General features: G+C 44.1%; 1 protein-coding gene across 2 annotated transcripts; it reads left to right on the plus strand.

Moving 5' to 3' along the window:
- The first annotated feature begins 4779 nt into the window (after positions 1-4779).
- LOC122935129 (cytochrome P450 2C5-like) lies at positions 4780-107534 on the plus strand. 2 transcript variants are annotated; one of them, XM_044290893.1, is made up of 11 exons: positions 4780-4993; positions 39996-40195; positions 63969-64131; positions 73700-73849; positions 75100-75260; positions 79803-79979; positions 80607-80748; positions 95814-95998; positions 99204-99345; positions 100503-100760; positions 106818-107534. In XM_044290893.1, exons 2-10 carry the CDS (start codon positions 40013-40015, stop codon positions 100679-100681), a joined length of 1482 nt encoding a protein of 493 aa, XP_044146828.1. In that variant the 5' UTR covers positions 4780-4993; positions 39996-40012; the 3' UTR covers positions 100682-100760; positions 106818-107534. The 2 variants fall into 2 exon arrangements, with proteins under 2 accessions (XP_044146828.1, XP_044146830.1); XM_044290895.1 differs by having other exon boundaries at positions 100503-100753; positions 106811-107534.
- Positions 107535-144179: the final 36645 nt, after the last annotated feature.

Here is a 144179-nt window from a genome sequence, read left to right on the forward strand (position 1 = left end):
TTTGCCACTCACAGACATGTGATATTGGATCATTTCTTCAATAAATAAACGTCCAAGTCGAATATTTTTGACTCATCTGTCACATTGATTGTGTTGTCTGTATTTTTAGGACGTATGAAATTCGAATGTACTTTTAGGTCAAATTCATGGAGAAATAGAAAATATTCTGAAGAGTTCACAAACTTTCAAGCACCACTGTTTAAGATGTAGCAGGGTTAGCACTCACGCTCTTAACTCAAATTTCTTAATTCATCGCATTATCTTGAGACAAAAGCCATTGAAAAGCAATTGAAGGTGTTTGCTTAACGCATCTAGTTTAGGCTACTTTCACACTAGCGTTCGGGCGGATCCGTTCTGAACGGATCCGCTCATATTAATGCAGACGGAGGCTCCGTTCAGTACGGATCCGTCTGCATTAATAACTTTAAAAAAATTCGCAAGTGAGCAAGTAGCCTGCGCGGATCCGTTCAGACTTTCAATGTAAAGTCAATGGGGGACGGATCCGCTTGAAGATTGAGCCATATGGTGACATCTTCAAGCGGATCCGTTCCCATTGACTTACATTGTAAGTCTGAACGGATCCGCACGCCTCCGCACGGCCAGGCGGACACCCGAACGCTGCAAGCAGCGTTCAGCTGTCCGCCTGTCCGTGCGGAGGCGAGCGGAGCGGAGGCTGAACGCCGCCAGACTGATGCAGTCTGAGCGGATCCGCTCCATTCAGACTGCATCAGGGCTGGACGGCTGCGTTCGGGTCCGCTCGTGAGCCCCTTCAAACGGAGCTCACGAGCGGACCGACGAACGCTAGTGTGAAAGTAGCCTTAGATAACAGGTCTCATAAATCATGAGTGTTAACTCTACTATATCCATATATATATATAAAATGTAAAAAAGGCAGCACAGCCTAAAAATGCCAATGGGTGCACGGCCCACTGGTAAAAGTCAATCCCACAACAGTAGGTAGAAAAAAGGCAGCACTCCAAAAAAAAATGAAATTTTAAAAAACACTTTATTCACCTCAGTGGCAATGGCGATGTTTCGGCTCTATATCCGGGCCTTTCTTTTATATATATATATATATATATATATATGTATATATACAGTCAGGTCCATAAATATTGGGACATCAACACAATTGTAACATTTTGGGCTCTATACACCATCATAATGAATTTGAAATGAAACAAACAAGATGTGCTTTACCTGCAGACTGTCAGCTTTAATTTGAGGGTATTTACATCCAAATCAAGTGAACGGTGCAGGAATTACAACAGTTTGCATATGTGCCTCCTACTTGTTAAGGAACCAAAAGTAATAAGACAATTGGCTTCTCAGCTGTTCCATGGCCAGGTGTGTGTTATTCCCTCATTATCCCAATTACAATGAGCAGATCAAAGGTCCAGAGCTCATTTCCAGTGTGCTATTTGTATTTGGAATCTGTTGCTGTCAACTCTCAAGATGAGATCCAAAGAGCTGTCACTATCAGTGTAGCAAGCCATCATTAGGCTGAAAAAACAAAACAAACCCATCAGAGAGATAGCAAAAACATTAGGCGTGGCCAATACAACTGTTTGGAACATTCTTAAAAAGAAGGAACGCACCGGTGAGCTCAGCAACACCAAATGACCCGAACGACCATGGAAAACAACTGTGGGGGATGACCGAAGAATTATTTCCCTGGTGAAGAAACACCCTTCACAACAGTTGGCCAGATCAAGAACACTCTCCAGGAGGTAGGTGTATGTGTGTCAAAGTCAAAAATCAAGAGAAGACTTCACCAGAGTGAATACAGAGGGTTCACCACAAGATGTAAACCATTGGTGAGCCTCAAAAACAGGAGACCAGATTAGAGTTTCCAAACAACATCTAAAAAAGACTTCACAGTTCTGGAAGAACATCCTATGGACAGATGAGACCAAGGTCAACTTGTACCAGAGTGATGGGAAGAGAAGAGTATAACATAGTAACATAGTACATAAGGCCGAAAAAAGACATTTATCCATCCAGTTTGGCCTGTTATCCTCCAAGTTGATCCAGAGGAAGGAAAAAAAAAGACTGTGAGATAGAAGCCATTTTTCCCCATTTTAGGGGAACAAAAAATTCCTTCCCGACTCCAATCAGGCAGTCAGAATAACTCCCTGGATCAATGACCCCTCTCTAGTAGCTATAGCCTGTAATATTATTACACTCCAGAAATACATCCAGGCCCCTCTTGAATTCCTTTATTGTACTCACCATCACCACCTCCTCAGGCAGAGAGTTCCATAGTCTCACTGCTCTTACCGTAAAGAATCCTCTTCTATGTTTGTGTACAAACCTTCTTTCCTCCAGACGCAGAGGATGTCCCCTCGTCACAGTCACAGTCCTGGGGATAAATAGCTGATGGGATAGATCTCTGGGTAATCTTTCAGGGTACTGTAGTTGCCCCAGTCTAGTAATTACTTTAGTTGCCCTCCTCTGGACCCTCTCCAGCTCTGCTATGTCTGCTTTGTTCACTGGAGCCCAGAACTGTACACAGTACTCCATGTGTGGTCTGACTAATGATTTGTAAAGTGGTAGGACTATGTTCTTATCACGGGCATCTATGCCCCTTTTGATGCAACCCATTATCTCAATGGCCTTGGCAACGGCTGCCCGACACTGGTTTTTGCAGCTTAGTTTGCTGTTTACTAAAATTCCTAGATCCTTTTCCATGTCAGTGTTACAGAGTGTTTTACCATTTAGTATGTACGGGTGACTTGCATTATTCCTTCCCATGTGCATAACTTTACATTTGTCAGTGTTAAACCTCATCTGCCACTTATCTGCCCAAGCCTCCAATCTATCCTGATCCCTCTGTAGTAGTATACTGTCCTCTTCAGGGTTAATTACTTTACACAGTTTAGTGTCATCTTCAAAAATTTATATTTTACTATGCAAGCCTTCTACAAGATCGGTAAAAAATATATTGAAGAGAATAGGGCCCAATACTGACCCCTGAGGTACTCCACTAGTGACAGTGACCCAATCTGAGTATGTACCATTAATAACCACCCTCTGCTTTCTATCACTGAGCCAGTTACTTACCCACTTACAGATGTTTTCTCCCAGTCCGAGCATTCTCATTTTATATACTAACATTTTATGTGGTACAGTGTCAAATGCTTTAGAGAAGTCCAGATACACGACATCTATTGATTCGCCGCTGTCAAGTCTAGAACTTACCTCCTCATAGAAACTGATTAAATTAGTCTGACATGACCGCTCCCTCATGAAGCCATGCTGATATGGCGTTATTTGCTTATTTCCGTTGAGCTACTGTAAGATAGCATCCCTCAGAAAACCTTCAAACAGTTTACCCACAACAGATGTTAAACTTACCGGCCTATAGTTTCCAGGCTCTGTTTTTGGACCCTTTTTGAATATTGGCACCACATTTGCCATGCGCCAATCCTGTGGGACATTCCCTGTCAGTATAGAATCTGCAAATATCAGAAATATGGGTCTGGCTATTACATTACTTATTTCCCTTAGGATACGGGGGTAGCTGCAGCATTACAGTATGGCAGGAGATGTGTAGCTGTGTAGGAGAAGTAGTAGTGGCAGCTGGGGCAGTGGTACAGTAGCTGTAGCATTCAAGGTAGGAGATGTGTGTCTGTGTAGGGGAAGTAGTAGCTACAGCATTACAGTATGGATCCTGACGGACAGGGCAGGAGATGTGTGGCTATGTATGTGAAGTAATAGGGCCAGCAGGGGCATTAGTAGCTGCAGCATTACAGTATGGAACTTGACGGACAAAGCAGGAGATTTGCAGCTGTGTAGGGTTGGTAGCAGTGGCAGCAAATGGACAGAGTCCACTCCAGGACATGGTGACTGTGAGACAGAAAAGTCAGGTCATGTACACTAGCCTGTGTGTTTTTTTTTTTTTTTTTTTTTTTTAAGAAACGTTGCAATATGGTTTAAAAAATGTTAACTGGACAGAGACACAGAACTCTTCAGAAAAATATGTCAGCTGGTACACTAACAGTACCAAGATTAATAAAGTAGAAGATTTCAGCAATTCAGAATTTCTCTGATTTGCTGGGGAAACAAATTTAAATAACTTTAAAGGGACTGTGTCACCCAAAAGATTTCATGCCGGTTACAACGAGACAGACAAATATTTTTTTCCTAATGTGTTTATTTTCTGATTAAAGATTTATTTATTCTATTTCTTGAACATGATAATGGAGGCAGACATCTTGCATGAGCTGTTGTTAACGGCAGTTAGAGACATGCTTTACAGCAGCCACCATGGGCCATAATCACAATGGTGTTTTCCAGGCATGCTCCGTGACCTGTGCAGGGAGCTGATAAGCCTTGACAATCAATGGTGAATCCTGTGTTTTCTATATAGAGGTGATATCTGTCATTCTAATCCTGCCTGTAATGATAAGCAGATAGCTGCAGTAAAGTAATCTGTAGAGACCAATAAACTGCAGGATTTTATGGGGGTGTTTTAGTTTTGTTTTTTAAGAGATATCGCCATGGCATATGCAAAGTAACATCACCAAAAATTATTTAAACATATGTTTAACTAAAAACACAAATTACACAATAGGTCATTTTCTGATAACACATTCCATTTTAGGATTATTTAATTCATTTCTATTCAGCATTGGCACATGATGAGAAATGTTGGTCAATTGGAGTATATAACTCTACTTAACCTAAGCGTCAGTTCACTGTAAGTTGCCAGTTTATTTCAATACTGCATTTTGGTCTTGTTCCAGTTATGCAACAGGAACTCTGGGCGTGGTTTTAAATTAGACACAGGGCTGCTCCGGACAGCTTGTCACTGCTTCCTTACACTAAATCCTTAAGGCATAAAAATATCCGTTTCAAGAAGCTATTTTAAGCTGAAGGACTGGAGAACCTGAGGATCCTTTTACATGTGATTGTGGTAGACCAGGAGATGGAACCTGGCCTGGTCCCCAAGAAGGCCTCATTCTAATCGTACGGAGCAAAAACATTAATGGTGAGCTGAAATGTGTTTGTTTCTCTGTCTTTTAGTTTAGCAAGCCATATGATCTGCTGTATCAGGATATGCAGTGATACTTCAAGACTTAAAAGGGTTTTGCAGGGGTTTCATATTGATGAAATTTCCTCAGGATAGGTCATCAATATCTTATCTTCTGGGGTCTAACACCCGGCACCTCCACTGGTCAGCTGTTTGAAGAGGATGCGTCGCTCCACGCAAGAGCTGCTTCCTCTTCATTACACTGCCCCTGAATGTAGTGAATGTAATCACAAGTATTGTTTACAAATGGTCGGTAAGAACAGAAGAGCCTTCTATTACATGTGCCCATTAATAGTGTTAGACGAACATCGTCCGGGACGATTCGCAGAAGCGCGATCAAATGTTCGTGAACCGCAAGTTCGCTGCAGGCCCCATTCACTTTAATGGCAGGCGAACCTGAAAAACTCTCAGGTCATATTTGCAGCCAGAAGTGCACAAATCGTCCCCCAACATGGACAGTGACATACCAGAGGGGGATCAATGGCAAAAATTCCATCAAAATATATGTATTTTAATCAGGGGCTATTTTTATGCGTCTTATAGGGAAATGTGCCCTGTTGGAGCTTAGAAAATTGTTATTTTAGGCCACGGGCGTACAGGCCCCAAAAATTAGGCATTTACCTGACAGAAAACATCAAGTGATTATGTGGCTAGAGGTATATTAGACGGTCAATAGATATCAATTTTACTTCAGGCCAGTACAAATAGATGTCAAATACACATGATTAAAAGAACAAAAAATATAAAATTGGATTAACGAAATCCCCCCTCTTTAAAAAAATAAAATGATAATAGTTGAAATTCGATAACACTTGGTCGTCAACAGGTGTTGAATTCCTCCGAGGTCCCAAACATTAGGCATTCACCGGACAGAAAAGAACAAATAATTGTGTGGCTGGAGGTATATTACAAGGTCATTCAATATCAATTTTACTGCAGGCAAGTGTAGTACAAACATTAGGCATTCACCGGACAGAAAAGAACAATTGATAATGTGGATGGAGGTACATTAGGCGGTCACCTTATAACAATTTTACTGTTGGCCAGTTAGATTACAGGCCCCAAAAAATTATGTATTCAACATACATATATGATCAAGTGATTATGTGGCCGAAGGCATGTTAGACGGTCAATGGATATCAATTTTACAGCAGGCCAGAGGACTACAGGCCCCCAAAATTTTTCATTCACCATACAGAAAAGCCCAATTGATAATGTGGCTGCAGGTAAATTAGGCGGTCACCGTATAACAATTTTACTGTTGGCCAGTTAGATTGCAGGCCCCAAAAATTATGCATTCATCGTACATAAATGATCAAGTGATTATGTGGCTGGAGGTATATTAGACGGCCATTCAATATCAATTTTACGGCATGCCAGTGAAGTACAGGACCCAAACATTAGGCAGTCACCGGACAGAAAAGAACAAGTAATTATGTGGCAGTAGTTGGCGGGCTAGCAGTTCCGACAAGCCAGCGGTCAGCCGTTGGGCAAGAGGATTATCCGGTGTCATCATTTTTTAACGCTCGGATATTTGGGCCACGGAAGCCTGCCTTGTGCCAGATAACTGCGACGGCACGGTGGAAGGTGTAGAGGAGGACAAATGGAAGGAGAAGGAGAAGAGGCAGGATGTGGAGCACCAGGAGTGTGGCTTTGTGGGTTCTGACGGTGTTGCTCCCACTGGGCTGGGTGATGGGAGACCAGGTGCCTTCTTAAGGCGGTCATCCCTAGGTGAGTTTTGGGCTTACCGCGACTTATGTGTTGACAGCACAGGCTGCAGATGGCAACACTATTATCAGCAGCTGACAAGTAAAAAAAAGCCCACACTGCGGCTCCATGTGCTGGCATTCTGGGAGCGCAAGATGTGACCTTGCATGGTGGATGGCTCGCTACAGATACATTTGCAGTCTGCTTTTTGCCTCCTGTGCACTGCGAGTTCTGCCTGCTTCTCCTCCTTCTCCTTCGTATCTGCTGCTCCTCCTCTCCCTTTGAACTCCCCTCCTCTTCCTCTCTTGCGGGCACCCACGTGACGTCCATCGACATGTCATCATCGTCACCTTCACCACCACTGACATTAGAGATCTCAGAGTAGGCAGCAACAGCGGGGACCACCCTCCTTGGGTTGATCTGGGTACTGTCGTCAGACTGCTGGGTGGCGGCCGTTGCTACCTCCTCTTCCTCATCCGATGCCAAGAATGGCTGCGCATCGGTAAAGTCTGGAAATGGATGGGAAAATAATTCCTCTGACTCGAGTGGAGGGGCTATGGTGGTGGTGTATTTGGGGGTGCACACAGCAAAGAGTGAAGAGGGTGCAGATAGAGAGGATGAGGAGGGTGCAGAAGCGGAAGGCTGAGTGAGCCACTCAACCAACTCTGGTGCGTCCTTTGACGTAATCGCATGCACCTTCCCCAACTTCCCACTTAGACTCCGGCCTGGTGCACCTGTCCGACCCCTACCACCACTGCGGAATGGCCTGCCTCTTCCTCTGCCTGTCATTTTCAAAATGACCCTGTGACAAATTCCCTATTGAAGAGCAGTATTTGTGGAAGCAGGTATATAGAACCTCTTAATCAGTTTTTTTGGGGGGCAACTGGTATATCACACCAGTTGCAATTAGTTGTTCCAATAGCGTTTGTCCCTTTGTATAGCTGCGGTATCTCAGCAGAACCGCACACAAATTCTGCACAATACAAATGCACTATATAGAAAGTATATTATAGGTATATCGCACCCCTGCCTCAATCAGATTTTTTTGGGGGCAACTATTATATCACACCAGTTGCATTTAGTTGTTCCAAGGACGTTTGTCCCTCTGTATAGCTGCGGTATCTCAGCAAAACTGCACACAAATGCTGCACAATACAAATGCACTATATAGAAAGTATATTATAGGTATATCACACCCCTGCCTTAATCAGAATTTTTTTTTTAGGGGTAACTGATATATCACACCAGTTGCAATTAGTTGTTCCAATAGTGTTTTTCCCTCTGTATAGCTGTGGTATCTCAGCAGAACCGCACACAAATGCTGCACAATACAAATGCACTAAAAAGAAATTATATTCTGGGTATATCACACCCCAGTCTCGATCAGAATTTTTGGGGGGCAACTGGTATATCACACCAGTTGCAATTATTTGTTCCAATAGTGTTTGTCCCTCTGTATAGCTGCAGTATTACAGCAGAACCACACACAACTGCTACACAATACAAATGCACTATAATATACTTTCTATTTTAGAAAGTATATTATAAGTATATCACACCCCTCAGTATGTCACACCTATCGATAGCACACCTATACCAGTCCTTAAAAGAACTTTTGTGGCCCTATTAGCTAGCGTTTGGTGTCTCTATACTCTCTAACAGTATTTCCCTGCTCTACACAGCAACCTCTCCCTACACTGGCAAAAAACAGAATGTACAGTAAAATGGTGGCCAGATTGGGTTTATTTATAGTGTAGGGGGGGTGTCCATGTGCTGAAATGTCTCAATTGGCTGTACTATCCCACCTGATGGATATGTCATGGGTCAAAGTTCTGCACAATGCAAAGAATATGGCGCAGGAGGACATCGCCATATGTTCGCCTGTACGGCGAATAGCGAACGAGCAAAGTTCACCGCGAAACGACCGCAAGGCCATCTCTACCTATTAACTACTCACATAAAACGTTACTTTTATTATGTCTTACACATCTCTTGACTAATAAAGCATGTTAAAATTCTTAGCTGTGTCAATTGGTTTCTTTGGAATCAGTATTTTTTGTAACACTGTTACAGCCACAGTGTATTGTACAGTAGCAATTGCAGGGATATGACGAGCTGTTTTTACAAACTTGCTACTAACATCCTCTTACTCTGTCCTTGCTCTACTTGTATTCATTTCTTATTGTTCTATTCCTGATACCTAGTGTACACGCTGTCTAAAAACAAATCAAGCACTGTCCCTCGACATATTTCACCAGCTAATGTGGCATCTTCAGGGGATTAGGGATTTCTGCAGATTAGCAGGCCCTCGCATGTAATGTTTTAGAGGGCCAGCTCACCAGCAGGCCCTCACCTACAATCTTTTAGAGGGTCAGCTCACCTGCAGGCCCTCGCATATAATGTTTTAGAGGGCCAGCTCACCAGCAGGCCCTCACCTACAATCTTTTAGAGGCTCAGCTCACCTGCAGGCCCTCGCATATAATGTTTTAGAGGGTCAGCTCACCAGCAGGCCCTCACCTACAATATTTTAGAGGGTCAGCTCACCTGAAGGCCCTCACATGTAATGTTTTAGAGGGTCAGCTCGCCAGCAGGCCCTCACCTGCAATCTTTTATCTCGATCAACATTAGTCTTACCGACCATTTGTAAATAATGCTTAGGGTCATAAATGGCTGAAATTTTGTAATTACAAGTACTCACTTCATTCACTTGAATGGAGTCAATACTTGTAATTATACTAGACCACTTCTGCGAGGGAGTGCTGTGCAGTGCACTGAAGAGGAAGCAGATGATGGGCAGGGTTGCTGGTTGTCGGACTCCCACTGATCTGATATTGATGACCTACCACTTCTATGCGGCCGAGCTGTGCCTAGGCCACGGGACCAATTATTGTATCATCATTGACCTAGGAAAAGCTGAGAGAAGGCCTTGGCGCTCACAGGAGCCCCGCTGCCTTCTCAAAGAGTTGATTGGCTTGGGTCCCGGGTGTCGTACCCCAACCGATCAGATACTGATGACTTATCCAGAGGAAAGGTCATTAGTATAAACATCTCAGAAAACCCCTTTAAAGAAATTTGCAGGAAGGTTAAAGGTGGGCACATCTGTATACTCTGTGTTGCAATATTCATGGTTATCGATTTCTACAAATAATTAAAAAGGAATTACATTGTGAAATAAAAAATCAGGAGAAGAAAAAAAAAAAGTAAACTCTAACTTTAGAACCCCTTTGGGAGAGATGTATCACATTGGTGTAAAGTTGCCCATAGCAACCAATCAGAGTTCACCTTTAGCCCCTTAACCACTTCAGCCCCGCTAGCTGAAAACCCCTTAATGACCAGGCCACTTTTTACACTTCGGCACTACACTATTTTCACCGTTTATCGCTCGGTCATGCAACTTACCACCCAAATGAGTTTTACCTCCTTTTCTTCTCACTAATAGAGCTTTCATTTGATGGTATTTCATTGCTGCTGACATTTTTACTTTTTTTGTTATTAATCGAAATTTAACGATTTTTTTGCAAAAAAATTACATTTTTCACTTTCTGTTGTAAAATGTAGCAAAAAAAACGACATCCATATATAAATTTTTCGCAAAATTTATTGTTCTACATGTCTTTGATAAAAAAAAATGTTTAGGTAAAAAAAAAATGGTTTGGGTAAAAGTTATAGCGTTTACAAACTATGGTACAAAAATGTGAATTTCCGCTTTTTGAAGCAGCTCTGACTTTCTGAGCACCTGTCATGTTTCCTGAGGTTCTACAATGCCCAGACAGTACAAACACCCCACAAATGACCCCATTTCGGAAAGTAGACACCCTAAGGTATTCACTGATGGGCATAGTGAGTTCATAGAACTTTTTATTTTTTGTCACAAGTTAGCGAAAAATGATGATTTTTTTTTCTTTTTTTTTTCTTACAAAGTCTCATATTCCACTAACTTGTGACAAAAAATAAAAACTTCCATGAACTCACTATGCCCATCACGAAATACCTTGGGGTGTCTTCTTTCCAAAATGGGGTCACTTGTGGGGTAGTTATACTGCCCTGGCATTTTAGGGGCCCAAATGCGTGAGAAGTAGTTTGAAATCAAAATCTGTAAAAAATGACCGGTGAAATCCGAAAGGTGCACTTTGGAATATGCGCCCCTTTGCCCACCTTGGCAGCAAAAAAGTGTCACACATGTGGTATCGCCGTACGCAGGAGAAGTTGGGGAATGTGTTTTGGGGTGTCATTTTACATATACCCATGCTGGGTGAGAGAAATATCTTGGCAAAAGACAACTTTTCCCATTTTTTTATACAAAGTTGGCATTTGACCAAGATATTTATCTCACCCAGCATAGGTATATGTAAAATGACACCCCAAAACACATTGCCCAACTTCTCCTGAGTACGGCGATACCAGATGTGTGACACTTTTCTGCAGCCTAGGTGGTGAAAGCAAATGATGGCCAATGGGATAGAGAAGGCGCTCATAGGGTAAGTAAATTCAAACAAACAAATTTCTAATGAAAGAAATGGTTTGCTCACCTACTGCGGTTGCATCAATTGGATGCAACTGCAATGGAGATCAAGTATAGATAAGGGATGGTTGGTGCAGCCAAGATCCGTCCTAACACCTTGGGCAGGGGCCACCCTGCCACTAGGGTAATGGAAATGAAGAGAAGTACGCTACACCTTAAGTGGAGCGTGTGGACTGCTGGGGGCGCACGAGACAACCAAACAAGGACCGTGTTTTAATTTCGGCAGTATTCCATTTATTTATAAGACAACGCGTTTCGGGGTAAAGTCCCCTTTATCAAGTCTAAAAGAAAGGTTAAATAAAACAAAAGAAGAGAAACATATATTTGAAGACATAAATTTTGTGCTTCCCTATAATAATTCTGTATAAAAAGGGATATATAAATAAATAAATAAATAGATAGGAATTGATGAATATAGCTGTAAATATAGGTACCAAAACATATAAAAATGGTAAGTATCACTAAAATACACAAAGGAAGGGGATTACAAAATATATACACACATATATATATATATATATATATATATATACAGACGTGGACAAAATTGTTGGTACCCTTTGGTCAATGAAAGAAAAAGTCACAATGGTCACAGAAATAACTTTAATCTGACAAAAGTAATAATAAATTAAAATTCTATAAATGTTAACCAATGAAAGTCAGACATTGTTTTTCAACCATGCTTCAACAGAATTATGTAAAAAAATAAACTCATGAAACAGGCATGGACAAAAATGATGGTACCCCTAACTTAATATTTTGTTGCGCAACCTTTTGAGGCAATCACTGCAATCAAACGCTTCCTGTAACTGTCAATGAGACATCTGCACCTCTCAGCAGGTATTTTGGCCCACTCCTCATGAGCAAACTGCTCCAGTTGTGTCCGGTTTGAAGGGTGCCTTTTCCAGACTGCATGTTTCAGCTCCTTCCAAAGATGCTCAATAGGATTGAGGTCAGGGCTCATAGAAGGCCACTTTAGAATAGTCCAATTTTTTCCTCTTAGCCATTCTTGGGTGTTTTTAGCGGTGTGTTTTGGGTCATTGTCCTGTTGCAAGACCCATGACCTGCGACTGAGACCAAGCTTTCTGACACTGGCTAGTACATTTCTCTCTAGAATTCCTTGATAGTCTTGAGATTTCATTGTACCCTGCACAGATTCAAGACACCCTGTGCCAGACGCAGCAAAGCAGCCCCAGAACATAACAGAGCCTCCTCCATGTTTCACAGTAGGGACAGTGTTCTTTTCTTGATATGCTTCATTTTTTCGTCTGTGAACATACAGCTGATGTGCCTTGGCAAAAACTTCGATTTTTGTCTCATCTGTCCACAGGACATTCTCCCAGAAGCTTTGTGGCTTGTCAACATGTAGTTTGGCATATTCCAGTCTTGCTTTTTTATGATTCGTTTTCAACAATGGTGTCCTCCTTGGTCGTCTCCCATGTAGTCCACTTTGGCTCAAACAACGACGGATGGTGCGATCTGACACTGATGTTCCTTGAGCATGAAGTTCACCTTGAATCTCTTTAGAAGTCTTTCTAGGCTCTTTTGTTACCATTCGGATTATCCGTCTCTTAGATTTGTCATCAATTTTCCTCCTGCGGCCACGTCCAGGGAGGTTGGCTACAGTCCCATGGATCTTAAACTTATGAATAATATGTGCAACTGTACTCACAGGAACATCTAGTTGCTTGGAGATGGTCTTATAGCCTTTACCTTTAACATGCTTGTCTATAATTTTCTTTCTGATCTCTTGAGACAGCTCTTTCCTTTGCTTCCTCTGGTCCATGTCGAGTGTGGTACACACCATATCACCAAACAACACAGTGATTACCTGGAGCCATATATATAGGCCCAATGGCTGATTACAAGGTTGTAGACACCTGTGATGCTAATTAGTGGACACACCTTGAATTAACATGTCCCTTTGGTCACATTATGTTCTGTGTTTTCTAGGGGTACCATCATTTTTGTCCATGCCTGTTTCATGAGTTTATTTTTTTACATAATTCTGTTGAAGCATGGTTGAAAAACAATGTCTGACTTTCATTGGTTAACATTTATAGAATTTTAATTTATTATTACTTTTGTCAGATTAAAGTTATTTCTGTGACCATTGTGACTTTTTCTTTCATTGACCAAAGGGTACCAACAATTTTGTCCACGTCTGTATATATATACACACATATATATATATATAGATATATATATATATATATATACACACACATACATACATACATACATACACATAAAAATAAATCAGTAGTAATGATCATAAACTGTAAAAATGAGTACGGATTAAAAATAATGCTATTGTATCTATGTTACTATATTTAAAGTACTATTTCTATTGTAAGAATGGATTTTGTGTTATATTGGCCACAGAATGGCAGATGAAAAATGAATCCAGGGTCAGGCTTTAAAGTATAGTTACTGATATTTCATATGTTTATATATATACACAGGCACTATCAGATATAATTAGCAAATGTAAAATGTCTACTGGCAGTTAATTAGGGGGTATATATTATCTATTAGCCAACAGGAGTGTTACTACTATGGCTTTAAAAAGAGGAATATATAGCAAATCTTTAAGCCCTAGGGCATCTTACCTGAGCCGGGAAGGTTAGGAGAGTGTCACGGCTCATCTGGAGAGGCACGTGTAGAACGCTGACCTTTTCAGTGCCCGCGCTGCTGAAGGAAAGGGGAGTGGGTGGGAGGGACTGGCCGGGTCCAGAGGAGAGGCCTCAGTAGGGAGGTGTGGTTGGGGAACACGAGTGGGGCCTGAGGTGGGCGGTGAAAGGAGGGACTTGTCCAGGTGAAAGACAGGGAGCTCATGTGGAGGCATGATTAAGCGGAGCACTGGAGCCTGTCAGGGGAGGTAACGGGGCAGGGCTAAATCGGAGGGCGGGGGGCGGGGCTAACGCACGAGGGGCGGGGCTAACGCTGGTGAGAGGCGGGGCCAGAGAGACAGCGTGCCGGCCTGGATCTGTGGGTTCATGTGGGGGCGTGGTTAGGTGTAGCGCCGAGGGAGAGGACTGGGAGCTGTTGGAGGGGATGGAAAGAGCACTATATTACGTGGGGGAATTAGGGGACTGCAGCCAGCATGTAGGGGAAGGATAGTGGGCTGAATATATGTGACTATATATGGAAATGTATATGACCCATGGAAGTGATGTTTGGATGAGTGTAACTGATGATTGGATGTTCTTAGCCTAAAATAATAAGCAAAGGCAAATGAATTGCTTTTAGGGGTATTGGGGACGTCGCCTATATATATATATATATATATATATAAGGATGTTGGTGTTTGGGAGGAAAACAGGGAATCCGGATAATAGGACTAGAATATGGCTGTCTTGTAAATGAAAAAGCGAAAAAATGGCAATTAGATATAAGAAATATATAAAGGATACAGGTGGATGGGACAGAAATATTAGAGGGGGGGGATGAATACTATAGAGAACCATAAAAGAAGAAAGAGAGGGGTCTCACAAGTGGAGACAAGTATCCATACTATACTTGCAGGCCGTAGCCGAAAAAATGTGTGAGAAACAGAGGACAACCTTTTTTAGCACTTTTTCCTTGAATCTCTTTAAATACATGGCAGAGAATTGTTCAGAAACATTTGCTCTCTAGGGACTCATTGAGTCCATAGGGTTCGAGGGTTTGTAATTTAAAAATCCAAAACATCTCTCTCTTCTGTAGGGTCCTAAATCTATCCGACGTTGTTTCTGCAATGATTTCGATGGGTGTAATTGTCAATCCAGATGAGTCTTTATTATGAGCAGTGAGGAAATGGCGGGACACACTGTGTTTAAGGTAGCCCCGTGAGATGTTCCAGCGATGTTTGTTTAGTCTTTCTCTAAGTGACTGGATGGTGCGGCCCACGTATTGTAAGCCACACTCACATTCCATCACATAGACAACATAAGAAGATGAGCAATTCAGAAGGCTTTTTATTGGGTATTCTTCCCCCGTCACATTGCTCTTAAATGACTGTCTCCGATTTGAGATGTTGTTACAGCATTTACATAATTTATGGTTACATTTATAGGTACCTGTGTTTTTTAAAAGACCTGTTGCCCCAGATAAAGGTATGTTAGTATTCTTCTTTTTCTTCAGTTTACTTGGTGCAAGCGAGTTCTTCAGGGATTTTGCTTTCCTGAAGATGATGCGCAGTTTTCTAGGTATGGTATCTTTTAGATACGGGTCACATTTGAGTATGTGCCAATGTTTTGATAAAATTGTTCTTAAAATTTCATGGTTAGGGTTAAAAGTTGTGATAAAAGAGGTTTTGTAGTTCATGTTTTTTGGTATTTCAGCTAATTCATTCTTCTCTCTTACATTCAGGCATTCCTCTTGGCTCTGATTTTTTGCCCGCATAAACGCATTATCTATAATTCTTTTTGGGTATTTTTTCTTCGTGAATCTAGAGCGTAATATCTCGCTTTGAGTCAGGAAGTCATTGTCATCAGTACAGTTCCGTCTAATCCTTTTGAATTGGCTATACGGTATATTGTCTTTCCACTTTTTGTGGTGAGCGCTCCTATAGTCGAGGTAACTGTTCCCATCAACTGTTTTAAAATGTGTCTTAGACTTGATGTTCTTATTTTCTGAATAAAGAAATAGGTCTAAGTATTGGATGGATGAGGTGGTTATATTGGATGTGAACGAGAGGTTCCATGTGTTTTTGTTGAGGTAGCTAACGAATGTTTCGGCCTCTTCCTTGGGACCATTCCAAATTATTATCAGGTCATCTATATAGCGCTTGTAGAATATGATGTGTTTCTTCCAATAATGATTTGAATAGATAAAATCATCTTCAAAACAGCCCATATATAAGTTGGCAAAACTTGGCGCAAAACGCGTCCCCATTGCGGTCCCGTTTCGTTGCCTATAGATCTTGCCCTCAAAGGTAAGAACATTATGCGATAAAATAAAGTGGATTGCATCCAATATAAAAGCCTTATGTTTGTCAGAAAGGCGGTCGTCTGTTTCTAAAAGACGTTTTGTACTTTCAATGCCCGCTATATGTGGAATGTTAGAGTAAAGCGCTGCAACATCTAATGTCAGCCAACAAAAATGCGGTTCCCATTCGAGATCTGTTAGTAAACTGATAAGGTGTGTAGAATCTCTCAGGTAAGATCGGAGATTTCTAACATGATCTTGAAGAAATATATCAACATAATGAGAGAGATTACTGGTGAGAGAGTTAATACCTGAAATAATCGGTCGGCCTGGTGGGTTCACAGGATCTTTATGGATTTTCGGTAAGTGATAAAATAGTGCCGTGTTCGGGTGTTCAATCACTATGTACTCTCTTTCTTTCTTTGTGATGACATTGTCCTCTTCAGCCTGTTTCAACATAGTGTTCAATATCTTTTGATCCTCTATAAGTGAGTTGGATGTAAGTAATTCATAATAAAAGGCGTCGTCCAGTATTCTGTTGGCTTCCAATATATAATCCTCCTTATTTTGTAAAATTATTCCGCCTCCCTTGTCCGCACTCCTAATGACAAGAAGGTTATTATTATTTAGTTCTGTTAGAGCATCTTTTTCTTCTTTTGATAGATTATTCTTGACCTTGATGGTTTTATTCATTTCTCTTGCTTCTTTGGACACTAGAGAATAAAAAGTATTAATATGGTTTCCTCTATGATATGTAGGGTTGAATGTAGATTTTGGTTTCAAGTTAGTGTGGAGGGTACTTATTACTTCTTCTTTTTCTTCATCCTTGTTTGCCGTAGTCTCCTCCTCCTTATTTTTCACAGGCAATCTAGTCTTAATAGCAAAGTGCCTTTGGAGTGTGACATTCCTGATGAACGTGTTTAGATCCACAAAAAGGTCAAATTCGTTATATTTTTCTGCTGGACAGAACGACAAGCCTCTCTGGAGGACTGACGTCTGTGCCGCAGAGAGGTCAAACCTGGATAAATTAAATATCTTTACCGTAGTGAGGTTTTGTTCCTCTTTGGGCTGTGGGAGTCCTGCTTCATTTGTTCCTTTTTTGTTGATGTATTTTCTGATTCCAGGGTCTCGTATTCCTCCTCTTCGTCCTCTCCTGCATTTTTTCTTTTTAGGCCCTTTGGGGGAAGATTGGTTTTGGGCTTGAAGAAATCCAGGATCAACTTCGCCCCACCTGCTGGTCGTTTTAAGACATACGTCGCTTCCGGGGTCAACGCCCCGGGTAGCGCTAAAAAAGAGACTGAAAGGGGCACACATTCCAAAGAGCACCTTTAGGATTTCACCGACCATTTTTTACAGATTTTGATTTCAAACTACTTCGCACACATTAGGGCCCCTAAATTGCCAGGGCAGTATAACTACGCCACAAGAGACCCCATTTTGGAAAGAAGACACCCCAAGGTATTCCGTGAGGGGCATAGCGAGTTCCTAGAATTTTTAGTCACAAGTTAGTGGAATATGAGACTTTGTTAGAAAAAAAAATAAAAAAATAAAATCATTTTCCGCTAACTTGTAAAATAATAATTTTTTTATACAGCGCTGCGCTTAACAGTGCCCGGCGCATGCGCCGGATCTTGTGAAGTCCGGTACAGTAAGTGCCGCCCAGCTCATCAATATTCACTTCGCTGGGCGGCGCTTACTGTCCCCGCATTCACAAGATCCGGCGCATGCGCAGGGCACAGTTCAGCGCATTGCTTCAGAGCGGGGACCGCAGAAGCCGCCCAGCAAACTGAATATTCATGAGCTGGGCGGCGCTTCAAAGCGGCAGTTGGGGGAGGCTGGCTGGGCGCAAGAGAGGTGAAACGCCGCCCCTTCGGCAGATTGAAGACCGTTGGAGCAGGTTATAAAACTTAAGTTTACTGTATGTATAATGTGGACAGGGGGGATACTTAGATGATTGTAATACCCATTATAAGACCTGTACTGCCATATATATACCTCAATATGCTTATTGGCCCTGTCAGTGTCCCTTTAAGTACCGGGACATCAGGGCGTACCTGTACACACTATGTCCCCAAGAGGTTAAATTTTCACAGCTCCTTTGGGAAATGAAATGTGGAATTTGATTGGTTGCTATGGACAACTAAGCCAGTTCTAATTTACACCAGTTTCATAAATGACCCCATTTCAGTTTTATATTTTGTTCATGTTACATTTCATTATATTTAATATCATAACTTTTGGACATTTTTAAACACAAAATAGTTTGTCACCAGATTTATACCAGATGTACCACTGGTATTTTTTTTACCACTTAAATGGTTTGATCTAAGATTTTCATATTGATGGACTTGAAAGTGTACCCCCCAGAGATTTGGGTAGCTAAGGTGCTGTGATACGTCTCGACCATGGTCTCCAAAGAATCAAGGGTTCAGCTGCTGTACTGAGGTTGAGCAGTAAGATGGTGTAGAAGGAAGTTTTTTTTTTTTTCCACAGTACATGCACTGAGAATGAGGCCGATGTGCAATATCCAGGACCTCTAAGAACAGCTCCTTAAAAACATTTGTTTTTTGTCAACAACAGGAAAGGCTTCTAAGTAGGGTAATTCAGGTTCAGCTTCCACTTTCACTATAGTCTGTAATTCAGATTTGTGCAGGTGGACTTCCAGAGATCCTGCCGTGCTTCTACTCTGCACTGTAGTATTTATGAATACTCTTATGGACAGTTCCTCCAGACTCCAGACTCCAGACTTTATCCAGTAACTTACAGCAGAGGGGTATGAGGTTACTGTGGTCTATGACTACAGACTGGCACTGGGCAGAGTCAGGGCAAAACTAGAGGACAAAGCTAAGACAACAGCCGCTGGGCTGTGTACATTACAGAGCCAGTGTCTCCTGGTAAAATGGCTGAGGCTTGTCCTATATCTCTAACTGTCACCGAGGCAGATCCTCAACTGATGTACCTAAAGCCAGAAGTCCCTTGTAACCAATCCCTACATGCCTCTCCACCAAAGCTTGCCAGGCCCTGGCAAGATACAGTAATACACTGAAATCAACAGAAATAAATGAACAAAGGTTTTAAACAGCAATACATTATAACCCATACCACACGTAGTTATTGGAGGCATAACCCCTGCAGGCCAGGCTGAATGCCGGAGGGAGTGACGTTTCTCCTCTAGAATACTAGGTGGTAGTGACGTTTCAGTCCTGCAGGGCTTTGGCTGCATTAGTTTTCTCCTGTTTCCGCCTCCTCACTAGTTGATGTATGGCTTTAAGCCATTTTTTATGTTCACGCACCCAGGATGCGCTTGGCTTCTTCCTGCTACCCTCATCTCCACAATATCCCGCCCATCCAAACAGGAACATATAATGGGTGTACCCGGTAGTGGTGTGGACTTGGTTGTTATATGTCCAAATTAACTCAGAAATTTAGGCCAGTAAAATTTTTTATCTTCTTCCAGAGTCCACAACATTTGTAACAGAGTTCTGTTGAAGCGTTCACACACTCTGTTGCCCTGAGGATAGTATGGGGTGGTCCTGGACTTCCCAATGTCATACAGTCTATGTAGCTCTTACATGACTGTTCCCTGGAAACAGGCCCCCTGATGCATATGGATGCTTTTTGGGCACCCATAGATCTATATTCTGCTGTTTGATCGAGAGTTGGATTGATCACGGTGAATTTGGAGAAGTGGTCAGTGATAACCAAGCAGTACTGATGGCCCTTGGTCGACTGTCTAATGGGCACATAATCGATCATCCATAATTTGATGGGCCATTTGGTCTGGATAGTCTGGACAAGTGCTTGCTGTTCAGGACACTTGGTGAGGTTACACATTCAACATCATTTGAAAGTCTCTTCTATGACGACCATCAGCTGCGGGCAGTAACCAAGGTGTTAAAGCCACAGGTACAGTATGTCTTGGAAGTCCTGAAGTGGGCGCCCTGCTCATGGGCTTCAATAGTGATATCACTGGCTAACTTTCCCAGAATCACTACCTGCCATCGCATGTCAATGTCGGTAGGAAATTGCCCTTTGCGATACAATACATAATCTTTTATCTACAACCAATCCCACTGATATAACATGGCTGTCATTGCTGGGTTCAGACAAATTCACACCTCCTTGGGAGCTTTTCGTTGTTGCTTTACTCATCCCTTTATCTGAGATAGCCCTGAGTCTCCATTCTGAAGCAACCCCCCACTTGATATTCATTCTCTGCAGCAGGGACCCAGCCTCTCCGCCTGTCTGCTCTTCCACCGTGGGAGACGAAAACTGTTGAAAGTCTGGGGTTTTGTCATTTTCGAGGTCTTCATCTATTTCTCCTGTTGGGATTTCAAAAGTCACCAGGGATACTGCGTCGGCATTGGTGTTCTCCATCTTGGACCAGTATTGTGTGATGTAGTCGTATTTGGTGAGACGGGTCATCCACCGTTGTTCTAGGGCTCAATCAAGGTGAGCCAGGGGGTTATTTTCAGTCTGTACTTGAATCTTTGCACCTATAAGGTACTCGGCGAACATTTCTGTCATGGCCCATACTAACACAAGAAGCTCTAGCCATAAGGAACTGTAGTTACTATGATTCTGTTCAGTGTCCTGTAAGGAAAGGCTAGCATAAGCAATTACTCTCTCATCTCTATCCATTATGGTAGAGGTTGATGCACCGGACTCTGTTCTTGTGAACTACTGCTAGAGTGAGGGCCATCAGGATGTCTTAGCCTAACACTCCTAGGACCAAAGGCTCCACAACTACTTCAAGGCTGTCCAGTTTTCTGGTTTGTTTCCACCTGCAGGGTCAGAATGGTCTCCTGTTGCAGGGGAAGGGTGAGAGCAGCCCTCCCGGGAACCTGGATGGTCCCCAAAGCCCGGCGTCCTGGCATGCTCTTCTGGGTCCCGCAGACCCAAATCAGTTGCTGGAATGCCTTCTGGGTAACCCTGTTAAGAATGACGTTTCCAATAACCAAGTCCCATCTTGGTAAACACAATCTGGTCCAACTCTCACAATATGTTCAGCCCAGAATGACGGGAGTTTCTACCCAAAACTCTTCTCAGACCAGGGTGATCCCCTTCTTGCTAAAATTCTGTCCACATATGTGCACCTTCATCCAGATGACCCCCGAGACGGGGACTGTTAATTGATTAGCAGCTGTCAGCTTGATGACTGTTTCTCTATCGAGCTGGACTAGTTCCTTAAATTACCTCTCAAAAAATTATTTGGGCATTGTTGTTACTTGGAGCCCATATCTACGAGTCAGTCAACTTCCTTCCCTACAAGTTCTACCCAGATCATAGGATACTGCGTGACAAGGTTGTTCGGAGCAGTATGATGTTACTTGCATGCATGAACCCCCCCTCCCCCCGCAGTATGCCCCTGTACTGTGGGGGACGATAGTTTAATGGTTCTTGCTGCCAGACCAGTTCACACCAACACTCTCTGGCATAATGTTCCCTTTCACCACACCTCCAGAACTGCATTTAACGTCTCTCACTCTGCCTGCTCCTCCCTCGTGGTGGTGATGACATGTGGTCCCTCTTATGGGTTTGGGATCAGTGTGTGTATCAGGTTTTGGCCTGTGCGCAATGGTCTGCTGTCAGCTGAATTTGTCCCCTCACTTGGGCAAGTTCTTTCTTCACTTCCTTCAAGGCTGTCTGTAAGTCATGCACCAGCTTCTGTAAGACTTCTTCCTTCTCAGAAGCATGAGGAGTAATGCAGCCCGCGGACAGACAGCATATGGTCCGTAATTCTCTTCCTTACTCTGGGCAACAGTCGTATTTGGTGGAAGGTCAGTGTAGGAGTAGTCAGGACATGCTGTGGAATCTGTCGCAGAGAGTGGCTTTGCAACCCAATGATGAACTGATCACAGAGAATTCGATCTTTCGAACCCATGTTCTGCAGCCCTTCTGGCTCCCTCTTCTGAATAAGGGTAAAGAACTGAGCTTGTAGACTACCGTGCTAGCAGTTTCTTCATAAATATCCTCAAAGATTTTCACAATCTTATCTGTGATGTTCCGTTCTGCTTCAGGACGAAAGAGCACTGTTCTTCTTGCTTCTCCTTCTAGCGCCATTACAGCATCTCAGTTTGCAGTTCAGCACGAATGTTATAGACCCGGATAGTACTTTGCAATCTCCCTACACAGTCGGTCAACAGCAAATTATGTCCATTAAATGTAACCAACAGACTTACTTACAGAATTTAGGTTTAACAGTTGTTCTGTTCTTTCAGCGAATGTGTACAATGTCATGGATACTTATATAACTGGCATGTGCTTTGTTTTAAATTATGCTTTCCCCTTATTTTGTTCAATCCCACCCCACCCCCCACCCCTGGGCAACACAAGTGCAGCTTCTCTACCCTGTATTAAGTATTGTGGGGATGTGCTCGTGGCAGGCTACGGTAGCGGCAGCAGTATTGAGGCGATCACAGACAGTCTTTGTGATACACCGTGATTTTATTCACACCAAAGGCATAACAGGCAATGTGCAGACCACACAGGTGCATATCCACATAGTGCATAGAACAAAAGTCCTTTTATAGCAAATACACAGCATTTGCCGCTGTAACCGCAATGATCCAGTTCTTACTCCACCAAGGCCAGGACCTCTGGTGGCACGTATCGTCCCTCCATTATTATCCCGGGGACTCCTCTACATATCCCCCTCTTTGTTCACCCCTGAGGGCTTGAACATACTGTTCAAGCCTGAGGGGGTGAACATATGCACAACAGTGTACCCGGGACAGGGCATCTGCGTTCCCCTGTAAGGGACCGGCCCTGTGCTCAACAGTGAACTTAAAGTTCTGGAGGGGCAAGAACCACCTGGTAACCCGAGTGCTCCCCTCCTTAGCCCGACTCATCCATTGGAGAGGGGAGTGGTCTGTCACCAGACAGAACCTTCTCCCTAAAAGGTAATATCTGAGAGACTCGAGTGCCCACTTGATGGCGGGGCACTCTCCACGATGCTATACCGGGTTTCTGCTGGAGTAATCTTGCGGCTTAGGAAAACCACGGGGTGCTCTTCCCCGTTGAGCTCCTGAGAAAGCACAGCCCCTAGTCCTACTCCCGAGGCATCTGTTTGAACTACAAACTCCTGCTTGAAGTCGGGCGTCACCAGAACCGGGGACCCACATAGGGCCGACTTCAAACGGGAGAACGCCTCCTCCTCCTGCTCCCCCCAGCGAACCATCACTGACTTTCTACCCTTAATGAGTCTGGTTAACGGGGCTGCCAAGGTGGCAAAATGGGGAATGAACCTCATATAATATCCAATCAGGCCCAAAAATGACCGTACTTGCTTGGACGTACGAGGCCTGGGCCAATTCCGGATTGCTTCGAATGTATTCACTTGGGGCCTAATGACTCTGCGTACAATCACATACCCCAAATAGTGAGCTTCCTCTAGCCCCACCAAGCATTTTTTGGGGGTTGGCGGTCAACCCCGCCTTCCTGAGAGAATCTATCACTGCCTGAAGTTTTGACAAATGACCCTCCCAGTCTGGGCTGAACACGACTATATCATCCAGATACGCGGAAGTATACTGGTGATGGGGCTTGTGGACGACATCAATCAGATGCTGAAACGTAGCCAGAACCCAAAAGGCAACACCCGATACTGAAAAAGCCCCTCCGAGGTGACAAAGGCCGTCTTCTCCTTTGCTGCCTCTGTCAGAGGTACCTGCCAGTAGCCTTTCGTGAGATCTAGGATCGAAAAATACCTGGCTTCTCCCAGCCGCTCTATCAACTCGTCTACCCGAGGCATGGGATAGGTGTCAAATTTTGATACCTCATTTAATTTCCTAAAATCATTACAGAACCGTAATGAACCATCCGGTTTGGGAATAAGGACAATCGGGCTAGCCCACTCGCTCTTTGACTCTTCTGTGACCCCTAGACGTAGCATCGATCTAACCTCCTGCTAAATGGCCTGTCGCCGAGCCTCCGGTACTCGGTATGGTCTTAGACGGACTTTCACCTGGGGCTCGGTGACAATGTCATGCTCGATCAAGGTGGTACGTCCAGGAAGGTCAGAGAATACGTCCCTATTCCGACTAACGAATTCTCTCACCTCTTGTGCCTGTTTTGTCGACAGTCCGTCCCCTATCGTCACCCCAGCGGCATTCTCCGGAACCCCGGGTCACTCCCTGCCGTCCAGACAGAGGGCGGGCTGTCTCCAAACAAATTCTCTCTGTCTCTCCAAGGTTTCAGTAGGTTCACATAATATACCTGTTCGTGCTTCCGCCATCCTGGCTGGTATATCCTGTAATCAACTGGGCCCACTTTCTCCTTAACTTCATAGGGTTCTTGCCACCAGGCCAAGAATTTACTCTCGACCGTGGGCACGAGTACAAGAACTCGGTCACCCGCGTGAAATGTCTTTACCCGGGCGGATCGGTTATATACCTGAGTCTGGGCCAGTTGTGCCGCTTCCATGTGCTCACGGACAATCGGCAACACGACCACTATTCGGTCCTGCATTTTTCCTATGTGCTCTTTCACACTTTTATAAGGCGTAGGCTGTTGCTCCCATGCCTCCTTAGGGATATCCAGTAGCCCACGGGGATGTCGCCCATATAACAATTCGAAGGGCGAGAACCCCGTGGACGCCTGGGGCAGTTCCCGTACCGCAAACAAAACATAGGGCAACAGTAAGTCCCAATCTGTCCCGTCCTTAGCCACTCCTCTTTTTAGCATGGACTTCATGGTCTTATTAAACCGTTCTACTAACCCATTGGTTTGGGGATGGTAGACGGACGTGTGCAGGTGTTTAATATTTAATAGCTTACACAATTCCTTTGTTATTTTGGACGTAAAGGGTGTCCCCTGGTCTGTCAGAATCTCCTTTGTTATCCCCACCCGGGCGAACATACTCATGAGCTCTTTAGCTATTAACTTGGCCAACGTATGGCGCAATGGGACCGCCTCTGGATACCGCGTGGCATAGTCTAACACTACCAGGATGTGTTGGTGACCTCGGGTTGATTTAACAATGGGGCCTACCACATCCATGGCGATCCTTTGGAAGGGATCCTCTATAATGGGCATAGGCACCAGAGGACTGCGATACTGAGGTTGGGGGCTAGTCACCTGACACACTGGTCAGGACTGACAGAACCTCCGTACTTCCTCATATATCCCAAGGCCAATAGAACCGTTGTAAAATTCGCTCCAGTGTTTTCTTAACCCCCAGATGCCCTCCCAACACATTCGCATGCGCTAAATCCAAGACCATTCGCCGGTAAGGCTGGGGCACCACCAGTTGTTCCACCACCTCCTGACTCACCTTATCTACCCTGTATAACAGGTCCTGGTTATAGGCCAGGTGAGGAAATACGGTATCGGCCATTGATCACCGACACATATTCTCTAGCCCGCAATAACGTTGAATCCTGGAGCTGTGAGGTCCCGAAGGTTTCTCGGCGTACCTCCAGATCCAGGATGGACAAACTTTCTACTGTCTCACCCGCCAATCCTTCTAGCGGAAAACGGACAGGGTTACACTCCACCTCCCCTACGGTGACCCCTACGGCTGGGGCCCCTGCCTTGGGGTCCTCGGGCTCGGGACCCAGACATTTTTCTTCCCCACAGGTAGGCAACCCGTTCCTCCACAAAGTCCAGAACAGGGGAAAGTCCCTCTCCAATATTGCAGTATAAGGGAGCCATCTCCCCACTCCTACGACATGTGGTACCTCCTTTTCACACACCACCAGGGTAACCTTAGTGGTGGGATACTCCCGGCGATCCCCATGTATACAGACAATGGTAAGGGTTTGTCTTTCCGGGAGTTTTTCCGTTGCCAGCGACTCATGGACTAGAGTTACCAGGCTCCCAGAGTCCAGCAAGGCCTGCACAGAGTGTCCATTAACAACGACATCACACACCGGAGGGGTGTCCACGGCTAGCAGGGGGTCAGCTATATAAACCGGTTGGGCATAAAAGGAGGACCGGTGAGCGAACCCGCAGGGTTCGGATGCCCTAGGGCAGTTGGCTGCCACATGTCCCCAGTCCTGACAATGCCAACATCTGACCCCCGCAGCCTCCCTCCTCCCCATGGTATTCCTCCCACGGACTGGAGATCCACTCCCCCCCCTTATGTGGTTGGATCCCTTTTTCAGGATCCCGGGTTGGCAACAGGGGCTGACGTGACTTCGGTAGTACTGCTGAGTCCCGCACCAAATCCTGAGTGGCCATATACCTCTCCACCAGGCTACCCAGTTGTTCCAGGCTGCCTGGATCGCCTTGTTCCACCCAGCGCTGTATGGCTCTCGGGAGGGTACGCACGAACCTGTCGACCACGACCCTTTCAACCATCTGAGAAGGGCTCAACATTTCAGGCTGAAGCCATTTTTTTACTAGGTGAAGTAAGTCAAAAGCTTGTGACTTGGTCAGTCGGGACTCGGAAAACACCCACTGATACACCCTGTGCGCTCGCACATAGGTGTTTACCCCCAACCAGGCCAACACCTCACGTTTTAGCCTCTCATAGTCCTTGGCCTCCTCGCAGCTGAGGTCAAAATAGGCCTTTTGTGCGTCCCCCACCAGAAAGGCGCCACCACCTCAGCCCACTGTTCCAATGGCAGCCTCTCTTGCTCCGCGGTTCTTTCGAACACAGTCAGGAATGCCTCTATATCATCTTCCGGACCCATTTTCCTCAGGGCAGATCGGACTTTGTCCCTGGCGGTAGACACAGACGGGGCTGTTGCGGTTGAAACTCCTTGCAGGGATGTTCGCACCGACTCTTGCATGGCTACCAGCTGCTGGATTAAGAGATTGTTCATCTGCTGCTGTGCACACATAGTCTCCTCATGTCTTTTTTGCTGTAGCTCATTACTTTTCCTCTGAGCCTGCAAAGCCTGTTGCTGCTGTAAATTACTCTGAATCAGGTGCTTAATGGCCTCCTTCATCTTGTCAGGAACCATAAAACTTGCAGGCCTGAAATATGACATGCAGTTCAACACAACTTTTGCCTCAGGCCTGCCTCACTGCAGGAATGCCCGCTCCAAGCCACCAATTGTGGGGATGTGCTCGTGGTAGGCTACGGTAGAGGCGGCAGTATTGAGGCAATCACAGACAGTCTTTGTGATACACCGTGAATTTATTCACACCAAAGGCATAACAGGCAATGTGCAGACCACACAGGTGCATATCCACATAGTGCATAAAAAAAAAGTCCTTCCATAGAAAATAAACAGCAGGTTTGAATCACTTTGTTTTTGGACAGACTACACCGGTCCTGCAGGCTTCTAGGCTACCTGCCTTTGTCTCCCTCAATCCAGAGCCCCTTCGGCTAGTAGCACCACAGGTCCCAGGGCTATCCTTCAGTGTGTGCTGCGCCCAGACTCTCCTTGACCAGCACTGACTCTGTCTGTGAAAATCTCCAGCCCAGCAAGACACACCCCATCCTGCTCTTTGACAGGCTGGGTTCTTCAAAGGCCCAGCTCCACCAAAAACCTGGGCTGGCCATGGGGAACAGGCACCCACCCTGCTCTTTACCTGTTCTCAGTAAGAACCGGCCCGGACATGCTGTGCCAGCAGCATTCGCCGCTGTAACCGCAATGATCCGGTTCTTACTTCACTGAGGCCAGGACCTCTGTTGGCACGTATCGTCCGTCCATTATTATCCCGGGGACTCTCCTACAGTATGTGCAAAAGATACATGCTATATAGGCCTCTTCATTTGCTTAGTTTCTGCCCTCCCTTCTGCTTATTATCCCCATGCTTAAGATGTGTTCATTTAATGTGTGGAGGTTGAAATGAGGTCTCCGGGAGCAGGCAGTTCCGAGAACAGCCTCCGGGGGCCGTTCTCGGAACGGCCTGATCCCGGAGACCGCATTTCATTTGAGACCGGCTGGCGCACAGGCACAGGTAAGGACTTACCTGTGCCTCGCCGGACTTGTCAGTTAAGATGGCAGATCACATGTGTTCGCTGGCGAACACTGCGAACTGGCCATCTCTACTCAGATGTGCACATTTGGGAATGTTTATACACCAAATACTGCTCAGGTCTCCTGGCTTTACACTGTTCTAGCACTATTTCAGAAGTTTGCAGAAGGGATTACACATCTTGGGGGTGATATTAATGTGGTACTTCATCCACAGATAGATACTGTACATCAACCGGTACCTCTGCTATGTCACATAAAGCTCTTAGACATGTCTGCATCTCCCTAGCTAGAGCAGAGTTAGTGGATGCGTGGCATTCTCTACACCCAACTGCCAAGGATTTTTCATTTTATTCAACAGCGCATTTGCCCCCCCCCCCCCCCAATGATGTTGCCTTACTGGTCACGTGCTATGATAGGGTCTCTCTCTACTCCTATCAGATCATGCCCCAGTTTTTCTACAATTCCAGCTGAAATCCGTAACTAAACCTGAAATGATTTGGAGACATAATGAGTTATTACTACATAACCCAGATAATGTTAAACAGATTCTGGTAAAGCTCGAGGAATACTTTACATTGAATAAAGACCCGTCTACAGTATGTCGCCTAGTGTTATTTGGAAAGCCCATAAAGAAGTTGCACGGGGACACTTTATATCTTTAGGCTCCTCCCTCAAAAAGGAAGAGAGAGACCTAGATTCTAGATTTGTACAATAAGCATTGGAGGCACTACATAAGCGCCTGCTTGCACCTGACATTCTACAGGATCTAGATCTATTATGAGCTGAACTCAAAAATGTCCTGAATAGCAGGTCGGCCAAGTTATATTTGTTGGCTAAGTTCCAGTACTACGCCCATGGGGACAAAGCGTAATCTTATATCCATAGTATCCAATCTACCTCAGCTCAATCCCTACTCCATACTAAGCAGATAGCAGCCAGGTTTGCTGAATATAATACTCAACTTTATAATATTAAGCCCCCGACATCCCAAGCTGGTATAAATGATAGGATACTATAGACAACTGTTACATTCATTGGCACTGCCGTCTGTTACAACAGATCTAATTTTGCCCTTCACAATTGAGGAGCTCACTAGAGCTTCAAAAACCACCCCATTACATAAGAGCCCTGGCCCAGTTGGACTACCCACAAAATATTATGACACCTTTAAGGAGTCGTTACTCCCCAAGTTTCTTACTGTGTGCAACTTCGTCTGGTCCGGGCAGATTCCCCACCTGCATATGCTAGCGGCCCAGATTGCTATTATCCCCAAGGAGGGAAAAGACCCGACACTTTGTGCTAGCTACCGCCCAATATCCTTGATCAATAGTGATCTAAAATTGCTTGCTAAAATGCTATCTCTGAGGATTCAACCTTTGCTGCCTCAGTTGATTAACATGGAGCAAGTGGGGAATTGTGACCGGTCTTGAGGGCCGTATGGCTACTTGCCAACTCCTAAATATCATTCATTACGCACACCAATCTTCTGCACCTCTGGTCCTTCTTGGCACAGATGCTGAGAAGGCTTTTGAAAGGGTGGATTGGGTGTTCATGCTTTTCACCTTCCAGTGAAACTCATAGACACCCTAAGGGCAATGTATAAGAGCCCTAGTGTGAGAGTGTTTGTAAATGGTGCCCTGTCCCTCTCTTTTGATATCAGTAATGGGACTAGACAAGGGTGCCCTCTGTCCTCTTTGCTGTTCGTATTCACCATTGAACCTCTCTTGCAGGCATTCTAGAGAGATACCAGTTTGAAGGGCATGGAGATCTAACGTATTAACCATACTCAGGCTGCGTTTGCAGGCGTAGTGTAGTCCGAAGCACTGCAAAAAGAGGGTAGTTGAACTTGGATGGTGTAGAAGGTGGAATAAACCGAGTACAGACTTTGCAGTAACTTTGAACACAGCTTTACTTGGTATAAACGGTAATCCAAACAGTTTCCAAATGGTTTCTTGGTCATCAGCAGGTATTGGCTTTACTTTAGCAGGCAAACATTCTGCAACAACTTCAGCTCTGCTATGTGGTAGCTCTCTCAGCTCTGCTATGCTATGCTGGTTTAAAGGGAACCTGTCACCGGGATTTTGTGTATAGAGCTGAGGACATGGGTTGCTAGATAGCCACTAGCACATCCGCAATACCCAGTCCCCATAGCTCTGTGTGCTTTTATTGTGTAAAAAAACGATTTGATACATATGCAAATTAATCTGAGATGAGTCCTGTACGTGAGATGAGTCAGGGACAGGACTCATCTCAGGTCAATTTGCATATGTATCAAATCGGTTTTTATACACAATAAAAGCGCACAGAGCTATGGGGACTGGGATGTGCTAGCGGCCATCTAGCAACCCATGTCCGCAGCTCTATACACAAAATCCCGGTGACCGGTTCCCTTTAAATAGGAACTTTCTCTTCTGCTGGAACTTAGATTAGCTGTAGTTTAGAGGCCTAGGCTCTGAAGTCTACATGGTTGCCTGTCCCCTCCTGGGCTGGCATTGCCTCCATCCAAGCTGAAGTTGGAGCTTGAGGTACTCAAAGCCAGGACAAAAAGTTCCTAGGATTATAAAGTAAGAGATTATTACTTTATAATCCTAGGAACTTTTTGTCCTGGCTTTGAGTACCTCAAGCTCTAACTTCAGCTTGGATGGAGGCAATGCCAGCCCAGGAGGGGACAGGCAACCATGTAGACTTCAGAGCCTAGGCCTCTGGGCCTAGCAGAGCAGGCAATGCTCTGCTAGCCAACACACAACCTCTCCCTAAGGAGAGTGGACTACACTCTGACTCACTGACTAACTAAACTCCTCCTCTTCAGAGAGGGCTGGAATGGAACTAGATGGTTCCTCTCCAGGAAACTTGCTCTGCCACGTTTGCTACCACCTGCTGGTGAACCAGGCAATTACATTACATGAGCATTAAACATGTCGGGTGGTAATAATTCAATTAAGAATTATTAATTATGGTCATAAAAATAATTAACCATAAAAAAATAATTTAATAAAATTTGTCATAAATTCTAAAAATCATGACCTGGTGAATTGTAGACAACCTAATTGATACAATTTACATCTGAGTCCGACTATTTCCTCAGATAAATAAGTTCTTTTTGACGTGAGATGACATTAATGATAAAACATGTAGTTCTGCATTATACAATAATACACAGGTTTATAAAAAATATGCAGATATATATGTTTATAATCTTGTAACCAATAAAAGTAAATAAACACAATGATACATGCAAATGAATATACACTCACCTAAAGAATTATTAGGAACACCTGTTCTATTTCTCATTAATGGGATTATCTAGTCAACCAATCACATGGCAGTTGCTTCAATGCATGTAGGGTTGTGGCCCTGGTCAAGACAATCTCCTGAACTCCAAACTGAATGTCAGAATGGGAAAGAAAGGTGATTTAAGCAATTTTGAGCGTGGCATGGTTGTTGGTGCCAGACGGGCCTGTCTGAGTATTTCACAATCTGCTCAGTTACTGGGATTTTCACGCACAACCATTTCTAGGGTTTACAAAGAATGGTGTGAAAAGGGGAAAACCTCCAGTATGCAGCAGTCCTGTGGGCGAAAATTCCTTGTTGATGCTAGAGGTCAGAGGAGAATGGGCCGACTGATTCAAGCTGATAGAAGAGCAACGTTGACTGAAATAACCACTCGTTACAACTGAGGTATGCAGCAAAGCATTTGTGAAGCCACAACATGCACAACCTTGAGGCGGATGGGCTACAACAGCAGAAGACCCCACCGGGTACCACTCATCTCCACTACAAATAGGAAGGCTAGAATAGGAGGCTACAATTTGCACGAGCTCACCAAAATTGGACTGTTGAAGACTGGAAAAATGTTGCCTGGTCTGATGAGTCTCGATTTCTGTTGAGACATTCAAATGGTAGAGTCTGAATTTGGCGTAAACAGAATGAGAACATGTATCCATCATGCCTTGTTACCACTGTGCAGGCTGGTGGTGGTGGTGTAATGGTGTGGGGGATGTTTTCTTGGCACACTTTAGGCCCCATAGTGCCAATTGGCCATCATTTAAATGCCACGGGATACCTGAGCAGTTCTGAAGGCAAAAGGGGGTCCAACACCGTATTAGTATGGTGTTCCTAATAATTCTTTAGGTGAGTGTATATAGCGTTAATATAGAGCATTACATGCTTAACAATACATGTGAGTGGAAATAACTTGTCACATTATAACCAAGCTATTATTAGGTTAGGATACCAAAGTAGGAACACAAGTTATATACATTACCGCTGTTCAGAGAAAGCCTCATGATATCAGGACGGGCATGTCTAATCCTAGACATCAATATGGAATGCTAGATACATTCCGCCCCCCTCTAACCAACTACACATCACATGACTTCAGGCATGGGCAAATCCATTCAAGGATATAACTTAGAAGAAATAACTGTATCCTTCCGCCCCATCCTGGACTATTTTCACACATATAACTTTGGTAAGAACATTAAGACAAATAAAAGGGATATAGGATCTTTGCTAGACCATATCTTAAATGGGAAGGACTTGAAATAAGTCTTTCCTGTGGGAATCCATCACTTAGCTTGGCGAAGAATGTTCTATCAATATATATATATATATCTAAGCAATTATTTAATGCTTTGCTAAATTATGAGTCTAGATTCTTCTGCAGGTAGAATGAAGCCTCATAATATCCTAAGACTACACCTCAAATATGGAGATGATCAATTAATTAATTTATTTATTTATTTGCCAATCCAGATGGTATAATTTCACCCACACTATCAAATTAGTCTTAATAAAATGAAATATCATTTTCTGTGTCTCTTACCAAGTCCTAGTAGAAATCTCACTTCTGCTCCTAGGAAAGCTGGGTGGTCCATCATAGCACATCTCACCATGGCTTTTCCTCTTGATAGACCCCTCTAGAGAGCTCCACTTCTCTCTCCTCTCCTCTTTCTTGTCTGTGTCCCTTTTGTGTCCCCCCTGTGTATGGTTTATGATCACAAACTTATCAGTTAGACACACCTTCCTAATTTGGAAGTTTCCAATCATTGTCGGATGGGTGTGACTATTGATAAGAAATGACATCATAACCTTACCCAGAATGCACTTTTGCTACTGTTGTAATGTCACCTACTCATACCTAGGTGGCACTGCTGTGTAAGCTATTTGCATCATAGTATAAAGGGTTAACTTTTGTAAGTCTGAATAAAGGTATAATATACAATTGACCTTAAAAGCTTTAATTCAAGGCTATAGGGATTAGATTTGACACTTGTAGCAATTAGAGACAGACCTCTAGGCGTCTCTCTGAATGTTTCTCACACTGTTTATTTGTGTATCGTAAATAACTTGAATGGCTTTGTTTTCTCAGAGATATCAGTACCTCCTCTCATACCAAAGAGGTGAATAATTGTTACAAAACACACATCTTCACAGACACTCTTTTAGAGACAAAGATTCTCCTAATGAGAAATATATATAATATACTGGATACATGTTGTCTTCATAACATATAACAGTATAATATATATTATATGTCCTACTGATTGTCTTATGCTAAGGACTAAGGCTCATTAAATGAATACATACATATTATATATTTTGCTTCATTAATAAATGCCTAATTGTATAGGTAATTATCACCAGCTGCATAGAGCTTATCTTTACCTCCCTGTCATAAATTTTAAAGTAGACAAGGAGTATTCTTCTCAGACTGGTACATTTATGAGAAGAATAACGCTAAAAAGTAGAAACCTTCGTGTGACCTTACTTTGGCCTTCTCAAGACATACAAAATTGTAACTATAGTCGAGCATGGCTCTTAAAGGGAATGAACATTCATCTTGACTAGAATGAATTGGATATCAATGCATTTACCTATGAAAAGGCACAACAAACAGTTACAGGAATAAATATGCACAGTGTGAAGGACATGATAGAAATGCAATTGATGACATGGATTAGCGCATAGGAGACTGTAGCAAGGTGTCGAAAGGAGTACTAATGGCACTCCGGGACATTAAATTTTGGCTCGACCATGGAGTTCCCAGAATAACTCAACTTTTATTTGGATACAAGGAACAACACAGAATTAAGGTTAGTGAAATACAATAAATGAAACAGTAGTAAGGACCCCTAAGTGTGTGTGCACACCGACACAGTTACTGTTTGGTTCACTCACGGTTTGGATACCCCTTTTTAGGTATAACTTCTTCCATGTGATCACACTGGGAGCACTCAGTGATGTCATCAAGCTCAGCGCAGGGTCTTCAGCAGGTAATTTTCAATCAAAAGAGGAGCGGACTGCCTCTGCGCGAGCAAATGGTGAACGGTTTTAGGCTACTTTCACACTAGCGTTTGGCTGTCCGCTTGTGAGCTCCGTTTGAAGGGGCTCACAAGCGGACCCGAACGCTTCCGTCCAGCCCTAATGCATTCTGAGTGGACGCGGATCCGCTCAGAGTGCATCAGTCTGGCGGCGTTCAGCCTCCGCTCCGCTCAGCAGGCGGACACCTGAACGCTGCTTGCAGCGTTCGGGTGTCCGCCTGGCCGTGCGGAGGCGTGCGGATCCGTCCAGATTTACAATGTAAGTCAAATGGGACGGATCCGTTTGAAGATGACACACCATGGCTCAATCTTCAAACGGATCCGTCCACCATTGACTTTCAATGTAAAAGTCTGGACGGATCCGCTCAGGCTACTTTCACACTTAGACGGAGCCACCGTCTGCATTATATGAGCGGATCCGTTCAGAACGGATCCGCTCTGAAGGCTAGTGTGAAAGTAGCCTTATAGGGCTGTGACATCACAGGGGCTGGCCTAGATGCTGATTGGCTGTCTGCATGACATTGTGGGTGCTCTCGCATTCCCAGGCTTCTTACTTTCACTTTGTAACATGTGTAGACACCATTTTAGGGAAAAAATCAGTTTGTTACCACGAAGCGCTAGGAAATTCGGATTCGGTGCGAATAAAAGTAGCTCAACCACAGATAGCTAGATAGATAAAAAGATTTTTTTAAAAGCAGCACACAAATCAGTGGGTGCAATCCCTCCAAAAAAAACGTCGACCAAGGTCCACTTGAATATATTAAAGAAAAGAAGGCAGCACTCCAAAAACGTTGTGAAAAAAAGTGGATGGTTTATTAACCCATCTAGCAGCAACGTTTCAGCTCTACTCAATGGAGCCTTTGTTTTCCTTGATAGATAGATAGATAGATAGATAGATAGATAGATAGATAGATAGATAGATAGATAGATTCCAAGCCCTCCCGATACATATTCCTGCTTCCTTTTATGCTCAAATCAGAAGCATATTCACAACCTTCCTATGGAATACTAAAAGGCCTAGATTAGCTACCATCTACATAGTAGTAGTGAAGGCTCCCATCACCATAAATCCTTGCTACATCAAGGTATCCCAGGCAATGCAAAGCCCCAAAATCAACTTACTGAAAACCAGCCCGGCCAGATAATCACCCCACACCACCTCACAAAAGCCAGAATCAGGAACACAGTAAACAAGAGACAAGAGGAATATGTCAGTGAATGGAGGAAGGAGGTGAGAGCATCCCAGAAGCTGATGGTGTACCAGAGCCTGCAGAGAGACTAAAAACTGGCCCCATATCTGGAGAAACTAGGGAACCACAGAGACCGGAAAATCTTGAGCCGCTACAGAATAAGCGCCCACAGCCTGGCCGTCGAATCCGGACAGCATCGACAGAGCTACATGCCTAGAGAAAGCAGACTGTGCCAGAAGTGCCACCTGGAGGAAGTGGAGGATAAGGCGCACTTCCTGATATACTGTCCCAAATACTCAGCAGTGAGGGACATTCACTTTAGGAGACTCTCTGATATACTCCCAGACTTCAGCTCCATGGAGGAGGAAGAGAAGCTGCCCATCTTGCTGGGAGAGGATGACAACACTGTGGACATAGCAGCACAATATATCAGTGCCTGCCACAGACTGAGAGGAGCCTGATACGCCATGGACTCCGATACCCTGACCCCGGGTGTGTCCCCATTTCTCAACCCCCTATTTTCCACATGTTTTGGCAATACTAATGTATAATTTTAGACCTTCCAATAAAGCTTTATTGATTTGATTGATTGATTGATAGATATGAGATAGATATATAGATAGATAGATACTATCCATACAGAAAATGCAGCACTCCTCTTGTAGCAAAAGTATTCTTTATTCACCAAACAGCACGGTTTTAAATTATGATAAATTCTTTCTCAATTCTTTACCATAGCCTCAGTAGTATATCTAAATACACACAGCAGTAGTGATGTCATATTATCAATTACATATGCAAATAAACCAAGTACACAATTCAATAATATCATAAACATATTCAAAACTGTATATCATTATATTATCATATTACAACTTACATAAAATAACCAATGAAGGGAATTCTGGGCTTGGAAAACAATACTGTTTCATGGGGGTCCAGCTCCACCTGGTGTGCAGGAGTGAAATTTTAGGCGTGTGTCCCAAACGTCCTCATTGCCTAGACACAGTTCTGATGTAGGTCTAGACCGTCACATCTGACCAGTAACATCAGAAGCAGAACACCAATAGAAGAAGAAAGCAGCACTAGAAAACAAAGTCCATACAAGGGTAATGTGGATCTTGATCCAGGGTCAGCAAAGTCAAAAAAGAAGGTACTGGAGCACTCCAAAATTGACGAAGAAACCGCGGTGTGTTAATTCTTCTTTAATAAAACATTGCTATGGACATAGAAGAATAAACACAGAGTGGTTTCTTTATCAATATTGGAGTGCTACTATCCCTTCTTTTTCTAGACAGAGAGACAGATTATAGTTAGATAGATAGATAGATAGATAGATAGATAGATAGATAGATAGATAGATAGATAGGAGATAGATACATACATAAATAATATATCATAAACAGATATATAGATAGATAATAAATAACTGTACCATAAATGATAGACAGATAGATATGAGATAGCTACATACATAAATAATACATAATAAACAGATATATAGAAATACAGCCCGCCAGGTATCCAGGCCGCATTAGTAAAACTCTACAATGTTGTGCTTAGTGCCGGCTACTTCCCCCAGAGCTGGAACCAGGGCATCATCACCCCCATACACAAGGGCGGAGACAGGTACGACCCAGCCAACTATAGAGGGATATGCGTCAGCAGCAACCTGGGAAAACTCCTCAGCAGTATCCTGAATAAGAGGATCCTCAGTTTCCTTACCCAGCACAACATCCTCAGCAGAAGCCAAGCAGGCTTCATACCAAACCACCGCACTACGGACCACATCTACACCCTGCAGAGCCACATCAAGAGCCATGTCCACAATACAAAGCATGGAAAGATCTATGCCTGCTTTGTGGACTTTAAGAAGGCCTTTGACTCTATGTGGCATCCGGGCCTATTCCTGAAACTTCTTGAAAGAGGAATAGGAGGAAAAACATGATGTCATCAGAAGTTCCTACACTGAGAACAGATGCAGCGTGAAGGTAAATGGGAGGAGAACGGCTTATTTCCGGCAGAGCCGAGGAGTCAGATAGGGCTGCAGCCTCAGTCTAACCCTGTTTAACATCTGCATCAATAAGCTGGCGGCGTCTCTGGAGTCCTCCACATCACCTGGTCTCACCCTCTATGACACCGAGGTGAAATTTCTCCTTTATGCAGATGATCTTCTGCTACTATTGCCAACTGAGAAAGGTCTCCAAGATAACCTGAAAATCCAGGAGAAGTTCAGTAACACGTGGGCACTGCCCATTAATCCAAAGAAAACCAACATCATGGTGTTCCAGAAAAGAAATCGAAAAGCAGCCGGGCGTCCTCCCTTCCTGCTAAACAACTGTCCAATTTCAGAAACCGACAACTACACCTACCTGGGCCTAGAGATCAGCCAATCAGGGAGTTTTAAGAAAGCCATGGAAACACTGAAAGACAAGGCAAGCAAAACCTTCTATGCCATCAGAAGGCGTCTGTATCACCTTAAAGCATCAGTGACCGTCTGGCTTAAAATCCTTGACACCATCATTGCCCCAATCCTCCTGCATGGCAGCGAAGTCTGGGGCCCAGACACATACCCAGACTGGGCAAAGTAGGACTCTGGGCCAACAGAACTATTCCACCTAGAACGCTGCAAACACTTTCTCCAGGTCCACAGGAGCACCTCGAACAGCGCCTGTCGAGCAGAACTGGGCAGATTCCCACTCTACTTTGCTGTACAAAAGAGGGCGCTATCATTCAGAGCCCATCTTCATAGCAGCAGTCCCAGATCCCACCATCACAAAGCCTTGCTACACCAAGAAGCCCCAGAAAAACAAAGCACCCTGCAACAAGTCACCCAAACGCAGCCTTCCCAAGCCACCAACCAATATAGCCTGACAAAGGGCAAAATCCAGAGGACGATGCACAAGTACAAAGAGGAGTATATTAGCGTCTGGAGGAACGACATAAGAACATCCCATAAGCTGACAGTATACCAGAGCCCCATATCTGGAGAAACTCCCCAATCCAAAAGGCCGACAGATCCTGAGCCGGTACAGACTGAGCGCCCACAGCCTGCTCATTGAATCTGGGCGTCACCGACAGAAGTACATGCCCAGGGAGAGCAGACTGTGCCAGCAGTGCGACCAGGAGGCCGTGGAGGATGAGGCTCATTTCCTGCTGTGGTGCCCCAAATACTCAGCAATGAGGGAGACTTACTTCAGGAGACTGTCTGATCTCTGCCCAGACTTCATCTCCATGGAGGAGGAAGAAAGACTCTCCATACTGCTGGTGGAAGAGGAGAACACAGTGGCCACAGCAGCACAATATATTACTGCCTGCCATAGACTGAGAGGAGCCTGATTCTCACCCCCTCACGAGAATTTGGAGTGCTGCCTTGTTCTTTGGACGTATTTACAGTGGAGGAGAAGCCTGCCTACCCTGAGATTACACCTTATTCACACAGTCTGACTGTGCTGCTGCTCTATCTGTGTTGATGTACATAGATAGATAGATAACAGATAGGAGATGGATAGATAGATAGATAGATAGATAGATAGATAGATAGATAGATAGATAGATATGAAATTAAAAATAGATGAGCAGCACACAATTCCAATAGGTGCAATTCCTTGAAAAGGACCACGGACTTGATCCAATTAGATATATGCAGGAAAAGATTCCAAGGCAGCATACAAATATCCGTAAAAAGCAAAAGGGTATTTTATTCACCCATGTGTGAACAGCAACGTTTCAGCTCTCTCTATGGAGCCTTTGGCTTGACAAAGGCTCCATAGAGAGAGCTGAAACCTTTGTATTTTAACGGATATTTGTGTGCTGCCTTGGATTCTTTTCCTACATAGATAGATAGATAGATAGATAGATGAGATAGATTGATAGATAGATAGATAGTAGAGACAGGAAAACTGGCCATAGACTCTAAAGGGAAATGTTCCAGGGGGCCAATGCCCAAGGGATTCCCTGAAGCCTCCTCATGACTATTGACCAGCTACGTAATGATGTGAGGCTCTCAGTGTTGGTTAAGGTTTGTATCCTTTCCTTCTGAATTCAATTGTATAATCATCCTCTGGATGTGGCAGCTGGCGCTGATGATAAAAAGGGGCAGCTTCTGGGGTGGTATTTTGTGCTGCACTATGGTGTTGCTGAACCCACCTGCTTCTGTTGTCCCTGTCTACTTGTGTTAGCCCCATGTACTTGTGTTGCCCCGCCTTCTGTCAACGTTGACCTGCCTACAACATAGGGCCACTTTTATTTTATTTTTTCAAGGGACACTTTAACTTCCCAGTCCACCCTTGGAAATTTTGAAATTAATTTCAGGTCCGATTAACACATGCTTACATTGTGGATTATACCTAATGACAAACACAGCCCTGAAACATGAATCAAATGCTGTCTGTTACCCACCAGGTCATGATTCTATTTGTCTTTCCATAGAAACCTTTCCTGGCATCATGAACATCTCTGATCCCATCACACTGGTTCTGTCCATCATTTTATGCATTTTTCTTGCCCTATTTTTCTTTGGATGGAAAAGAAACGCTCATTATAATCTGCCCCCTGGGCCCAGACCGTTACCAATCATTGGAAACCTGCACATTCTAGACCTGAAGAAACCGTATCTGACCCTTCATCAGGTAAAATTCAGACTGTATGATTATTCCATCCTGGTTCTGGTTCTGTCTCCTGGAAGCCATGAGAATATAATAAACTGCATACAGTATAGAAAGTCAGTATTTAAAAGGAACCTGTTATGTTGACCATGGTACCTGATCTGCAGTCAGCCTGCTATATAATGGGGAGCTAAGCAGATGGATATATAGTTTTGTGGGAAAAGATTGAACATAACTAGTATTTTATTTATTTAAATCCCTCTTTATTCTGGGTTAGAAGTCAAGTATGCGGTCCTAATCTGTGACTGAGCTCTACATATATGCTCACTCTGCCCACTGGACGCCAAAGCCCACAATGAGGGGGGATTTCAATCAATAAGTAACCAGTTATACTGAATCTTTTTGCACAATGCAATATATCAATCTGCTCAGCTCCTTCTGCTGAATAACATGATGCTGGTAGATTATACAGCATTTTCATGGTGACAGGTTCCCTTTAAAGAGACTATGTACTTGGTGCGATTCCTTTTGTTGAAGGGTCACAAATACTTTTGTATGGATTCTGGCAGCATTTCTTTGAAGGGGTATTCCCATCTGGGACATATCACTAGGATATTCCATCAGTGTTAGATAGGTGTGGGCCCAACCTCTGTGACCTGCTCCTATCTCCAGAATGAGGTCCCACGAACTGATGAGAGAGCCCACCAAACAAGTGTGGCCACCCTGCATACACCTCTATAGAGTTCCAAAATGATTTGAGCGCTAAACAGCTTATCCCCCCAAAAAAATAAGCCTCATATGGCTTTATGAATGGAACATTTAAAAAGTTATGGCTATTGGAACAATGGGAGGAAAAAAACAAAAATGCAAAACAAAACATGGGTCCCGTATTATAAGCTCAAAAATGTACACATTAAAATTGTAAATGTCTCTGTTCAGTCAAATGGAAAACTACTGAAAGAACAGAAATATTTTTGTAACACTATAGACACGAATCCCTTTAAAAAAAAAAAAGAATGATTTCCATATTCCAAGTGTAAAATCGAAAACTATGCAAATATATACTATGAACCGGATGATATTTCACTGCTAATACCAGATGGGCCAAACATGGTGGATAGATCAAACAAGGCTGTTGGATTATTGCCATAAGGGACAGGAGCCTGAAAACTATTAGCTGCTGTATAATATGTGTTAACCAAACAGGGGTTGTTGCAGGTATGGGGTTTGGCTGGTTAGATGTTGGGCACAATATGCCAATTATTGCTCTTATGGCCTGCAATCTCCTGAAAATACCCCTTTTGTATGATAATTACATAAAGGGGCAACATGGGACCAGTAGTTGACCACTATACACATTTACCTAATAAAGTTATACTTACCTTTAACCCTTGCATCCTGAAACTACATATCAAGAGTACCTTGTGGTGCAGCAGGTGACCGGCAGTTGGATCCAACAAAATGATCAAAGAGGAGTCAAAAACTGTCATGGCGCATCCCTGGACTGAGAGAAGAAGTTGCAAACCCACTTCTCCAACCCCAACAGCTCTCCTGCCCTACAGGTGGAGGACCCTCCTTCTGCCATCTGCTTTTCTCCTTTTCCACATCATCTAATACAGATGATATGTCATAGGAAAATTCAGCTACTTCTCTCTCTGCATCTTGCTGACTTTTTTTTGGACATAGAGACCACAAAGGATGATTTGTAAGAAGTGAAGCCAGCAAAAGATGAGGATGGTCATCATTATGATCTGGCCCCCCGGCACAATTAAAAGCTCTCTGCAACACTGTCCCTAGTGCATAAGCGCTTTTCACGTCTCTCCCTATGCTCAGCTCACAGTGAAATGGTGGAGACTGTGCGGCATGTTGATCAACTGTCGCTTCTTCATACCTTTATTAGTTTTTCATAAATTTTTATTTTTATTTCTTGCTTGATTTCTAAACATAATAAATTATTAATAGCACCACGACCTTTGTGATTTTTACATTCAACCTGAGATATACTGAGTGCCTCCCAAACCCCAAAACTATTGTATTTATTGTATTTTGCGACACCGGGGTGAGTCGCTGGGTAGAGCACCTTGCCATTCGTTTACAGTTTGGTGTAGCCACTGATCCAGTTCATTTATTTATATCAGGATATAACCTACACTGACTATCTCCCACTAACTATCTGTATTATATATATATATATATATATATATATATATATGTACAGCCAGGTCCATAAATATTGGGACATGGACACAATTCTAACATTTTTGGCTCTATACACCACCACAATGGATTTGAAATGAAACTAACAAGATGTGCTTTACCTGCAGACTGTCGGCTTTGAGGGTATTTACATCCAAATCAGGTGAACGGTGTAGGAATTACAACAGTTTGCATATGTGCCTCCCACTTGTTAAGGAACCAAAAGTAATGGGACAATTGGCTTCTCAGCTGTTCCATGGCCAGGTGTGTGTTATTCCCTCATTATCCCGATTACAATGAGCAGATAAAAGGTCCAGAGTTCATTTCAAGTGTGCTATTTGCATCTGGAATCTGTTGCTGTCAACTCTCAAGATGAGATCCAAAGAGCTGTCACTGTCAGTGAAGCAAGCCATCATTAGGCTGAAAAAAACACAACAGACCCATCAGAGAGATAGCAGAAACATTAGTCGTGGCCAAAACAACTGTTTGGAACATTCTTAACCCCTTAAGTAGGGATGAGCGAACTCGAACTGTATAGTTCGGGTTCGTACCGAATTTTGGGGTGTCCGTGACACGGACCCGAACCCGGACATTTTCGTAAAAGTCCGGGTTCGGGTTCGGTGTTCGTCGCTTTCTTGGCGCTTTTGTGACGCTTTCTTGGCGCTTTTTGAAAGGCTGCAAAGCAGCCAATCAACAAGCGTCATACTACTTGCCCCAAGAGGCCATCACAGCCATGCCTACTATTGGCATGGCTGTGATTGGCCAGAGCACCATGTGACCCAGCCTCTATTTAAGCTGGAGTCACATAGCGCCGCCCGTCACTCTGCTCTGATTAGCGTAGGGAGAGGTTGCGGCTGCGACAGTAGGGCGAGATTAGGCAGATTAACTCCTCCAAAGGACTTGATTAACTGATCGATCTGCAGCTGTGGATCATTGAGCTGCTGATCCTCAATTGCTCACTGTTTTTAGGCTGCACAGACCGTTTGTCAGTCTCATTTTTCTGGGGTGATCGGCGGCCATTTTGTGTCTTGTGGTGCGCCAGCACAAGCTGCGACCAAGTGCATTTAACCCTCAATGGTGTGGTTGTTTTTTGGCTAAAGCCTACATCAGGGTGAAGCTGTCACACCAAGTGCATTTAACCAGCAATAGTCTGTTCATTTTTTGGCCATATACAAAATCAGGGGCAAGCTGCGCCTATCACCAAGTGCATTTAACCCTCAATGGTGTGGTTGTTTTTTGGCTAAAGCCTACATCAGGGTGAAGCTGTCACACCAAGTGCATTTAACCAGCAATAGTCTGTTCATTTTTTGGCCATATACAAAATCAGGGGCAAGCTGCGCCTGTCACCAAGTGCATTTAACCCTCAATGGTGTGGTTGTTTTTTGGCTAAAGCCTACATCAGGGTGAAGCTGTCACACCAAGTGCATTTAACCAGCAATAGTCTGTTCATTTTTTGGCCATATACAAAATCAGGGGCAAGCTGCGCCTGTCACCAAGTGCATTTAACCCTCAATGGTGTGGTTGTTTTTTGGCTAAAGCCTACATCAGGGTGAAGCTGTCACACCAAGTGCATTTAACCAGCAATAGTCTGTTTATTTTTTGGCCATATCCCAGTCTAATTCTGTCACTAAATCCATACCGGTCACCCAGCGCCTAAATACTAGGCCTCAAATTTATATCCAGCTAAATCTGTCCCTAGTGCTGTAGCTGGGCGAGTTATTTAGTGTCCGTTCAAGCACATTTCTTGTTCTGGGTTGAAATACAATTCCCAATTTAGCAATTTCATAATTTAGTGGTTCCTGCTATATCAGAGCTATTTGAAATCTATCCCAAAAAGGGTATATAATATTGAAGGTGCACATTGGGTCATTCAGAATAACTTCACACACACCCGCTACTGTGTATTTCCAAGTCTAATTCTGTCACTAAACCCATACCTGTCACCCAGCGCCTAAATACTAGGCCTCAAATTTAAATCCCTCTAAATCTCTCAGTTACCGCTGTACTGTTGTTGCTGGGCAAGATATTTAGTGTCCGTCAAAGCACATTTTTTGTTCTGGGTTGAAGTACAATTCCCAATTTAGCAATTTCATAATTTAGTGGTTTCTGCTATATCAGAGCTATTTGAAATCTATCCCTAAAAGGGTATATAATATTGAAGGTGCACATTGGGTCATTCAGAATAACTTCACACACACCCGCTACTGTGTATTTCCAAGTCTAATTCTGTCACTAAACCCATACCTGTCACCCAGCGCCTAAATACTAGGCCTCAAATTTAAATCCCTCTAAATCTCTCGTTACCCGCTGTACTGTTGTTGCTGGGCAAGATATTTAGTGTCCGTCAAAGCACATTTTTTGTTCTGGGTTGAAGTACAATTCCCAATTTAGCAATTTCATAATTTAGTGGTTTCTGCTATATCAGAGCTATTTGAAATCTATCCCTAAAAGGGTATATAATATTGAAGGTGCACATAGGGTCATTCAGAATAACTTCACACACACGCTTCTGTGCATTTCCAAGTCTAATTCTGTCACTAAATCCATACCGGTGACCCAGCGCCTAAATACTAGGCCTCAAATTTAAATCCCTCTAAATCTCTCGTTACCCACCGCTGTACTGTTGTTGCTGGGCAAGATATTTAGTGTCCGTCAAAGCACATTTTTTGTTCTGGGTTGAAGTACAATTCCCAATTTAGCAATTTCATAATTTAGTGGTTTCTGCTATATCAGAGCTATTTGAAATCTATCCCTAAAAGGGTATATAATATTGAAGGTGCACATAGGGTCATTCAGAATAACTTCACACACACGCTTCTGTGCATTTCCAAGTCTAATTCTGTCACTAAATCCATACCGGTGACCCAGCGCCTAAATACTAGGCCTCAAATTTAAATCCCTCTAAATCTCTCGTTACCCACCGCTGTACTGTTGTTGCTGGGCAAGATATTTAGTGTCCGTCAAAGCACATTTTTTGTTCTGGGTTGAAGTACAATTCCCAATTTAGCAATTTCATAATTTAGTGGTTTCTGCTATATCAGAGCTATTTGAAATCTATCCCTAAAAGGGTATATAATATTGAAGGTGCACATAGGGTCATTCAGAATAACTTCACACACACGCTTCTGTGCATTTCCAAGTCTAATTCTGTCACTAAATCCATACCGGTGACCCAGCGCCTAAATACTAGGCCTCAAATTTAAATCCCTCTAAATCTCTCGTTACCCACCGCTGTACTGTTGTTGCTGGGCAAGATATTTAGTGTCCGTCAAAGCACATTTTTTGTTCTGGGTTGAAGTACAATTCCCAATTTAGCAATTTCATAATTTAGTGGTTTCTGCTATATCAGAGCTATTTGAAATCTATCCCTAAAAGGGTATATAATATTGAAGGTGCACATAGGGTCATTCAGAATAACTTCACACACACGCTTCTGTGCATTTCCAAGTCTAATTCTGTCACTAAATCCATACCGGTGACCCAGCGCCTAAATACTAGGCCTCAAATTTAAATCCCTCTAAATCTCTCGTTACCCACCGCTGTACTGTTGTTGCTGGGCAAGATATTTAGTGTCCGTCAAAGCACATTTTTTGTTCTGGGTTGAAGTACAATTCCCAATTTAGCAATTTCATAATTTAGTGGTTTCTGCTATATCAGAGCTATTTGAAATCTATCCCTAAAAGGGTATATAATATTGAAGGTGCACATAGGGTCATTCAGAATAACTTCACACACACGCTTCTGTGCATTTCCAAGTCTAATTCTGTCACTAAATCCATACCGGTGACCCAGCGCCTAAATACTAGGCCTCAAATTTAAATCCCTCTAAATCTCTCGTTACCCACCGCTGTACTGTTGTTGCTGGGCAAGATATTTAGTGTCCGTCAAAGCACATTTTTTGTTCTGGGTTGAAGTACAATTCCCAATTTAGCAATTTCATAATTTAGTGGTTTCTGCTATATCAGAGCTATTTGAAATCTATCCCTAAAAGGGTATATAATATTGAAGGTGCACATAGGGTCATTCAGAATAACTTCACACACACGCTTCTGTGCATTTCCAAGTCTAATTCTGTCACTAAATCCATACCGGTGACCCAGCGCCTAAATACTAGGCCTCAAATTTAAATCCCTCTAAATCTCTCGTTACCCACCGCTGTACTGTTGTTGCTGGGCAAGATATTTAGTGTCCGTCAAAGCACATTTTTTGTTCTGGGTTGAAGTACAATTCCCAATTTAGCAATTTCATAATTTAGTGGTTTCTGCTATATCAGAGCTATTTGAAATCTATCCCTAAAAGGGTATATAATATTGAAGGTGCACATAGGGTCATTCAGAATAACTTCACACACACGCTTCTGTGCATTTCCAAGTCTAATTCTGTCACTAAACCCATACCTGTCACCCAGCGCCTAAATACTAGGCCTCAAATTTAAATCCCTCTAAATCTCTCGTTACCGCTGTCCTGTTGTAGCTGGGAAAGTTATTTAGTGTCCGTCAAAGCACATTTTTTGTTCTGGGTTGAAGTACAATTCCCAATTTAGCAATTTCATAATTTAGTGGTTCCTGCTATATCAGAGCTATTTGAAATCTATCCCAAAAAGGGTATATAATATTGAAGGTGCACATTGGGTCATTCAGAATAACTTCACACACACCCGCTACTGTGTATTTCCAAGTCTAATTCTGTCACTAAACCCATACCTGTCACCCAGCGCCTAAATACTAGGCCTCAAATTTAAATCCCTCTAAATCTCTCGTTACCGCTGTCCTGTTGTAGCTGGGAAAGTTATTTAGTGCCCGTCAAAGCACATTTTTTGTTCTGGGTTGAAGTACAATTCCCAATTTAGCAATTTCATAATTTAGTGGTTCCTGCTATATCAGAGCTATTTGAAATCTATCCCAAAAAGGGTATATAATATTCAAGGTGCACATTGGGTCATTCAGAATAACTTCACACACACGCTTCTGTGCATTTCCAAGTCTAATTCTGTCACTAAATCCATACCGGTCACCCAGCGCCTAAATACTAGGCCTCAAATTTATATCCCGCTGAATTTGAATACAATACATTGGGCCAAATAATATATTTGTTGTTGTGGTGAACCATAACAATGAGAAAAACATCTAGTAAGGGACGCGGACGTGGACATGGTCGTGGTGGTGTTAGTGGACCCTCTGGTGCTGGGAGAGGACGTGGCCGTTCTGCCACATCCACACGTCCTAGTGTACCAACTACCTCAGGTCCCAGTAGCCGCCAGAATTTACAGCGATATATGGTGGGGCCCAATGCCGTTCTAAGGATGGTAAGGCCTGAGCAGGTACAGGCATTAGTCAATTGGGTGGCCGACAGTGGATCCAGCACGTTCACATTATCTCCCACCCAGTCTTCTGCAGAAAGCGCACAGATGGCGCCTGAAAACCAACCCCATCAGTCTGTCACATCACCCCCATGCATACCAGGGAAACTGTCTCAGCCTCAAGTTATGCAGCAGTCTCTTATGCTGTTTGAAGACTCCGCTGGCAGGGTTTCCCAAGGGCATCCACCTAGCCCTTCCCCAGCGGTGAAAGACATAGAATGCACTGACGCACAACCACTTATGTTTCCTGATGATGAGGACATGGGAATACCACCTCAGCATGTCTCTGATGATGACGAAACACAGGTGCCAACTGCTGCGTCTTTCTGCAGTGTGCAGACTGAACAGGAGGTCAGGGATCAAGACTGGGTGGAAGACGATGCAGGGGACGATGAGGTCCTAGACCCCACATGGAATGAAGGTCGTGCCACTGACTTTCACAGTTCGGAGGAAGAGGCAGTGGTGAGACCGAGCCAACAGCGTAGCAAAAGAGGGAGCAGTGGGCAAAAGCAGAACACCCGCCGCCAAGAGACTCCGCCTGCTACTGACCGCCGCCATCTGGGACCGAGCACCCCAAAGGCAGCTTCAAGGAGTTCCCTGGCATGGCACTTCTTCAAACAATGTGCTGACGACAAGACCCGAGTGGTTTGCACGCTGTGCCATCAGAGCCTGAAGCGAGGCATTAACGTTCTGAACCTGAGCACAACCTGCATGACCAGGCACCTGCATGCAAAGCATGAACTGCAGTGGAGTAAACACCTTAAAACCAAGGAAGTCACTCAGGCTCCCCCTGCTACCTCTTCTGCTGCTGCCGCCTCGGCCTATTCTGCTGCTGCCGCCTCGGCCTCTTCCTCCGCCTCTGGAGGAACGTTGGCACCTGCCGCCCAGCAAACAGGGGATGTACCACCAACACCACCACCACCACCTCCGTCACCAAGCGTCTCAACCATGTCACACGCCAGCGTTCAGCTCTCCATCTCACAAACATTTGATAGAAAGCGTAAATTCCCACCTAGCCACCCTCGATCCCTGGCCCTGAATGCCAGCATTTCTAAACTACTGGCCTATGAAATGCTGTCATTTAGGCTGGTGGACACAGACAGCTTCAAACAGCTCATGTCGCTTGCTGTCCCACAGTATGTTGTTCCCAGCCGGCACTACTTCTCCAAGAGAGCCGTGCCTTCCCTGCACAACCAAGTATCCGATAAAATCAAGTGTGCACTGCGCAACGCCATCTGTAGCAAGGTCCACCTAACCACAGATACGTGGACCAGTAAGCACGGCCAGGGACGCTATATCTCCCTAACTGCACACTGGGTAAATGTAGTGGCAGCTGGGCCCCAGGCGGAGAGCTGTTTGGCGCACGTCCTGCCGCCGCCAAGGATCGCAGGGCAACATTCTTTGCCTCCTGTTGCCACCTCCTCCTTCTCGGCTTCCTCCTCCTCTTCTTCCACCTGCTCATCCAGTCAGCCACACACCTTCACCACCAACTTCAGCACAGCCCGGGGTAAACGTCAGCAGGCCATTCTGAAACTCATATGTTTGGGGGACAGGCCCCACACCGCACAGGAGTTGTGGCGGGGTATTGAACAACAGACCGACGAGTGGTTGCTGCCGGTGAGCCTCAAGCCCGGCCTGGTGGTGTGTGATAATGGGCGAAATCTCGTTGCAGCTCTGGGACTAGCCAATTTGACGCACATCCCTTGCTTGGCGCATGTGCTGAATTTGGTGGTGCAGAAGTTCATTCACAACTACCCCGACATGTCAGAGCTGCTGCATAAAGTGCGGGCCGTCTGTTCGCGCTTCCGGCGTTCACATCCTGCCGCTGCTCGCCTGTCTGCGCTACAGCGTAACTTCGGCCTTCCCGCTCACCGCCTCATATGCGACGTGCCCACCAGGTGGAACTCCACCTTGCACATGCTGGACAGACTGTGCGAGCAGCAGCAGGCCATAGTGGAGTTTCAGCTGCAGCACGCACGGGTCAGTCGCACTACAGAACAGCACCACTTCACCACCAATGACTGGGCCTCCATGCGAGACCTGTGTGCCCTGTTGCGCTGTTTCGAGTACTCCACCAACATGGCCAGTGGCGATGACACCGTTATCAGCGTTACAATACCACTTCTATGTCTCCTTGAGAAAACACTTAGGGCGATGATGGAACAGGAGGTGGCCCAGGAGGAGGAGGAGGAGGATGAGGAAGAGGGGTCATTTTTAGCACTTTCAGGCCAGTCTCTTCGAAGTGACTCAGAGGGAGGTTTTTTGCAACAGCAGAGGCCAGGTACAAATGTGGCCAGCCAGGGCCCACTACTGGAGGACGAGGAGGACGAGGATGAGGAGGAGGTGGAGGAGGATGAGGATGAAGCATGGTCACAGCGGGGTGGCACCCAACGCAGCTCGGGTCCATCACTGGTGCGTGGCTGGGGGGAAAGGCAGGACGATGACGATACGCCTCCCACAGAGGACAGCTTGTCCTTACCCCTGGGCAGCCTGGCACACATGAGCGACTACATGCTGCAGTGCCTGCGCAACGACAGCAGAGTTGCCCACATTTTAACCTGTGCGGACTACTGGGTTGCCACCCTGCTGGATCCACGCTACAAAGACAATGTGCCCACCTTACTTCCTGCACTGGAGCGTGATAGGAAGATGCGCGAGTACAAGCGCACGTTGGTAGACGCGCTACTGAGAGCATTCCCAAATGTCACAGGGGAACAAGTGGAAGCCCAAGGCCAAGGCAGAGGAGGAGCAAGAGGTCGCCAAGGCAGCTGTGTCACGGCCAGCTCCTCTGAGGGCAGGGTTAGCATGGCAGAGATGTGGAAAACTTTTGTCAACACGCCACAGCTAACTGCACCACCACCTGATACGCAACGTGTTAGCAGGAGGCAACATTTCACTAACATGGTGGAACAGTACGTGTGCACACCCCTCCACGTACTGACTGATGGTTCGGCCCCATTCAACTTCTGGGTCTCTAAATTGTCCACGTGGCCAGAGCTAGCCTTTTATGCCTTGGAGGTGCTGGCCTGCCCGGCAGCCAGCGTTTTGTCTGAACGTGTATTCAGCACGGCAGGGGGCGTCATTACAGACAAACGCAGCCGCCTGTCTACAGCCAATGTGGACAAGCTGACGTTCATAAAAATGAACCAGGCATGGATCCCACAGGACCTGTCCGTCCCTTGTCCAGATTAGACATTAACTACCTCCCCATAACCATATATTATTGGACTCCAGGGCACTTCCTCATTCAATCCTATTTTTATTTTCATTTTACCATTATATTGCGATGCTACCCAAAGTTGAATGAACCTCTCCTCTGCCTGTGTGCTAGGCCTAAATATATGCCAATGGACTGTTGCAGTGGTGGCTGACGTGAAGCCTGATTCTCTGCTATGACATGCAGACTAATTCTCTGCTGACATGAAGCCAGATTGTCTGTTACGGGACCTCTCTCCTCTGCCTGGGTGCTGGGCCTAAATTTATGACAATGGACTGTTGCAGTGGTGGCTGACGTGAAGCCTGATTCTCTGCTATGACATGCAGACTGATTCTCTGCTGACATGAAGCCAGATCCTCTGTTACGGGACCTCTCTCCTCTGCCTGGGTGCTGGGCCTAAATTTATGACAATGGACTGTTGCAGTGGTGGCTGACGTGAAGCCTGATTCTCTGCTATGACATGCAGACTGATTCTCTGCTGACATGAAGCCAGATCCTCTGTTACGGGACCTCTCTCCTCTGCCTGGGTGCTGGGCCTGAATATATGCCAATGGACTGTTGCAGTGGTGGGTGACGTGAAGCCTCATTCTCTGCTATGACATGCAGACTAATTCTCTGCTGACATGAAGCCAGATTGTCTGTTACGGGACCTCTCTCCTCTGCCTGTGTGTGTGCTGGGCCTAAATATATGCCAATGGACTGTTGCAGTGGTGGCTGACGTGAAGCCTCATTCTCTGCTATGACATGCAGACTGATTCTCTGCTGACATGAAGCCAGATCCTCTGTTACGGGACCTCTCTCCTCTGCCTGGGTGCTGGGCCTAAATTTATGACAATGGACTGTTGCAGTGGTGGCTGACGTGAAGCCTGATTCTCTGCTATGACATGCAGACTGATTCTCTGCTGTCATGAAGCCAGATTGTCTGTTACGGGACCTTTCTCCTCTACCTGGGTTCTGGGCCTAAATTTATGAAAATTGACTCTTACAGTGGTGGGTGACGTGAAGCCTGATTCTCTGCTATGATATGAAGACTGATTCTCTGCTGACATGAAGCCAGATTGTCTGTTACGGGACCTTTCTCCTCTGCCTGGGTTCTGGGCCTAAATTTATGAAAATTGACTCTTACAGTGGTGGGTGACGTGAAGCCTGATTCTCTGCTATGATATGAAGACTGATTCTCTGCTGACATGAAGCCAGATTCTCTGTTACGGGACCTCTCTCCTCTGCCTGGGTGCTGGGCCTAAATTTATGACAATGGACTGTTGCAGTGGTGGCTGACGTGAAGCCTGATTCTCTGCTATGACATGCAGACTGATTCTCTGCTGACATGAAGCCAGATTCTCTGTTACGGGACCTCTCTCCTCTGCCTGTGTGTGTGCTGGGCCTAAATATATGCCAATGGACTGTTGCAGTGGTGGCTGACGTGAAGCCTCATTCTCTGCTATGACATGCAGACTAATTCTCTGCTGACATGAAGACAGATTCTCTGTTACGGGACCTCTCTCCTCTGCCTGGGTGCCGGGGCCTAAATATCTGAGAATGGACTGTTCCAGTGGTGGGTGACGGGAAGCCAGATTCTCTGCTATGGAACCTCTCTCCAATTGATTTTGGTTAATTTTTATTTATTTAATTTTTATTTTAATTCATTTCCCTATCCACATTTGTTTGCAGGGGATTTACCTACATGTTGCTGCCTTTTGCAGCCCTCTAGCTCTTTCCTGGGCTGTTTTACAGCCTTTTTAGTGCCGAAAAGTTCGGGTCCCCATTGACTTCAATGGGGTTCGGGTTCGGGACGAAGTTCGGATCGGGTTCGGATCCCGAACCCGAACATTTCCGGGATGTTCGGCCGAACTTCTCGAACCCGAACATCCAGGTGTTCGCTCAACTCTACCCTTAAGGACTCAGCCCTATTTCACCTAAGGGCTTGGCCATTTTTTGCAAATCTGACCAGTGTCACTTTAAGTGCTGATAACTTTAAAACGCTTTGACTTATCCAGGCCATTCTGAGATTGTTTTTTCGTCACATATTGTACTTCATGACACTGGTAAAATGAAGTAAAAAAAAAATCATTTTTATTTATAAAAAAATACCAAATTTACCAATTTTTTTTTAAAAAATAGCAAATTTCGAAGTTTTAATTTCTCTACTTTTATAATACATAGTAATACCTCCAAAAATAGTTATTACTTTACATTCCCCATATGTCTACTTCATGTTTGGATCATTTTGGTAATGATATTTTATTTTTTGGGGCTGTTACAAGGCTTAGAAGTTTAGAAGCAAATCTTGAAATTTTCAAAACCCAATTTTTAGGGACCAGTTCAGGTCTGAAGTCACTTTGCGAGGCTTACATAATAGAAACCACCCAAAAATGACCCCATTCTAGAAACTACACCCCTCAAGGTATTTAAAACTGATTTTACAAACGTCGTTAACCATTTAGCTGTTCCACAAGAATTAATGGAAAATAGAGATACAATTTCAAAATTTCACTTTTTTGACAGATTTTCCATTTTAATAATTTTTTTCCAGTTACAAAGCAAGGGTTAACAGCCAAAAAAAACTCAATATTTATGGTCCTGATTCTGTAGTTTACAGAAACACCCCATATGTGGTCGTAAACCGCTGTACGGGCACACGGCAGGGCGCAGAAGGATGCCATACGGTTTTTGGAAGGCAGATTTTGCTGGACTGTTTTTTTTGACACCATGTCCCATTTGAAGCCCCCCTGATGCACCCCTAGAGTAGAAACTCCAAAAAAATGACCCCATTTTAGAAAATACGGGATAGGGTGGCAGTTTTGTTTGTAGAAGTTTAGGGTACATATGATTTTTGGTTGCTCTATATTACACTTTTTGTGAGGCAAGGTAACAAGAAATAGCTGTTTTGGCACCAGTTTTTATTTTTTGTTATTTACAACATTCATCTGACAGGTTAGATCATGTGATATTTTTATAGACCCGGTTGTCACGGATGCGGTGATACCTAATATGTATACTTTTTTTTATTTATGTAAGTTTTACACAATGATTTCATTTTTGAAGCAAAAAAAATCATGTCTTAGTGTTTCCATAGTCTGAGAGCCATAATTTTTTCAGTTTTTGGGCGATTACTTTGGGTAGGGTACGATTTTTGCGGGATGAGATGACGGTTTTATTGGCACTATTTTGGGGTGCATATAACTTTTTGATCGCTTGCTATTACACTTTCTGTGATGTAAGGTGACAAAAAATTGTTTATTTAGCACAGTTTTTATTTTTATCTGAGGGGTTAGGTCCTGTGATATTTTTATAGAGCCGGTCGATACGGACGCCGCGATACCTAATATGTATACTTTTTTTTATTTATGTAAGTTTTACACAATAATATCATTTTTGAAACAAAAAAATGATGTTTTAGTGTCTCCATATTCTGAGCCATAGTTTTAAATTTTTTGGGCAATTGTCTCAGGTAGGGGCTAATTTTTAGCGGGATGAGGTGACGGTTAGATTGGTACTATTTTGGTGGGCAAACGCCTTTTTGATCGCTTGCTGTTGTACTTTTTGTGATGTAAGGTGACAAAAAAATGGTTTATTTAGCACAGTTTTTATTTTTTATTTTTTACGGTGTCCATCTGAGCGGTTAGGTCATGTGATATGTTTATAGAGCCGCTCGATATGGATGCGGCGATACCTAATATGTATACTTTTTTTTCCCAATTTTTTTCCCAATTTTTTAACTTTATTTGGGGAAAATGACGTTTTTGTTTATTTTTACTTGAAACTTTTAATTTTTGAGAGGGAAAACTTTATTTTTTCAACATTTTTTTTACTTTATTTTTTGTCCCACTTTGGGACTTAAACTTTTGGGGGTCTAATCCCTTTTACAATGCATTCCAATACTTCTGTATTGGAAAGCATTGGCTGTATGAGTAAAATTGTGTGTATTACTCATACAGCTTCCGGCCTGTGAGATCCAGGGGGCTGGATCTCACAGGTTCTTCACCGGAAGGCAGCGCGATGCCTTCCTTAGACATTGCGCTGCCTTCCATGCCATCGGGTCCCGTCTACAGCCGCATGGGGACCCGATGGCACCGCCGACCGCAACTGCCAGATAAGGTAAAAGCCGCAAACCGCAGGTCTGAATTGACCTGCGGTTTGTGGCGATCGCCGACACGGGGGGGTCACGGGACCCCCCCAGCATTGTGACAGGATGCCCGCTGAATGATTTCAGCGGACATCCTGTTGCAATTAACCCCCACCGTGCTGCAATCGCGATTTAAACTTAGGACGTACCGGTACGCCCTGAGTCCTTAAGGACTCAGGAAACAGGGCTACCGGTACGCCCTAAGTCCTTAAGGGGTTAAAAAGAAGGAACGCACCAGTGAGCTCAGCAACACCAAAAGACCCGGAAGACCAGGGAAAACAACTGTGGTGGATGACCAAAGAATTCTTTCCCTGGTGAAGAAAACACCCTTCACAACAGTTGACCAGATCAAGAACACTCTCCAGGAGGTAGGTGTATGTGTATCAATGTCAACAATCAGGAGAAGACTTCACCAGAGTGATTACAGAGGGTTCATCACAAGATGTAAACCATTGGTGAGCCTCAAGAACAGGAAGGCCATATCAGAGTTTGCCAAACAACATCTAAAAAAGCCTTCACAGTTCTGGAACAACATCCTATGGACAGATGAGACCAAGATAAACTTGTACCAGAGTGATGGGAAGAGAAGAGTATGGAGAAGGAAAGGAACTGCTCATGATCCTAAGCATACCACCTCATTAGTGAAGCATGGTGGTGGTAGTGTCATGGCGTGGGCATGTATGGCTGCCAATGGAACTGCTTCTCTTGTATTTATTGATGATGTGAATGCTGACAAAAGCAGCAGGATGAATTCGGAAGTGTTTTGGGCAATATTATCTGCTCATATTCAGCCAAATGCTTCAGAACTCATTGGACAGCGCTTCACAGTGCAGATGGACAATAACCTAAAGCATACTGCAAAAGCAACCAGAGTTTTTTAAGGGAAAGAAGTGGAATGTTATGCAATGGCCAAGTCAATCACCCGACCTGAATCCTATTGAGCATGCATTTCACTTGCTGAAGACAAAACTAAAGGGAAAATGCCCCAAGAACAAGCAGGAACTGAAGACAGTTGCAGTAGATACCTGGCAGAGCATCACCAGGGATAAAACCCAGCGTCCGGTGATGTCTATGCATTCCAGACTTCAGGCTGTAATTGACTGCAAAGGATTTGCAACCAAGTTTTGAAAAGTGAAAGTTTGATTTATGAATATTATTCTGTCCCATTACTTTTGGTCCCTTAACAAGTGGGAGGCACATATGCAAACTGTTGTAATTCCTGCACCGTTCACCCGATTTGGATGTAAATGCCCTCACATTAAAGCTGACAGTCTGCAGGTAAAGCACATCTTGGTCGTTTCATTTCAAATCCATTGTGGTGGTGTATAGAGCCCAAAATGTTAGAATTGTGTCCATGTCCCAATATTTATGGACCTGACTGTATAAGCTACTGTATCTAACTAACTATCTAATATAACGAGCAAAGCACAGAGCACAGCAATGACACTGCTCTCTCTAAGAACTGCAAAATACTGCATACAAGGGCTGCTGGGGAGGTTCTTATATAGTAAGGGGTAGGCAACTCTCCTATTAGTTGCTAGGGATGTTGCTAAGCTCAAAGATATTGCAGCCTTCTCATTGGCCCACAAGCAAGAAGCAGTGAGGGATCATGGGTTTAGATGAAAAAAAATCTAGAATATTCGAAAATTACGAATATATAGCACTATTTTCTAAATATTCCCGAATTCTCAAAGTGCTTATATTTGTGATTAAAATTTGTGATTTGAAAATTCGCGCCCATCACTATTGGTTGACTCACTTTGAGACACAATTTTACGCCAGAATTGTGGCACATACAGTATATCACATCTTAGGCCATGTGCCTTTTCCGCAAAGTCCTGCAAAGACCCATCCACTTCTTGAGCGAATAGGCAAAAGTTGTAGAAAGCCTGGTTGTGCCACATTGCACCACCATTTTGACAGATTGTAAGTACAGACACATTAGTAAATCTGAGTCAGTGTGGATACAGTTACGATTCAGTTTTTTACACGTCTTATGAACAGGAGAGATAAACAGAAAAGTCAAATTTAGCCTCTACAAAAAACGGATCAGGGCAGAAGGTCAATAGGGCATTTGAGCTGTACATGGTTGAGGGAAGGAGAGAGGGACTTATGTGGATAGAATGCACTGGAGGGATAACAGGGCAGCAAGAGTGAAGGCAAACAAAACATAAAATTAAAATAATGTAGATACAATGAACACTGTCAGTAACAGTGATATATTTGCAGGTGTGCTTGAGTATCTCACACAGCATACCCGTCTCCTGCCCTATCTAATAGCCATGTTTAACTGCAGGACTTTACCAACAATTATACTTAGGCCTCATGCACACGACCGTTGTGTGCATCCGTGGCCGTTGTGCCGTTTTCCGTTTTTTTTTCGCGGACCCATTGACTTTCAATGGGTCCGTGGAAAAATTGGAAAATGCACCGTTTTGCAGCCGCATCCGTGATCCGTGTATCCTGTGCATCAAAAAAATATGACCCGTCCTATTTTGTTGACAGACAACGGTTCACGGACCCATTCAAGTCAATGGGTCCGTGAAAAAATACGGATGCACACAAGATTGGCATCCGTGTCCGTGATCCGTGGCCATAGGTTACTTTCATACAGACGGATCCGAAGATCCGTCTGCATAAAAGCTTTTTCAGAGCTGAGTTTTCACTTCGTGAAAACTCATATCCGACAGTATATTCTAACACAGAGGCGTTCCCATGGTGATGGGGACGCTTCTAATTAGAATATACAACGAACTGTGTACATGACTGCCCCCTGCTGCCTGGCAGCACCGGATCTCTTACAGGGGGCTGTGATCAGCACAATTAACCCCTCAGGTGCGGCACCTGAGGGGTTAATTGTGCTATCATATCCCCCTGTAAGAGATCGGGTGCTGCCAGGCAGCAGGGGGCAGTCATGTACACAGTTTGTAGTATATTCTAACTAGAAGCGTCCCCATCACCATGGGAACGCCTCTGTGTTAGAATATACTGTCGGATATGAGTTTTAACGATGTAACTCAAATCCGATGGTATATTCTAACATAGAGGCGTTCCCATGGTGATGGGGACGCTTCAAGTTAAAATATACCATCGGATTGGAGAAAACTCCGATCCGATGGTATAAAAGGGACTCCTGACTTTACATTGAAAGTCAATGGGGACGGATCCGTTTGCAATTGCACCATATTGTGTCAACGTCAAACGGATCCGTCCCCATTGACTGCATTGTAATTCAGGACGGATCCGTTTGGCTCTGCACGGCCAGGCGGACACCAAAACGACTTTTTTTTCATGTCCGTGGATCCTCCAAAAATCAAGGAAGACCCACGGACGAAAAAACGGTCACGGATCACGGACCAACGGAACACCGTTTTGCAGACCGTGAAAAAATACTGTCGTGTGCATGAGGCACTGATGCTACCTCTATTACCATCACACATAGAAACCCTGCTAATCTTATTAACATTCATTGTACATCTTCTCTTCATGTGCGTAGGAGATCGATTTAGGATGCATCAGGATGTCTTCCATTCTGTCAGCATTCTGTTTTGTGACCAGACACAAAACCGCTGCAAGCTGTAGTCACATAAGGATCCAGCTTGGGGCCACAGTGTTCAGATTTGTGGAGACAAATGGAGTGGGATGGAGGATCTTCATCTGAAGCTGCCCATGGTACAGTGCATGGTACAGGTACTCTGCAGGATCAGTGCTCCTCTCAGAGTGAGCTTCTAGGCCTCTCTCTGTGTCTACTGATTGTGTCCAGAGTTTGAGTCTCTCTTCAACTGGTCATTTCTTCTTCCCACTTGGACCACTCCCACAGGTCCTTGCTTAGCCAATCAGTCCCACCTTCTGCAACTTCTCTATCCCTAGCTTGCATAGAGCATAGAGAATCAAGTGGTGCTGGAAATTGTAGGCAAGTGCATTTCTGAAAATCAAATGCTGATGTGCATCTCTCTTTGGTATTACCAGCAGCATCCACTGCACACAATGGTCCTCCTCAGAGGTTACATGTCTCCATGTTAGGAACTCACCTATACACATGGAGAGAACCTGTGGAGAGATCTCCTCTCAATAAAACTGACAACCTTTGCAGCGAAGTAACCCATGGATCACTTAGAGGAGATGGGGGTCAAACAATCAGCAAGTCCTGTCCTGGGTGGATATGGCTTTAACCAGCAGCAGAAGGGGCCTAATTTTAATCTGCTATGTGCTCACCTCACGTCTATAAACATGCCTGGTTATATACTGTGGTTCAATCTTCAAGTATAATGCTGACATATTGCTGTAACACACTTTACGGGTAGGTTGTCCCACAGGAGTGCACCTAGTCTTTCTGCTGCCGGAGGGGAAAACTGAAACGGCGCCCCACCCCTAATGCCAATTTCTTGACCTAACCCCTTCTCTCCAGCCCTACTGTTAAAGACATACTTGGAAAACATTACAGACAGAGAGAGCTATAAAACATACAAGGTAATAGAGTGCCACATACTTTTCCCACTGTGCTTTCCAAAACTATACTGAAGAAACAGATAGCCCCCCTTTGTGTTGCCCCCTTTTGCCCCTACCTGGTGCTGCCTGAGGCAAACGCCTCATTGGTGGTGCACCGCTGGTGTCCCATCTAAGTTTTATTATGGAGCCCTATGAAAATTAATTTAGCTGTATGTACAAAGGTTATAATTACATGTAACTAGAAAGCATACTTGCCAACTCCCCTGTAACATCCAGGAGGGTCTCGTGAAAAAGAGGTAGACCCAGGGCCGGACTGGCCTACCGGGAAACCGGGAAATTTCCCGGTAGGCCGCCGGCCCTGGGGCCGCTTTAAGATGTGTCTGCACCATTTCGGCGGCCGGCAGGCCGAATCTGAAAGCTCTGATGTAGTGGTGGCCGGTGGGTGGAGCTGAGCAGGCCGGCGTCCGGCCTCCGTGGGAGCGGCACTGCTCCCTCCGACCACCTGGTGTCACTGTGAGCAGCAGCCCGTGATCCTCCTGGGCCTGGCTGGCTGTCCTGTGTGTGGCCGCCCCTCTCTTCCTGCAAGTGGCCTCACCTCCAGATTCAATATGCCGGGCCCAGGCCGCAGACCGGAAGCAGAGCCCGACCCCTGTGTCTGCCGCCCGCCGTCATGACCGATGCAAACAGCCCTGAGAGGACTTGAGGAGCCGCAAATACTGGGGGTAAGAAGGGGCCAGGCTGTGCCTACATGTGACTGTGCAGGCTGTCAGGGTTATGTAGTGTATATTATTTACATACAGTCTTATAAATTATAAGACTGTATGTACACTAATATACACTACATAACCCTGACAGCCTGTACAGTCACATGTGGGCACATCCCTGGCATCCAATATATATCACAGAGAGCTATACTGTGCAGTATAGCTTATAATGCACAGTATAGCTCTCTGTGACATGTATTGGATGCCAGGGCTGTGCCCACATGTGACTGTGCAGGCTGTCAGGGTTATGTAGTGTATATTATTAGTTTACATACAGTCTCTAGTTTACAGGAATCTCCAGGAGTGGCATCGGCTGGGCAGATCAGCTTTTAGGATCTGGGCGCCATGGGCACTCTCATGCTTCTTTATGCATCACAGCAAGGAGATTGTGGCAGTTGACAGCAGGGCTCTGGCTGAAGGTAGCACTTTGAGAAAGGTTGTCACACAGGTTGTCAGGGGCTGGGAGTGGAGAACATCTTGGTGTGTAACCTGGTGTCACTGTGCTGTACAAAGGACCTGCTGGGCATGGTGCCTCCACAGAGGGCAGATAACCAGATTGACTGAGGAGGGCTTGTACTTTGGAGAAGAATATGTGGCTTCATGTGACAGAGCAGAGGAATCGCACAGAAAAGTGTGTGGATGAGGATACGTCGTGTCTCCAGGAGATCTGCCCCTGACATCTCCAAGTGACAGACCCTGCTGGACCCCCCTGGCACCCTGCACACATTATAAATGCACAGTATAGCTTTCCCTGATATGTATTGGATGTCAGGGCCATGCCCACATGTGGCGAGTGGCGGTGCATTATACACAGCAGCACGGTGTCCGGTACTCACACAAAGACGTGGTAGACAAATGCCCAGCCCCTGGGGTCTCTCCAGCACGTTGCACAGGTAGTTATGCAGCCTCTAGTACTTCACGTTCCTCCGGCAGCTCTGGCTGCTGTTGTACGACAGCGGCTTCCCCAATAAGCTCATGCGAGCTCCCTGCTTCCCCCGGCGGCTCTCCTGCAAGCCCCCTCCCGGTCCCACACCGCTGCCCCTGTCAGTGTCACTGGTGCCCAGGAGAAGCAGCCTATCCCCTCTACTGGAGTTCAACAGCACCCTGTTGCCCCGACCCGACTCCACATCTTTCATGCCACAGTGGGCAAAGCGAGGCGCTCCGGGTGCATGCACAGAGCAGACCTGGGGACAGGGTGGCAGCGCTTCCTGGCTTCAGACTGTCAGATCTGATCACAAGTTGGCACCAGCCATACATACAGGAAGGCTCTGTGTGCAGGGTGCCAGGGGGGTCCAGCAGTGTCTGTCACTTGGAGATGTCAGGGGCAGATCTCCTGGAGACACGACGTATCCTCATCCACACACTCTTCTGTGTGATTCCTCTGCTCTGTCACATGAAACCACATATTCTTCTCCAAAGTACAAGCCCTCCTCAGTCAATCTGATTATCTGCCCTCTGTGGAGGCACCATGCCCAGCAGGTCCTTTGTACAGCACAGTGACACCAGGTTACACACCAAGTTGTTCTCCACTCCCAGCCCCTGACAACCTGTGTGACAACCTTTCACAAAGTGCTACCTCCAGCCAGAGCCCTGCTGTCAACTGCCCCAATCTCCTTGCTGTGATGTATAAAGAAGCATGTGAGGGCCACAGAATGTCCATGGAGCCCAGATCCTAGAAGCGGATCTGCCCAGCCGATGTCACTCCTGGAGATTCCCTTGCTGCTCTCTGTACAGGAGGGGACAGTGATCACACAGCTCTCTGCATCCAGCAGGCTGCTCAGCCTCCACACAGGCAGCTCCCAGCAGTCTACTGTGCCTTCATACATAGAAGCCTGGAGGTCACTTCCAGGCAGCTGAAACTCCATGCATGATGGTCAGAGTGGCTGTGAGAAGCTTGAAGCCCACCACCTCCAGGCAGCTGCACTTCAACAACTTTTCCAAGAGAATCCAGCAACTCTGTGACAGCAGGAAGGGGTTGCCAGTCACTCACTTGTCCCTGTGCAGCCTGCAGCTCCAGTCCTTCTCCTGGTGCTGCTGCTGACATACATTCAAGGGGGACAGAAGAGGAAGGGGGTGAGGAAGAGGAGGACAGAGGGGGAAGGCCAGGTACTTACAGGAGGACTATATCTGAGTATAAATTAAAGGGGTTGTTCGGGTTCAGAGCTGAACCCGGACATCCCTCCATTTTCACCCAGGCAGGCCCTCTGACTTGAGCATCAGAGCAGTTCATGCTCCGATGCTCTCCTTTGCCCTGCGCTAAATCGCGCAGGGCAAAGGCATTTTTTGAAGATCTGGTGACGTGGCGGGGCTCTCCATGGGGCTGCCAGGAAGCCCAGTGACGTCACCGTCACTGATGGCTGGGATTTAGCGCTGCCCTAGCCATTAAAACGGTAATATGAACAATGGGGTTCTACAAAAGAGCTATTGTGGGGCAAAGTTCATATTCGTGTTTACACACGTGTTTTAAAATGAATGCTTTCCCCTTTTATAAACAAGTAAATAATGACGCAACGTTGTGGGGCTGGTGTGCAACTTTTTCCAGGGCTGGTTTTTATCCCCAGTCCGGCCCTGGGTAGACCTCCTTGTCTATTGGAAGGGTTGTCACATCTCCTGGACACTGCAAAAGCCCCCTAAAACCTCCCAGAAAAAAGGACTCCATGTATATTTCCTATATGTGGCAGTAAGAGAGTGTAGTGGAGACTGCATGTAACTGATGACTGTGAGACTTGAAACAAGCGAAGCAGTTGGGACCCTATAGCTAGTACCATGGCACTCGTCAGTTTATATTAAGCATAGAGTATTGACGATGTATATAGTCATTAAATCGGGACAAAAGTAAATATGTGATTGCCAGAAATACTCATTACAATAAGACGTTTTGGTTGTAAGACCTATTTTTGTCACCCTCTCACCACTGACTTCATAGCAGTAGCATACCCTGCCTCTATGGTTGGTAGATTATTATTAAAATCAAGGGTTGTGAAAACTGTATTGCTCAGGGGTCTCTGCTCTATCTATCTGAGTATATTCTACATAATGAGGCATATGTGCAGAGGGGGAGATTTATCAAACTAGCGTAAAGTAGGACTGGCTTAGTTTTCCATAGCAACCAATCAGATTTCACCTTTCATTTCTCACAGCTCCTTTGGAAAATGAAAGGTGGAATCTGATTGATTGCTATGGGCAACTAAGCCAGTTCTACAGTACTTTACACCAGTTTGATAAATCTCCCCCAGAGTGTATACAAAGACCTGGAAGGTGATAAAACAGAGGCATACATAAGTATCATAGGAACCTAAAGCACAGTTTGGAGCCACCAGATGCCACAGTGCATAGAAATGTATACAGCTACCATTGAAATCAATCTTTATACATGGAACTCCCCTAGTGGTGGTTGTAGGGAAATGCACTGCATTTATCTCAGGAAAAGAAGTTGTTTAGTGCAGGATCTCCTCTCACCACAGCTCTATGGCAGTGGCATGGGCTACCTCCAGGATAAATACGCCTTTGTGATCAGAATATCTTGCACATTGATGTCGAAAATAAGTGTCAGAGTATCAGAATTTCTGGATTATCAAAGGAATGCTATCCTTATATTAAAATAAAGTATGTTCTCCATAAAAACTAAGAGGAATATCAGTAAGATATACACCTACCTCACAGCATCCCCCTGCTTTACATTGCAGCTCTCTAAGAAGTACGGACCGGTGTACACCATTCAATTAGGAGTGGAGAAAGCCGTTGTACTGTGCGGATACGAGGCGGTGAAAGACGCCCTTGTCAATCATGCAGACGAATTTTCAGGAAGACCATATGTGCCGTTTTTTGAGGAAATATCAAAAGGACTTGGTAATGATCATATTTTTAATGTTGATTGGTGAATTGGGTAATTTCCTCGTTCATTTCAGTTCTTAAAAGCTGTCCAGTTTGGATAACCTCAGTTCTGTGGGGCCCAAAGACAACTGATCACAGGGGAACCCAGTTCAGATGCTCCATGAAAATCTTGCATTATAATTTATATTTCTGGTCCTGATTTGGGAACCTCCATCCCCTACTCCATCATCTACTCTATATGCACAACCAGCTCTTTAGTGTATATGACAAGGGTTTGTCCACAAAAATTCCTTTAACCCCATTCAACCCACTACACGTAATTTAATTTACATCCTCTCCTTGAAGGCACCATGCACTCCAGGCAGAATCAGGCTGTCACACAAGTAGTTACTGTGACACGGAACTAAAAAATAAATCTGTTCCCCGTCACCAATGCACCGCACTCATGTCCAGTTGCAGAAGCTGCCATTTCTGAATTTGAGTGATTGCCAGTTGGAGTGATTTAGCAATCTGGGAGAGCAGAAAGGTAGCTCCGATAGTTCTCCGAGTTACTCTCACACCAGTGAACCCTAATGATATAACAGGAATCCCCCGGGGGCTAGGGGCTAGGACAAATACAGCAAAGACAAGGGCGAGCATAGCGTCTCTGCATGTCTGTCTATACAGATCACTGGTAACTATGATCTAATGGGATGATACTATTATTTCATCTGTTACCAGTGATCTGTATATACAGTGCCTTGCAAAAGTATTCACCCCCCTTGACTTTTTTCGTGTTTTGGTGCCTCACAACCTGGAATTAACATGGATTGTTTGAGGATTTGCATCATTTAATTTACAGAACATGCCCACAACTTTGAGGATTTTTTTTTTTTTTTTTTTTTATTGTGAAGCAAACAACAAATAGAACAAAATAACAGAAAAAGTTAATGTGCATAACTTTTTACCCCCCTAAAGTCAATACTTTGTAGAGCCACCTTTTGTGGCAATCACAGCTCCAAGTCGCTTTGGATAAGTCTCTATGAGCTTGACACATCTTACCACTGGGATTTTGCCCATTCCTCCTTGCAAAACTGCTCCAGCTCCTTCAAGATGGATGGTTTGCGTTTGTGAACAGCAATCGTTAAGTCTGACCACAGATTTTCTATTGGATTGAGATTTGGGCTGAGACTAGGCCATTCCGACACATTTACATGTTTCCCCTTAAACCAGTCAAGTGTTGCTTTAGCAGTGTGTTTGGGGTCATTGTCCTGCTGGAAGGTGAACCTCCGTCCTAGCCTCAGAGTGGTACAGGTTTTGCTCAAGAAAATCCCTGTATTTAGCACCATCCATCTTTCCCTGATCTCTGACCAGTTTCCCAGTCCCGGCTGCTGAAAAACATCCCCACAGCATGATGCTTCCTCCATACAATTTGGGAGTCTCCCACATGCCTTTTTGCAAACTCACAACGTGCCTTTTTGTTTTTTGTTGAAAGTAATGGCTTTCTTCTGGCCACTCTGCCATAAAGCCCAACTCTATGGAGCGTACGGCTTATTGTCATCCTATGTACAGATACTCCAGTCTCTGCTGTGGAACTCTGCAGCTCCTCCAGGGTTACCTTAGGTCTCTGTGCTGCCTCTCTGATTAATGCCCTCCTTGCCCGGTCCGTGAGTCTTGGTGGGCGGCCGTCTCTTGGCAGGTTTGCTGTTGTGCCATGTTCTTTCCATTTGGTTATGATAGATTTGATGGTGCTCCTGGGGATCATCAAAGATTTGGATATTTTTTTATAACCTAACCCTGACTTGTACTTCTCAACAACATTGTCCCTTACTTGTTTGGAGAGCTCCTTGGTCTTCATGGCAGTATTTAGTTAGTGATGCCTCTTGCTTAGGTGTTGTAGCCTCTGGGGCCTTTCAAAAAAGGTGTGTATATGTAATGACAGATTATGTGACACTTAGATTGCACACAGGTGGACATCATTTCACTAATTATGTGACTCCTGAAGGCAATTGGTTGCACCAGAGCTTTTTTTGGGCTTCCTAACAAAGGATCCTAACAAAGGACATACGCACATGCTAATTTTCTGTTTTCTATTTCTAAACAATAGTTTTATTTTTTTCTCATTTCACTTCACCAACTTAGACTATTGTGTTCTGATCCATCATATAAAATTCAGATTAACAAAACTTTGACCTTAAAGCTGTAACATAACAAAATACCCAAAAAAGTCTAGGGGGTGAATACTTTTGCCAGGCACTGTAGGTATGGCACAGAAGAAAAAAAAAGTTTTAAAAATATTAAAATTAAAATAACCCTCCTTTCCCCATAAATAAAATAAAAATGAAAAAACTATAAAAAGAATATAACGTAGGTATTTTTGTATCCACAAATGCTCATACTATTAAAGTATAAAAATATTTATCCCATATGGCGTAACGGGGGGAAAAAATCTAAATGGCCGATTCCCCATTTGTTCAGCGCTTCACCTTCCAAAATAAATGAATAAAAATTGATCAAATGTTATACACACCCCAAAATAGTATCAACAAAAACTACAGATCGTTCTGCAAAAAATTTGCTATGTAGACATAACTTTATCGGGTAAACTATACATGTTGTATTGTTGTAATCGTACTGACCCAGAGAATGAAGGTTACAGTCCAGTTTTAACACTATGGCAGAATGTATATTTTTTCCAATTTCACCACATTTGAATTTTTTTTTTCCAGCTTCCCATTATATTGTTTGTTCCACAAGAAAAGTTTTGGCTTCGATAAGGCAGGGAGTAAAAAACGAATAAGGAAAATCACAGGGTCCTGAAGGGGTTAATGGCCCATAGAAAATAGTATTATATCAAATAAATTGCACAAGGCATGAAAAAAAAAAGAAAATAATTATATATTCCCAAATTCAAAGCCCCAATGCAAGCGTGAAGGATTAGGTCCATTCAGTGAAATTTGCACCTTTTTGCAAGCAAGTTCAGTCAGTTTTGTCTGCGATTGCGTTCAGTTGTTCAGTTTTTTCCGCTCGAGTGCAATGCGTTTTAATGCATTTTTCACGTGCGTGATAAAAAACAAAAGGTTTACAAACAACATCTCCTAGCAACCATCAGTAAAAAACGCATCGTATCCGCACTTGCTTCCGGATGCGATGCGTTTTTCACTAAAGCCTCATTCACTTCTATGGGGCCAGGGCTGCGTGAAAAACGCAGAATATAGAACATGCTGCGTTTTTCACGCAATGCAGAACTGATGTGCGAAAAAAACGCTAAATGCTCATGTACACAGACCCAATTCAGTGCGGGTGATATGCGTTCATGTCTCGCATTGCACCCGCGCGGAAAACTCGCTCGTGTGAAAGGGGCCTTAGATTTTGTGGAGAGTATGTAAATGTTTTTTGTAACAAATCTTTATTATTTTTCAATTAAATTATCATTCTTCAAACATTTTATTTTTTAACCCCCCCTTCCCCTTGTCCTAACCCCATACTCCACACACCTAAAAACACAACCTACGAACCATTAGCTTTTTCGTAGCACATCATTTTAGCTACAGCCATCAACCACTCCCTCTTTGTTGGTGCCTGCTTGGCTGCCCATTTCATTGAAATTATTAAACTGACTGTGAATAGGATTTTATACATCGCTGGTCTTTCTTCCTTTGAAACATGCAGATCAGCTAATTTCGCTACAGAAACCTGTCTTTTAGATCCTAGTCAAACACTATTTTCAAGACTATTTTGAGATAACACTCAAGTATGTCCAGATTTTGCAATAGTTCTACCAAACGTGTTCCCAGTCTTCTCCGATTGCCTCACCTATCCATTACATGTAGCCTCTTCTCATAAACCCATTCAAGGTAACCTTGCTTAATATAATCTATGGATTACAAAAGAATGTTCAACCCTATGTGACATCGAGATATCTCAATAAGTTGTCAATGTGTTCCAAAATCTTTCATCTCCAGTATATATCTCTAAGAACCTCAGTAGGCATACATTACTCCCATAATCTGTCAAATTCTCAAGACTTTCAAGACTACCATCTGTAAACAAATGTTCAACTCTCGTTAGGCCCTTCCACGGACAGTAACCTAGATCTGGAACTTCCACAACATCAACCAAAGTTCCCAAAAACTCAAATGATCCCCCCGCCCCCTCAAAAAAAATCCTTATTTCTCTCCATATTCTAACAAAAATTGTCATAATACAGTTGTGTTCAAAATTATTCAACCCCCAATGCTGTAAAGGGTTTTAGGGAATTTAGTGTGCATTTGTAATTGTGTTCAGAATGAAATCTTACAAGGACTTTTTAAAGAACCAAATGCAACTAAAATGACATCAATTGTTTTTGTAATACAGTATTACATGTTTTTTTTGTGATTTCTTCATTAACACAATGATTCAACCCCTTAAAGACTACCACTCTTAAGGACAGAGGTTCATTCAAAAGTTTTCGATCAGGTATTGAAAACACCTGTGGATGTCAAGGAGCAGCAATCAAGCATAATAAGCACAAATTAGGCAGATTTAAAAGGACTGTGATACTCAGCTCCTTCTAGACATTTACTGGTGTGTTTACAAACATGGTGAAGTCAAGAGAATGGTCCAGGAAGATAAGAGAAGAGGTGATTTCTCTTCACAGGAAGGGCAATGGCTATAAGAAGATTGCAAAGATGTTAAACATACCAAGAGACACCATAGGAAGCATCATTCACAAATTCAAGGCAAAGGGCACTGTTGAAATGCTACCTGGTCGTGGCAGAAAGAAGATGCTGACTTTGACTGCTGTGCGCTACCTGGAGCGCAAAGTGGAGAAAAGTCCCTGTGTCACTGCTGAGGAACTGAAAAAAGATTTGTCAGATGTGGGTACTGAAGTTTCAGCTCAGACAATAAGGCGCACACTGCGTAATGAAGGCCTCCATGCCAGAACTCCCAGGCGCACCCCCTTGCTGTCTCCAAAGAATAAGAAGAGTCGACTGCAGTATGCCAAAAGTCATGTGGACAAACCACAAACGTTCTGGGATAGTGTTCTGTGGACTGATGAAACAAAATTAGAACTGTTTGGGCCCATGGATCAACACTATGTTTGGAGGAGGAAGAACAAGGCCTATGAAGAAAAGAACACCTTGCCTACTATGAAGCATGGCGGGGGGGTCAATCATGCTTTGGGGCTGTTTTGCTTCTACAGGTACAGGGAAGCTTCAGCGTGTGCAAGGTACCATGAATTCTCTTCAGTACAAGGAGATATTGGATGAAAATGTGATGCAGTCCGTCACAAACCTGAGGCTTGGGAGACGTTGGACCTTTCAACAGGACAATGATCCCAAGCATACTTCCAAGTCCACTAGAGCATGGTTGCAGATTAAAGGCTGGAACATTTTGAAGTGGCCATCCCAGTCACCAGACTTAAATCCGATTGAGAACCTCTGGTGGGACTTAAAGAAAGCAGTTGCAGCGCGCAAGCCTAAGAATGTGACTGAACTGGAGGCTTTTGCCCATGAAGAATGGGCGAAGATACCCGTAGATCGCTGCAAGACACTTGTGTTAAGCTATGCTTCACGTTTAAAAGCTGTTATAACTGGAAAAGAATGTTGTACTAAGTACTAAGATTGAATGTCACTTGGGGGTTGAATTAAACTGATAATGATGTGAGTAGTGTTGAGCGGCATGTCCCATATTCGAATTCGCGAAATTTCGCGAATATTAGAAAGAATATTCGTAAAATATTCGCGAATATTCGAATTCGTTATTATTTCGCATATGCGATAATTCGAATTTTCGCATCGCATAATACATATTATGAGATGCAAAATTCGCATGTGCGCTAATGAAATCGCCTTACGAAGATTCGCAACTCAATTCAATCACTAATGTAAGAATGCAAAGCCCTTTGCCTCTGTTCTGGGACAAGTGCTGATATTCGCCTGTGCGCTAATAAAATCGCCTTACAAAGATTCGCGCCTCAATCACTTTCTAGGCAATGTGAGTAAGATCTGAGCTTTTGGACTTTTGTGAATCAATCGAGATACAGTGGGGGGTGATGACTGTAGTTGACATTAGTGATTGAATTGAGTTGCGAATCTTCGTAAGGCGATTTTATTAGCGCACATGCGAATATCTACACTTGTCCCCAGAACAGAGAGGCAAAGGCCTGTGCATTCATATAGTATAGCACCATATTCGCGAATACTTCGAACTTCGTAAAATTCTATTTACGAATATTCGTATTTTTTATTTTAGTTTCCACCTTACAGATTACATTGATCTGTACTCTGTCAACTACTGTCATCACCCCCCACTGTATCTCGATTGATTCCCAAAAGTCCAAAAGCTCAGATCTTACTCACATTGCCTAGAAAGTGATTGAGGCGCGAATCTTCGTAAGGCGATTTTATTAGCGCACATGCGAATATCTACACTTGTCCCCAGAACAGAGGCAAAGGCCTGTGCATGTGCATTCATATAGTATAGCACCATACTCGCGAATATTTCGAACTTCATAAAATTCGATTTACGAATATTCGTATTTTTTATTTTAGTTTCCACCTTACAGATTACATTGATCTGTACTCTGTCAACTACTGTCATCACCCCCCACTGTGTCTCGATTGATTCCCAAAAGTCCAAAAGCTCAGATCTTACTCACATTGCCTAGAAAGTGATTGAGGCGCGAATCTTTGTAAGGCGATTTTATTAGCGCACAGGCGAATATCGGCACTTGTCCCAGAACAGAGGCAAAGGGCTTGGCATTCATACAGTATGAATGCAAAGCCCTTTGCCTCTGTTCTGGGACAAGTGCCGATATTCGCCTGTGCGCTAATAAAATCGCCTTACAAAGATTTGCGCCTCAATCACTTTCTAGGCAATGTGAGTAAGATCTGAGCTTTTGGACTTTTGGGAATCAATCGAGAAACAGTGGGGGGTGATGACAGTAGTTGACAGAGTACAAATCAATGTAAGGCTACTTTCACACTAGCGTTCGTCGGTCCGCTCGTGAGCTCCGTTTGAAGGGGCTCACGAGCGGACCCGAACGCAGCCGTCCAGCTCTGATGCAGTCTGAATGGAGCGGATCCGCTCAGACTGCATCAGTCTGGCGGCGTTCAGCCTCCGCTCCGCTCGCCTCCGCACGGACAGACGGACAGCTGAACGCTGCTTGCAGCGTTCGGGTGTCCGCCTGGCCGTGCGGAGGCGTGCGGATCCGTCCAGACTTACAATGTAAGTCAATGGGGACGGATCCGTTTGAAGATGCCACATAATGGCTCAATCTTCAGGCGGATCCGTCCCCCATTGACTTTACATTGAAAGTCTGGACGGATCCGTACGAGGCTATTTTCACACTTAGCTGTTATATGCTAAAATAATGCAGACGGATCCGTTCTGAACGGAGCCTCCGTCTGCATTATTATGATCGGATCCGTTCAGAACGGATCCGATCGAACGCTAGTGTGAAAGTAGCCTAATCTGTAAGGTGGAAACTAAAATAAAAAATACGAATATTCGTAAATCGAATTTTACGAAGTTCGAAGTATTCGCGAATATGGTGCTATACTATATGAATGCACATGCACAGGCCTTTGCCTCTGTTCTGGGGACAAGTGTAGATATTCGCATGTGCGCTAATAAAATCGCCTTACGAAGATTCGCAACTCAATTCACTAATGTATGAATGCAAAGCCCTTTGCCTCTATTCTGGGACAAGTGCCAATATTCGCATTTGCGCTAATAAAATCGCCTTACGAAGATTCGCGCCTCAATCACTTTCTAGGCAATGTGAGTAAGATCTGAGCTTTTGGACCTTTGGGAAACAATCAATTATATGTGTACTGTAATTTTGTGGGGAAAAAAAACAAAAAAAAAACAAATATTCGTTTTTACGAATATATAGCACTATATTCGAAATATTCGCGAAATCGCGAAGTTGCGATATTCGCGAAAAAAATTCGCTTTTCGAATATTCGCGCTCAACACTAGATGTGAGCACAGAAAAGACATTTGTGGTTATTTCATTATAAATGTTATGTTATATTTGTCTGACTTACAAGTGCCTCTTTGATTTAATTGTAAACAAGATGACTGAAATGATCAAAATCAATGTCAAACTGGCCAAAACACTCAATTTCAGTGGGGGTTGAATAATTTTGAACGCAACTGTAGGTGGCCCTGAAAAGCACCAGGACCCAACATATGTGTAATGGAACAATCAAACCAAATGAACTGCTTGGCCAAATAATCAAAACTCTTCTATTAAACTAAATATGTCAAATATGTAGCTAAAAATATTAGGGAACACTAAACTTCAGTTTTCTCCAAAAACATTTATACTTCCTTCAGCACTTTTTTGTGATTCCATATTAATTCGTTCAAAAATGTTTTATTTTATTTTTTTATTATTTTTTTATTTCCAACCCCTACTGGAGTGTTACCCAGCACATACATCAGTTGTGGCAAAACCATTTTAATTAGTCCAATTCTCTCTGCCATTGATAGCAGCATTTATTTTTCCCCAGAAAAAAAAAAACACCTTCTTCCTAAGTTTCAATTACAGAATCAATGGGGGATGGGTCATTTACTAAAAGCTTTACGCCACTATTATGGCGTAAAAAAAAAAATCCAAATTATGGCACACAGCATATTTGCCCAGTAAATTGCTACTTTTTGAGCTTCTCGACCCTTTTCCAAACTGGCAAGAAAAAGGGGGCAGGTTTAGCAATAGAGGCGGGGCTTCTCGTAGACAGCTGAATATACTACACAAGAATGTACTCAATCCATCACTGGCTCCTATAACTTTTTAATGGCCTCCAAGTCCTTTCATGGCTTCAACAAGGAACTATTTTCAGCTGGTGCTCTATGGATTTTGTATCCCCAACCAGGACCTAAAATGGAGTCCGGCAGAGCATTTAAGCAAAGACATGCTCAGAGGGAGAAGAGAGACAAAGAAAGAGGACAGAATAATTCTCAGGTTGCTTGGGTCAGGACCATGGCTTCTAATTGACTTCCATGCCCCCACTCAGCGTCTTTTGCTCAAAGATGAACTCCCAGGCATGGACAGGGAACTTTTGCTTGCTACATCACCATGTTACATGCTTCCTGCACTCATTCCTGTAAATGTTTAAAATTGTCTTACCCAGTCCATTGTTTAAATATAGACTAGCCCCATCAACGTTTAGGAGCTTTTTGGCATTGTTTGTGCAATCTGTTATATGCTGTATATCGTAATGAACCTGATAAAGGAGTTTTTGCCTTGAAAAGCATTGTCACCTAAAAATAATAAACTTGATGCTTCCTACATTCCAGGACTGTGTCGATTTTGAATCCTGAAAGAAAAGTGTAGCGTCAGCCCAGTATATCGCCTATCAAACTGAAATTATGCCCATAGACACCACACACATTTCAATGCAACAGATGTGAAAGGCCCGGTGGTTCTCTAGCAGATTTCTACATACTTAGAAGACCTTTTAGTTAATTTATTGTGGCAGATTTTTTTTCCCCCCATTTATGAAAATATTTTTTTATTATATGATATGTAGGGTGTTTTGAATGAACCATTGACTAGACATGTTGGTGGCCATCTTGTATGTCTGTTATTTTTCCCTTTTGTCCTCAGGAGTTCTTTTTTCTCACAATGAGAACTGGAGAGTGATGAGACGATTCGCTCTGTTAACTCTTAAAGATTTTGGAATGGGGAAAGAAGCCATTGAAAGCAAGATTTCTGAAGAAAGTGATTTTTTGGTAAAGAAGTTCAGAACTTACAAAGGTTGGTGCATGGTTCCATCATACTTTATCATGTTTTGCTTCTTGACTGGAAACTACAATTAGGAGAATTATTAGGAGTAATTAAAGGGAACCTGTCACATTGAACATAGTGTTGAGCTGAACGCAGCACAAGGAGCTGATATATAGTTTTATCGGAAAAGATTCATAAAAACTTTTATTTCATTCCTGTTCATTCTGGACTTTAAAGTTCAGGAGGTGGTCCTTTCAGTGATTGATAGCCTTCCCTCTATGACTGTGTATATAGAGATAGCTGGCAATCACTGATAGGACCACCCCCTGGACTTCAAAGCCCAGAATGAGCAGGAATTTAAATGAATGAAATAAAAGTTCTACTAACTCTTCTCCCATAAACTATATATCAATCTGCTCAGCTCCTCCTGCTTTATAACCTGATATCTGCAGCTCTGACATTATGTTCAACATGACAGTTTCCCTTTAATGTTGGACTAGAATACAATAGGTCCACCCTCATCTTCTAATTGCTTGATAAACTATCCATGATTTCCCCCATGATTACTTTCAGATGGGGTTGTCTTCTGCTGGATCTCATGGACCCTGTTATCACTGTTGTAATAGTCACTATATGATCCACCGGTCTACCTGCCTTATAGCACTGGGTTTTTTATATTGAGTCTGACCAGTGCCACCTCTGTATGAGGTCTATACGATCTCATTAATGGTATTGTCTAAAATTAGAAGAAAAAAATCCTTTTTTCTAAACATGAACAATTACTTTAAGTTAGAGTTGAGTTCACTACTTACCTTCCATAAACATACAAAGTGACTTCCTATAAAATATGCAGGAGCCCCAACTGTCACAGAGCCTGACAATATATGGGTATGCAATCAATGTCTGATCAGTGGAAGTATGTACAGAAGCATGGAAGAGATGTACAGTAACATGAAGCTCAAGGGCCATCCACCTACCAAGTGCCGTTTGTAATGTGGTGTCTTCATACGGTACACGACAGAGGGACAATTGGGTTGGTGCCTGGGTTTATCTCATTACCCCCTCTAGCTATACGCCTTCCCTTGCTAGAGATTGATATATCAGCAGTGTCATGACCTTTGAGCTAGTGGTAATTTTTTTAGAGGCTTCATATAATGGCCACTTACTCCGTACACTATTGCATGACTATTGCATGATATTATTGTTGAGATAATTCAAACATCTTAATAATGTAATTTACAGTATATTTTTCGACCCTTGCTTTCTCATTGTATTTCTAGGTGAACCCTTTGATAACACCATGATTATAAATGCAGCTGTAGCCAACATTATAGTCTCCATCTTACTGAGTAATCGATTTGATTATGAGGATCCTACACTTCTGAAGCTGTTAAAGATCATTAGTGAAAGTATCCAATTACTTGGAAGCCCAATGGCTACGGTGAGCTAAACTCCATACTATATTTATAAATATTTTCTGGAAAATTGACAGACTGTCCACATGATAGTCCTTTAATATACAAACCGGATTCCAAAAAAGTTGGGACACTATACAAATCGTGAATAAAAACTGAATGCAATGATGTGGAGGTGCCAACTTCTAATATTTTATTCAGAATAGAACATAAATCACGGAAAAGTTTAAACTGAGAAAATGTACAATTTTAAGGGAAAAATATGTTGAATCAGAATTTCATGGTGTAAACAAATCCCCAAAAAGTTGGGACAAGGCCATTTTCACCACTGTGTGGCATCTCCCCTTCTTCCTACAACACTCAACAGACGTCTGGGGACCGAGGAGACCACATTTTATCAAGTTTAGAAATAGGAATGCTCTCCCATTCTTGTCTTATACAGGCCTCCAACTGTTCAATCGTCTTGGGCGTTCTTTGTTGCACCTTCCTCTTTATGATGCGCCAAATGTTCTCTATAGGTGAAAGATCTGGACTGCAGACTGGCCATTTCAGTACCCGGATCCTTCTCCTACGCAGCCATGATGTTGTGATTGATGCAGAATGTGGTCTGGCATTATCTTGTTGAAAAATGCAGGGTCTTCCCTGAAAGAGATGACGTCTGGATGGGAGCATATGTTGTTCTAGAACCTGAATATATTTTTCTGCATTGATGGTGCCTTTCCAGACATGCAAGCTGCCCATGCCACACGCACTCATGCAACCCCATACCATCAGAGATGCAGGCTTCTGAACTGAGCGTTGATAACAACTTGGGTTGTCCTTGTCCTCTTTGGTCCGGATGACATGGCGTCCCAGATTTCCAAAAAGAACTTTGAATCGTGACTCGTCTGACCACAGAACAGTCTTCCATTTTGCCACGCTCCATTTTAAATGATCCCTGGCCCAGTGAAAACGCCTGAGCTTGTGTATCTTGCTTAGAAATGGCTTCTTCTTTGCACTGTAGAGTTTTAGCTGGCAACGGCGGATGGCACGGTGGATTGTGTTCACTGACAATGGTTTCTGGAAGTATTCCTGAGCCCATTCTGTGATTTCCTTTACAGTAGCATTCCTGTTTGTGGTGCAGTGTCGTTTAAGGGCCCGGAGATCACGGGCATCCAGTATCATTTTACGGCCTTGACCCTTACGCACAGAGATTGTTCCAGATTTTCTGAATCTTCGGATGATGTTATGCACAGTTGATGATGATAGATGCAAAGTCTTTGCAATTTTTTGCTGGGCAACACCTTTCTGATATTGCTCCACTATCTTTCTGCGCAACATTGTGGGAATTGGTGATCCTCTACCCATCTTGGCTTCTGAGAGACACTGCCACTCTGAGAAGCTCTTTTTATACCCAATCATGTTGCCAATTGACCTAATTAGTGTTAATTGGTCTTCCAGCTCTTCGTTATGCTCAAATTTACTTTTTCCAGCCTCTTATTGCTACTTGTCCCAACTTTTTGGGGATTTGTTGACACCGTGAACATTTTAATCAACGTATTTTTCCTTTAAAATTATACATTTACTCGGATTAAACGTTTGATCTGTCATCTACGTTCTATTACAAATAAAATATTGACATTTGCCATGTCCACATCATTGCATTCAGTTTGTATTCACAATTTGTTTAGTGTCCCAACTTTTTGGGAATCCGGTTTGTAAAATTGGTCAGGGGTTGGGCCTTAGACTTTCTAATAATATGCAGAAGGGGCCACTGTGCTTGTGGAAGGATTTCATCCAGTTTAGGCCTCATTCACATGACCATGTCCATTCTGCAGACCACAAACCGCGCAAAACATGAACACTAGCCATGTGCACCCCACATCAGACCCATTGAATTCAATGGGTTCACGATCTGCAAGATGTGGTCAAAGATAGGACATGTCCTATCTTTTACAGCATGGCTACACGAACCCAGAAGCACACAGAAGCTGGCCCCATTGTAAAAGATAGGACATGTCCTATCTTTGGCCACATCTTGGGCATCACAGACCCATTTAAGTCAATGGGTTTGCACTGCAATGCAGGGTGCACAAAGCCAATGTTCATGTTCCATTGTTTTGGAAAATTAGTTTCCAGAGCATCTCCAACCAATGGTCCATAAAATCATTGCCAGAACATGGATGTCATCTTGTATCATTGCTTTTCATGGACCCATAGATTTCAACGGACGTATTTGGTCTACATCACGGACCAAAATAGTGCATGCCTCTGTCGTTTTTAGACTGACCCACGGTCAGTGGAAAATCCCTGATCTGTGAATAAACACATTAAAGTCACTGGGTATGTGTTCTGTCAATGGAGAACACAGACAGCCCAATGTCTATGATTCAGTATCATGTGAACAAGGCCTAAGAAAGGCTGACCTTGCCTTTTAGCCATGCCTTAGTCTATATGTGCCTGTACGTTTTTCACTGACAGGCAACAATGGATTGGAATACAGATAAAAAATTATCTTAGGCTTTGTTCACATCTTCGGGAGCAGATCCGCCAGGCTGTTCTGGCTGAGAGCAGCCTCTCCAGATTCTATAGGTCACCGATAGGTCTCCATTGCATGCAGCGGTTTTTGCTCTGGCCAACAGCCAGCATTTGTGCCAGATCAGGCAGCTGGATCAGCTTGCCGCAGATGCGAAAGTGGCCTAAGTAGGACAAAAAAGTTAAAGTGTAATAAAGTATAATACATTCCTTTTTTGCTTTAACAGCCCCCCCCCCCACCCCAAAAAAAATATAAAAAATCACCAATGGTGCATTTAATGATATAACTTGTCACCAGTCTTCATATATGTTAATTGAAATGTACAAAGGAACACAGACAAAATGTAAAAAAATTCCCTGCATCCTCAAAATTTACTGCGTCCTTAAGGGGTTCATCCAAAGTCTAGTGGTTTAGAATTTCTGATACAAAGATTTTCAATAATCCCAAAATCTTTTAGACCCCACAGTAACCACAGAATGCCCTCAAAGAGCATATGGAGTACATAACCAAATATTGAGTCTTCAAAAAGTATATAACATGGGGTGGGGGGGATTCATGTTGGTTTCCTGGCATAAAAAGGTTGCACTTTTTTGCTCACACCATATTTACACAACAATTTGCAACACTTTGTGATGTGATGTCCCCATAGTCACTTGTGGGTCTGGTTAGCTAAGTGAGAAGATGTAAGCCAACAATCAAATGCAATTTTTTAAAATAACATTTCCAAAGAAAAAATAATTGCAGAGGAATCCATGGGCTAAGTTCAATAGCAGATTACTAGCTAAATTTCAAAAAGATTTAATTCGCCACAAAGCTGAAATTCCTTCGTGGCAGTGAATATTTTTTTCTTAAAATGGTGGCTGAAAATAAAAAAGATTATATTCATCTCATCCTCTTGCTCATGGAAACGCCTTCTGCTCTGGTCTTGATTGATGAAATTACGGGGTCAGCGTGTAATTGCGCCCGCACCATACAATGGAAAGTGATTTGTTTCAAAGTAATTCATAACAAATCAAATTTCTTGTTGAAGTTCGGTGAAGCAGCATAATCAAATTTTTCTAAACTTTGCTTATCTGTAGGACCCGCTCCTAGCTAGAGAACAGAGCTCCCAAAGTGAAGGAGAGCACACCGCACATGCGCAGTATGTTCTCTATTCATCGCTGTGGGAGTTCCAAAGCATTTGCTTGGCTATTTTTGGAATTTTTACAGCAGTGAATGCATATAGTGGCCATTGGAAAGGCGCTCATAGGGTGAATGAGTAAAATATACGGGTCTCTACAGAAATGTTGGTGTGCTTAACTGGTAAACGCATTAGAGGTAGGATCTGTCAGTAGAGCTACTCTGGTTGTTGCAGCCGATGCCAATGTGTTTTAGATAAATGCCTCTGGAAAAAGGTTGCCAACTAGCCAGAGGGATGCCACAGGAGTAGGAGTGTGAGTTGGGGAGGTATACATGTTGGGTTCCAGCCAACTCGACTAGTTAAGGCAAGTGCAGTAGATGACACTTGGATAGGAATGAACTTTATTGACAGGTAATATTTTTGAAACAGACAACACGCTTCGGGGTTCCAGGACCCCATTTTCAAGACTTTTTGATAGATATGGTGGGTGCTAATGACACACTCAGCAATGTTTGCACTATTTCTTATTATAAGGTGGCCAGTGGTGTGGGCTTCTTGTGCAAGCTCCACTACATGGTAGGTAGCAGTGCAGATGCAGGTTGATACAGCTCATTCAAAAATATTACCTGTCAATAAAGTTAATTCCTATCCAAATGATCATTATCAGCTTCTGCACCTGCCTTAACTAGTCGAGTTGGCTGGAATCCAACGGGTATTCCTCCCTGACTCACACTCATACAGCAGTGAATGGTCAGCTCACCACCCAAGTGCAGCTACCTCTCTATTCACCTCTATAGGACTGTCGAAAATTATCGAGCCATTGCTTGGAACTCTCATAGAGGAGAACAGAGGATGGCCATACATGTGCAGCTGCTCTCTGTTCACTTTGGGGGTCTCGTTCTGCCATTCATCGTTTTTGTCCCCCCATTGCAGCTGTATAATGCCTATCCATCACTGATACACTGGTGTTCAAGTATTCATACAGTAGTGATGAAGAATGTGGATGAACTGCATGAGTTTATTCGTGAAACCTTCACCAACCAGAAAAAAATACTGGATGTCAATGACCAGAGGAACCTTATTGACGCCTTCCTGGTGAAACAACAAGAGGTACTGAAACACTGATACAGATTTACTAAAGCTGAATTGCAGTTGATCAACTCCTAGTGACATCACTACCATAGGGTCCTAGGAAATTCAAGGTACTCTTCAGTAAGTGATCATAGAGAAAACATCTGTGAATTTTTTTCTGTTTCCTTTCCAATATCACGTTGTGACTAAGGCCTTGTTCACATCTCCATTTTGAGATCCGGCAGGCCTCTCCTTCACTACCCGATCCTCATTTACTGCAATGGGATCTGGCGGTGTTCCAGACGATTTCTGGCATAAAAACCTTGGACCCAACGTTATTTTGTCCGTCTGACAGCCGGCATCTGCACCTTATCCGGCAGGCGAATTACAGAATCGGAGATGTGAATGAGGGCTAACTTTTCTTATAGAAGACATAAAGCACATTTTGTTTTTGTTTTGTTTTTTAATTTCACTACACTCTGTTCACATCTGTGTTGGAAGCTCCTAATGGTGTCTCCACAGATCATGCCTCCTTGAGGTGAAAGGAGGAAGTAGAATTGTTATTAGAGGTTTCACATATTTTTATGACACAAGGACATTCCATCTTGTTGTCAGAAAACCAGTGCTGTGAACTTCTGCTTTACTTGTGATTAATTTACCTTCTAGGAAAAACCGAATCCTCACTTATACTTTACTAATGAAAACCTAACAGTGCTTGTGAGGGACCTCTTTGCCGCTGGCATGGAAACAACCTCAACTACTCTGAGATGGGGTCTTCTGCTGATGATGAAATATCCAGAAGTCCAAAGTAAGAGAGCTGGTTTTATGCATGTTACCATAGACATCTGCTACATCGCATAGTACTGAGTGCCCTACTAAAGACAATGGGAGTCATTTACTACATCACTGGACACCAGAAACTGGAGCAAAAAATTTAAGTGCAAATGGTGTTTCTATACCACCCTCACCCCTTTGAAAAAGCGTGTTGGTGGCGACTGGTGTAGACTGGGCCACCGACCCTGGCACATTTACCATCACAAGGGATACACTAGGTATCCGGACGGGGTCGCTCCTTGCGGGGCAAGTACTCCGTATAGGTAGGCAGGGTCTACTAGCCCCTTTCCTCCCTTTAGGGATATACTAGGGACTCTGTTCCTGACCTTGCTTACTACCCAGCAATCCACTGTACAGTCATCTTCTATGCATGGTCTCCAGTGATCACCACCTCAAAGAATTGGAAGATTCCCAAGATGTTTTCGTGCCCTGGTACCGTCTGAAAAGACCTATACATCCATCCATCAAGTTCATCTGGGGTGAGAACGTTCCTCTTCTACACTGGTTTTCCTTTCCGTGCTCTTGTTTTTGGCCCACCCGGGCTTGTCTATTTATGTATGTTGTGATTGTCCTTTTTTGTGCCACTTATTCTAAAGTATCTATGATTAAATGTTAAGTTTTATTCCCTTTGGTCCCACTCAGGGGATCAGTCCATTTGCATCTTTCTCTGTACAGAGCTGAGATGCTCTACTATCAGGATCAGAACTTTCTCTTTGCCCCCTTTAGGGAGGGAGATGACCACTCCTTATCTCTGCTCTCAGACCTTATAAACACTCATCAAAGCTCAATCCTTATCTTACTGATAAGAATGTGGCTTAAATAAGTGTTTATGACCTCTTAGTTATTTAGAGATAAGGGTTATTAAATGACCTCACAAAGTTAAAATGAAAGTAGTATGCACACAGCAGTTAACCCTTTGTGACAGAATGGCTCTATATTTTTAATGAAGACCAATAAAAAAAATGAGTTTTAGCCCCAAATGATTAAAATGCAATCATAAAAAAATGTCCCCAAAGGTGTATATAGCCTTTCGCCTTTCATGTATTGCAATCATAGTGTTTGTCTCAGCTGTTTTTTTTTATCCTGCTTGTTGACTATTTCTTTATCACCCTGGTCATTCTGAAAGGCCTGCTACCAGTGTGTCCACACCAGTATTTTGTTATTAGCTCCACAAACGTATCATGGGTCCCTAGCAAAAATATTCAATTTTGCCTTGCGGCGGGCTCTGATGAATACCTAGGGTTAAACTTAGTTTCATATTACCCGGAGAAGGCTGGTAGCAGATTTTAGGATCACTGGTGGTCATCTAGACTGTGACTTTAGTTCTTCCTGAAATAATAACAGCCCCAAAAAATGTTTTGCAGTATGGAGAAGATTCATGGCCTTGTAGACCAAATTTAGGGCTTAAAATAGCTGTTCCAGGATATGGCTGAAAAACTTCAAAATTATGAGACGGTGCTTGGAAAAAATGCTACTGCAGGTACCACTTCAATTACAGCTCAACCCAAAGTAAACCTTCCTGAACAATATTCTGGTGATCAGAATTTGTTTGTGACGTCTCATGAAAGTTGCAAGCAGTTTTTTCATTTGAGGCCTCTTTCATCAGGAACTGACTGGGATTCATTACGTTTCTTCTACAGGAAGATTCACAAGCCTAGGCTTTCCCTCTGAATCCCAATGCACCTGAACTGTCATCTGCAGACGCTTTTTCTGCAGCTACATGATGAACCACAGGGCTGTGGCAGAAGTCAATCTCCTTTGTCTCTGTCAGGGTAATCGCAGTGTTGAAGATTACTGTTCTGAATGTAGGAGATGGTCAATTGTTTCCCAGTAGAATGGCCAAGTTCTTTGTTGTTATTTCCACCAAGGTTTATCTGAGCTTTTGAAGGATCTTTTTGTTAATTATTTACAAACCATGTCCTTAGAGGAAGCTATGACACTGATAAGGAGTTCACTTCTTTGAAGTCTATTCCATTGAAATCCAAGATCCATTCCTTGTTTTCTAAGAAACCTATGCAGTAAGGATCTACCCTGTCAGCACAGGGATGTATAGGTTTCCAGAGGAGATAGGCCTTTGTTTTTACTGTGGTGATGCTGGCTATATGCTCAAGAATTGTCCCAAGTGCTCCAAGCTGGAAAACTACAATGCTTAGGTGGTTTTAGGGAAGACCATCTAGGTGGTCAGGTATTCCAGGTATTGTTGTGGGTAAAGATTTTGAAGATTGTGAGTCAAAAAATTATCCATTCTGTGATTGCAACTTGCCACTCCAGTTAAGATAACCATATAGTATAGTGTATAGTGTAATACCCCAGACTTGGGATATTACTATTGTGCATTTTAATTGCTGTAGTTATAAGTTTTACATGCAGTTCTATGTAATGTCATGTATGTCACCCGTATGTCATTTTATCCAGCAGGGGGAGGTATTGGTTGGCAAAGGCTGGCTGTAACAAGGCTTAACCACCTTGTTCCACCCCTCCTGGTAGAGTGGACACATATGCCTTCCTTCCAGGAGAGGGAAGTCTAGAGTCAGTTCAGTCTAAGTCGGAGTTAGGCGAAGAGGGGATGTCAGAGGACTTGTCCTGATAGTGGAGGCAAGTAGGGAAGCAGTTCATAGAGCACCACCTCTGAGGGACCACTTCTGAGTTAGGATCCATATACCCTCTCCTGCCAGAGAGTGAGGAAGCAGCTTCTAGAACACCCACTCCCGAGAGTGAACTGTGGCAGCATTTCTACACACACTGCTGTGATGTGAGGGAAAAAGAGCTAAAGACAGCCGCATCAGCTAACTACCACTAGACCAGCAACATCTAAGTGCAGAACCGTCTAATGAGCCGTGGGTTCAAATCTGGCCAGGGACAACATCTGCATGGAATTTGCATGTGCTTCCCATGTTTGCATGGGTTTACTCCCACACTCTAAAAATATACAAATAGGCACATTGGCTCCTACAAAATTGACTCTAGTGTGTGTTGTGGGTTGGGCTAGAGCACCTATATTGCCGCCACTGACTTCACAGGTAGTTGCCCTAGCCAGTTAATCCCTCTAAGAAAAGATCTTTACAAATGTTTGTCATTGTACTCGCATTTCAGCCATTCTTACACGGCGAGGAATGCCACTACACAACTTAATCTGCAACGTTCTAACTCGTTGGAATTCAACATTAAACATGCTAGAGAGTCATTATGAGCAGCGGAAAGCCATAAACGATTTTGTCATGAGCCAGACCACCGCAGCAGGAAACATGTGTTGTTTCGAGGTCAGGCAGTGGCAGTTTATCCGAGACACCTGTCAGGTGCTGAAGCCCTTCAAAGAGGCCACAAAGTTTGTCAGTACGGACAAGTGCTGCATAAACAATGTCATAGCTCTCATATTTATGTTAGAACAGACATTGACTGTCATGCAGCAGGGGACGACAGCGGAATATGAACAGCTAACAGATCTTGCTGTCCGCCCTGTAGCTGTTGGGGACCCACAAGAACAAACCGCCATGGACAAGGATAAGGAGTGGCCACTGGAAGAGGATTAGGAATCGGAGGTGGAGGAGCAAGAGGATGATGATGACAATGACACCGGCCATGATAGCCAGTCATCTATTGAGGGTTGGAACCAGAAAGAACTGGCTCCTTGAGCACGCTGGCCAGAATTGGCGACTTGTATGCTTGCTTACTTGCGCAGTCTGATGATTACTGGATAGCGATGCTTTTAGACATTTGTTACCAAAGAAGTGTGAGAATGTTTTCCTCCCTCAGAAAAATAAACCAAATTATGTTATTATCAGGAAACACTGTACGCAGCTTTCGGTAAGCAGATGCCGGCCACCAGCGTGTCTGAAAGGGAGGCTCTTTATGCCCCCCACAGAGTCACCCACCACCACAAGCAGCAGAAGCCACAGCCAGTGGCGTACACACAATCCATGGGGCCCCGATGCGAAACTGATCCAAAGGGCCCCCTCCCCCGTTGCATCGTCCCCCCAAACGTGCCTCCAAAAGTAGCCATCTTTTGCTTTGATTACTGCTTTGCACACTCTTGGCATTCTCTTGATGAGCTTTAAGAGGTAGTCACCTGAAATGGTCTTCCAACAGTCTTGAAGGAGTTCCCAGAGATGCTTAGCACTTGTTGGCCCTTTTGCCTTCACTCTGCGGTCCAGCTCACCCTAAACCATCTTGATTGGGTTCAGGTCCGGTGACTGTGGAGGCCAGGTCATCTGGTGCAGCACCCAATCACTCTCTTTCATGGTCAAATAGCCCTTACACAGCCTGGAGGTGTGTTTGGGGTCATTGTTCTGTTAAATAAATGATGGTCCAACTAAACGCAAACCGGATGGAATAGCATGCCGCTGCAAGATGCTGTGGTAGCCATGCTGGTTCAGTATGCCTTCAATTTTGAATAAATCCCCAACAGTGTCACCAGCAAAGCACCCCCAAACCATCACATCTCCTCCTCCATGCTTCACGGTGGGAACCAGGCATGTAGAGTCCATCCGTTCACCTTTTCTGTGTCGCACAAAGACACGGTTGGAACCAAAGATCTCAAATTTGGACTCATCAGACCAAAGCACAGATTTCCACTGGTCTAATGTCCATTCCTTGTGTTCTTTAGCCCAAACAAGTCTCTTCTGCTTGTTGCCTGTCCTTCGCAGTGGTTTCCTAGCAGATATTCTACCATGAAGGCCTGATTCACACAGTCTCCTCTTAACAGTTGATCTAGAGATGTGTCTGCTGCTAGAACTCTGTGTGGCATTGACCTGGTCTCTAATCTGAGCTGCTGTTAACCTGCGATTTCTGAGGCTGGTGACTCGGATGAACTTATCCTCGACAGCAGAGGTGACTCTTGGTCTTCCTTTCCTGGGGCGGTCCGCATGTGAGACAGTTTCTTTGTAGCGCTTGATGGTTTTTGTGACTGCACTTGGGGACACTTTCAAAGTTTTCCCAATTTTTGGGACTGACTGACCTTCATTTCTTAAAGTAATGATGGCCACTTGTTTTTCTTTACTTAGCTGCTTTTTTCTTGCCATAATACACATTCTAACAGTCTATTCAGTAGGACTATCAGCTGTGTATCCACCTGACTTCTCCACAATGCAACTGATGGTCCCAACCACATTTATAAGGCAAGAAATCCCACTTATTAAACCTGACAGGGCACACCTGTGAAGTGAAAACCATTTCAGGTGACTACCTCTTGAAGCTCATCAAGAGAATGCCAAGAGTGTGCAAAGCAGTAATCAAAGCAAAAGGTGGCTACTTTGAAGAACCTAGAATATGACATATTTTCAGTTGTTTCACACTTTTTTGTTATGTAAATAATTCCACATGTGTTAATTCATAGTTTTGATGCCTTCAGTGTGAATCTACAATTTTCATAGACATGAAAATAAAGAAAACTCTTTGAATGAGAAGGTGTGTCCAAACTTTTGGTCTGTACTGTAGGTATAGGCTGTACATATTTATAGGCTGTACATAGGTATAGGCTGTATATAAGTGCAGGGCATGCTGCTGCAGAACACAGGAGGAAGTTTGTAAGAACTCATCAATAGTGTGGGCAAGTGTGTGGGCATTCTGCAAGGCGGGTGAGCGGGCGCACTGAGCGCACATAGTAAACTTTTGAGTGGGGGCACAATAATTGCTACACGGCTGCTCACCCGCGAAGCTTAGAGGGAACACTGCCCAGCGGCCAGTGGCGTAACTATAGTGTTATGGGCCACAGTGCAAACTTTGGATTGGGCCCCCCCCCCCTCCTCCATTTTTACAAAGAAGCGGCAGATTTTCTTACTAAGGGCTCTTTCCGTGCAGCTAATCTGCTGCGTGAGAGAGAGCCAAGCCCCATTCTGGACAGCAGAGACACGGAGCAGTAACATGATTGACTGTGATCTTTTTACTACAAAATCCCGTTGACAACTTTATCTCACTGTGATTTTGTAGTAAAAAGATCACAGAGAGGCACGGAACATTATCAATCATGTTAATGCTCCGTGTCTCTGCTGTCCGGAACGGGGCTTGGCTCTCTTTCACGCAGCAGATTACCCACACGGGATCCGCTCGTGTTAAAGAGCCCTAAGCCCAATGCATGGCTACACTCACCCAGTCCTAATAAAATCTGGTCCTACCTTATCCAGGGTGTCACTGGCATCGGCGTGATGTCCACTGGATCCAGAACAAGGTCCCTGCAGTGAGAAAAAAAGAATAATCACAAAAGGAAGGGATGGTGACTGACCCTGTGAAATCACCAGCAGAGGGCGCTGTGCTGGCCTGTAAGACTGAGCCTTGCCAATGTATAGCAGGGTAATCTAGGACAGTGTTTCCCAACCAGTGTGCCTCCAGCTGTTGCAAAACTACAACTCCCAGCATGCCGGACAGTCTTTGGTTGTGCGGGCATGCTGGGAGTTCTAGTTTTGCAACAGCTGGAGGCACACTGGTTGGAAAACACTGATCTAGGACATTTCTCCTAAGTGCAACCACACAGTACTAATGCCCACCTTGTGGCCCCTCACAGTAGTTATGCCCGGATATGTGCCCCCTCACAGTAGTTATGCCAAATATGTGTCCCCTTACAGTAGTTATGCCCAGATATGTCCTCCCTCACAGTAGTAATGCCAGATTATGTGTCCCCTCACAGTAGTAATGTCCAGTTATGTGCCCTCTCACAGTAGTAATGCCAAATATGTGCCCCCTTACAGTAGTAATGCCCAGATATGTGCCCCCTCACAGTAGTAATGTCAGATTATGTGCTCCCTTACAGTAGTAATGCAAAATATGTGTCCCCTCACAGTAGTAATGCCCAGATATGTGCTCCCTCACAGTATTAATGCCCAGATTATATGCCCCTCACAGTAGTAATGCCAGATTATGTGTTTCCTCACAGTAGTAATGCCAAATATGTGCCCCCTCACAGTAGTAATGCCCAGATATGTGCCCCCTCACAGTAGTAATGCCAGATTATGTGTCCCATCACAGTAGTAATGCCAGATTATGTGTCCCCTCACAGTATTAATGCCATATTATGTGTCACCTCACAGTAGTTATGCCAGATTATGTGTCCCCACAGTACTAATGCCAGATGATGTGCCCCTCACAGTAGTAATGCCAGATTATATGCCCCTCACAGTAGTAATGCCATTTATGTGCCCCTCACAGTAGTTATGCCAGATTATGTGCCCCTCACAGTAGTAATGCCAGATTATGTGCCCCTCACAGTAGTTATGCCAGATGATGTCCCCTTCACAGTAGATATGCCAAGATATGTGCCCCCTCAGAGTGGTTATGCCAGATTATGTGCCCCTCACATTAGATATGCCCACATATGTGCCTTTCACAGTAGTTATGCCTGATTACATGCCCCCTCACAGTAGTTATGCCTTCATATGTGCCCCCTCATAGTTATGCCTTCATATGTGTCCCCCTCACAGTAGTTAGGCCAGATTAGGTGCCCCCTCAAATTAGTTATGGCAGATTAGGTGACCCTCAGTAGAGATGCCCACTTTTGTGCCCCCTCACTCTAGTTGTGCCCATCAATTCCCCCCCCCCCTTGCCCCTAGTCTGCAGCGTTAGAAAAAAAAAACACATACTTACCTTCTTCCCTGATGACAGGCTCCCACACTCATCATGCTGCTGGCTGTGCTAAAGGCAGATTCCCGGGCTTTCAGCTTTCCTCCCACGGCCAGCAGGAGGAGCTCCTGAGCTCTGAAGATCAGTGAAGCAGGGAGCAGAGAGGTTTCCCTGCTTCACTATGGAAACGAACTGTGAGTGCTCGCTCCCCCCCCCCCCCATATTATACATGTAATGGAGGCATGGAGCGCTCTGATTCGGCCCGAAATTGCCACTGTACTTCATGCTGGGCCCCATCAGAGCACTCCATTACATGTGAGTACAGCGGAGTCCCTGCCAGCGGCCGTTCTTAACATGCTTTAGGGCGGGCTGGGGGTCCACAGGCGTCTAGGCCCCCTGGAGTGCCGGGCGTGGTCGCAACTGCAATCCCTGCATGTATACCAGTGGCCACAGCTGTAGTATAGTAGAATTAACAGCCATTTCCGTCTTCTTAACATGATGGAACAGTTTTCCATCTGCTGCACTAAGGTGAGGCCAGTCAGCAAGCTGATATCTTCCGTCTCAAAGCCCAGGTTCAGGCCTACCTATAGGATGTATACAAGCCCTCCCGCGCTCCCAGATTCACTCAAACCTACGTATCAAGGTTCACTGCCACGGTCTGCTGCAGTGACCGTAATGTAAAAGTATTATCAAGGTCTGATTTGGACACAAATCAGAATCGGAACCTGCGCTGATTCCGATATGTTTCGAAGTATTGGGTGGAGTATTGGGTACGAGAAGGGAAGAGAAGCAACAGAATTTTTTCTGAGAAAAGATGGCGTTATGCCAGAAAATCAGATTAATTTTATCGGAGAATGTATCACTTTTATCTTAAAGCACAATTATTTTAAATACGGATCCGATTTTTATTTGCAGACGTGGGGGACCGCGATGGGGACGAGATTCGCACCGAGTTTCAAAAACCTATATATGGGTCGATGGGAGGAGCTCACCTACCAGACCTTGGGCGGAACCGATGCGAATCTGGTCCTATGGAAACGTTTTATTGACAACGTGATCTTTATATGGAAGGGAGATGAAATTTTACTGGATAAATTTTTAACGGATTTAAATTAAAATGATTTTTATCTCAATTTTAGTCCTACTTGGAGCAGGACCCAGATCAACTTTTTGGACCTAACCATTTCCATATCAGAGGGCTCCATTGTAACAAAAACTTACCACAAACCCACTGACACTAACAGTTTCATACCCCTCAACAGTTGCCACCTACCTACCTGGCTGAATAATATTCCACGCAGTCAATATATACGCGCTAGGAGAAACTGCACCAATGACAGGGACTATGATGAAGAAGTACAGAAACTTAATAAGAAATTTCGGGACAAAGGATATGACATCAAGAGACTGATACCAATTGCAGAACAAATCAACAATCTGGACCAACGCATACTATTACAGACTAAACAAACAGATGATGACCACCCACAAATAATTGACATCCCAATAATTAGTAATTACAGTGAAGGTATGTCCACTTTCAAGAATATCATCAAACGACATTGGGAGATACTCAAACAGGACAAACAAATCGGCGAAATGTTGACACCCCACCCAAAATTTATATTTAAGAAGGCCCCCAACCTCTCCAATCTAGTGGCACCCTCCGTCACAATTAAAACATCATCCACAAATAAACACAACATGAAGAAGGGCTTCTTTCCATGCAAATTATGCTCAAATTGTAAACTGATCAATAAATTCACAAAAGGACCTATGTTAGAAATAAAAATAAAAGACTCCGCTTTTAAACTAAACCACTATATGACATGCAATACGGCAGGAGTCATATACTTCATAAGATGCCCATGTCAAAATCTATGTGGGAAGGACCAAAAGACAACAAAAAACAAGAATTATAGAACATGTGAACAATATACATAAGAAATTTGAGGGACACCCACTATCCCGTCACTATGCCCAACATCATGCAAGCAAATTTATGGGATCCACTTTTGGAGGGATTGAAAAAGTACCGGTCAATAAGAGAGGTGGTGACTACTTAAAAGAGATGTCAAGACAAGAAAGTAAATGGATTTTTAAATTAAACAGCCTGGCCCCATATGGCCTCAATCAAGGAATTGAACTGTTTGCATTTGAATAAAATATTGACTGGATCAGATGTGGTTAAGTGTTCCTAGTGCCAATAAACTAGTAGTTGCCATGGAAACAACAGCCTATTTACTTTCAGGATTGACAAACCTTACCATCCCTGACGAAGGAGCCCGTTTTGGCTCTGAAACGCGTCGGATTGAATTTGTCCCCTGAAGGCTTCCATACCAAGTGCGGTGACGTCACACGCCAAGTTCCCGGACTTCAACTGGGGTTCCCTCGCGTGAGTGATCTGCTGCCGGCCGGAGCACCACCTACGCTAGAGGTTGAACCTGAAGGCGCTTTGGAACCCAACCAACCCACCGGATCCAATAATAAGAACATTCTACGGACAGACTACCTGCTAAATAAGGTAACCACTCCAAAGACTACGGTTAATATTCCTTCCCTTGCACACCCACTCAATACTGTGAATACCCCTTGTACTTCCACCCAATACTTCGAAACGTATCGGAATCAGCGCAGGTTCCGATTCTGATTTGTGTCCAAATCAGACCTTGATAAGATCAGGCCTACCTATAGTCTGGCCAGTCTCGGGCAAATACCCTGTTCCCTGACCCCATGGATTTCTGGGTAGGCAGACTGGAACAGTGGCCCGAACTGGTACAGCACAATCTCTTTCTTGCCCAGCCTCAAGTGTCATCTTTGAGAAGGTTTTCAGCGACACGATGGGAGCGTGGTGACATCAAACAGATAGAGTTGTCCTCTGCCAGTGTCCAAAACATCACTTCTGTCAAGCCTGGATTCCGGAGGATTTTCACACTCCTCTGGCTGATTAGATCTGGCCTTGCTGACGGTGCAACATCTTGCCGCTGTTGCTGTCTGCTTGGCTACCGTCCTGCCTACCATTATGTTCCGTATGGCTGCTGCTGCCTATCTGCCATCATGTTCTGTATTGCTGCTGCTGCCTCCATCATGCCACTGCCACCATGATGCTGCTGTCTGCCTGCCAACATGTACCATATGGCTGCTGCTGCCACCGCCTCAGTTGCTAGTCCTCACTGCTAATCTCCTACTGCCACCACTACCAATACCACCATCGCCACTAGTACAACTAACACCCATAGACCGCTGATCTGCTGCCTTGTATGTTCCGTGCTATGCTGCCTCTGCTCTGCTACTATTGCAGCTATGTGCCTCTAATACCCTACCCTTTCCACAACCACACTGTACTGCTGCTGCTCCCAATTAAACGGGAGAATTTTTCAAGGCTTGTTCAGAACCAGACACTTTTTCTTTTGACAATTAAAACTTGTGTGTGTTGTATGGGCAGGCATTCTGACCACGTCAAGGCATAATATTTGGATGGTTGGACCCCAACAATTTATTTTAATTATACCATAACACCGTCTGTGTTCCTGATAAGGGAATATGCTCCTGATAAGGGACAATTTTTGAAAAGTTTCTAATATGAAAAAAGCATAACACATGTAACAACACAGTGTGTTTTTAAACACGATGTTCATTAACGCTGCCAAGCATGCGTTTGCCACTTTCCTATAGTGTTTACATTTTTTTAATGCCCTTCTGTATTGGTAGTATATATAATTGACTACCTCTATACTATATAAAATGGCCTACCTCTAAGTGTATATAATGACCCTATCTGTAGTACATAAAATGCTCTCCTCCACCCCCACACTGTAGTGCCCGCCAGCTTAAATACATAAAAAAAATACTCACCTGTGTTCTGCTCTTCTTTGGCATCTGTGATGCATGCCACAGGCTCTTCTTATCTGTGGCCTGAGTAACCGTGTCCAGGAACAGGCAGTCACAACAACATTGCAGTTCACGAACACCTGTATCTTGACATCATCAAGGCATCCTATGAGACCCAGTACAGGATGTTATGGTGGTGTCATTGCCATCTTCTGTGCCATTCTACCACCTCATAGGCTTCAGGCCTCTGAGGCTGAACAGTGGGAACAGGAGCCGTAGGCTCCCGTGTCCCACTGTAAACTGTCGCCCCCCTCAGAGGCAGGTCAGCCACCACCTGAGGCACAATACTGGCAGAAATGGGCCTGTGAGGATCATTTCAGTAAGATGTAAAAATTCCAAAACCTTGTCCAGTTTATTTATTAAACATATTGCACATTTACATGGCATTCCTAAAAAACATTGTTTCTGAAAGATGGTTACTATTTTTGTCCTGGTTTTGGAGGGCTTGTTTGTAACAAGTTCCAGGTCCAGGTTTTTTTTTTTCCTCTGCATTTCATTCTCAGACTAAGGGCTCATGCCCACAAATGTGTGTCGGCCGTTGCCGTATTGCGGTCTGCATCACAGATCACGGACCCATTCACTTGAATGGATCCTCAATCCGGGACATGCGGAACGGAGGCATGGATCGAAAGTCTACGGAAGCACTACAGAGTGCTTCTGTGGGTTTACTTTATGTGCCTCCGCACCGCAAAAAAGTTGTGCATGCACTACTTTTATTGTGGTGCGGACCATCGGATCCAGATCGCGGACCCCATTCAGGTGAATGGGGCCGCGATCTGCATGCGGCTGCCCCACAGTCGGTGCAATTTGCGGTCCACAGCACAGGCACGGGCCGCACACGTTCGTGGGCATGAGCCCTAATGGTCAGACTGAGAGGTTTAATCCAACCTTGAAACAGTATCTTAGAAGTTAAATCTCCACCATGAACCTGAATGGGTTACTTACCTGCCATTAGCAGAATTTGCCATAAATATAATATTCATCATCATGTGTCTTTCGACTGCTCACCTTTTTTTTCTGTAATTACCAGTTTCATCCCTCATTTGGGTAATTCTCTGCTTCCAATACTGAAAATCCAGGGGTAGAGATCAATGCTAATAAACTGTGCACACTTTGGGCCCAGGTTCAAATGAACCTGAAAGCCCAATTTTTTCAAAAAACAAAATGCTGACAAGAAACTGTCCACTGGTCCTTTGTTTTCTGTGATAAAGAAGGTATGGTTGTCCACTAAAAATGTACACCTCAAAATACCATCACATAATTTAGGTCCTAGATACATTGGTACCTATGACATTGTGGAATGTATTAGTCCTGTGTCTTTCCGGTTGTGTCTGCCCTTTTCGCTTTAAATTCATAATGTATTTCACAAATCACTCCTCAAAAAGTATATTTCTCCTGTGAGTCCGCCTAAGGGCCTTCTTTCTTCTGTCCAAGGGGAGTGGGATCGAGAGTATGAAGTACAACGTATTATTGATTAGAAGTTCCCTTCAATACCTAGTACATTAGAAGGCTTATGGACCTGAAGAGTGTGACTGTGTACCATCTGTCCATGTGAATCATCTGGTCAGATCTTTTCATTGAAAGTTTTCTCTTAAACCCATTCCTAATTCTAAGGGTCCAGTGGCCCCTTTTAGAATGGCGGGTACTGTCAGGAGTTCAAATCACATCATGGGCTGAACTAGGAGGGTTGCCATACCGTCCAGACAAGACCGATCCAATCCTAGAACTTGGTAAGGGATTTAAGACAGCTGTTCCCTATCATTATTGCCATGGCTCCCTAGTTATTGTTATTGAAAGTGTCTTCACTAAGTGACTTACAACAGAGCCCTCTGGTATTTGACTTCTGGCTTATTTTTTGGGATTATCCTTGTGGCTGTTGATTCTGCTTACATCTAATCTGGTAACGACTCTGGCTAGTATCTGGATTTAACCGCTTGTGTACTGCATTCATCACAATTGCCTCTCCTGTTTTTTTTCTCCTGACCCTGCTTGCTGAGTACTCTTTTACCGCCCTGGTCATTCGTAAAGGTCTGGTACTAGTTTAACTGCACCAGTATTCTGTTATCAAGCTCGGCAGACATATCCTGAGTCCTTAGCAGCCAAGTCCACCCTGTCTTGTGGCAGGCTCAGGTGAATACCTAGGGGTAGACATAGTTTCATATTAACCAAGAGGTTTTGAAAGGCTGCTTGCAGATTTTGAGTTCACTGGCGGTGGTATGGATGGTGACTGTAGTTTTTCCTAACACTTCCTAACACTCGCAAAAAGGGTCGTGGCCTTGCAGTCACAGGGACTTCAGGACAAATCAGAGCATAGTTATACAAGTGGGTTGAATCTTTAAAAACTGAAATTCTGGTATTTTCTCCATCTACTATCCTAGCTGAACTTGATATCTCCATCTCAGTGTGTGGCACTACCATCACGCCTAAGCACTTGACACTGATCTTTCCTTTACCACTTATATTCAATCTCTCGCCCACTCATGCCACCTGCTCCTCAAAAATCTGCCGATTTATTACTGTGGAAACAACAAAAACTCTCATTGTTCCCCTGATCCATTCCTGTCTGAATTACTGTAACTCATTACTATTTGGCCTCCCCCTCACCAGACTCTTCCCTCTCCAATCTATCCTGAATGGAGTAGCCAGGCTCATCTATCTGTCTAGCAGCTACTCCAATGCCTCTGCCCTGTGCCAGTCATTGCACTGGTTGCCCATACGGTACAGGATTCAATTTAAACATCTCACTCTCACCCATAAAGCTCTCCACAGTGCTGCACCCCCCTACGTCTCCTCCCTCATTTCTGTCTACCATCCTACTCATGCTCTCCATTCAGACAATGAGTTTATATCCACCATCATCTGAACCTCTCACTCCTGTCTCCAAGACTTCTCTTGAGCTGGAATGCCCTACCCCAAGCAATTAGGTTAATTCACATGTACAGTTTTAGGCTCTCCCTAAAAACACATCTTTTTAGGTTAACATATCGCATCCCGAATGTAACCCTTCTCCATCTGCCCCCCCCCCCCCCCACACACACACACACTCACACACACACCTCCACCCTTTAGAATTATACCTCTGAACCTGATCTATCAGCATATACCCCACCCCATGCACTCAGAAGCAGTACAGATATTGGATGATGACTAGCTCATTCAGCCTTATATCTACTCCCCTGTTGTGTTAAGATAGCTAGACCATTGTACAAAACAAGCACTTCTACTTTTTGTCTCACCCCCATCTCCTCACAGATTGTAAGCTCTTGTGGAGCAGGGCCTTCATTTCTCTTGGTTTAATTGTTGACCTGTTTGCTGCTGTGTTATTTATTACTCTGTTTGTACGTGAACCCCCTGATTGTAGAGCGCTGTGGAATATGTTGGCGCTATAAATAAAGATTATTATTTAATATTAGTAGAATTTTTATGCACCCAAGGGAGCAATTTGTAATGACGGTGAGTTTAGCAGTCACCCATGATTTTATCATGAACCTACATGACCAGAGTGGAACCCTAGACTAAATGTGAGCAAAACTGATAACTTTTTATTTATTCTTTTAAACCTTTTAAACCTATAATTTTATGTATTTGTGTTGGGAATAGGAAAAGTTCAAAGTGAGATTGAAAAAGTTATTGGGTCAGCTGTGCCCCAAGCGAGTCATCGTAAAGTCATGCCCTATACTGACGCCGTCATCCATGAGATTCAACGTTTTGGAAACATTGTTCCAACCAACCTGCCACACGCTACTACTCAAGATGTCAATTTCCGGGGATATCTCCTGCCCAAAGTAAGTACAAAGAAATATTAAGGCTTATAACTTAGTTGTAATGATCTAGTTCCTATGATAAGCTTAGAGAAACCAACAAGGTGGCACAATTTCACGCATAGTAAACTTGATGATTTTGATAGGGGTCAGGGTACTCAGCTGGCCCCAAGACTTGCTAGCTACTGCTAGCCCAGTTGTTGATTCTTTTAATAACGTCAATAGAGGGGGAATTAGGATATTGTTGCCTGTCTTATAAGAATCCTCATGCCTACTAGAAGCTCTACATATGGACAAATAGTACCCTCAAATCCTGACCAAGGCCTCTCACTTAGCTAAGTCAGTTCTCTGTGCTTTGCACTAATGAGGGGCAAGCACCCCAAAAAGCTGTTTGCAGAGAGATGCTGGCTTAGCTATTATCTATTATGCTTCAAGGCCTGTTTAAAAGTTTAAGTATTAACTTAAAGGATTACTTTGCTTGGAAAGAAAGCACATTTACATATATGTTTCCCTGTTGAGCATCGGCTAGCCTATAAGACTCCCCATGCCTACTAAGCACTCTCTATAGGGGGACAGTGGCAGGGGATTGGTGAAGGTTATTCTTTAAAGCATTCTGAGGCTTTATTTTAATTCTTTAGCTGGCCATAAAATCCTTTTAAATAATGAGCCTAGAAATATGACTGATCTTTGACTCTACTTTATCATACTCAAGCTGTTCATAGATTATTTTATTTATTTAACTCATATAGCACTTTACAGACATTATCACCACTTGCTCTCCCAATGGAGTTCACAATCTAAACTCCAATCATTATGTGTATACAGTAAGTATATCTGGAGTGCGGGAGGAAGAACATACAAGCTCCATACACATGTTGTCCTCAGTCGAATTTGACCCTAGGTTCCAGCTCTGCAAGTACCAGTACTAACCAGTACTAACCACTAAATCACCATGATACCCATATATTTTATTAATAGCTATGAGTGGTCTGGTGCAATATTATATTTCTGCTGTAGCAGTCACTGAAATGACAAATGCCACTCCACCAAAAAGAACATGGTGGCTCTTAAAGGGACTCTGTCACCAGTTTCTAACCCCCACTTTTAAAAATATTGTTCTGTCCATGGAGCCCTTGTGATTACTAAGGTGTTGTTATAAGCTAAATCTGCTGGCTCGTTTTGATAAAAAAGTTTTATCTAACTTGTCAGTCATATAGTTAAGGTGCCCAGGGCGTTTCTCATGGCCTGAAGATGCCGCCCCCGCCGTTGGTGCCCAGCTCCTCCTCTGCTCTCGTCAGCGCCGCCTGAAAATCATGAGATACGCCTCCGGCTCTCCCTCACTCCCCCCTCCTTCTTTTCTAAGATCCCGCGCGTGCGCACAGGCCTGTGCCTGATGCGCCCGTGCGGACTTTTCGGTTCAGCCTCATTGAGCGAAGTGCGCATGCGCGAGCACTTCGCTCAACCTCCCGATAACGCGAACACTGCCGCACGCGCGGGATCTTAGAAAAGAAGGAGGGGGGAGTGAGGGAGAGCCGGAGGCGTATCTCATGATTTTCAGGCGGCGCTGACGAGAGCAGAGGAGGAGCTGGGCACCAAAGGCGGCGGGCGGCATCTTCAGGCCATGAGAAACGCCCTGGGCACCTTAACTATATGACTGACAGGTTAGATAAAACGTTTTTTTAAACGAGCCAGCAGATTTAGCTTATAACAACACCTTAGTAATCACAAGGGCTCCATGGACAGAACAATATTTTTAAAAGTGGGGGTTAGAAACTGGTGACAGAGTCCCTTTAAACTAGCTCACATTTTGCCAGAGATTTGCAAGGGCAGGTGGGCTTTTGACTGTGTCTCGGCTGCCCTGTGGATTCCCAGCTTTATTAAATTTTGTACCAATCACCCATAAAACAGTAAACATAATTATGTGTCTATTTACAGTTGCTTCATGGTTTCCATTTATAACAGAAAACACAATGCATAGCTAAATATACAAGCGCAAAAACACAAATGCAATCGCACACTGCAACCAGCACTCTGCCCTGCCTCTATGCTGGATGTTGAATGAGGCATTAGTGTACATTTTGGCCAAAGCGTTAGAAGCCACTCACCACGTCAGGGTCGTCTCTATGAGTGGTCCCTAACACCAGTTCCTACCTGTTATGGGCCATGACAGCCACACAAAGTCCAGGGAGCGCAGGTACAGCATGTACGCCAAGCACACTCTGCTTTTAACCCCGTCCGGTGCCATAACAGCTTCCATCGGATCCAGGGATGCAAGTACCAACATGCATGCTGAGCCCACTATATACTTCTCCTGGAGCCAAATGGCTACTGGTAGGCGCTATGAAAGCAGATTCAGTTTTATACTGACTTTAAAACAAGCCTCCAGGGCAGACTAACTGGTCAGGTGTGCATGACTGCTTGGAGATCGCCACGCCTCCAATATATACTACAAAGAAAAAAATGTGGGGTGTTCAGTCAGCACAACCCTGTATGCAGGTGCACATTGCTATGCAATGTGCACCTGCATACAGGGTTGTGCTGACTGAACCCCCTGCATAGCTAGATATGTTGCATGATGGCTACCACTAATGGACCCTTTTGACTTGCCATAGGGATCAATGGGTTCTTTCAGAGTTTCCATTACTTTGATAGGAAGAACAGTGCTGTGTTGCAGTGTTATTTCCATAATATCCTCAAAAGCAGGTTCCTAAAGGGGAATTGAGAACCATGGCTGTATTTGGAGTTTATGCTGCCCTAGGCAAGTTTAGTGCTCACACCTTCTATTAGTTTGCCTAAAGCTTCCTATTGACTTGTAGGTATGTGATAAAAAATGCATCCATGTTAACAGGCTGGAAGACAAACTAGTCTAACAACACTTATCTTAAGCTGTAGCTCTTGGTAGTTTTATACTTTTATTCTGACTGTTGCATTTTTCAGTAGTGACACTGAGGAGCCATATACTGGCTTCCCCTTTCTCCTCATCTGACTGCTCTGATGTCTCCTTATTACTTACTTTTGTTAACTGTAGCACTTTGCCAGGGCATTTAACCCATACACTTCCTGAAGGGATAAGGAGACATGAGAAGCAGCACAAGGGTCAAAATAAAGTTCCTGACACCCTAGGCCCATGCCCTTATGGTCCTTGTAAATGCTGCCTTGTTGAGAACACAATTTTAGTGAATTTAAGATCCATTGTAAATATGATTTATGCAAATATTGAAACTTCCAGGGGATACATGTCATCCCGCTGCTGACCTCCGTACTCTATGACAAGGATCATTTTGCAAAAGCTGATGAGTTTTACCCAGAACACTTTCTGGATTCCAGTGGAAATTTTTTAAGGAAAGAAGCATTCATGCCCTTCTCAGCTGGTGAGTAGTCCTCTCAGATGTCTTCTGGTAGAGTAATAACTAGAGCTGAGAAAATATCTCCATAATTTATCCAAACTGAGAAAAATAAAATATCAATATATGAATTACAAGGGTAAGAATGACTTGAGATCATGCCCCCCTTAATATTATCTATTTATCATATGAGGACCAGTGACTATAGTCTGAGAATGACCAGGAGTCATCGTCAGCAAGTGTCACAAAGTTTAAAGGAGGTGTCTGGCAGATTAAAATACATTTAAACAGGCTCAGGATGCAAAAAAAAATTAGTTAAATAACTCATACTCACCTTAACAATCCCAAATGCTCCTGTTCTAGATCTTTCTGGCACCTCTCTGTCTCTGCTTCCTGTCCCTCACTACACAGGAAATCACTGCTTAGCCAATCACTGGCCAGAATAGCGACCCGCCCTAGCCAGTGATTGGCTGAGCATTTATTTGCTGTTTGTCTAGAGCAGGCATCCTCAAACTGTGGCCCTCCAGCTGTTGCAAAACTACAACTCCCAGCATCCCCGAACAGCCTACAGGTCTCAGCCTACAGCAGGGCATTGTGGGAGTTGTAGTTTTACAACAGCTGGAGGGCCGCAGTTTGAGGATGCCTGGTCTAGAGGGACCAGAAAGCATAAACTGGGAGGAAACGGGAACATCATTCTGAAGTCTTTTCTAAAAATTGAATCCATTAATCAGCCATATTAAAATATCAAAATATATGGTAATTATAGGGGGCAAGTTCCTCCATTAGACACACTGTTTTATCATTATAATAAATGATTTTTGGCTCTGAAGGATTACAGCCTCATTGGAGCAATCCCTGATTTTTTATTATGCTCCCAAAGGTATCTCTGACATTGAAGAATTCGATGAGTTTTCAAGTGCAAACCTTATTTATTAAGAATTGCCCATTTTGGCTTCCATAAGGCAGGAACCTGAAGGACATCTGTGCCATGTGGTCTAATTTCCATTTTTAAATGTTGGGGGTTATAAAAATGTTCAGAGTAGATTGGCCACTCATGATGTTGTAGCAATTTCCCACCAATGTGTTAAATCAGCAGAAGTTGGAAGTATACAGTATCTTGCAAAAAAAAATTCCACTGAAAGAATACCACATTTTATCCGGGTTCTGATATTTCATTGCTTTAGGTAGAAGAAGTTGTGCTGGAGAGAGCTTGGCCAAAATGGAGCTGTTCCTGTTCTTCACAAGACTACTGCAGAACTTCACATTCCAGGCTCCTCCTGGGGCTGCATTAGACCTCAACTCTGCAATAGGATTTACAGCTGGACCACTGCCCCATAAGATATGTGCTATACCCTGTGTATAAGCTATGAATGTCACTTACACTGAAAATGTTAATAATTGTCTACATAGGTTTGCGGTCAAACAACATTTGAAAATGGAAACTGGAAAAAGTCTGCTAATTTAGGCAACCTTGTAGCTCCGTCTGTTAAAAAGAATACAGTGAGCAAGAAAGCCAATGTCAGAAAAGGCTTTTTTCCATGTAAATTATGTAAAAATTGTAAAATCTCTAGACTCCAAGCAAAACCCATACTAGAATTCGATACTCCTCAGGGCAAATTCACCATTAAGGATCACATTTCCTGCCACACCAAGGGGGTGATCTATGCCATCAAATGCCCGTGCCAAAAGATTTATATAGGACGCACCAAAAGGGAGCTCAAAATCAGAATTAGGGAGCATGTGAATAACATACACAAAAAGGCAGACCATCATCCGCTATCACGCCACTATGCCAACTTCCATCAGGGAAAATTTGCGGGATCTATTTTTATAGGAATTGAAAAAATAGAACAGGACAGTAGGGGAGGAGACTATATCAAATTGATGTCAAGGACGGAAAGCAAGTGGATCTTCAAATGTAACAGTTTGGCACCCACAGGGTTAAATCAAGAAATCGAACTTTTTGCTTTTCACTAACCACTAACCACTATTAGATCCATCGTACAATTTACTATCCATATATCTATGCCCTCATTATTAATATAACCAGTATTCAATGTATATTTAAAACTTTCAGGCACCCTTTAGTGGGACACATTTAATAATACATACCCCCAAGCACAATTGAGGAAAAAACACAGTGCCCTCCGCTTTACACATCTGCCCTGTACAAGCCGATTCCCGTCACCATGGAGACCTGATAGATTACTTAAACCCGCACGGACATTGCGCTAACCATCCCTGACGAAGGAGCCCGATAGGCTCCGAAACGCGTTGGAGATTTTTGTCCTACGACGGCTACAGTACCTATACAGGTGACGTCACCGCAGCGGTCTCCAGGACGACGGCAACAACCAGCTCCCTCGCACCACGCTTGCTTCCGGCCGGGGCAGCGTCTGTGCTAGAAGGTGAGCACACAGGACGGATTTTTTCACAACATACCGATTGGACTTCAAAAGAAAGAAACTAACCGGAGAGGACATAATACAGACCGTCATCAGGCAGGACTCTATCAGGTATAAACTATATATCGCATTATACACCGCACACTGTGAGAATTCTTCCTGCTTGAATCTGCCTTTTTTCCTTGTATTCAGTATAACAGACTAGACCAGTGTATCAGGTAGCTTTTTTCTCTATCATATATATATATATAAAAAAAAAAAAGTTTTCCGATCCTATCATCTGTCCCTTCCCCCTCCTCCTCATATCAGTACTTACCAACTAATCCTGACATAGAAGGTGGCAGCGGGTGGGCTCTGTTATTCCAGCGCTGGTGTCCTACGTTACCTTTTGGGTGACTATAGTATTCCTTTCATCTTGAAATTGAAGGAGGACAACAGCTCCTTCCGACACTTAGCAGCGGAGTCAGCTTCTGCTGATTATTCACAGACCCACCAGTAGGGAGCGCAAGGTGGATTCATCTTCTACTTTAGATTGTTTTATTACTTCTTGTTGTAACCTCCTTGCAGCATACCACCACCAACCATTATGAGTGAATTATGGAATGATAGGAAAGATAGAATCCTCTTTGTCCAGTCATTCTTTAACAAAAATATAAAGGAAAAACCAAACCAGTATAACCAATACTGGAAAGATAACAAAACAGAAATCATTGGTTACGTGAAAAAATTAGAACAACTATTAATCACTGAGATGCGGGATTTATGGGAAGTCTCTTCCCTAGAACAATACCTAGAAAATGACACGGTACCTAAGGGTTTAAAAGTGTCTAAACCGCTTAATGGTGATCTAGGGGACCCTATGACTCTAAATGAATGGGATTCATTATTCCATGATTTCTCCAAACAAGCAGTATGCTTTATTATAGACAAAAGAAAAGAAAGTCTAAGACGAAACAACAAGGAGATTCTGGAAATATTTGATAAAATAAGACCATATAAAGAAGAGGAAGAACTAATCAGGATCTCTAGGTCAATAAAAAATAGAATTAAAAATAAAGAAGATGCTATTATAGTCAAAAAAAACAAAAAATTCAAGAGAGACACAGGAGAAACAGACAAAATATCCAACACAGATACCCTACAGGAAGTCAGTTTGGTGTCAGAAGGGGAGTTTGACACCATTGATAACACATGGTGTGACTGTACCCTCAACAATCTTTCAGTCTATGAGGATAGTCCAGAAAAGGGACCAGCCACTAACCACACACACAATGACAGGATTAATACACCTTCACCATCTAAAATAGAATCTAGTAACACCATAGACAGAACCAAACAAGCAGAAAATGGCTCTATAATATCCCCAAACAGATATGCAATTCTAGAAAGAATAGAGGAAGATCCTATAACAGAGGCCATATCACCAAGGACCAGTACTACTAAACACAAAATACCTCAAAATCAGCAACCTAGTTATGCCGCCGTGACAAAAGGAGGCTATAACACATCCATAAAAACTAATTCTAAACAAACCAAATCCAGGAATACCATATCTAGTAAAAAAGTAAAGAAAACTATTAATAAGGATTTTTTTTGTGCAAGGAGCCAAACCACAAAAAAAAGAAAAAAAACCAAAAGGGGAAGAAGAGGTAGAGGAATGACCAAAACCACACTCCTACAGAAAAATCTGGGAGAAGGTATATTTAACCTGAGTAGTCATAATCTGACCAGAGAAGAACTCACCCTTCTCAATAAAGGTTTAAAATTTGCTCCGACATCTACATTTAATCCCTTCGATGCCTTTATAGGAGTAAAAAAATTCCTCAGAAAACTAGCCCTAAAAAAATTCTTCATCAAAAAGGAGAAAAACTACAATCCAAAAAAACAACCTTTGATGGACCAACGTGAGAACATTAACCATCTGACTAGAGAAGATGGAGGAATCCTTATGAGAAGTGCACAATCATGCCCTAAAATATCTCAGGAATCAAATATTAGACTGGTTAAGACTGACATCAATAATCCATCTACTGCTCAGGAAAAATTCACTCACACTGACTTAAAACCAGTTTCTAAATTTAACCCCGTTTCAGAATACTCGGATTCCATCATCACTTTCCAATCTTTGGTGATTAGGGACTTACTCCGCACCAACCCAAAAAAAAGGATAGGCCCCCACAATCTATCTAAAGGTGAAATCAAAGCTATCAAGTCCCTACAAATTAATCAATCCATTACCATCAGACCTGCAGATAAAGGTGGCGGATTAGTGATATTAAACCACAGTGATTACCACAAAGAATCCCTCAGACTCCTTTCTGATGATAAAACCTATAAAAAACTTACCATGGATCCCACTGATGCATACAAACGTAAACTGAATTCACTGCTTCAAAAAGGCAAAAATATGGGAATACTCTCAAGAGAAGAAACGCTCTTTACTAACAACCAGAGTCCTAAGATCCCCATATTTTACTACCTGCCAAAAATTCATAAAAACAGAAATAATCCCCCTGGCAGACCTATAATATCAGGCATTGACGGCCTTACCTCTAATTTATCAAAATATGTTGATGTCTTACTACAAGAGAAAGTTTTATCATTACCAGCCTACTTAAGGGACACCAAACATATTTTGCAAATTCTTGAAGGTATCCAATGGGAGTCCAATTATATCCTGGGAACACTGGACGTGACTGCCCTGTATACGATTATAGAAAAGAAAAAAGGCCGAGAGGCCGCAGAACATTTTTTAAGAAGGGACACAAAGATGTCAGAAGAACAGATCCATTTTATTGGGGATTGCATTACGTTCATTTTAGAACATAACTATTTTAAATATGGATCTGAATTTTATCTGCAGACGTGGGGGACCGCGATGGGGACCCGATTCGCACCGAGCTTCGCAAATCTATATATGGGCAGATGGGAGGAGTCTGCCATATTTCCCAATGGCGAGCTCGGTGCGGGTCTGGTCCTCTGGAGAAGATTTATTGACGATGTTGTTTTTATATGGAAAGGGGATGTATCATCACTAAATGATTTTTTAATTAACTTAAATAAAAATGAATTTTATCTACACTTCACTCCAACCTTTGATAAAAAACAAATCAACTTTCTTGACTTAACCATATTTATTGAAAACGGGAAAATAGAAACCAAAACCTACCATAAACCGACGGACACCAATAGCTTCATTCCCTTGGAAAGTTGCCATCTACCCTTATGGCTCAATAACATCCCCTTTAGTCAGTATATAAGAGCCCGCAGGAATTGCACCATCACCGAAGATTACTACAAGGAAGTTGATACATTAAATAAAAAATTCATTGAGAAAGGCTACAAGGAAGAAACACTGACTCCCATCACCAAAACTGTGATTGACATGGACAGAAACAAATTACTTGGAGAACAAATAAAAACTAAAAAGGAACAATATATAAGTGATGACACTGATGACATCCAAGTACCAATCATCACCACATATAGTGCAGGGGCTAATCATTTTAAGAAAATTATCTATAAATATTGGGATATCCTTAAATATGACAAAACGATCGGGAACAAAATCCCCCCCAAACCGACATTCATTTTTAAAAAGTCTGCTAATTTAGGCAACCTTGTAGCTCCGTCTGTTAAAAAGAATACAGTGAGCAAGAAAGCCAATGTCAGAAAAGGCTTTTTTCCATGTAAATTATGTAAAAATTGTAAAATCTCTAGACTCCAAACAAAACCCATACTAGAATTCGATACCCCTCAGGGCAAATTCACCATTAAGGATCACATTTCCTGCCATACCAAGGGGGTGATCTATGCCATCAAATGCCCGTGCCAAAAGATTTATATAGGACGCACCAAAAGGGAGCTCAAAATCAGAATTAGGGAGCATGTGAATAACATACACAAAAAGGCAGACCATCATCCGCTATCACGCCACTATGCCAACTTCCATCAGGGAAAATTTGCGGGATCTATTTTTATAGGAATTGAAAAAATAGAACAGGACAGTAGGGGAGGAGACTATATCAAATTGATGTCAAGGACGGAAAGCAAGTGGATCTTCAAATGTAACAGTTTGGCACCCACAGGGTTAAATCAAGAAATCGAACTTTTTGCTTTTCACTAACCACTAACCACTATTAGATCCATCATACAATTTACTATCCATATATCTATGCCCTCATTATTAATATAACCAGTATTCAATGTATATTTAAAACTTTCAGGCACCCTTTAGTGGGACACATTTAATAATACATACCCCCAAGCACAATTGAGGAAAAAACACAGTGCCCTCCGCTTTACACATCTGCCCTGTACAAGCCGATTCCCGTCACCATGGAGACCGGATAGATTACTTAAACCCGCACGGACATTGCGCTAACCATCCCTGACGAAGGAGCCCGATAGGCTCCGAAACGCGTTGGAGATTTTTGTCCTACGACGGCTACAGTACCTATACAGGTGACGTCACCGCAGCGGTCTCCAGGACGACGGCAACAACCAGCTCCCTCGCACCACGCTTGCTTCCGGCCGGGGCAGCGTCTGTGCTAGAAGGTGAGCACACAGGACGGATTTTTTCACAACATACCGATTGGACTTCAAAAGAAAGAAACTAACCGGAGAGGACATAATACAGACCGTCATCAGGCAGGACTCTATCAGGTATAAACTATATATCGCATTATACACCGCACACTGTGAGAATTCTTCCTGCTTGAATCTGCCTTTTTTCCTTGTATTCAGTATAACAGACTAGACCAGTGTATCAGGTAGCTTTTTTCTCTATCATATATATATATATAAAAAAAAAAAGTTTTCCGATCCTATCATCTGTCCCTTCCCCCTCCTCCTCATATCAGTACTTACCAACTAATCCTGACATAGAAGGTGGCAGCGGGTGGGCTCTGTTATTCCAGCGCTGGTGTCCTACGTTACCTTTTGGGTGACTATAGTATTCCTTTCATCTTGAAATTGAAGGAGGACAACAGCTCCTTCCGACACTTAGCAGCGGAGTCAGCTTCTGCTGATTATTCACAGACCCACCAGTAGGGAGCGCAAGGTGGATTCATCTTCTACTTTAGAAAATGGAAACTGCCCTAAAAAAATATTTTACTCCTGAGATGACCTATACATGTTGTCCCCATAACAATTGGAAAATTTATAGTTGATCTGGTGTCGCAAAAGTTTTCAAGAAGTAGTTGAGGTGCACTTGCATGAATGTAGGAAATTTATAATGGCCTGTTATGAAGTGTGAGAGTAACAAGGTAACTGTATGTATTATATTCATAATAATCTATATAACATGAATAACAATATATGTATAACTGAACGTTGAGTTTGTTCTATTTGTACTCTGTGTATACCTTATCATCTATTCCACTGTTACAGCATATCTTATCCTTAGAATACATTCTGAAGGTCATCTTTTTTACTTGTGCTGAGAAACAAGTTTGTAAGGAAAGGGCGAGTATTTGACTTGATATAGAATACAATGGTGACAATTGCTTAAGATGGAGGATGACCTGATATATACCAGATGTTCTAGGAAACGTTTCTCTTCGTTCTTAAAATAAATGGAACCAGATGATTTGTATTATTATCCAATTTGGGTCCAGTTTCATTAAAATGAATTTTTATCTATTTCCAAACAATAAGATATTGCCAATATGCTATCACGTGTAATTATGTAATCTGCTACATCTGATTTTTGAGTATTGTAACCGCTTTGTAACACCCAGTTACTCCCATTAACCTAAGGGTATAATAATAAAGATTTTTGGGGTGGTCCTGCAGATCTCCCTAGATACAGTCCTGTGTCTGTGTCTCTGTGTCGGCGACTTAATTATTTAATTACTTTGTACCTGAAAATTGAACTACTCTGAAAGAAGATGTCTTCTAGACCAATGTCCTCCAAGTCAACTTCTTCTATTCAAACTCAAACCAAGTTATCTGCTTCCAAGCCAATGTCTTAAGAGGAACCTTGCAAGGTAAATATAATAGTGATTATATTACAAAGGAATCTACAGATTTTTTTCTTATCAAACTACTACACTGTTAATCTTAAGGCGCATTTAGAGGTAGCAAACATTCAGGCAATTATCGGGATGGGATCGTTCCCTGCCTATAACTGCCTGCTCGTCAGTGGAAGTGAAGAGTTGCATTTACATGCAGCAATCACCTCCCAGTATGCCGTTGCCATTGCTTATCCTCATACAGATTCATTGTTCTTGGGACAATTTGTTGCCTGGAAGCAATGATTTAATGTGCTACATGAAAGATCATTTCCTCCATAATTAAGCGTATTGCTTGTTCCTAGTAACGTTTGTTCCAGATAATCTGCCTGGCAAGTGTGCAGTGTAAATCAGCCATTAGAAAGGACAATGTTTCAGACAACACCTTTAAGTTTCTGTTATGAAGAGATACCTTCAAAACCAGTGTCCTCCAAGCTAATATCCTTCAACTAAACAATCCAAAGAGGTCAATATAAGGGTGATTATATTATGAATAGAGATGAGCGAATCGAAGTTGACTAAGTGGAATTCGATACGAATTTCAGAAAAAATTTGATTCACACCGAATCCGAATTTCCTCACGCTTTGTAGTAATGAATAAAATTTTTTACTAAAATGGCTGCTGCATATGTGAGGTCATGGAGAAAGGAACTCTGGGAAGGTTGGATCACCCATAATGCCATGCATGCAGCCAATCAGCAGCCAGCTAGCCCTGTGATGTCACAACCCTTTAAATAGCCTCAGCCATCTTGGATTCTGCCATTTTCCAGTGTACTTAGTACAGGGAGAGACGTGTCTGCAAGTTCTAGGGACTGTGCTAGGAAAGACTTCATTGTGCTAAAAAAACGATTTACAAGTTAAGCGAAAGATTATTTAAACTATAGGGAAAGGATAGGGAGGAATCATTCCACAGCATTTATGCTGAACAGGATTCAGTCGGGGAAGTTACAGCCTGGGTAATAGGAACAATCCTATTACACCTTGCTGCACTGACTGGGGATCCAAATTGCCATTATACAGCTCTGTAATTCCAGCAAACCGTTCTTGTTATTGGGGTTATTTGATACAGGGTTTATTATAACACCCCGCTTTAATCATTTTTTTGGGAGGGCGACTGGTATATCACACCAGTAGAAATTATTTATTCCAATAACGCCTGTCCCTCTATATACCTGCAGTATCGCAGCAGAACCGCACACAACTGCTGCACAATACAAATGCACTATAATATAATTTCTAACATAGAAAGTATATTATAACATTGTACAAGGAAGGCAATCCATTAGAATATACATGAAGATAAAACATAACCTTTAATAATTTTACAACTGAAATAGCGGAGGATGAATAAACAGCGGCACTCACCAGTGTGGTGACAATCAGGTAGGTACTTTATTCCAATAGGCAGGGGGCAGACAATTCTATGCACGCATGTAAAGAGCAGCGACGGACGTTTCACGCTAACAAGCGCTTCCTCAGGCTCTGCATCGGTGCATGTATTGCGCGTCACCCTTTTAAATAGCGGCACCGGTAGTTGTCAATATAATCGACAACACAGCTGTGCCTTCATTAAAAGTGAATACAAAAGTGTATTTATACAGGCAAGCAAAAGACAGCAAATAACAGGCAATACGGTATAGTAGCACAAATAGAAGCCATCATAACAGGGTGTAACTACAAAAAGGAACTTAGATCGTTCCTATCATTCAAGCCCAATTCACCCAAAGCCTGGGTCCGCAGAATCCATCTAGCTTCCCCCTCCAGAGGGGTTGACACAGTCTCAAGCCCCGTGAAGGAAATACAATCAGTGCTGCCTCCATGTATGTTCCTAACATGTTCTATGAACCTTGGGCAGCCTTTTCCCTTTTTTAACAGAATTAAAATGTTCTCTTACTCTTTCGAAAAGGCACCTGATTGTTTTTCCAACATAGAATCGCCCGCAGTCGCACAGTAGCAAATACACTACATAAGTGCTCCTGCAGTTAATGAAGCTCTTGACTCTATGTTGGGTGCCTCCGAACTCAACATATTTCTTTTGGGAGTTACAGCGGAAATAATTATTTGACCCCTCACTGATTTTGTAAGTTTGTCCAATGACAAAGAAATGAAAAGTCTCAGAACAGTATCATTTCAATGGTAGGTTTATTGTAACAGTGGCAGATAGCACATCAAAAGGAAAATCGAATAAATAACTTTAAATAAAAGATAGCAACTGATTTGCATTTCATTGAGTGAAATAAGTATTTGAACCCCTACCAACCATTAAGAGTTCTGGCTCCCACAGAGTGGTTAGACACTTCTACTCAATTAGTCACCCTCATTAAGGACACCTGTCTTAACTAGTCACCTGTATAAAAGACACCTGTCCACAGAATCAATCAATCAAGCAGACTCCAAACTCTCCAACATGGGAAAGACCAAAGAGCTGTCCAAGGATGTCAGAGACAAAATTGTAGACCTGCACAAGGCTGGAATGGGCTACAAAACCATTAGCAAGAAGCTGGGAGAGAAGGTGACAACTGTTGGTGCGATTGTTCGAAAATGGAAGGAGCACAAAATGACCATCAATCGACCTCGCTCTGGGGCTCCACGCAAGATCTCACCTCGTGGGGTGTCAATGGTTCTGAGAAAGGTGAAAAAGCATCCTAGAACTACACGGGAGGAGTTAGTTAATGACCTCAAATTAGCAGGGACCACAGTCACCAAGAAAACCATTGGAAACACATTACACCGCAATGGATTAAAATCCTGCAGGGCTCGCAAGGTCCCCCTGCTCAGGAAGGCACATGTGCAGGCCCGTCTGAAGTTTGCCAATGAACACCTGAATGATTCAGAGAGTGACTGGGAGAAGGTGCTGTGGTCTGATGAGACCAAAATAGAGCTCTTTGGCATTAACTCAACTCGCTGTGTTTGGAGGAAGAAAAATGCTGCCTATGACCCCCAAAACACCGTCCCCACCGTCAAGCATGGGGGTGGAAACATTTTGCTTTGGGGGTGTTTTTCTGCTAAGGGCACAGGACAACTTATTCGCATAAACGGGAAAATGGACGGAGCCATGTATCGTGAAATCCTGAGCAACAACCTCCTTCCCTCTGCCAGGAAACTGAAAATGGGTCGTGGATGGGTGTTCCAGCACGACAATGACCCAAAACATACAGCAAAGGCAACAAAGGAGTGGCTCAAGAAGAAGCACATTAAGGTCATGGAGTGGCCTAGTCAGTCTCCGGACCTTAATCCAATCGAAAACCTATGGAGGGAGCTCAAGCTCAGAGTTGCACAGAGACAGCCTCGAAACCTTAGGGATTTAGAGATGATCTGCAAAGAGGAGTGGACCAACATTCCTCCTAAAATGTGCGCAAACTTGGTCATCAATTACAAGAAACGTTTGACCTCTGTGCTTGCAAACAAGGGTTTTTCCACCAAGTATTAAGTCTTTTTTTGTTAGAGGGTTCAAATACTTATTTCACTCAATGAAATGCAAATCAGTTGCTATCTTTTATTTAAAGTTATTTATTCGATTTTCCTTTTGATGTGCTATCTGCCACTGTTACAATAAACCTACCATTGAAATGATACTGTTCTGAGACTTTTCATTTCTTTGTCATTGGACAAACTTACAAAATCAGTGAGGGGTCAAATAATTATTTCCTCCACTGTATGTGCACACAAAGAGCAGGTACCACAGCGAAAATTGCCATTAGGGATACTACTCCTAAGCCAATTGCTATTTTTGATAGTCTGGAACCTGCTTCTTACAAGCCTATCCCTAATTGTGTGGCTTCTTCTAAATTATATAATGGGTTTCTGTTCTGTGAGTTTAGTCAAGGTTGCATCCCTCCTCAAAATGTCCCAATTTGTATGTATCACTGAGCGTATACGTTCCGCCATGGGGCTATATTTGAAGGAGAATGCAAACCTCGAATCCCCTCTAGTGTCCCCCGTCTGTTTCATTCCTTTTCTCTCTCTATGTCCCCCGCTTTTGAAAAGGTCCTCCTGGGAGAAGGACTGCTCTACTCTTTTCATATCTATATCGGGCAGGTCTTCTGGATAACCTCTGGCCAGTAGTCGCTGCCTCAAATCTAATGCTTGTTTTTGGTATCCACTGTTCCTGCTGTTAATGCGCCTAAGGGTCTATTCACACGTCCGTTGTTTCTTTCCTGATCTGTTCCGTTTTTTGCTGAACAGATCTGGACCAGATCTGGACCCATTCATTTTCAATGGGTCCTGAAAAAAAATCTGACATTGTGCTGTCCGTTTTTTTCCAGGACCCATTGAAAATGAATGGGTCCAGATCTGGTCCAGATCTGTTCAGCAAAAAACGGAACAGATCAGGAAACAAATAACGGACGTGTGAATGGACCCTAAGTCTAATGAACTGGCCGTATGGTACGGCCTTCTTGACATTCCATGGATGGAAGCTGTCGTAGTGGAGCAAGAAGTTGGTTGCCGTGGGCTTGCGAAAGCCCTCCGTGACCAACTCGTCGCCCTCAGCCACGACAGCCACATTCAGGAATTGTAGGCTCCCCCCCCCAAAATTAAGGGTAAATGTCATTCTTATGTCATTTGTGTTGAGGTAATTGACAAAATCCTCGCATTGAATTTCTGTACCTTCCCATACTATGAAAACATCATCCACAAAGTGTAAATACGCCTTCAACCTGGGTAAAAATGGATTGGTGGTCGAGTAGACATACTTGTCCTTCAACCTGGCAAGGTACATATTAGCGAACATACAAGATACGGGGGTCCCAATAGCCGTGCCCAGCTTTTCCCTATACAACTCATCTCCAAACTGGAACACATTGTTAGTTAAAATAAACTCAAGTGCCTCACCAATGAAGTCACAAAAAATCAGACTTTTTCCAAGGTTGGTCACGATGTCAAGGACTGCCTCCACACCCGCATCATGTGGGATGCGGGTGTAGAGGCTTTCCACATTGAGGGATACAAACTGGTACCCTTCCTGCCAATGTAGATCCTTCAGGGCCAGTAAGAAATCATTGGTGTCTCTGAGGTAAGCAGGAGCGCTTACCAAAGCTGGCCTCAAAAGCCAGTCAACATATTTGGATAAAGGTTCAGTCACCGAGCCAATCCCCGCGACAATGGGACGTCCCGGGGGGTGGCTCAGTGACTTATGGACCTTTGGTAAAAAATACCAAGATGGTCTCGCTGGAGATGAGGGGGTGAGCTTGTCCAACATATTTTTCGGGAGAAAATCTGCCTCCACGTATTTAGTAACCAAGGACCTAAGCAACTGCTGGGTCCTCCAATTGTCGTCGGGCTTCCCCTATATAGTAATCTCTGGACATGAGAACGACATTGCCCCCCTTGTCCGCCGGCTTTACCACCACATCACCTCTAGAGCACAGCCACTGAAGGGCTTTACTCTCCTCAGGACTAATATTAGATTGTGCTGAGGAGTATATAACATCTCTGATGTCTCTCATGACTTGATGCTGAAATATATCGATGCTACTGCCGGCTGGCATAGGGGGGCAAAAGGTGAATTTGACTCCACCTGTGAATGGATCCAAAGGGGCATCTTTAGTGGATTCTAGGGCAGTCTCACTACCCATGAGGAATTCTATGCAGGTCAATTCATCTATATCAAATCTGGTGGATATATGAAATCCTAAGGGATCGGGGGCTAGGGGGATCTCTCCCTGTTTGAAAACCACTTTCTGCTGTGTTTCCCTAAACAATTTATGCAGATGGAGCTTGCGGGTGGCTTTAAACAGGTCTAAATCGAATGTGACAACATCAAATTGTTCGGTTAGACTATAACCCAGTCCTTTGCTGAGGACCTTTATACAGCCAGGGGGCAGCACATATTTTGTGAGGTTAATGACCAGATTCTCATCAGGTGGTGCGCCGGCGGCTACTTCCTCCAGGACACTTGCTTCTTCTCCCTCTCGGATTTCCTTACTCCTTTTCTTCTTGTTTTTTCTGCGGCCCCGTCTGGTCTTTTTCCTAAAGGGTCACTTATCTCGCCTTCAGTGTCCGCCAACGCTTGATTGGTCTCGTCCGACATGCTGGAATCGGAATCGGTAGTCCAATAATCATTGTTCTGATAACGGATTGGTCTTTTCTTTTTTTTATTTCAGATTTCTTGTCCTACATTCCAGTCAAAAATGTGGCCGGACTCGTAATCTTGTTTGTCCCTCACAAATGTATCTTTTTTTCTTTCCTTCACTTCGGCTTGTATAATTGTGAGTTTTTTATTTACTCTTTTATCAAACGCCTCCAAGAGGCTATCCGACAATCTTGAGTCCAGCTCAGCTCTCGCTTTGCTGAGTTCCTTTTTCACTGTGTCATATTCTTTTACATCTCTCTGCAACACTGTATCAAGGATTTGTAAAGAGAAATCTGCATGTAACTGTTGCCAGACTTTTACAAAGGATGGATCATCCCCATATTGCGCTGGATACTTGTAAACCCTGAGACCTCTGGGCACCCTCCCACATTCTTTATAAGAATTCAGCGATTTTACTGTCCAGAATAGCCTTATTCCTCTGTCGGCTAATTGCATGACTTTTGCTTCTAATGATCGGGCCCTGAGATTCTGCAGGGTGTCTCTTGCATTGCATTGCGTGAAGAAATTTTCTGCCCCTTCTCTGCCGTCTAGTATGGATGAACCCGGTGCATCCGCAGCCATAATATTATAATCCAATGCTGTAAACTGCTGGTACTGCTATGTACCGTAACGTGCACAAGTCCAGACAATGTAACAACAGAAAAGAAACAGGGGCGGCACAGTGACGTAAACAGTCCAAATCACACAGCGTGGAGCAGGTAGTGGGTTGCTTCAGGATCTACACACTGACGGCGGTGCTCATCTGCGGATAGCAGAAAGACTGTCACAATTGAAATAGCGGAGGATGAATAAACAGCGGCACTCACCAGTGTGATGACAATCAGGTAGGTACTTTATTCCAACAGGCAGGGGCAGACAATTCTATGCACGCATGTAAAGAGCAGCGACGGACGTTTCACGCTAACAAGCGCTTCCTCAGGCTCTGCGTCGGCGCATGTATTGCGCGTCACCCTTTTAAATAGCTGCACCGGTAGTTGTCAATATAATCGACAACACAGCTGTGCCTTCATTAAAAGTGAATACAAAAGTGTATATATACAGGCAAGCAAAAGACAGCAAATAACAGGCAAAACACTGACAGCGGCAATGTGCATTCCGCAATTTGTGGACCGCACATCGCCGGCACTATAATAAAAAAAGCCTACTCTTGTCTGCAATTGTGGACAAGAATAGGACATGTTCTATTTTTTTGCGGAAACGGAAGCACAGAGGCGGAAGTGCGCATCCGCAAATGTGGATGCGAATCCGCAAATGCGGATGCGGACAGCACATTCCGGCCCCATTGAACATGAATGGGTCTTCACCCGTTTTGCAAAATTGTGGAATGGATGCGGACCCATTTTGGGGACGTGTGAATGTAAAAGATATCCCTCAAAATGAAAATAAATTAAATTATTAAAGTTAAAGGGGTTCTGCACTTTGTTTTAACTGATGATCCATCCCCTGGATAGATCATCAGAATCTGATCAGCGGGGGTCCGACACCCAGGACCCCCGCCGATCAGCTGTTTGAGAAGGCAGCGGCGCTCCAGCAGTGGCGCAGCCTTCTCACTGTTTACCGTTTGCCCAGTGACATCACAACTAGTATTAACTAGCGTGGGTGGGGCAAAGCTCCATTCAAGTGAACAGAGCTTAGCCCCGCCCACGCTAGTTGATACTAGTCGTGACGTCACTGGGCCAGCGGTAAACAGCAAGAAGGCCGCGGCACTGCGGCCTTCTCAAACAGCTGATCGGCGGGGGTCCCGAGTGTCGGACCCCTGCCGATCAGATGCTGATGATCTATCCAGAGGATAGATCATCAGTTAAAACAAAGTGCAGAATCCCTTTAAGCAAAAAGCATAGATGTGGTAGGCAATAACAAGTGCTCGACGGCACTAAATCAGGTGCTCGGCGGCACCAAATCAGAAACCATATGTCCTACCACATGGATGTGCACTGGGGGGTTCCAGTGCACATCCATGAATCCCGGAGGGAAAGCAAAAACCATCTATCCCTGGGCTAGATGATGATGTGGTATTAAAGGACAGGGTGGGCAAAGAACCGTCCCTGATATTGCCCTACAGGGGGGTGCAATTCTGGCCCTGATTGCCTAACCACAGACCACCCGCCCTGATAAGAGCGACCCCGTCCGGAACCTTACCCTGGCCCTAGTAAGCCCCTAACCCCTAGGCCCCTGACTTCTAGGTGATCACTATATGGATCTATGTGTTTTTGACTCATTATAAAAGTATAAGTATATCGCACCCCTCTGTGTATCACACATATAGATAGCACACCTATACTAGTCCTTAAAATGACTTTTGTGGCCCTATTAGCTAGCGTTTGGTGTCCCTAACAGCCTGTCCCTGCTCCAGACAGCAACCTCTCCCTACACTGGCAAAACACTGAATGTGAAATGGCGGCCAGATAATGTTTATTTATAAGGTAGGGGGTATGTCCATGTGTTGACACGTCTCAATTTGCTGTCCTATACAACCTGATGGATGTGTCATGGGTCAAAGTTCTTCATAATGTAAAAGAATATGGCAGGCGCAAATTTCTCCATATGTTTGCATTTTGGCGAATCCCGAACACGCAAGGTTCACCGCGAAATGACCGCCAGGCGAACCACAAGGCCATCTCTAGTTATATGTTCTAAAGCCCTTTTTGGCATGTATTAGTGGCAAAAAATATATATATTTGCCATTGAGCAGTGAAATTCCATTGTACTACAGCCATTTACAGGGTGTATTAATAGGATAGATATGTTTTTTACACACAGGTGACAGGAGAGGAGGAGCAGCCAGAGGAGCTACAGGGCGATGAGGAAAACAAGGCAGAGGACTCAGACACACCGTGGCAGTATGCAATGAAGATGGAGGTAGGGAGTCCCTCCGGGTTAATTGCACAAATGGCCCGATGCATGCTCACTTGCATAGTGACAGCCAAATTGTCACCATTCGGCAGAGGGATGACTTCTGGCTCTCCACCTTGTTGGACCCTAGCTACTGGTCCAAAATGGGAGCCTTTTTTACACCCGCTGAGAGGGAGGACAAACTGAACTACTATCGAGACATACTATGTAGTCAGTTGGCCACTGCCGATCTACGCCATCATCCATCATCTCACAGGTCTGACCAGGTGGTCCCTCTGCGCTCACGTTGCAATGCCATGGCTTCTGGGGAGGGGTGGGGTGGCAGGAGCAGTACCAGCTCCATCAGCAGCAGCCTGAGTCTAGAGTCGCTGATGAGCAGCTTTCTTCCCCCGCATAGTAAAGAAACTACTCACCAGCATCTAGACATAGAGCAGAACCTGAACCAGTTGGTGGTGGCATACTTGGAGTGCACCCTGCCAGCCGTCATTGAAGATCCGCTGGACTACTGGGCAGACAAACTGGATTTGTGGCCGCAACTGGCCGAGTTTGCCCTGGAAAAGATGTCCTGCCCGGCCAGTAGTGTGGCATCAGAGTGGGTGTTTACTGCGGCAGGGGCCATAGTTGCCCCAAGAAGAACTCACCTGTCCACTGAAAATGTGGAGAGACTGACTTTTGTCAAGATGAATCAGGCGTGAATCAGCCAGGATTTCCACCCACCAATGCCTGATGCATTAGACTAGATCATCCATGGTGCCACGCCAACATTTTGACAAAAGAGACCGGTTTCTTCTGGCTGCCTGCCTGAGCTACTATTCTGATGCTGCCACTAGAGATGGCCATTGCGGTTCGCCCGGTGGTCGTTTTGCGGTGAACTTTGCGTGTTCGCGATTCGCCAAACATGCGAACATATTGAGATATTCGTGCCCGCCATATTCTTTAACATTGTGAAGAACTTTGACCCATGACACATCCATCAGGTGGTACAGGACAGCCAATTGAGACGTTTCTGCACATGGACATACCCACTACCTTATAAATAAACCTGATCTGGCCGCCATTTTACATTCAGTGTTTTGCCAGTGTAGGGAGAGGTTGCTGTGTGGAGTAGGTCCACAGGGCCACAAAAGTCATTTTAAGGACTGGTATAGGTTTGCTATTGATAGGTGTGATACATACTTATAATACTTTTATAATGAGTCAAAAACACATAGATCTATATAGTGATCACCTGGAAGTCAGGGGCCAAGGGGCTAGGGGCTTACTAGGGCCATTTTTATATAGGGTAAGGTTCCGGACGGGGTCGCTCTTATCAGGGCGGGTGGTCTGTGGTTCGGCTATCAGGGCCAGAATAGCACCCCCCTGTAGGGCAATATCAGGGACAGTTCTTTGCCCACCCTGTCCTTCAATACCACATCATCATCTAGCCCAGGGATAGATGTTTTTTGCTTTCCCTCCGGAATTCATGGATGTGCACTGGAACCCCCCGGATTGTGGTAGGACTTATAGTTTCTGATTTGGTGCCGCAGAGCACCTGATTTAGTGTCGCCGAGCACTTGTTATTGCCTACCACATCTATGCTTTTAGCTTAACTTTAAATTTTTTATTTATTTTCATTTTCAGGGATATCTTTTCCATTCACACGTCCGCAAAATGGGTCCGCATTCGTTCCACATTTGCCGGTCCGCATTTTCGGATCCGCACTTCCGCAATTGCAGACAAGATTAGGCATTTTCTATTATAGTGCCGGCGATGTGCGGTCCGCAAATTGCAGAATGAACATTGGCGATGTCCGTGTTTTGCGGATCCGCAAAACACTTACGGGACATCTGAGTTGCTTTTTGTACATTAAGCCACATTAAGCTGCCCAAAAAACAAGCTTAATGTCACTCATTTGCCTTGTGGGTAGCCAAAATCTATGAAACTTCCAGGATAGGTTTGGAAAGCTGAGATCTTAGGTTGTGCAAAGTTTCAAGGCAATTGATTGAGGTTTAGGCACATTATGGTACATTAAGCTACATTAAGCCATTTTCACATGGTGGCTAGTGTTGAGCGCGAATATTCGAATTGCGAATTTTTTTCTCGAATATCGCAATTTCGAAATTTCGCGAATATTTAGAATATCGTTCTATATATTCGCGAATTCGAATATTCGTTTTTTTGTTTTTTTTATTATTATATTTTTTTCTTTCCCACTTCTCTAACGTTGTTCTTACCTGTCCTTTGGATTCCTGGCTTCCTGGCTGCTCCAGTCAGTGGCGTTTTCAACTTACTGCTATATTCCAGCTAAATTACAATCTAATCTATATGTGTATTTTACGAAATTTCGCAAATTGCGATGCGAATAATATAACACGAAATAATCGCATGAAGATTTCAATTTAGCACTGCTATATTCCATATTCTAGCCTAATATGGAATATAGCTGTGCTAAGTTAGCACTGCTCTATTCCACACTAGGCTAGAATATGGAATATAGCAGTGCTAAGTTGAAATCTTCATGCGATTATTTCGTGTTATATTATTCGCATCGCAATTTCGACTTTTGCAAATGTTCTTAATATTGCTCCAACTTCGTCTTTTAGAATATTACGAATATTCTAAAAGACGAAGTTAGAGCAATATTACGAAATTTCGTAAAATACACATATAGATTGTAATTTAGCTGATATAGTGCTATAATCCCTTTTTTTTCCTCAAATTTTTTTTTGCTTCTTCTGAACTTAAGTTTTGTAAAATATGTACACTATTAAAAAAATATTACTATAGCAGTATATTAGCTTAAATACAATCTATGTGTATTTTACGAAATTTCGTAATATTGCTCCAATTTCGCCTTTTAGAATATTCCGAATATTCTAAAAGACGAAGTTAGAGCAATATTAAGAACATTGGCAAAAGTCGAAATTGCGATGCGAATAATATAACACGAAATAATCGCATGAAGATTTCAACTTTGCATTGCTATATAATATATTCTAGCCTAGTATGGAATGTAGCAGTGCTAAATTGAAATCTTCATGCGATTATTTCGTGTTATATTATTCGCATCGCAATTTCGACTTTTGCCAATGTTCTTAATATTGCTCTAACTTCATCTTTTAGAATATTCAGAATATTCTAAAAGGCGAAATTAGAGCAATATTACGAAATTTCGTAAAATACACATATAGATTGTAATTTAGCTAATATACTGCTATAGTAATATTTTTTAATAGTGTACATATTTTACAAAACTTAAATTCAGAAGAAGCAAAAAAAATTTGAGGAAAAAAAAGGGATTATAGCACTATATTAGCTAAATTACAATCTATATGTGTATTTTACGAAATTTCGTAATATTGCTCTAACTTTGTCTATTAGAATATTCGTAATATTCTAAGAGACGAAGTTAGAGCAATATTACGAAATTTCGTAAAATACACATATTAGCCTAGCCAAGAAAAAATTCGCAATACGTGATTGAAAAAATCGCATATTTTTCGCGATAATTGGAATAATATGCGAATATTCGATTTCGACGAATATAACACGAATATTCAATCGAATATTCGCGAAATATCGCGAAATCGAATATGGCACCTCCCGCTCATCACTAATGGTGGCATATGTTCCAGTTTTCCATGAAAATAATTTGACACCAAGCTTAGAATATTTTAAGATAACATTTATTTTGTTCCAATAAATAAAATTACATGTGGATTATATAGGCCGCGATGTTCTATTATTTACCATGCTGTTATATGCAGCAGGCTGAATCCAGCCTGCTTTTGTGGGAGGGGCGTAGGGGGCTTCTTAAGCCCAAGCCGCCCAGCTCACCGGGTGCACGTCCTCTCTCGCCTTTCGCTTGGTAGGAGGAGTTGCACCTGTCAGTCCTGACTTCCGGCCGAGCTGCCCGCACGTGTGGCGTTTCTGTGCGCCAGAACCCGCCGCCTGGTAAGTTGCCCCAACTGTCCTTCATCCCCCATCTGTTTCCACCTCCACTCCCCCCCCGCGCCACCACCGCTCCCCTCCCGCCGGTCCGCTCCTCCGCCCGCCGTTGCAAGCTTGCCTCCATGCGCTCCAGCGTGGAGCGCATCACGTGGCCGCCGGACGCTTAGGCGGAAGTCGGCGGGGGGGCGCCGGCACGATCCACCTGCCCCCACACTCGGTCCAGCGCTCCCAGTCCCCAGGGCTCCACAGATCCCCCTCCTACCTGCCGCCTCTCCCCGCAGGGCCCCGCACCGCTCCATCCGGCTCCCCCCGGGTCCATCGCGACTGCCGCTTCCGGTCCGCCCACTCCCACAACTTCCGCCCGCCGTGCGTCCCAACGTGGAACGCTCCGCTCCACTACGGCGGGTTGGAGGTTGCCGGGGGGGGGGTGGCACGGCACCGCACGCCGGGTCCCTGACATGCTCGGGCATCACTGACCGTCACGGGCAGCATGGCCAAGCAATCTGCAGTGAAACTACTATCAGCCGTGTTTCACACTGCGCCGCTGCCGGACCAACACTTCAGATTGTCAAAATAAAGCCCTTGAGGCCATTCATTTCCCTACACCGTCATGACACACCTCACATTTCAGATTTGCCCATACATACCCATCGTCCCAGGGGGGTGATGGCATGGCCCTCAACAAACCACCCATGAACACTCGGGGGCAGACGCAGCGCAATCCCAGCGCTGCGCTGCCACCAGGTGCCCCCCCACTCACACACCCCAGCACACACCGCTCACAGAGGGGACATCCATCACCACGGCAGTCCCCGCGCAGACCGGCGACCCTTCAGCAACCCTGCCCAGCCCCCCGTCCCAGGGAAAAAAAAAAAAAAAAAAAAGGAAAAAAAAAAAAAAAGAGGACAGAAGGAATTATTATTATTAGTTTTTAAAAAAAAAAAATTAAAATAAAAAAAAAAAAAAAAAAAAAAACGCAGGAACGCCCTGCTCTCTTCTCACCTCTTCCCTCTCTCTCGTCGCTTGTCACACACAAGACTTGTTTCCCTCCGTCCTTCCCACTCCACCGGTCTGTGTCCGTCTCTCTCTTTGTTTTTCCGGGTCACGCAACCCACGTGTTTCAATGTGGTACGCCCACTCCGGCCCTGGTACGCCCAGGCCCCACCTTGTCCCAGCAGTCATCTTCTCAGGTACGCCCTGAACCGCCCCTCAACCCATCCACCCAGGATCGCCCTGGCTCACATTTCACTCAGCCATCCCTCGCCACCACTCCATCAGTTTCGCCGGGACGCAACCCCACCCATGGCACGTGTTTTCCCATCCCTTGGCTTGCCGCTGCAGCAGTCACGCGTCATTCCCGGCACCGGCCCGGTCACATCCCAGGAAACCTCTGGTCACGCACCAGTTGCGTTTTTTCCCAAATCAATACGTTCGGTCTTGTCCTTTCAGGTGACTAAGCTACTCCGTGAGTGCTCCCTTTGAATCCTTTGATCCCATTTTTGGTCTTCCAGGTAAGTAGCGGCCACGATTCACTATTCCGGCCGCCCGGCACAGCCAATCGTGGCATCATATACTGTTCTTTTCAGGTGAACCAGGGATAATCTCGGCTTCGCCAGGTCTCATCCGTCCCCTCTGTTCACGGCATTAACAGCTCCAGCATCTTAAGGTAAGGTTATAAACCACGCCCAGTAAGGGGACCTCGCGTCCTCCGGCCTCGCCCCGACGCTGGGCACCTCCGTCCCGCCACGCGCTTCTCTCTGTAATACCACCCGCACCCACCTCGCTTCCCCCTCCAGCTTCCTTTTCCCTCTTCGTTTCAGCTCCAACATGTCCCACATGTCCGACATCGGGGACACTCTATCGATCGTGGAGTCCGCGGTATCGGAACGGGCAAGTCGCTCTTCTTACCGGACATGGACCATCCCCAAGATGATTGCCGAGCTGGACAAGCGAGGAATCCGCCATTCGGCCACAGCCCGAAAGGCCGAATTATATCACCTATTGTTTCCTGAGCCATCTACAGGGTCCACGGAGCAGATCCCCATGTCGACCATACAGCTGTCACTAACGCAGCTACACGCCACGATAAACAATTTGTCCAGTTCCATCTGTGACATGAATACCAGGCTCCAGACGGTCGAAAGCAGGGACGCTTCACCTGCCGCACCCTCCAGTCCCGCCCCTGGTCCTTCCACTTCCCAGCCATCTTCCTCAGGTAGGTTGTCTGGGCCGCCCGAAATAGCCCCCTCCTTTTTCGTCCCCGAAAACCTGCGCAGGGACATTCTCGCAGGCAAGGACGTGAACCTGGCTGCGGTCCTCATCTCCACGCACGACACGGTGGAAAACCGGACCATCGCTTGCGGGGACGTGTCCGTAGTCCTGAAGGCCAAAGACGCGAGGTTGAACAAAAAACTCTCCATCCCGGAGTTCGTGCTCGCGTTCAGCCTCTACCGCGACATCATCTGCGCAGCACACCCAGCCAGAAGAGAGGAGCTGGACGCATATTTATACAGGGTCACGGAGCTTGGGCACAAATACGGAGGATTTGCATATTACGACTATCACCGGTCATTTTCGGCGAAGGCAGCTGCAGCCCTCGCCCAGTTCCAGCATATTACCAACTGGGCCTCCCTCGACATGGAGCTATTCTGCAGACACTTTGCAGGTCTCAGGTCTCCTTTTTGCTCCTTCTGCCAGTCAGTCCTGCACGCCTCCGATTGGTGCCCAAGCTCCCACGCCTCCCCCCTGCCAAAACAGCAGCCGAGCACTTCGGCCCCCCAGAAACCGGGTCCGCTCCTGGACAAATTGGGTCGCCCCATCGTGTACCTGGGGAAAAACCAGTTGTGCAACAATTTCAACTCCAGCTTCTGCAACTATAGAAAATGTAAGGCACTCCACATTTGTTCCACCTGCTTCCGGGCCCACCCCCAGTCCACCTGCTCCCAGCGCTCGGCCAAAAGCTGACTGGCCGACATTAATGTCCCCCTTCTCATCTCCCTCCTCAATACCCACCACGATCCCGCCTTCGTCCAATTCCTGCATTCCGGTTTTTCATCAGGCTTCCACACCGGCCTGGTCACCCTGCCTCGGAATTCCTGGGAGACCCCCAATCTCATGTCAGCCATGACGGACCCGGCCTCGGTGGATTCCCTTCTGCAGGTCGAGCTGCAGAAGGGTTTCATCATAGGGCCTTTTCCCACCCCTCCCTTCCAAGTCTACAGGGTGAGCCCCATTGGGTTGGTCCGCAGCAAAAATTCCAATAAAAACCGATTAATATATGATTTGTCAGCGCCTCATGCATCCAGCACCCCGAGCCTCAATTCGTTGATACCATCGGAAGAATACTCCATGCGCTATTCTTCCCTGGACGAAGCCATCCAACTCATCCTACAGGTAGGGGCAGGGGCTTGGCTCTCAAAAGCGGACATTTCGGACGCTTTCAAGCTTCTACCAATCCAGCCCCACCTCTGGAGGTTTCACGGGATCAAATGGAGGGACCAGTATTACTTTGCCACCCGCCTCACGTTCGGGTCAAAGAGCAGCCCCTGGCTCTTTGATCAGTTCGCCCAGGCCCTCCATTGGATCCTGGTAAACCACGGCAACTGTCCCAGAGTCATACACTACCTGGACGATTTCTTACTGGTCGAGAACCCAAACCACGTGCCCGACAGGTTGGAAAGCCTCCTCTGCATTTTTTCCGCCTTACAGGTCCCAGTGGCGCCATCAAAGGTTGACGGCCCTAGCACGGTCCTCACCTTCTTGGGTATCACGCTCGATACCTGCAGAATGGAAGCCAGACTCCCAGAGGACAAACTAGTCAGGCTCCAGTCATTCATTTCTGCTCACATCGGTTCCAGAACCATGTCCAAGGGCGAACTGCAGTCACTTTTGGGTTCTCTCAACTTTGCAACCCGCATCATGCCGCAGGGACGATCCTTCACAGCAAGACTCCTCCAGTTGTTACCCACAGCCTCAACCCAGGACTCGCTGATCCAACTGGACCGTGAAGCCCTGGCCGACCTGGACATGTGGAGGGTCTTTCTGTCAGCATGGAATGGCATCTCCATGTTCGTCCCTCACTGGAGCCCCACCTGCCCGACCGTGTACTCCGACGCGGCAGCATCCGTCGGGTTCGGCGCCTTATTCGGCCACCAGTGGTTCGCTGATTCCTGGCCCTCCCAGATCCTCTCAGACCCTCAAGCCATCCAGTCCTCTCCTCTCCTTGAATTGTACCCCATCGTGGCAGCAGCTCAAGTCTGGGGCAAAGTATGGAGCAACATGCCCGTGCGTTTTTTTCACCGACAACCACACGGTCGTCGACATCATCTCCAAAGGCAGATCCAGTTCACCCAAAGTCATGCGCTTCCTACGCAAACTCACCTGGCTTGCCCTCAAGTACAATTTCCATGTTTCTTGCACCCACATCCAGGGTATCAGGAACGTCGCAGCAGATGCCTTGTCTCGCTTAAACCTGACTCTCTTCTTCCAGGTCATGCCTCAAGCCGACAGAATCGGGATTCCACCCCCGGACTTCGGCTCTCTGATCCTGGACTAGGCAGGCACCTAGTCATGGCTCATACTCTCATCCGCAAGTCCCTGTCCGAGAACTCCACAAGGAACTACCAGTCGGGTTGGAAAGCTTTCGAGGTATTTCGTCACCTTCACCCCAAGGGCAACGTAAGCGAAACCGCTTTCATCATGGCTTTCCTGGCATACTGCCACAAGGACCTACACCTCTCCTTCAGCACCATCAGATCGTATCTGTCAGGAGTTCAGCATCACCTCATGATCCGTCAGCCAGACAGCAACCCTATCTTTTCTTCCCACGCCATCAAAGCCACACTGCGGGGTATTCAAAAATGCTCTCACAAATCCGGACCCGCCAGGCAACCCGTCTCAGGGGACCTGTTCAGGAAACTCTCATCCTCCCTAGACGGCAGTCCTTTTGGCCCTTTCAGAAGCTGCATTCTCAAAGCCGCCCTCTACCTAAGCTTCTACGGCTTTCTCCGGCCCGGGGAATTCACCGGCACCTCTCCTCACAACTCAGGCCCGGCTCTAAACCAACTCACCCGTAGTCGCGAGCATTTCACCTTCACCTTGCCTGTCTCCAAAACCTCACAAATCGGGCCCCCAGTGCACATAGAATACTTCCCGACTTCCAACTCCTGGTGTCCCGTGGCCGTCCTCAACGGGTTACTCACCACACTGGGCAATCGGGCTCCCGCCAGCCCTCTCCTTCCTTTCCCGTCACGACCTCTCACGTCCTCGCAGTTTGTCAAACACATTCGCAGCCTCGCGTCCGGGTTAGGGTTCAACCCCCAGGCCATCACGGGCCATTCGTTCCGGATCGGAGCCGCCTCCGCCGCCTCCAAACATGGGGTCCCGGCCCATATCATCCGTAAGATGGGCCGCTGGAAGTCCTCTTGCTTCTCACGATACATCCCGCACCCGAAAGCCGAAATCGCTGCGGCTTTCTCTGACTTAGTTCTGTAGTACCATCTTTTACAATAAAGAGTCGCTCCTTACACCTTTCCTACTCGTATTTTGCCCCCTTTATTTGGCCTACCCTCGTCACGTGGCAACAGGCACACCACCAGCCACTGTAGCTAGATTAGGTTCAGTCACACTCCACAGGCTTCGCGCCGCAGCCAGGACCACAAATGCAGCAGGCTGAATCCAGCCTGCTTTTGTGGGAGGGGCGTAGGGGGCTTCTTAAGCCCAAGCCGCCCAGCTCACCGGGTGCACGTCCTCTCTCGCCCCTCCCTCCCGACCCTTCTCTTTACATCTCCCATAGGGTATGCCCCCTTTATTTGGCCTACCCTCGTCACGTGGCAACAGGCACACCACCAGCCACTGTAGCTAGATTAGGTTCAGTCACACTCCACAGGCTTCGCGCCGCAGCCAGGACCACAAATACTATTAACAGTGATGGCCAGTTCGCAGTGTTCGCCCGCAAACACATGCGGGCTGCCATCTTGACTCACAAGTGTGCCTGTGTCGGGAGCCGGTCTGAAACAAATGCGGTCATGAGGAGCAGTCAGTTCCGATGAAGGCCCCCGGCGGCTGTTCTTGAAACTGCCTGCTCCCGGTGAGCGCATTTGTTTCAGACCGGCTCCCGGCACAGGCACAGGTAAGGGCTTACCTGTGCATCGCCGGACTTGTGAGTCAAGATGGCAGCCCGCATGTGTTTGCGGGCGAACACTGCGAACTGGCCATCACTGACTATTAACTTACTCAGATAATTACACCTGTCCACTCATCAACCTATGAGTGACTTACCCCATAATTGAACATCGCGACAATACCTTTTTATAGGGTGGGTGGGAGGGACAGCTTCTTTTCAGCCACGAGAATGCGCCCTTACCGTTGTTCCTCTTCTTTTATAGGCGCCCACCTGCCTTATCCGTTAGGCGGCTGTGCATCCAATTATGGTGAAGATCAGGATAACCGACAAGAATTACTGTTGATCTTCGTGAATGACACCTATTACCAGGTAAGATATCTTTATTAACACCCATACAATGAACGGAACCATGCCACCATGTGTTCCCTTCATTGTATATCACAATGATTTAGGGCTCATACTGTACATGGTGGCTTATGTTCCAGTTTTCCATAAAAATAATTTGACACCAAGCTTAGAATATTTTAAGATAACATAACATTTATTTTGTTCCAATAAATAAAATTACATGTGGATTATATAGGCCGCGATGTTCTATTATTTACCATGCTGTCATATACTATTAACTTACTCAGATAATAACACCTGTCCATTCATCAACCTATGAGTGACTTACCCCATATGCCATGTAAAAGATATTTTACATGGCATCCCCCAAACATTGCAAGCCTAACTCAATAATGTTCTGGAAACCTACTATAACAATATCGTTGCCAATGTCTGATCATTTTTGTGTATCTTTAGAGTAAAGACCATTTAAAAAACCTTCCATTTCATAGTGTCTGTATGTGGAAGAACCTGTTGAAAACATATATTTTTCGAAGTGCTTATTAATCTTTCTTCTGATCTTTTCCAGGAATCGAAGCTCTTTGTTCTTCAAATTCATTCTGGGTATAATTTTCGAGAGTGTAAGGTAAGCATTTGGAAATATAGAGTTAATTCGTGACCATGCTTGTTTGAAATCAGAAATAAATTTCAGTGAGCTAATTTTACCGATTTCATTCTCACCAATATGTACAATTACCAGATCAGGTGTAGGAAGATTTTTTGACATTTTGTTACATTCGTATACTAAGTCCCTTAATTTTAAGTCCTATTTTCCATTCCAATATATGATAACATTAGCTTTTATTCCTATCTTAGTCACATATTTACGTTCCCGTGCTCTCAGTTCTGCTCTTACTATAATAGAGTTTCCAATTATCCATATCACTCGTGGAGAACCTAAAAAAGAAAACTATGACACTAGTAAGTTCGGTCTAATATATATTTTAAATCTATGCGATTTCCATCTGCCAATTTTTTTAATAGCATTTTCATCCAAATTTTATTGAGCCGCCAAAGTCGCGGCTCCTATTCTAAAGGAATGAGAAGAGAATTTAAAATCGGAATAGGTACCTAGTCACTGGTGTGGAGTCTAAATGTGTGAAAAAAGGTCTATGTAAAAACTGAACTGGTCTGATAAAGCAATTTTTAACTGCCAAGACAGAACAAATCAACGGGTTACTAAAGGAATTCAAAACAACCCATTGTCCTTTTTGGTATTGATCTGTCTTTGACTTTTTTAAGCACATTTTTACTTGGCACTTTGATAGAAGTGCGTCAGATAACAGTAATGGTGATGGTTCTTTTTTGTTATGTGCAGTTAATTCGCTAATACGCAAAGCTGAAAAAAAGAACAAATGTGTTTCAAATGAAGAGGAACATACAGAAGGTAAGATGGAAATTGCCCAGGGAAAATGGTCTAGTTAAAATTTTTATTGAATCATGCTCTTTTAATCTCTTAAAAATTTGTGATCTGAAAAAATTAGACCTAATGGGGGGGAAACCGTACAATTTTAAGAAGAAATAGATCCCGGACAATATTTTTTGAATGGAATTCATTGATATTTTTTTATCTACCAATTTCATTATGAAACAATACATCTGTAAGGATCTACTGTATATTGAAACTTATCTGTCCTGCTTCTATCACAGAAGGTCTTCCATATATTCCAAGATGATGTATTTGATGACCATGTACTTTCGGCTAAAGAATTTTTTTAAATACATAGTAATTCCTTTATATTATGTTCCAGAGGTAATGCAGGCATAAGATGTTTACTGAAGCAGCCTCCGGTAACATTTCTTTGAAGGTCTGCTTGTTCTGTCAAGATAAAGAGTCAGCCAATGAGTTACTTTTTCCTTGTACATATTTGACTTTCATCCAAATATTGTTATTCAAACAGGATAAAACTAATCTAATTTAATGATTGGCTCCGACTTTGAAGACAGACAGTTCAATGCAAACACAACTCCTTTGTTGTCAGAATGCAACAGAATTATTTTGTTCCTAAATTGAGGTTTCCAAATTTCTAAAGCTACCAAAACAGGAAAAAGCTTGATGAATACTGAATTTTTTGTTAGTCCTTCATCGAACCATATTTTCAGCTAAAGATCTGCCGACCAATTTTTTTAAATATCACCCTGTAACCAACAGATTCCGCTGCATCAGAGAATAATTCTAATGCATCGGAATCGATAAAGTCCTGTTGCTATACTGTGTGTCCATTAAAATTATTTAGGAAATTTAACCACATTCTGAGGTCCTCCATTAAATTTTTATTCAAACGAATGTAATAGTATGGTGGAGTTATACCTTTGGTTGCCATATATAAGCGTCTGGAGAATACTCTACCTATTGGGATCAAACGAGAAATAAAGTTTAACAATTCTTATAACAATTGGATATTTTTTAGCGTAGTTTTTTCCCTTGAAAGTAGATTTTTAATAGCTAATTTTGTGTTATAAATTTTTTCCAACGGTATACTAAATAGCATGTTTTTGGTGTCAATATCAATACCTAAAAATGCTATGGAAGTGGAAAGGAGAACAGTTTTTTCTTTAGCCAGCGGGATGTTTTTTTAAGAAGGAACATCCAATCATCAGAATAATTTCTGTTGGGAGACCACCACCATCTTTGACTTGTTTTCTCTGGTGTCTTTTTCGCTCATGTATTGCAGTGTATTATCCTTGCTCAGAAGTACAGAGAGGCATTGTTTCTTAACAGATCTAGAAAGATGGCAGTCATGAGGGTGCCATTGGTAGCCCCAACTGTTCCTATAGCAACCATTGGCACACAAAGATTGTGTTACTGGGGGGGGGGGGGGGGGCGGGCGTGACATTGTGAGTTGATCTATCAAACCAGAATTGGAGTTATTTTCGATGTTGACCATTGCAGCAGGAGACCAGCTGTTTATTGCAGCTCACTGCAGTGGAGCAGGCATAGCTCTTGTGCCCCTGCTGTCCCATGGAACTATATGTCCATTTATAGAAACAGACCACACCTTTGCATAAGTTTTTGTCTGGTATTGCAGCTCATCTCCACTGAAGAGAATGAATGTGTACATTGAAGACAATTTACAAAAAAATATGTCACCTCGTCTGACCTCTGTTGACTTCTGTGTTCGATCTCCCTCTCTCCTCTATCTCTTTCTCTCTCTCTCCCTTTTTATCTCTTTTTCATTGTCTTAGCAGAATGTACAAAACATGATGGACGAACATAGGCCGGGACGGTTCGAGAACGCGATCGCGCAAACTCGATCAAATGTTTGCGAACTGCAAGTTCGCGGCGGGCCCCATTCACTTTAAAGGCAGGTGAACCTGGAATACCTTCAGGTCATATTTGCAGCCAACAAATACTTACTAGAAGTGCAAAAATAGTCCCACAACATGGACAGTGACATACCAGTTGCATTATTAGAATTTGCGATCTCCATTCATTATATTTTTCAATGCGAAATATCGGCAATGTAATTTTTGCCTATGCTCATGCGCAAAATAAGCGCGGCCTACTACAGCAACTGGGTTTCCACCAGACCGAAGTTGGATGCGATCATAAAAGATGGTTGGCAACAATTTTTGCGATGTTGAGGAAGAATTTCTGACCACTGTAAGTAATTTGACATTAAAGCAGTGTATTTGAGAACTTGTGAGAACTTGCCACTCCAGTTCAGGCCTCAAAAATTTGCCAATAGGCATTCATCTGACAGCACCCAACTTTGTAGGATTCTGTGGCTGGAGGGACATTAGGCGGTCACAGGATAAAAATGTAAATGTCGGCCAGTACAGGCCACAAAAATTAGCCAATAGGCATTCACCTGACAGCAAAGAACTTTGGATTCTGTGGCTGGAGGTACACAGGATAAATATGTAACTGTCGGCCAGTACAGACCCCAAAAATTAGGCATTTCACGGACATAAAAGGCCATTTATGCCGCTGTATTTACCTAAGACAGAGACCATGATTTGTTTTGGGTGATGGCGGATATTTGTGGGCTGTCATGAGGAAATTCAATCAAACATGTTGAATTCCTCCGAGATCCATGCCTCATTCATTTTTAGAAATGTGAGGTAGTCCACACTGTCGTTAGCTAGGCGAGTGCGCAGGGCTGGCCTTAGGTGTTCAGGCGCCCTGTGCAAGCTAATCTTGTGGTGCCCTCACCTCCACCCCCGATTCACCTAAACATCCACAAAGAGGAAAACAATCTTTGTAACAAACTGTTTTTTTTATTACAGATAATATAAGTGCAAGTGCAAACAAGTACAATCATACCCAGTGTCACCCATAGCCAGTCCCCTGCCCCCCTTAATAATACCCTGTCACCTTTACCCAGTCCCCTGCCCCCCTTAATCATACCCAGTGTCACCCAGAGCCAGTCCCCTGCCCCCCTTAATCATACCCTGTCACCTTTACCCAGTCCCCTGCCCTTCTTAATCATACCCAGTGTCACCCTTACCCAGTCCCCTGCCCCCTCAATTAGACCCTACCCCCCTTAAATTAAGGGTGACAGACACTGTGTATGATTAAGGGGGCAGGGGACTGGATAAGGGTGACACTGGGTATGATTAAGGGGCAGGAGACTGGCTTTGGTTGACACTGGGTATGATTAAGGGGGGCAGGGGACTGGGTAAAGGTGACAGGGTATGATTAAGGGGGCATGGGACTGGCTATGGGTGACACTGGGTATGATTAAGGGGGGCAGGGTCTAATTGAGGGGGCAGGAGACTGGGTAAGGGTGACACTGGGTATGATTAAGAAGGGCAGGGGACTGGGTAAAGGTGATAGGGTATGATTAAGGGGGGCAGGAGACTGGCTATGGGTGACACTGGGTATGAATAAGGGCCTTAATCATACCCAGTGTCACCCATAGCCAGTCTCCTGCCCCCCTTAATCATACCCTGTCATCTTTAGCCAGTCCGCTGCCCCCCTTAATCATACTCAGTGTCAACTAAAGCCAGTACCCTGCCCTTTAATCATACCCAGTGTCACCCTTATCCAGTCCCTGCCCCCTTAATCATACACAGTGTCTGTCACCCTTATCCAGTCCCCTGCCCCCCTTAATTAGACCCTGCCCCCATTTAATGAAAGATATTTGGTAAAAAAAAAAATCAATAAGAACAGGTACTCACTATTTGAAGTCTTCTGCTCCCTCGCTGTCTGCAAAGCACCGGCCGCCACCCTCACACATTGAGCGGATCCTGCAAATGCGCTTATCGGTCACGATCCCCCCCTGCTGCGCTGAACGTCCTTTCGGACAGGACACTGGACGAGGGGCAAGCCAACAGTTCCATGGCAAATTGTGCCAGCTCTGGCCACAGGTCAAGCCTGCACACCCAGTAGTCCAGGGGTTTATCGCTTCTCAGAGCGTCCATATCGACCGTTAACCCGATGTAGTCGGTCTCTGCGTAGCCTGAGGCTGGATCCAGAGGACAGCTGTTGATGGGTTGGCTGCAAGAATGATCTCATATCTGAAGTGACCAACACATCTTCAAACTGCCCACTTCTTCCATGCGCTGTTGGATTGGTACCCGCAACTGTTTCTCTGTAAGTGGAAATTCCTCTGCCAGCACCCGCAAAGGCAGAATGTAGCATTTCTCAAAGACAGGGCCTGGAAGTGCTGCATTCTGACAGCCCTCTGTGATGGTGGTAACATTTCTGCCATTTTGTGTTTGTACCGGGGGTCTAAGTAGGTTGCACTAAACTGGAAGCGGTGGAGTGGCCTGGCTCCTGCTCATCATCCAGGATAATGTCGTCCTCGTTCTCCTCCCCCATCCATGGACAACACCAGGGATCCCAGAAAGGGTTAAAGCATGCTCTCTTGCTTCTCCTCCGCCCCGACACCATCTTCCTCTGACTTCTCTTCAGACTCCTGTTGTTTACTTGTCTCAGATGAAGTAGCCCCACCTGGGAATTCATCCAGCATTGCGACTTCCTCATCTTCCTGCTCCTGCTCCTCGGTGGCTTGATCAATGACATGCTCCAGAAAGAAGGCGTAAGGTACTATGTCACTGATGGCGCCCTGGCCAGTTTGGTGATCTCATCAAATGGCCGCAGAAGATGGCTGCGCATCGGTAAGGTCTTGGAATGTATGAGAAAATAATTCCTCTGATTCGAGCGGAGGGGATATGGTGGTGGTGTCTTTGGGGGTGGACACAGCAGGGAGGGAAGAGGGTGCAGATAGAGAGGATAAAGAGAGTGCAGAAGCGGAAGGCGTAATCGCACACACCTTCTGCAACTTCCGACTTGGACTCCGGCCTGGTGCACCTGCACGACCCCTACCACCCCTGCAGAATGGCCTGCCTCTTTCTCTGCCTGTCATTTTCAAAATGACCCTGTGACAAAAGTCCCTATAGAAGAGCAGTATTTGTGGAAGAAGCTATATCACACCCCTGCTTCAATCAGTTTTTTGGGGGGCAACTGGTAAATCACACCAGTAGAAATTATTGGTTCCAATAGTGTTTGTCACTCTGTGTAGATGCGGTAATGCAGCAAAACCGCAAACAAATGCTGCACTACCTAAATGCACTATATAGAAAGTATATTATTGGTAAAATGGTATATCACACCACTGCTTCAATCAGTTTTTTGGGGGGTAACTGGTTAATTACACCAGTAGAAATTATTTTTTCAAATAGTGTTTTTCACTCTGTGTAGATGCGGTAATGCAGCAAAACCGCAGACAAATGCTGCACTACCCAAATGCACTATATAGAAAGTATATTATTGGTATATAAAATCCCTGCTTCAATCATTTTTTTTGGGGGGGCAACTGGTAAATCACACCAGTAGAAATTATTTCTTCAAATAGCGTTTGTCACTCTGTGTAGATGCGGTGACGCAGCAAAACCGCAGACAAATGTATTCATTAGTGGGAAGTACATTCCAACCTTTTCTACCGTTAGGGGATCAGCATGAATCAATTTGGTTGGGTGCTTAAAATGTGGTCTTTTATCCACACCTGTTCACACCTGAGCGTTTTACAGCGCGTTCAAACGCGCTGTAAAACGCTCAACACGTGAAAACCAATGCTTCCCTATGGCCCTGGTTCACACTTGAGCGTTTTACAGCGCGTTTGAACGCTCTGTAAAACGCCCGACGCATAAACAAGTTCTTGAGCTTTTTTTGGGGCGTTTGTCGCGCGTTTTGGCCCATAGACTCATTGGACAACACTGCAGTCAATCACACAAACGCGCGTCAAACGCGTGTTTACTATTGCAAAAAACGCGCATAAAAACGTGCGACAAATACGCACGTAAAACGCGCGTCTCAGAAACGCTCAGGTGTGAACCCAGGGTTAGGCATGTCAGGTATAACAGGCACACTCCTCTTTGTCAGCATATGTCCAGGCAAATGATGATAAGGGATGTCCTCAGATTTCCATGTCCAAGTGGCGGGTTCAAGTCTGGCTAGAGTACAAGCTCCTCCAGCTCCTTGTGGAAGCCACTTGAATGCCTTATTACCACATGCTATGTAGACATCATCAGCTAATTGAATTTTAACTTTTCTAATTAATGCATCAACAATTTAAATGAACATTGTAGTATCCTGATATATACACCAAGAGTCAAGGTTGTCATCATTAGTAACAAGCTTATAGTATAACAGTGGACCACAGACTGCTGCCCTATCCCCTTTTATACCTTCTACTACTTCTTCTGAATCTAATCCTTTAGGCCTCATGCACACGACCGCTGTTTCGGTCCACATCCGAGCCGCAGTTTTTGCGGCTTGGATGCAGACCCATTCACTTTAATGGGGCCGCAAAAGATGAGGACAGCACTCCGTGTGCTGTCCGCATCCGTTGCTCCGTTACGTGGTCCGCGAAACAAATATAACCTGTCCTATTCTTGTCCGTTTTGCGGACAACAATAGGCAGTTATATCAAAGGCTGTCCGTGCCGTTCCACAAATTGCAGAACGCACAACGACGCCATCCATGTTTAGCACATCCGCAATTTGCAAACCGCAAAACACACAACGGTCGTGTGCATGAGGCCTTAGACTGATGAAAAGCACCTAATCTCCCACACTGTGCCTTATTTCCAGGGGGAAACTGTACAGTATAATTCAATTTTTTATCATGTATTTTCCATGACAAATAATATCTATGTTTACTTTCTTGGCCACTTTCCTGTCTAGAAAAGTTTATTTTAATCTCCGGACTAGGTACTTCTCCCACGTCCATCAGAGCAACTTGTCTTTCTTTCCAACTATCCTCTCGCTTGTCATAATTATACCAGGTTAAGATGTTTTTAAGATGCCTTTATTGTCACTGTGCAATACAATGTAATACAATGTACAATACAATGAAATGTTGTTTGGAGCAATCCTAGATGCCATGGACAGAGGGACAAGAACTGACATTAAACTAAAGCATTACACTAGAAAAAAACAAAACATTGCACTAGAAGGCATTACTATTCACAGTTCACAGCGCATATATATATATATATATATATAGCAAGAGCAAAGTAGGAAGTGCTTATGAGTATATACACACACTGATTCAGACACCACTGCAGACAAGAGATCATGGGTTCATGAATGCAGCAGTCACTTTCAGTCTGTGGTAGTTTCTATCCTAGGAAGGGGCAATAATCTCCGAGCATTTAGGAGACTGATTGCTTTGGGGTAAAAGCTGTTCTTCAGCCTAGTGGTGCGGGCATGTAGGGCTCTAAGACGCCTACCAGAGGGTAGGGGAATGAAAAGGCTGTGGCCGGGGTGAGTTGGATCCCCGCAGATTATTTTTGCCCTGTTGCTGCAGCGAGCAGTGAAGATGTCATCCAGTGATGGTAACTGAATACCAGTGATTCTGTACCTACCCTCGTAGATATATTCACCTGCCACCAGGGATATTTTATCCATCCAGTTACAGTTAATGCTAAAGCTGTTTCCTTATGAGGTGATTCTAGTATCAGCTGAGGTATATCCCAACAAGGTAAATCTAATAACTCCTTCTCTGAAAGATGTTTAGCAATATATGGCATGGAATTGGCAGTAATTGGTGAATGACTGCAAATCCAGCAGTCAGAGACATTTCTCATATGGGCAACTATTTTATGGTATTTGATAACCTTATTTTCCCATTCACTACTATCTTCATCTTGTGCCCAAAAAGTGTAGTGGACTAAAAAACGTATGAACAAAAACTTTCCTAAAATCATGGCTTTATCAACTTCTTGCAGTGGGAGGCGTGAATCCAAGTTGGTTTCCCTTCCAGCTTCACAGAGGTTGGTGTAGTCAGCTGGGCTTTGAATGGATAATCAAATCGAGGTTCCAGTGCTTTCCTTAAGTGTCATTTCACAGTAACCCAATCTCCAGGATTTAATGAATGAGTCCCTTCCAGTGAAGTGGGATCTGGAATAGAACTCAGTGAGTTCTTTCAACTCCGCTTCCTGTGCAGAGCATCCAGGTGGGAGTGATCCTTGTCTCACAACTTCCTCCAAGGTAGTCACAGCATTTCCCGTGTATTGCTTTCCATCAAGGTAGTACCTGGATCCATCTACAAAATGCTCAAGATCAGCATTAGGTATTGGTATTTCTGTCACATTATCAAGTTCTTTTGTTTCAGTTTTCAGTAGGTCAAAACAGTCATGGTCATCACTTATGGTACCATCCTGCTCTACCTGATCTGATTCTGGAAGTAAGGTAGCTGGATTCAGGATTGTACATCTCTTTATTGTTATGTTTGGTGGAGTAAGAAGCGTCACTTCATATTTTGTTAGTCTCACCATTGATAAATGTCGAATCTTTGCCTGTGACAATAGTTCCTGGACTGTATGAGGCACATAAATTGTCAGTGCATAATCCAGAACCATGTCGGCAACTTTTTCAGTCAACAGGGCAAAGGCGGCTACCACCAGCACACAAGAGGGGGCGCCCCTAGCCACTACATCTAGTTGTACTGAGTAATAGCCTAGTGGGCGGTGTTTACCCTCATGTATCTGAGTCAAAACTCCTTTGGCATGTCTGGTACTTTCATGACAAAATAGGTTGAAACCAAGCTCATAATTTGGTATTCCTAGGCATGGTGTGGATATGATGGCTTGTTTCAACTCCCGATACCCCTCTTTTGCTTCCACAGTAAGCAAGTAGGGCCGTCCTTTGTTGCAGGCTGCCAAGAAATCAAAGAGTGGCTGCATGAGAGATGAAGCATATGAAATGCACTCTCTGACATAACTGACCCACAAATGTCCTCAATTCCCGAACACTGGTAAGCTCAGTCAGCCTAGCAACTGCCTTCTTACGATCCGGTGTTATGTGTTTTGTCTGCTGAAAAATGGAATGTCCCAAAAACACTACTTTAAGTTTAGCAACTTGAAGTTTATCCTTTGAGACTCTACATCCCTCCAGCCTCAAGAACAGCAAAAGTGAATATGTTTCCTTAAGGCAGATTGTCTAACTGGTGGCACAGAGAAGTAAATCATCTACATACTGAAGCAATTGAGTGCTTCCGTCCTCCAGGTTCCAGGAAAGGAGGACTCTCGCAATTGTCTCAGAGAACTCAGAAGGAGATGTAGCACCTACCTGTGGTAATCTGGTCCAACAGTACTGTTTCCATTGGAGGTGAAAGCCAGGAGTATCTGGCTTTCCTCTTCCACAGGGACTGAAAATAAATAATTTGCCAAATCAATGACCGTGAAGTACACAGATTTTGAGGGAATCTGATTTAACAAAGTGTGTGGGTTTGGTACAATGGGCGAATCTATAATCATTAATTTGTTAATTTCTCTGCGATCATGTATCATCCTATATGCTTGGGGCTTTCCTGGCTGGGGTTTCTTTTTTATTGGAGACAATGGTGTATTATAAGGGGATCTGCATTCCCTTACAATTCCCATCTCGAGGTATTCCTCTAACTGTAGTGCTATTGCAGCCGTTTGATCTTTGCTCAGAGGATATTGCTTCATTTTAACAGGCACTACATCAGGCTTCAATTAGATTTTTACTGGAGTTACCTGAAGTAGGCCAACATCAGTTTTACTTTTGACCCATAAATCTGGAGGAACTTTTGCAAGCATGTCCTCCACCTCCTTGTCTGGGGGAGAATCCCCTCCTTCTACAGGTTCTGTTTTAAGTGGGTTAATCATGGCACTTAGCACTGTCAGGATGGGTTCCATAAGGGGCCCTGTTACTGATACTCCTTTCTTCCCAAATCTGATTATTGCATTGACTGCATTTGATAACAGTGTTGATCGCGAGTATTCTAATTGCAAATTTTTATCGCGAAAATCAGCACTTCGAGTATTCGCAAAGATGTAGAATATAGTGCTATATATTTGTAATCATGAATATTCTAGATTTTTTTTTTCATCAGTAACCTCCCTTCTTGCTTGTGGGCCAATGAGAAGGCTGCAATATCTTCATCAGAGCTTAGCAACGTCCCTAGCAACCAATAGGAAATTTGCCTACCCCTTTACTATATAAGAACCTCCCCAGCAGCCATTTTCTGCTGTTTGTTTGCAGTTCTGAGAGAGAGAGAGCAGTGACATTGCTGTGCTCTCATCTGGATCCTATTCCTTATCCAATTACAGTAGATAGTTAGCTTATATATATAATACAGATAGTTAGTGGGAGATAGTCAGTGTAGGTTAGATAGTGATATAGTGTAGGGTGTTAGGTAGTGTGATAGGAATTACAGTTTCTCTGCTGTCCATACTGCGGTGATTTGCTCTGGTAGACAGGTTAGCGGACGCAGTATATAGGCAAGGAACCAGGTTGTAAATCAAACTTCAGTGTTTTATTCACATTCAGCAAAACAAGACAGTCTTGGTGCTTGTTCACACACAGCAAAAACAAAACAATGTTCACCTGGAATCCTAGGTGTCGGTTCACACCTGGCTGAATGCTCAGCCACAGAATAGTTCACTGGCAGGCATACAGGCGACAACAAAACAGGCAGTTTTGCAGTCTAGAGGACTCCACAGCTTCACTGTCAGATGGAGGAAAATCCACACCACCTGACAGTGCTGACTGCTTTTATAAGCCTGCCAAGACCCGGCCTGGAACGTTGGGAGTAGCCACCCACCCAGCACTTTGGCTACTCCCAGTAAGAGCCGTCCCAGATCATCTTTACAGCCATACTAAACAGCTGAAGTGCCAGACTGCAATCTGCAATAATGACACTTCAGGGGGGAAAAAAACGATCTTACCTCACTGAGACCAGGAACCTCGATGACACGTACCGACCATCAATGATGGCCCTTTGTTCCTTCCTATAATACATACATGCTACAGACATAGTGCTGTGATATCACAACAATACTTTGGGCACCAATCAGTAATATCTACTCAGACCTGACAAAATGTGAAATTGCACATATTGCGCAAAAATTTGCGCATCGTTAGTGCCGATTTGCGCAATTGTGAAAATAATGACTGGAGATAATGAATTCTAGAATTTGCTAATTTATTGCGAATAATTAGCGAAATATCACAAAAACGAATATTGCCTATGCTGCTCATCACTATTTAATACATCTGCTCCAAGCAAATTCACAGGGCAACTTTCTGATACCAATAATTGCATGCAAATGTCTGTTGTATTATCAATTCGAATCTGTAACGGTTTAGTCTGCTTCAGAGCACACGGTTTTCCTCCTAACCCCACCCCTATAACTTTATCAGGGCTCAGATATTTCTCTGAAATTTCATGAGCTTTTAGAATAGTACGGCTCGCCACCATTTCAACTATACAATTGACATCTTTTCCATCGCGTAGTGTCAGTTTTACTAATGCTTGTGGACCTGGGTGGGGTGGCACCTTTACTACCGTGGGCTCAATTGGTTGGGGGCTGCATAATTCCTAATCACTCACCTGTTGATCTACTGAGGCCAATTGGATTTGTGAACTGTTTGGATTCATCTGATTGTTCTGATTCTTTTGCCATCTAGAGGGACAATCTCTTTTCATTGCTCACAATCTGCCTGTTTTGTTGCATGCTTCTTTTTCCTCTTATTTAACTGCTCTTCTATGCTGTGCACAACAATCAATGATTGATCAAGAGGGGTATGGATACATTCTGGACGGATTTTCATCAATTCTATTATTAGTTCATCTCCCAATCCATTAATAAAACAAGTTCTGAGTATCCGCCCATCCCTACTGTCTGCCGTGCTCACATCGAAATCCTGATCTGTAAATATGTTAACCACTCTGGCGTGATACTTATCACCTGCTTCCTCAGAGGCGTGAAACGCTTCAGACAATCCTATACCTAACTGATTACTCAACTCCTTAAAGGGGTTGTCCAAGTTATATTTATTGATGACCTATCCTCAGGATAGGTCATCAATATCAGATCGGCTGTGGTCCCACACTCGGCACCCCCTCCGATCAGCTGTTTGAAGAGAAGGCGTGCGCGGTGCCAGCGCTGCCTCCTCTTCACTGTTTACCTTCTAGCCGTTGCATCTGCAGTGGTGAGCAGGTGTAATTACACCCAAGCCTTCCTATTGAAATGAATGGGACGGTTTGGGTGCAATTACACCTGCTCACCACTGCAGATGCAACGGCTAGAAGGTAAACAGTGAAGAGAAGGCAGCGCTGACACCGCGCATGCCTTCTCCTCAAACAGCTGATCGGAGGGGGTGCCGGGTGTCGGACCCCTGCCGATCTGATATTGATGACCTATCCTGAGGATAGGTCATCAATAAATATAACTTGGACAACCCCTTTAATTGTCCATTCACACGTCCGTAGGTGTTTTGCGGTCCGCAATTTGCGGATCCGCAAAACACGGACACCGGAAATGTGCATTCTGCATTTCGCGGACCGCACAACGCCGGAACTAAATGGAAAATGCCTTTTCTTGTCCGCAGTTGCGGACAAGAATAGGACATGTTCTATTTTTTGGGGGAAAGGAATTGCGGATCCGGAAGTGCGGATGCAGATATGCTGTCCGCATCCATTCTGGCCCCATTGAAAATTAATGGGTCCGCACCCGTTCCATTTTTCGGAACGGATCCGGACCCATTTTGCGGATGTGTGAATGGACCCAAACTCTCACAATAGATAGATAGATAGATAGATAGATAGATAGATCCTTCAGTGTCATTAATGGTGTCTTGTTGAATCTCTGATTACTACCCTCTTTGCCCGGTCTGAGTTTTGGTGTGTGGCTTTTTCTTGTCAGGTTTATAGTTGTGCCATAGTCTTTCTATTTTGTTATAATTCATTTAATGGTCCTCTATCAGATGTTCAAAGCTTGGAATAATGTTTATAACCCAACCCTGATTTTTACTTCCCCACATCCTTGTCTCTGATCTACTTGGAGGTTCCTTGGTCTTAATGTTGCTTGCAGAGTTACAGATTCAGGGGTTTATTAGAAAAGGTGGATTTATACTCACATGATGTGACAGGTTATGTTTCACTTTTATTGGTGGTGCCTTATTCAACTAATGATATGCCTTTTAAAGTTAATTGGTTGTACCAGACCTAATTTAGGGGTCTCATAGCAAATAGAAACGTGCGAACTTCATTAAATTAGTTTTGTTGTCCTAGTCAGCAAATTTGTCAAAAAATTTGATTTGGACCAGAATCGATTCTACGTGAATTGAATATGCTCCAATTGGTCTGAAAATTGGTATATGACTGCTCCAACTCGGATTTTTTGTGAAAAGATGTTGTTATCTCTTTTTGTTAAAGTGTTTGCCCTTTCTCTAGACAACAGGAAATGGCTAGGAATGCTCAGCCAGGTTTTGGGTTGTCTGCCATCTTGTTTCCCTTTTCTTCTCTGATATGAATGCCATGATACAGGCTATATTTCCCATTATGGCTCTGGAGTGCCCTGAGTCTAATCTTAGAGGAGGTAATGACAGATTAATGACAGAAGACAGAGGAGAGCAGTATGAAGCTGCATCTCTTGAGATACACCGGGGATTCTGCACACAACACACACAGATAATATATAGATAGTATGAGCCAGAGTTTTATAATTCTCAGTTGTGGGCAGATGTTGGTGGGGAGGGGAGAGATCTGCTAAGATTTTATACATGCTGATATAATTCTGTAAGTCAGAAACACAGGACAGGGTTGTGACTAAAATATATGGGTGCCTAAGAGAGTCCTGCCTCATCCCCAAATGATCAGAACTAGAAATTAGTGAACTTCTTGAAGTTTGTTCCATGTCCGATTCATCACATTTTTGAAAAAATGTAATTTGTGGCTTAATTAATTCTACACAAATCAAAAGTACTCTAAATGGCACTCTGAGGTCTCCTAGGACTCAGATTTTTTATATCTTGACGTTATTTTTTATGATTTATGATTTTTTGCTCTTTCTCCCCAAGTGGGAGTTAAGCATGGGTACTGTAATAGTGGCATGTGGCCGCAAGAGTAGCAGCACAGCATGGAACAGACAAGGCAGTAGATGTGTGTGGCTGGTTAGGAGTAGTGCCAGTTGTAATGGCAGTTGCGTAACAATAATGGAAGTCGCAGTAGGGGGATTAGCAACAAGGAGTAGCAGCTGCCGCAGTAAAGGAGGCAGCAGCACCAGCCATATGGTACAGAATGATGGTAGACAGCGGAGGTGGCATGATGGCAGCAGCAATACTGTACAGAACATGATGGTAGGCAGGCAGACAGTAGCAGTGGCATGATGGAGTACAGTCAGCAATAGCAGATCTACTCATCCACTTCAGCCAGAGTAGTGTAAACGTCCTCATTGATCTATGCCTCGTTTATTTTGACATGTTTTTTACATTGGTGGAGGACAATTTTCTCTGTTTGGGTGTCACCACACCCCCTGCTGTGCTGAAAACCTTTTCTGAGATGACAATGTACGCTGGACAAGACAGAATAGAGAGAGCATACTAGGCCAGTTCAAGCCACTGTCCCAATCTGCCCAGAGGTCCATGGAGTCAGCCAATATGGTATGCGCCGGAGAAAGGCCAGGTTGGACTGAACCTGCGCATTGAGGCATAGGTCTCTGCTTATTTGCATTAGCCTGGTGTGGCATATGAAAATATTGCTCCATCGGGGGGAGTGACACTCTTGCCTGCGTCTGTTGGGGAAAGGAGGATGTCCATTGGAGGAGGCGTGAACCTTACCACACAGTGACGATTGCAAAGAATGGCCCACATTCTCCACCACATGACAGTACAAGGCAGGGCAGGCTTTTTTGGAGAAATAATGGTGGCTAGGTATTTTCCAGCAAGGCTTGATTGCATGCCTTTAGCTCCCTAAAGGCTGTAGAATCCTCTAAATGGAACAGCAGTGACAGCACAGTCAGTATTTAAACAGGCAGCCTGCTGGCCACAGGTTGCCTGTTATTTAGGTTCCACCTGCGATTTTGTCTTTCCTGGCGTACTTACCTTCTGTTGAATTCCTGACGATCCTCTGCCTGCTCCTTGTGTACTTTGCTGCTCCCCTGGTATTCTGACCCCGGCTTCCTCCTGACGATCCTCTGCTGACTCCTTTGGTGCTTCACGACTCTCCTGGTATTTATGACCCCGGCTTCTCCTGACTATTCTCTGCTTGCTCCATTTGTACTTCGTAGCTTTCCTGGTATTGACTCGGTCCGTTCACGTTCTGTTGTTTGTCTGGTCTGTCCTCCCTGCACTTAATCCAAGCTAGGGACTGCTGTCCAGTTGTCTCCTGTCATTAGGACTTGCGAGGCAAGTAGGCAGGGCTAGGGGTGAGGGTGGAGCGCAGTGGTCACTTCCCTCCCCCCTGTGTGTGTGTGTACGCGACTGTTACAGATATGAGATGTAATTACATAAAAAAATGTTCACAGGTATATGTTAAAACCAGAAGATAGGTGAGTGCTAGTGTCAGTAACAATATGATATCTGTCCCACAATAGGGAATTTGGTAATAGTAATGGTATTGATAGTAGTAGTCGCAGTGCCCCCTGTATTAGTTCAACAGAGAGTAGTGATGTTCATAGGTGGTAATCATCACAACCGTCTTTAGGTGGCAGCAATGGAACAGTAACAGAAGTGGTTTTATATACTCAGAATTTATTAAGATATATATATATAATATAGATCCAAAAAACTATAGAATACAGGATAGAAAAAAATATAAAAAATAGAATAAAAAATAAAATAGAAGATGGTAA

Source organism: Bufo gargarizans, chromosome 4, assembly GCF_014858855.1.
Source record: "Bufo gargarizans isolate SCDJY-AF-19 chromosome 4, ASM1485885v1, whole genome shotgun sequence".
NCBI lineage: Eukaryota > Metazoa > Chordata > Amphibia > Anura > Bufonidae > Bufo > Bufo gargarizans.

Coding starts and splice junctions, on each gene's coding strand:
- LOC122935129 (XM_044290893.1), top strand. CDS start 40,013: ATGAACATCTCTGATCCCATCACACTGGTTCTGTCCATCATTTTATGC. Junction 40,196..63,968: donor CGTATCTGACCCTTCATCAG/GTAAAATTCAGA, acceptor TTTACATTGCAG/CTCTCTAAGAAGTACGGACC. Junction 95,999..99,203: donor GGGGATATCTCCTGCCCAAA/GTAAGTACAAAG, acceptor TGAAACTTCCAG/GGGATACATGTCATCCCGCT.